The sequence below is a fragment of the Amblyomma americanum genome, chromosome 11 (genome assembly GCF_052857255.1).
Source record: "Amblyomma americanum isolate KBUSLIRL-KWMA chromosome 11, ASM5285725v1, whole genome shotgun sequence".
NCBI classification, from domain to species: domain Eukaryota; kingdom Metazoa; phylum Arthropoda; class Arachnida; order Ixodida; family Ixodidae; genus Amblyomma; species Amblyomma americanum.
Genome location: NC_135507.1, coordinates 117,648,513 through 117,792,691, shown reverse-complemented (window position 1 = coordinate 117,792,691; position 144,179 = coordinate 117,648,513). Strand labels below are relative to the sequence as shown.

General features: G+C 47.8%; 1 protein-coding gene across 1 annotated transcript; it reads right to left on the bottom strand.

Moving 5' to 3' along the window:
- Nucleotides 1-28,217: 28,217 nt before the first annotated feature.
- Nucleotides 28,218-103,761, bottom strand: Spt-I (serine palmitoyltransferase subunit I). Its single transcript, XM_077643577.1, has 12 exons — nucleotides 103,486-103,761; nucleotides 103,283-103,393; nucleotides 92,305-92,399; nucleotides 80,974-81,140; nucleotides 67,025-67,157; nucleotides 60,269-60,409; nucleotides 56,954-57,140; nucleotides 55,863-55,958; nucleotides 49,898-49,994; nucleotides 44,316-44,370; nucleotides 42,765-42,882; nucleotides 28,218-32,080 (listed from the first exon to the last, which is right to left on the bottom strand). Exons 1-12 carry the CDS (start codon nucleotides 103,540-103,542, stop codon nucleotides 31,913-31,915), a joined length of 1,425 nt encoding a protein of 474 aa, XP_077499703.1. The 5' UTR covers nucleotides 103,543-103,761; the 3' UTR covers nucleotides 28,218-31,912.
- Between the last annotated feature and the right edge of the window lie 40,418 nt (nucleotides 103,762-144,179).

Below are 144,179 nucleotides of genomic sequence, written 5' to 3'. Positions count from 1 at the left end.
ACCTCGGTCGTGGACAGAAAGGGTTCTTCGCGCGTTTCACGATGCGCCATGCGCCGGTCATTTTGGCGTAGCGAAGACACGCAGGCGTGTGGAGCGTTTTTACTTTTGGAGTGGCATGCGACAGGATGTTAGAGACTATTGTGCGAAGTGTCATTCCTGTCTCGAAAGAAAAACACCCAAGGGACGAAGACCAGCTCCAATTCAGCCGTTCCCGGAGGTTTCGGCTCCCTTCGAGCGGACAGGTATGGACATAATGGGCCCATTGCCCACGACCACTTCCGGAAACAAGTACATTTTAGTATTTGTCGACCACCTTTCAAAATACGCGGAAGCGGTAGCACTCCCAGATCAGAAGGCAGACACGGTTGCAAGAGCATTTGTCGAACAGATCGTGCTCCGACATGGACCCCCGAGGCAACTCTTGACAGATCGGGGAACGAACTTCGTGTCGCAGCTAATGAGGAGAGTTTGCGAGCTGCTTAAGATCGCTAAGAAGCAGACAACACCGTACCATCCGGCTTGCAACGGCGCGGTGGAGCGACTGAACCAAACCGTGGCCGGGTTCCTGTCGCATTTTGTTTCGCGCGACCAGCGGGACTGGGACTTGTGGCTCCCGTATGCAATGTTTGCCTACAATTCCGCAGCACACGAGAGCACGGGCGAATCGCCATTCTTTCTTCTCTACGGCCGAGACCCGGACCAGCCTAGTGAAGTGCCAGAGGGCCCCCGTCATGTCCCATACGCTTCACTGGACGACTATAAGGTGGAGCTAGAATCGCGCTTGCAAGTGGCGAGGGACATCGCAAAGGGGGCATTAAAGAAAGCGGCGAAGCGCAGGAAGGAGGTGCACGATCGCAGTGCTAGAGACGCGCCGTTTAATGTGGGGGACAGCGTGTACATTGAAAACTGCCAAAGGCAGATTGGGCTAGCTCGTAAGTTCCAGACGAAGTGGAGAGGACCGTGCGAGGTTGTCGAGAAGCTTTCTCCGGTAAACTTCAGAGTCCGAGACGTGAACCGGCGCTTGATAAGGATACACGCAAATCGCCTCAAGTCGGCACCGGTTCAGTATTCACGAAATGAGGAAAGGGAAAGCGCGGATTTTGATGGGGACAGAAGTGAAGCGGAGCGCGCAGATAGTTCGCAAGAAACGCCCTCTCCTGCATTTGTTCGGCAGGAGCCAGAGGTGACGGCCGGAATGCCACCGGATTTACTTCATGCATTGCTAGAAGAAGAAGCGCGCGAGGTTGCCGCGCAGATAACGCCAGGAGAGGCTCCTGCCACGAGCCCTCGCGAGTCCCAAAGCAGACAAAGGGTCACAGACTTACTTAGTATGACTCATGAAGGCCGATATCCGCTGCGAAATCGGAAAGCTAAGTCGGACTAATGGTGTAAACAGAGCGGAGTTTTGAACTGGTTAGAATTGTGTAATGCCACAGCTCATAACATTGCTATGTGCTTATGTGTTAAGTTATCGGAGTTGGTAAATAAACCTTTCTGTCATTAAGTAACACCTTCACAGGAGAGCATGCGGAGCGCATGCAGAACCTGCCCTACTTCCTTTCGTTATCTATATTTTTGTCTGTGCCGTGATCGTGCTAGAAGTGGGAGCTCCTTTGTAACTGTGGTAAATTTATTTCGTCCAGTTTGGACTAGAAAGGAGAGGCTTGGGTGCTGAGTTTCATGTTTATCTGTAAAAGAAGGTCAGTGCTGCCCCTGGAGACGCCAGTTATGACAGCGGAGGCATATGGTGTTGTGCAGTGGTGTTGAGTGCAGCGAAAAGTGTTTTGTCGGACGCACTGTGCGAGGCGATTCAGAAAGACAAGGGGAGCTGCAGGGACTCAAATGTTCGGAGAACATTCTTCTGGAGGGTGAGCGAGTGTGACATTCCTTGTGTGCTACGAGGTACATTCCTTGTGTGTGCATCGAGTTGGGGCTTAAGGCCGCCCCTCTTTTCCAGCTGCATACCTTTGCAGAAAGCAGGACGCCGGCACACGCGGAAACCGAGAGCCCCCGAGTACATACGGGGAACGAAAATTGTCGCTTGACGCACGGACCCCCTCCCCCCCCCCCCTTTCGACGTGGGCTATCGCCGGGAAGGCACCCACAGCTTCCCGCCGTGCCTCGTGAACAAAAGCGCATTCCCAGGAGGGCCGTGACGGACACCTGTCTTGGCGGACAGGCAAGACTCGCCAATAATGTGGGAAGACAGGGGCGACCCTTAATCTGGTTTCCCGGAGCGACAGACGAACCCCTTCATGCTTATTAGCTGTGTCCCGCCGTCGGTAGCCCGGCAGCATCGTGGGCCCTTTCGCCCCCTCCTCTGTTGCTGACGGGCGACGCGGACCGATGGTGGGTGGCGTTATGCATGCATGGGGCAAGGATTAGCTCCGAAGGGAGAGCCTGTGGATACTCTCACTTGAGAGAGAGTTGTGGCGTTTTTGTTTATTTAGTTTGTGTTGTTAACAAGACTCTGGGTTCGAGGCTAAGCCCAACCCAAGGGGTTGTCCCCATCTCGCATGTTATTTTTGATTGGAGAATTGATGCTTTGGGCGGGCCACTGAAAATGACCGCCCTTAGTCCTTTGTTAATCAAGTGCTTAAAAGCGCATGTAAACGGATGCAGTCCAGTCTGAGCTGGGGCTCCATGCTTAGCATGTAATGTGATGCTACTTAGGCACTAACCTGCCCGGTCGATGAGTAAAGTAGTGCAAAGTTTGTTCTTTTGTAAATTCAGTTCTGCTTTTTCCAGTTTAACTCTCTGTATATGTATGTTGTAAAATTATGCTCTGCTGTCATCATCTACAAGCTCGCCTCCTGTTCATCTTCCAAGCCGAACGACACTAGAGGAAGGGTTTGTGAACTATCCTCGAAGAAACGGACGACTATTGAAATTCTACTGCATACACGCTCAGGACGACATCGTTCGCCAAGAGGGCCTTCAGCGCCGAAGCCCGACGGCGTGCAGCTTCTGCCAGCAACCGCTCGAGCCCAACTCCGGAGCCACTCCATCGCCCCCATGAAGTCGTCGGCACGTAAGCTCGGACGCCCCAGCCTCTGATGTATAATCTTAATCATGTGTAATTATTGAATATACCTGTTTGTTTAAACTGAGCCATACGGTGTCTCTTTGCCTCTCCGTCCCGTGTGGACCTGCGCATTATGGGGGTCATCACACGACGGATAAGAAGGAACACGAGAAGTCTTTTGGAGGCACCTGCAAGAAAGTCAGCAAAGAAATGTATTCTAATTGGAAAAACAGCGCAATCAAAGACGAGACACAAGAGAAGCACGAAACACCAGCGCTGCTTCTCTTGTGTCTCGTCTTTGATTGCGCTGTTTTTCCAATTCGTAAAACATGTACCAACCGGCCCGTATTTGCCCTCTTCTGGAAATGTATTCTCTTTGGGCATTTGGAGCATCCATAAGCAGTATGCGAATGTCACATATATTAAGCAGCCTAAATTAAATTTTAGAGGAAAGGTAGGGAGGAGACGACGTGGATTAACCGAAAAATAAAGAAGATGAAGACGAAGCATTCGGTGAGGTGGAGAGAGATGATTGGTGGAGCGCGTCCCTGGGAGTCAACGGAGGACGCTACCACCTGCTATGGCCAGGGGTGTCTCCAGCGCTGTTGCCACCCATCCGGGTGCACGCTGCCCCCAACGCCAACAACACCGGCATCACTTCCACGGGCGCTTGGACCGGGAGCTTATACGACGCAGCCAGTGACGCCGCCAGCAACGCCAGCACAAGCGCGTCGAACGCCGCCTCGACATCGGCTACAGGATCCATACAACGCCGCAGCCGCACCGAACCAACCGTGAGCACGAACGCCGACCGCTAATAGTAGAACGCTAGTAGTAGACGCTGGTAGCAGTGTGCCCGGGTCGTGTGTATTTATAGCCTTGTGTTTTGTGTTAGTTTTGTGTTCTAGTGTGTGTGGTTTGTGGTTTATGGGAGTTTAACTTCCCAAAGCGACTCATGCTATGAGAGACGCCGTAGTGAAGGGCTCCGGAAATTTCGACCACCTGGGGTTCTTTAACGTGCACTGACATCGCACAGTACACGGGCCTCTACAATTTCGCCTCCATCGAAATTCAACCGCCACGGCCGGGATCGAGCCCGCGTCTTTCGGGCCAGCAGTGGAGCGCCGTAACCACTCAGCCACCGCGGCGGCTCCTTCTAGTGTGTGTGTCCCGTAAGGTGTATTAAATGTGCGTTTGTGTGGGTACACCGGTCGCCTAGTCCATTCTTTCGGTCCGTGTGTTCTTCGGGGAGATCCGTGACAAAGATAAGTGGCGATCCTGCGCCAGGATTCATTTCCTTTTTTCTTGTTGCTTTGTCTCGGATCTTTCCGATCTCTCGACGACAGAAAGTATGGATTTGGCAAAAAACCTTAGAACTGGCGCTCAAGCTAGGGTTAAGCAAGGAAGAGGCGATGCGTCTCTAATACGAGGAGGGAAAGAGGCAGAGAGAGGAGGCAGATAGGCAGACAGGAAGGGGCGCAAGCACGCGCAGACGCTCGTGAAGCAGAAGAGCGCGAGGCGTAAAGAGCTCGCGAGGCAGAAGGGCGAGAAGCGAAAAGAGCTCGCGAGGCGGAAGAGCGAGAAGAGAAAAGAGCTCGCGAGGCAGAAGAACAGGAGAAAAGAAGGATAGAACGGGAGAACGAGTTTATTTTGTGGAAACAGGCGCATGTCGCGGTAGGATATGAGGAGATTACGGACAATGATCAGCGTTCCTTAGCGGGTACAGAATCTCCTAGACCGGCCAGAGTTTGCCCAAGGAAGCTGATGGCTCCTTTTGATGACAAGAAAGATGATTTGGATGCATATCTGCAACGATTCGAACGGATAGCTTTGGGGTAAGGCTGGGAGCGCGGTGAATGGGTCACGGCATTAAGCATGTGTTTAGTCGGAGAGGCGCTGAATGTGTTTGGAAGGATGCCTGCTCCTGATTCCATGGACTACGAGAAAGTCAAAAAGGCGCCCCTCCAAAGATTCAGGCTTACGGCAGAGGGTTTTCGTGAGAGATTTCGCACTAGGAAACCTGAGGATTCGGAAACCGCTAAGCAGTTTTCCTGCAGGCTAACCAACTATTTTGATAGGTGGCTTGATTTGTCAAACACAGAAAAGAGTTTTGAAGGGGTGCGTGACAAGCTGGTCATAGAGCAATTTTTAGCGTGTTGCAGCTGAAAGCTAGCGCTATTCCTGAAAGAAAGTTGTGTTCACTGGAAGAGTTCGCCGACACTGCAGACCAATTCCTCGAGGCTCAAGGGCTAAGAAATTTGAGTAAGACAAAGGAGGAAACCCAAAAAATCCTAGAGAATGATGCGACAAAACCAAGAGCATGTGGCGGTGCATCTAAGGCGCCAGTAAGGTGTTTTCTCTGCGGCAAGGAGGGACACCGTGCAGCTGACTGTCGGACTAGTAGCGCTGCCCAGAAAACACATGTTGTGTGTCAAGGTTGCAAGAGGAGGGGTCATACTCTGGATGAGTACCGATACAGAACGCAGGACCGAGCTGCAAGCGTTGTCGACTCTAGGGTAGAACTTGTCACGCCATCCGAAGTTCCCCAGCTGAAAGGAGAGCAAACGCCGCTGGGAGATGAGGCGGTGAGGGGAACACCGAAGTCGAAAGCAGCAACGCCAGTGGTGGTTTGGCAAATAGGGGACCGTCCTATATTGGTGCTTAGAGACAGCGGAGCTAACACAGTCTTGGTTCGTAGAAGCCTGGTGAAGGACGAGGATCTTACAGGGGAAGCGTCGGCCGTCACTCTTGTAGATAGCACAGTAGGGTACCTTCCTGAAGCCAGGATTCTCGTGTACACGCCATATTATACGGGGGAGGTAGTGGCAAAATGCGTAGACCAACCCATCTACGATCTCATCCTGGGAAACATTACGGGTGCAAGAAGTGTCGAAGACGCCGATCCCGAGTGGAGGATGCTCGACGTCGAAGAACATCCGAAGGAGGAATGGCCCGCGACAGTTCAGACGAGTGCAGTCAGCTTCTCGTCGGCAGTGGAGACAAGAGCTCAAGCGACAGCCCCAGCAACGCAGCATCCGCTATCAACTCCTGTTACGATGTGCCTGAGCGTAACACCGGGCGAAATTGCAATTAGGCAAAAATAAGACTGGAGCCTGAAGATCTGCTTCGAAAGAGTCGGGGAAAAACTGAAAAGAAAGAAGGGTCGTACGTCATTCGAATATCAATTGGTAAATGGTCTGCTGCACAGGGAATGCATATTTAGCTCAGGAAAGCGGGTCCAACCGCTGGTGTTACCGAGAGATATGCGATAGACCGTGCTACGCTTGGGACATGACGCCATTGTGGCCGGACACCAGGCTGTTCAAGAAACGGTGTCTAGGATCACCGAGGAGTTCTTTTGGCCGGGTGTTCAGAGTTACGTTAAGCGCTTTGTTCGCTCATGTGACGTGTGCCAGCGCACAGTTCCAAAGGGAAGAGTTGGTCCCGTACCTCTGGGCAAGATGCCAGCCATCGACCTACCGTTTCAGCGAGTGGCTATTGACATTGTGGTGCGAATCTCTCCAGTATCCGCCAAAGGCAATAGATATGTGCTTACTCTGGTTGACGTGGACACTCGTTATCCTGACGCTATTCCACTGAGAACTGTTGACAGTATCCAAGTGGCGGAGGGTCTTGTGGAAATGTTTTCGCGTTATGGGTTCCCGAGAGAAGTTTTTAGTGATCGGGGCTCGAACTTCACATCCGAACTAATGAAGGAGGTTAACCGCCTTTTGTCAGTAAGGCAGTTACTGCAAGGCACACTGTCTACAAAAAAGACTTGGAAGCTGTTGCGGCACCTCATAGATCCGTTAAAAAGCAAGAGCGCATGCGCTCGAGACCTCACGAGAACGATCAACAGTTACGACGGGGACGGGGAGAAGCTCATTAATGAACTCACAAGTAAATACCTCAAGACCGAGAAGAGCGGTAACCCGACTCACCAGTATGAAGGGGAAAGCAACGTCGAGATGGACGAACCCTTCACCGAGCTGGAGCTGGTTGCGGCCATCGATGAAAGTAATCAAGGCAGCGCGCCGGGCATTGACGGCATTACATACAAGATGCTAAAAAATATGAGCGACAAAAGCCGAGCTGAACTGCTAAACCTCGCCAACGCGTCCTGGGAGAAGGCTTCGTTACCAAAAGAATGGAAAGAAGCGGAGGTGCGTTTCATTCCCAAGCCGGGGAAACCACCCCACGTCGACAACCTGCGCCCCATCTCCCTCACGTCGTGTGTGGGGAAGGTGGTCGAGCGTATGGTTTTCAAGAGACTACAGAGACATTTGGACGTCACTGATCAGCTACCACCGACTATGTACGGATTCCGGAGGCACCTGAGCACGCAAGACGTCTTGGTGCAACTACACGAGCTAGTTATCAAGCAAGCGAAGCCTCATACGCCAAGAGCTATCCTGGCGATCGATCTAAAGGGGGCCTTCGATAACGTCACACACGAAAGTATCCTCCGTAACCTGCGCCAAACGGGGTGCGGGAAGCGCACCTTCAAGTATGTGCAGGATTTCTTAACCAACAGAACGGCAACAATCAAAATTGGAGAGAAGTCGAAACCAATAGCCCTGGGAGATAGAGGCACCCCGCAAGGGTCGGTTCTTTAAGCACACTCTTTATGCCGACGACATCACACTGTGGACCACCCACGGCAGTGACGGCGACATAGAGAACACCTTACAGGAAGCAGCCACCCTCACCCAAAATTATGTACAGAACATCGGACTGTCTTGTTCCCCAGAGAAGTCCGAACTGCTCCTCATCCGGCCTAAGAACCACCGCTCCCCCCGCTCCCCCATTGCCATCGAACTGAATGGGGACCCTGTACCGGAGGTTGACACCCTCCGCGTATTGGGCCTGCATATCCAGAACGATGGCAAAAACACCACCACCCTCAAGAAACTCAAGCAGGTTGCAGGCGCGATATTGCATCTCATCCGCAGAGTTTCGGGCCATCATAGAGGCATGAAGGAGCGCGACCTTTGTCGCCTCATTCATGCCTTTGTCCTCAGCCGTGTGCTCTACACTACCCCATACCTAGAACTATCCAAACACGACATAAATGCTTTGGATGCCTTGATCCGCAAGGCATTCAAAGTCGCACTTCATCTTCCCCTCAACACCCCCACAGACAGATTACTAGGCCTGGGCCTCCACAACACGATCGGGGAACTCGTGGAGACCCATCGACAGGCCCAATACATAAGGCTTACACAAACCTCCACAGGCCGGTATATCCTGGACTCTCTCGGAATCAGAATACCGGCCAACGACCCAACCCTCCTCCCCATTCCTCGATCCCTTCACCGAGAGCTGGTCATCAAGCCACTGCCAAAAAATATGCACCCTTCCCACCAGGAGCAACGCCGCAGAGCCCGTGCGAAGGCACTCCACCGAGTATACGGCTCCGAGGCGGACGCCGTATGGGTGGACGCCGCCTGCACGGGTGACGAAGCAACCGCAGCCGTGGTGGACTCCTCTTCATCCGCCCTCCTCACACTACCTCTCCCCCGAGACACCGCCCCAGAGGCTGCAGAGGAAGCCGCCATTGCAATTGCCGTCACCCGCACGGAAGCCCGGTACATTTTAACAGACTCAAAAACTGCAATTCTAAATTTTGCGCGAGGCCGAGTCCACGTCCCTGCTTTTCGCATACTGGACTCGCCCGATTCACCCCCACCCCGCCATGTAGAGCTTATATGGGTGCCTGCGCACTCCGGGAATCCCGGAAACGAGGCCGCCAACCTTTTAGCCCGCGGTTCTTTAAACCGGGCTCAGGTGGCCTCGGATCGGGGATTCGCTAGGGAGCGAATGCACTCGTTCAGCGAGATGACGCAGGCCTACAGAGCCTCGCGCCAGCTCTACCCCCCGCCCCACCCCTCCCTAGATAACAAACACGCAACACTCTGGCGCAAACTACAGACACACACACTCTCCTCACCCCTGACCCTAGCCCACTATCATCCCTCCTTCCCCACTCCTGCCTGCACCTTGTGCCCAGAACCCTTCGCCTCCTCCCTCCACATCCTCTCCCTCTGCCCGGCGGACCCTCCCCCGCGCGGCCTAGAGGACCTCAAGACCTGGGAGACCCTGCTGCACTCAGAGGACCCGGCCGTGCAGACCATCGCCACAGGCCGGGCTGCCAGTGTTATGGACCTTAGGGACATAAACACTTGAGTGAAGTGGGGTCGTGCGGGGACCCAGGGGCATGCCCCGATTTCCTCTGGACAATAAAGTGTTTCTCTCTCTCTCGCCGCTTCTCTTCAACCTGGCACTCCTCCCTCTCCCGACTTTGCTTCAAGACATAGAGGGCACAGATCACGCTCTTTACGCAGACGATATCACCGTGTGGACGTCGAGGGCAGGGTCGGAGAGGTGGATGGAGGAGACCCTTCAGAGAGTGGCAAAGACCGTGCACGAGTTCGCTCAATCGTGCGGCCTCAGTTGCTCGCCCCAGAAGTCGGAGTTACTCGTCATCAAGCCCAGAAGAAAGCAAGGAGACCAAGAGAATATCCGCATCACCATCGATGGGGCGAACATAACGCCAACCACGCAAGCACGTATTCTGGGTGTCATCTTCCAGAACAACGGCAAGGCGGGGGCGTCGATAGACAAGATCAAGGTTTCAACGGAACAAATTTCGCACATGATCAGAAGAGTAACGAACAGAACAAGAGGATTCAAGGAGGACGATGCACTGACGCTCGTCCAGGCCTTCGTGACGTCGCGCATCGTTTACGCGGCGCCGTACCTGAAGTTACTCAAGAAAGACCAGGACCAGTTGAACGTTATTATACTGCCGCGAAGCTTGCTTTTTGTCTGATCTTCTTATCGCGGCAGGCACGCCGCATTATCAATTTTCTGGGACGCGAGACGCGACCAGAGTTATCTCGATTTTTCCTAGCCTCGCGCAAGTGTGCCTACTATGTTCTGGAACTTTCCTTGCCGCCTTTAAAATTGAGCACGGCTAAGAGCGGCGGGCATTCTGTTAGTCGACGACCGCCGAGCACGTTCGCTGCTATCGCCGCCGCTGAGTTTTCAGAGCTGTTCTTAGTGGGCGTAAGCCAGCCTATTAAAGTATTCTCTTACGAGCTGCTCTGTGCCTTCCTCAAGACCGGACCCCAGTCGGTGCTACGTGCCCCGGCGGAGTTCCCGTCACCACCTCATGACATCTGGTGAAGGTGCTGGGTACATGCACCCAACCCAACCTGGAAGATCCACCGCAGAGAACGAGAGCCAAGAAGATCCCGAGGTACGACACAGCCGCCGTCTTCAAGGCCTGCGAGCTCAGCACGGATTACTACCGGATCGTACTCGACAACGACAAGCTCCAGCGCCCACCATGACCGAGCCAGCGACGTCCACCCCTGTCATGCTCCACCAGCCACGGGTGCCTCCAACCTTCCACGGCTACCCTGGCGACGACCCGGAAGATTGGATAGACAACTTTGAGCGCGTGGCTACATATAACAGGTGGGAAGATGACATGAAGCTCCGCTATGTTTTCTTTTCCCTTGACGGTCCTGCAAGAACGTGGTACGAAAACCACGAGACTACCTTGAAGACCTGGAAATTATTCAAGTCTGAAGTCGTGAAGGCGTTTACCAACATTCTCCGGAAGGAAAAGGCGCAGATGCTGCTGGACTCACGGATGCAGCACCCAAACGAAACTGTCAGCATGTACGTCGAAGAAATGCAGCGTCTTTTCCGCCGAGCTGACCCGAATATGACGGAGGAGAAGAAAACCGGATATCTAATGCGGGGCGTAAAGGAGTCTCTTTTCGCTGGCCTCGAACGAAATCCGCCCTAGACTGTCGCCGAATTCGCCGAAGAAGCGTCAACGATTGAGAAGACCCTGGACGCCCGCACAAGGCAGTACAACCGACCACCGCAGGTCTGCTCCAGCTTTCCGGACACGACGACTACAACCAGCGACTTGCGGGAGATCATCCGTGAAATCGCCCGCGAAGAACTACGCCGGCTGCTACCATCATCTTCACAACCTCAAGTAGCGAGCCTGACGGAAGTCGTCCGTGAAGAAGTGCGGCATGCGCTTGGCTCCCCTTCTGCGACGACTGAACCTCAAGCTCCAGCCATGAGTTACGTCGCTGCAGTACGCAAGCCCGCGCCTCGACGTGCCACCCCAAGCCCTATTCGACGTGAGCCAGCAGTGCTGGACCGCCGCCCTCCGGGCCCCGCCCACCCGACCTACGAACAACGTTCGGGCCCAAGGAAATGCGACACCTGGAGAACCCGTGACAACCGTCCGCTGTGCTTCCACTGCGGTGAAGCCGGTCACGTCCTGCGTCACTGCCCGTTCCGACGCATCGGTCTTCGCGGATTCGCCGTTGACGCACCACGACCACGCTTCGGCCAACATCCACAAGAAATCGACGACTACCTGCGCCGCGACGAATACGTGTCGAGCCGATTTTCCCGCTCACCCTCACCGCGAGCCTCGCGCTTCACGTCGCCCTGCCACAGCTACGCAGCGGCTGTGCGAGGAAGGTCCCCCAGCCCCCGTAGGGGAAACTGAAAACAGCAACCTTAGGAGGTGAGGTTGCTTCCCGGCAAAAAAACGAAGACCCTCCAACGACGAGAACTCACGGCGACGCCGCACCGACGACGACACGACGCAACTTAGAGACCCCCAGGCCACCGACATCGACAAGCCCCTGCAGCCGCAGTCGCAATCACCGACCAAGCCGTGACCCGACGCCGAAAGTTACGTGCAACGCAAGAGCAAGGACTTCCGATCTAGAGGTGTCTGTCGACGGCCGAAACGTTACTGCTCTAATCGACACGGGAGCTGACTATTCCGTGCTGAGTGGTGCCTTCGCCGACCGGATCAAGAAAGTGACGACGACTTGGGATGGCCCGCAGATACGCACAGCAGGCGGACACCTCATCACGCCATCAGGAAGGTGCACTGCGAGACTGACTGTCAACGGACACACATATCCGACAGTATTCGTCGTACTTCAGAAATGTTCCCGTGACGTCATTATGGGGATGGACTTCTTGACACAGCACCGCGCAGTCATCGACCTCAAGTCCAAGTCCATCACGCTTTCGACGGACGAAGCTCTACCTCCGAAAACGACCCCAGAGCAGTCAAAGGCCCTCAGTGTTCTCGATGAAGAACTAACCATCCCACCCCGGTCCAGCGTCATCGTCCCCGTCTGTGCAAGAAATTTCGAAGACGCAGAAGGCATCATCGAGGGAAACACGCAGTTGCTCTTAGACAGACGACTTGGCGTCGCAAGAGGCATCGCTCATTTGCAGCATGGAAAAGCCGAAGTACTGGTCCCGAACTTCAGCGAAGAATACCGACACCTCAACAGAGGCACTACAATTGCGTTCTTGGACGAAGCAACTGATTTACTGGACGCCTTCATCATCTCCGACGAATCTGCAAATGACAGCCTAAAGCAAGACCATGCTCCCACGTTCGCCATCAACCCAGCATTACCCCGGGACCGACAAGAGAAAATCACCCTTCTTCAAAGTTACAGCGAATGTTTCGCCTCGTCATCAAAGGTGCGACAAACGACGATAGCCAAACATCGAATTATAACCGACGAACACACCAGACCTCTCCGCCAAAGCCCTTACCGTGTGTCGCCGCGAGAACGAGAGGCCATCCGGGACCAAGTAGACGAAATGCTTCGCGACGACGTCATCCAACCTTCGAAGAGCCCATGGGCGGCACCGGTCGTTCTAGTGAGAAAGAAAGACGGTGCTCTTCGATTCTGCGTCGATTATCGGCGACTAAACAAGATTACGAAAAAAGACGTCTACCCCCTCCCGAGGATCGACGACACTCTGGACAGGCTCTGCCACGCCAAGTATTTCTCGTCGATGGATCTGAAGAGTGGATATTGGCAGATTGAAGTCGACGAAAGAGACCGGGAAAAGACTGCCTTCATCACACCGGACGGACTGTACGAGTTCAAAGTCATGCCATTTGGGCTTTGCTCCGCACCCGCAACTTTCCAAAAGGTAATGGACACAGTGTTGGCAGGCCTCAAGTGGCAAACCTGTCTCGTCTATCTAGACGACGTTGTAGTCTTCGCAGCGAGCTTCGAGGAACACCTCCGGAGGCTGAAGGCAGTACTCGACGCAATCAAGTTATCCGGACTTACCCTGAAGCCTGAAAAGTGCCGGTTTGCCTACCACGAACTATTGTTTCTCGGCCACATCATCAGCAAGGACGGCGTGCGCCCCGACCCGCAGAAGACAGCCGCCATTGCCAATTTCCCGCAGCCTCATGACAAGAAGGCGGTCCGCAGATTTCTGGGATTGTGTGCTTATCACAGACGCTTTGTGAGGAATTTTTCGCGCGTCGCGGAACCTCTGACCAAGCTCTCCAAGGCAGACGTACCATTCACATGGAATTCGGCACAAGCGGAAGCCTTCAACGAACTTCAGCGTCTCCTGCAGTCTCCACCGGTGCTAGGGCACTTTGACGAAAACGCCGAGACAGAAATCCATACCGACGCAAGCAGCTTTGGTCTAGGCGCCGTGCTCGTCCAGAAAAACGAAGGAGTCGAAAAAGTAATAGCATATGCAAGTCGTTCATTGTCGAAAGCAGAAGCGAACTATTCGACCACTGAAAAGGAGTGCCTTGCGATCGTCTGGGCTACATCGAAGTTCCGTCCCTACTTGTATGGACGCCCGTTCAAGGTTGTGAGCGACCACCATGCATTGTGCTGGCTGGCTAACTTGAAGGACCCCTCTGGCCGTCTCGCTCGATGGAGCTTGCGCCTCCAAGAATTCGACGTCACGGTGGTCTACAAGTCTGGGCGAAAGCACTCTGACGCTGACTGCCTGTCACGAGCCCCTGTCGACACGTCGCCAAAAGACGATGACGACGACGCTTTCCTTGGACTGCTAAGTTCCAGCGACTTCGCACGACAGCAGCAATCTGATCCTGACCTACAGCGCCTGCACGAGTATCTTGAGGGGAAGTCTCCTTCACCTCCTGCCCTCTTCAGGCGTGGCCTATCGTCCTACTGTCTGCAACAGGGAATCGTCGTGAAGAAGAATTTCTCACCGAACAAGGCCGCCTACCTTCTCGTCGTCCCGAAGAGCCTTCGGGAGGAAATTCTGCAGGCTTCGCATTACGAACCAATGGCTGGCCACCTCGGGTTTACTCGCACCCTCCGCCGAATCCAAGAGAGATATTACTGGCCTCGTCTATCCTCCGACGTCGCGCACTACGTTAAGAGTTGTCGTGAATGCCAACGCCGGAAAACGCCACCGAAAAGACCAGCAGGGTTCCTGCAGCCGATTCGACCGCCATCAAGACCTTTCCAGGAGGTCGGTATGGACCTACTTGGCCCCTTCCAAACATCAACGACGGGCAACAAGTGGATTATTGTGGCGACCGATTATCTCACCAGGTACGCCGAAGCAAAGGCCCTCCCGAACGGCACAGCAGCAGAAGTCGCCAAATTCTTCGTCGAATCCATTCTTTTACGACACGGCGCCCCCGAAATACTGATAACAGACAGGGGGACAGCGTTCACGGCGGAGCTAACCCAGGCCATTCTGCAGCACAGCCATACAAGTCACCGGAGAACAACTGCGTACCATCCGCAGACAAACGGGCTTACAGAACGCCTCAACAAGACCATCGCCGATATGCTTTCTATGTACGTAGACGCAGAACACAAGACATGGGACGTCATTCTTCCCTATGTGGTGTTCGTCTACAACACCGCTGTGCAAGAGACCACCCAAATGACACCATTTAGTCTCGTCCACGGGAGGGAGGCCACGACCACACTCGACGCCATGCTGCCCGACGTTACCGACGAAAGTAACCTCGACGTCGCCGCCTACCTGCAGCGCGCAGAACAAGCTCGACGACTTGCCCGTGAGAGAATACAAGACCAGCAGCGCACCGACGCCCGACGCTACAATCTTCGAAGACGCGCAGTGCAATACAAGCCAGGCGATAGAGTTTGGGTTTGGACGCCGATTCGCCGCCGCGGACTGAGTGAAAAACTTCTGCGCCGCTATTTCGGCCCGTACAGGATTCTTCGCAGACTGGGTAATCTGGACTATGAAGTCGTCCCTGACGGAGTTACAGCATCCCAGAGACGCCGCACACGCTCAGAAGTTGTCCACGTCGCCCGTCTGAAGCCTTACTATTCGCGCTAATGACTCTTTGTGTTTACATTATGAGTATTTATTTTGTATGCTCTGTATCTTTATGTCCGTTATCCCTGTTTTTAAGCATCGGGTCGATGCTTCTTTAAGGGGGGAGTAATGCCGCGAAGCTTGCTTTTTGTCTGATCTTCTTATCGCGGCAGGCACGCCGCATTATCAATTTTCTGGGACGCGAGACGCGACCAGAATTATCTCGATTTTTCCTAGCCTCGCGCAAGTGTGCCTACTATGTTCTGGAACTTTCCTTGCCGCCTTTAAAATCGAGCACGGCTAAGAGCGGCGGGCATTCTGTTAGTCGACGACCGCCGAGCACGTTCGCTGCTATCGCCGCCGCTGAGTTTTCAGAGCTGTTCTTAGTGGGCGTAAGCCAGCCTATTAAAGTATTCTCTTACGAGCTGCTCTGTGCCTTCCTCAAGACCGGACCCCAGTCGGTGCTACGTGACCCCGGCGGAGTTCCCGTCACCACCTCGTGACAATACGCAAGGCAACCAAGATGGCGCTGGGCATACCGACGCATTCCTCGACCGACAAGCTTCTCGGCATGGCCAAGCACAGCAACGTTGAAGAGTTAATAGAAGCTCATCTGTCTAATCAAAGAGTCCGGCTCAGTCAAACTTCGGCAGGACGTCGCGTTCTTGCCAAGTTGGGCTGGCAAGAGGCAGACCGGAAGGAAACGGGACCGTTACCCAGGTTGTGGGCGCATAAAATCTACAGTAAACCGCTGCCTCGAAGCATGAGGCCGGGTCGTAACGACGGCCGCAGAGCGGCTCGTATAGCGGCTTTGACGGAGACATTAGATCAAATAGAAGGAGAAGAACAGGGCGTCACTCTCTTCACAGACGCTTCATTACCCAAGTTTTCATCGAAAGCCACGCTGGCAGTTACGACGCGGGATATGCTCGTAACCTGCGCCTCTATTGAGACGTCTTTTCCAGAGGTGGCAGAAGAGGCCGCGATAGCGCTAGCACTCGCGCAGCCCAAAGTGGGAAGAATTGTCACTGACTCGCAAAAGGCGCATAACAGTTACAGAAAGAGGTGGGTGTCCCTTGCAGCACTAGGAATTCTCAAAAGTAAACGCGACGTTCCTGAAAGGAAAGTTGTTGATATGGACACCGGCTCACTCTGGGCTGGAGGGCAACGAACTTGCCCACCAGTTCGCCCGAGAGATGGAATACCGGGCAGAGGAAGGTGAGCCACAGTCCATTATTAGTTATAAGGACATTACGAACTATTACAAGACGGAGAGGCGACGTTACCCCGATCCTCACAAATCGCTTACCAGAGAACAGCAAGCCATCTACAGGCAGATACAGGCAGGATCCTTCCCGCACCCTTCAAAACAAGATGTACACGGAAAGGTACGAGAAGGAATTTGATTTCTGCAAGGCGATGTTAGGCACGCTCCAACATGTCACTGGAGTAAGCAACTTCAACACGGAAATCCCCCCACCTCTTACCTGCCCCACTACCCCACCCCATCCCTCACCCTCCCTTACCGAGCGATGGGAGACGTTGCTAACCAGCCCCGCCGTGGAAGACCAGCTCGTCCTGATCTCCAGGGGCCAGGCGGCTAGGGAAGCATATGGGTCCCGTGAAGAGGGAACCACTCCCATCGACGGCGTCTAAGCAGACGTAGAGCTCGAATCAATAAAGTTGTTTCTCTCTCTCTCTCTGAGGCAGTTACTGACGACGCCTTACCATCCCATGTGTAATGGGCTTGTAGAGCGGTTCAACGGCACCCTCAAAAATATGATCAAGAAAATGTGCCAGGAGAGACATACTGATTGGGATAGATATCTCTCAGCTCTTTTGTTCGCTTACCGCGATGTACCGCAAACGAGTCTTGGTTTCTCGCCCTTCGAGATGTTGTATGGGAGAACCGCTAGAGGTCTTACTTATAATACTCAAGGAGCTGTGGGCTAATAAGGAGATTGCATCGGATCTCAAGACAAGATACACATAAGTTCTTGAGTTGCGGGACAAGTTGGAAGAAACATGCAGGCTTGCACATCAAGACCTGGAAAGGGCGCGCGAACGCTATAAGGGCTACTATGAAAACAAAGCCATTCACAGGAAGCTGTATCCGGGCGACAGGGTTCTCGTCCTGCTACCCACAGATGGTAATAAGTTACTGATCCAATGGAAGGGCCCTTACCTTGTGACGCAGAAGAAAAATGACATGGATTATGAGTTATTGATAAATAACACCAAGAAGGTTTTCCATGCAAACATGTTGAAAAAGTACGAAGAAAGAGTTCTCGTACGGTGCGCACCTAATGTAGCATGCTCGGTAGTAGCCGAGGAGATAGATGATATGGCCGAGGTGCCCACGTGCAGTGGGAAGAAATCTGTAGGATGGGATAAGGTGCTAATAAACAAAAATTTGAATCAAGACCGAAGATCACAAATAAAGGCCCTACTCCAAAGCCAAGGGGATGTGTTGTCGGATGTGCCGGGCAAAATGAATGTCATATGTTGCAAAGTAGACCTCTCTACAGATAGACCAATCTGCGTGAAGCAATACCCTCTACCTTTAGTAGTTCAAGAATCAATAGAAAATTAGGTGCGGGATATGTTGGAGCTTTGTGTGATTGAGAGGTCGTGGTCAGCATACAATGCGCCTCTCGTGGTTGTCAAAAAACCCGATGGTACTAACCGAGTGTGTGTAAATTTTCGGCGGCTAAATGACATCATAGTACCCGATGCAGAACCCACGCCAAAAGCGGACGTGGTGTTCGCTAAGGTGGCTCACAAAAGGTTTTTTTTTTCTAAATTTGACTTAGCTAAAGGGTATTGGCAAATACCAACGGAAGATTCTTCTAAAGAGAAGACTGCCTTTTCGTGCTCGGCGGGTTTATTCCAGTTTAAATTCACGCCTTTCGGTTTGAAGACAGCATCTGCAATATTCACGAAGCTCATGAGGAAGGTTTTGGATGGGCTCCAAAATGTAGAACACTATATTGATGACATCCTGGTGGCAACAAATACGTGGGAAGAGCATGTAATTACGCTGGAAAAACTATTTGATAGAATTCAGCAAGCCAGGTTGACCATAAAACTGGCGAAATGCGAGGTGGGCTTTGAAGCCATTTCTTTTCTCGGACACAAGCAGGGGATGGGCCGCATCGCGACGAAAGACGGCATCTTGGAATACAGCAGGCCCAGACACCGACAACCAAGAAGGAGGTACAGTCGTTCCTGGGGTTAACGGGATACTACAGGGACTTTATTCCCGATTATGCCCACATAGCCGACCCGCTTGTCGAACTCACTAAGAAGGGGGCAAGCAATAAGCCGAATTGGACTGCTGAACATGAAAATGCATTCGTGATGTTAAAAGAGCATACGGCAAAACCGCCCGTTCTGCTTGCTCCGAATCTGGATAAGGAGTTTGTGCTTCGCACTGATGCATCAGACCGAGCTTTAGGAGCCGTACTCTTGCAAGAAGAGAATCGTATGCTACATCCGGTATTTTTTGCAAGCAAGAGATTATCGGCTAGTGAACGCAACTACTTCACTGTTGAAAAGGAATGTTTGGCGGTGGTGTGGGCGGTAAAGAAATTTCACACTTATCTTTATGGGAGACATTTCAGGATTCAAACAGATCACCAGCCGCTTGAATACTTAACCAAGGCCAAAATGAACAATAGTAAAATTATGAGATGGAGTTTTGCCTTGCAAGAATACTCATTTCAGGTGGAATATATTAAAGGCAGAGATAACGTTGGAGCGGACTTCATGAGTAGAGCCAACTGAACAGCTCTAGGTATCTCTGGGATTTATCTTGTTGCTGTTGTTGGTGTTATGTGATCATACAAGGAAGTGTGTTGTGGACACGAACATGTTTATTAAGGACTCTGTGCGGACAGCGGTAGTGGTGTGCTAGTGTTCTGAAAACGCAATTTGGTGTGCTGTGTTAGTGGTGTGCGTTTGGTGTGTGCTGGACATCTGCGGTGTGGTGTGTGCTGGGTGCAGAATCGCCACAGAAGATAGTCGGTTGGCTGGATGGCTTGGAGATGAGGGTGACGTGAGCAGTTTTTCATGGAAAAACTCTTGTATTAAGGAGCCCAAATTAAATTTTTAAGGAAAGAGGTGTGAAGAAGACGACGTGGATTAACCGAAAAATAAAGAAGATGAAGAAGAGGCATTCGGTGAGGTGGAGAGAGAAGATTGGGGGAGAAGCATTCGGGGAGGTGGAGAGAGATGATTGGTGGAGAAGCATTCGGTGAGGTGGAGAGAGATGATTGGTGGAGAAAAGAAGAAGAAGACGACGACAAGGCTTACGTGTACTAAGACCAAGGCTATAAAAGGGCGAGGGAGAGCGAGGCACGGGGGGAACAGCAGAGAAGCGGAGGCTCCAGCGGGTCAGGGACACATCGGCTGGAAGAGAGCGACGCCGGCTACTGCTCCGGTGAGCTCGCGTTCTACGGCTTCGCATCGTGGACTTCATGCCGTGCCTGAGCGCGTCCCTGGGAGTCAACGGAGGACTCTACCATCTGCTATGGCCAGGGGTGTCTCCAGCGCTGTTGCCACCCATCCGGGTGGTGCCCCCAACGCCAACAACACCGGCATCACCTCCACGGGCGCTTGGACCGGGAGCTTATACGACGCAGCCAGCGACGCCGCCTGCAACGCCAGCCCAAGCACGTCGAACGCCGCCTCGACACCGGCTACTGGATCCATACAACGCCGCAGCCGCCCCGAACCAACCGTGAGCACGAACGCCGACCGCTAATAGTAGACGCTGGTAGCAGTGTGCCCGGGTCGTGTGTATTTATAGTGTGTGTGTTGTGTGTTAGTTTTGTTAGTTTTGTGTTCTAGTGTGGGTGTCCCGCAGGGTGTATTAAATGTGCGTTTGTGTGGGTACACCTGTCGCCTAGTCCATTGTTTCGGTCCGAGTGTTCTCCGGGGAGATCCGTGACAGCGAACATAAAACTTCATTTTTCTCAAATTGCGTTTTTTATGAGTTGCTCAAATTCAATGTACCTTTTCTCAGAAAGTATTCATCCGATTACAGTGAAACTTTGCACACATGTACTACAACCAGTCGCAAATATTCTGAACTAAAATAAATTACTGATTATTTGAATGATAACACTGGCAGAAAATTACAGTAAAAGATCCCCCCCCCCCCGCCCCCCGTGGCTCTGTGGATTAGGTGATATCATTTTTTTGGGCACAACATCCGAAGTTGATATGATATCTCTTTAGTTCAGATATAATCTAAGGGTATTAAAATAACACTGTCTAATGTCATCAGGTTCCTCTCAGTGGTTGCCGAGAAAAGGTACATTGAATAGAACAAAACTGAAATTTTGCAAGTGAGCCACGGGGAAGGTAAACCATCGAGACATAAATAAAGTGTCTCGTGTTATACCCACGGTCATCTTTTGTGAGCACGCGAAATGTGATGCGAATATCTGCACCGGTTTCTAAAATATTACGTTAAAAATAACATGTACCATTTGCCCTACCATACCTACTTAAATGACAGGTTAAAAACGCGGAAGGTAAAAATTGGATTAATTCAATGGAAAAGAAGCGTAGTGTAGAACTATATCGGTAATGGAAAAAGCAGATCAGGAAGGAAGCGATCTATGATAACAGAGGAGGCCGTGCCCTATAGTCTTTGAAGCTAGGTCAGAGTGTCTTAGAACGCGCAGCTACAAAAAAAATCAACTGAGATGACATGATTGAGGTGCTGTGTGTGGTAAATCTGTAGAAACAACAGGACACCTCATACTAAAATGTGATGGTATCCATCCCGATGTCGATGCAGGCACAGTCACTCTTCCTGAGGCCCTAGTGCTTAGAGATAACAATCATCATGTGAATAAATCTGCGGTGGAAATCAGCAAAAAGCGATTGGAAGGTTGGTGGCTCGAAAGCAGAAAGGTGACATAAGGTTAAAAGTGTAGGAAGGCGTATTTAACAGCGCTTGTCCTGTGTTTTCTACCCTTGAAGTCCCCGTTTCCGCGCTGTTATTTTTTAAATATGTATCACCAACTCGCCCGCCTTGCTATCGTGTTGTATTTAACACAGTTGAAAAAAATAAATAAATAAAAAGCTGAGCATGGTGGCAACTACCATCACCTCGTTTCAAAGGGGGCGCTCCTACCTTCCATCCATCCATCCATCCATCCATCCATCCATCCATCCATCCATCCATCCATCCATCCATCCATCCAGGATACCCGTCCGTCCGTCCATCCATGCGTCCGTCCGTCCGTCCGTCCGTCCATCCATCCATGCATACATCCGTCCGTCCGTCCGTCCGTCCGTCCGTCCATCCATCCATCCATCCATCCATCCATCCATCCATCCATCCATCCGTCCGTCCGTCCGTCCGTCCGTCCGTCCGTCCGTCCATCCATCCATCCATCCATCCATCCATCCATCCATCCATCCATCCATCCATCCATCTTTAAAAAGGTTCAGACGTCGTGCAGGTCTGGTTCAGGAAAGGGCCGCACCTCCTCAGTGGTCATTGCCGAAATCGTGTAGATGCAGCCCCCATATATGGGAGCAGGCGATGGCTTGTGACCTGCGATAAACGCAACGAAGGGAGTCAAGTTTATCCGTTCGTCGACGAGAAGGGTGCACGCCTAGGGCGCGACTAGTGCAGGGCGTCACTGGACCTGCTGACTAGGCCCGTATAACTACTAGTGGTAATTTGTTAGTGTGTGCGCCATGAGCGGCACGCGTCTAGCCATCTCACGCGCGCGGTGGCAAACGCTGTGTGTGTAAATACTTCTGTGCTGGTGTGTGCGCGCTGCGAACATTGCTCGTGGACAGACACGCGCGGGCCTGCAGGCCACCGCAATCGCAGCGGGTAGGTGGTGTGCACTGGCACACAGGTAAGCCGCGGCACAGCGGTGCGCCGCCGCCGGCCGCCATGTTTTCTTCGCATGTCGCATTCAGACTGCCGTTCGGAATCCGCGTGCTTTGGGGATTCGGCGGCAGTCGCTGGGCGCGATAGCCGCACGTAACTATGTCGTAAACGAACGCCACTTCGATTAGGCAGCTGCGCTTGTTAGCGCTGCTCGAGCCTGTCATGGAAACAGGCGCAGCGAAAAAAGGTGGTCGCGGGTTTTGAGAGCGTTAACTCTTACCGATCACGTTTGAAGATTTCGTCGAGTCTGCTATCACGCCGAGATCACAGCGCCATCTGTGGCAGCAACTACTCATCATGATTAGAGATTTCGTGTGGTCTGCTACTACCTTGAGATCACAGCGCGATCTGTGGCAGCAACTAGAAAAAAGGACATCTAGCATTGAGACTTGTAGCGCCATCTACAATAACATTGTAGAGACAACCACCTGCCAATAATGACGTCACGGTCCAATATGGTGGATAGAGGTGGAACTATGTGAGTATGACGTCAGGGGACGAAATGGCGGCATGGTTTCGGTTTCTCGAATCCAGGATGGTGGCCATTAAAATTGGTTGTACCTTCCCACCCTTACCCCCAAAAATATCCTATTACGGGTAGGAAAACTTTCCCGTTACGGGACCGCTATACAAGTATACATTCGTTCTGCTATGTACAGGGTACGTATACCAGCTAACTTTAACCAAGATATTAAAAAAAACCTAAGCGTTAACAATAATAATAATAATAATTGGTTTTTGGGGAAAGGAAATGGCACAGTATGTCTCATATATCGTTGGACACCTGAACCACGCCGTAAGGGAAGGGATAAGGGAGGGAGTGAAAGAAGAAAGGGGTGCCGTAGTGGAGGGCTCCGGAATAATTTCGACCACCTGGGGATCTTAAACGTGCACTGACATCGCACAGCACACGGGCGCCTTAGCGTTTTTCCTCCATAAAAACGCAGACCGCGGCGGCTGCGTTGCGTTATTCAGAACTGAAATCGCGTGGATGTTGTTAAGGCATATCCAATGTTTCAGTACAATTCCTTTGCTCGTCTTACCTGGATAATATCGATAAATTAACTTTTTAAATATAGTTTGAAACGTTCTGGCGTCAATAGGAAAGTTGTAAAGCGCCACAAATATTGCCAACCAAGGCATTCCAACGAGATAACCTTAGCGTGGCCGTCTTTATTCAGGAAAAACGAAATCCCGCGGACTTTAAAAAATACCACTTGACAGCGCACTCCGCACGCCCGAATGCGCTGCACTTTCTCATCGCTTGCGAGAAAGGGCTTCTGTCTTTGCTCGGCTCTGACGTTAGCGGCAGCGGCTGGCGACGCATTGTAGTACATTCTGCTAGCATGAGAGGCAATTGTCGCCGCAGAAACGGGAGCCGGCTTTCTTTCAACGGCCGCCCGAGCCCAGTGGCACTTATCTTGGAACCAAGCACAACGCGAAGCTCTGTCGTGCAGCACGAAAGGCGCGAACCGAGCGATGTTTTTTGCAAAGCACGGATGAGAGCGCTATGACTACGGCGCGTTCGGGCGCACTGTCACGTGGTATTTTTAAACTCGAATTAAAATCTGGGAACAGCATCAATAATGACCCTGGGAATATGGGAACAGCATCAATAACGACACGTCACCAGACCTTACTCTAGCGCATAGATGTGGCAATGTGGAATGGAGGAACACGAGAGAACTTCGGGAGTGATCATTATGTGCTGGAGATCACCATTGTCTTCAACCGAAGGGCTCCAAAAATCAGCATAAAAATCACTGACTGGGATAAATTCCGAGAAATTAGACAATCCCTGGAAGTTAAAGCTTTGCCTACTCTCAAGGCATGGCAGAGGGCACCTAATAATGACCTAAGGGAAGCAACAGATACTATTCAAGGCACCCTAGCGGTGCCCCGACTGGACAGTCCACTAGCCAATCTCCTGAGAAAGAAAGCGGATCTGGAAAGAGAGCTCAAAAGCCAACGATGGAAGCGCAATATTAGGAGAGAAATTGCGAGACTGAATAAAAGCATAGAAAAGCATGCCGCTGATCTGTGCAAAAGAAACTGAATGGTGATGTATGATGAACTTGGATCTATTATGAGTCTATCCAAAACCTGGGCCATTCTCAGGTATATCCAAATCCAAGAGGGAGACCAGGCTAAATAAAACCAAAAACAACCATAACTTTAAAGGGAGTAATAATGACCTCCTAGATAAGATTCGTAAAAATTATGTTTGTCAAGACCCAGGCTCTCCACAACCGGAATATGATGGCGGGGAAATAGAAGCATTGATTCTTCGTTCGAGGTTGCAGAGGTGTGGGCAGCATTACAGGACCTGAAAAAGAAATCGGCTCCAGGTCCTGACGGCGTCACCAACACCACTCTGAAGAACTTGGATGATAATTCTATCTCTTTTCTAACTGAGCTAATGAACAAGATTCAGGACGGGGATGACTTACCGGGGGAATGGAAAGTCTCTAAATTAGTACTTATCCCTAAGTCAGGCAAAAGTCTTGATCTAGGCAACATGCAACCCATCTCTCCGACGTCTTGCCTGGACAAGCTCATGGAAAAGGCAGCGTAGACAAAAGTCTCGCGCTACATAAAGAACGAGGGACTCTGGCCTGTTGAAATGGTCTGTTATAGACAGCGTCTTAGCGCACAGGACGTTATGGTTTATGGGGGTTTAACATCCCAAAGCGACTAAGGCTATGTTATGTTAAGGATTAAACATAAGATATACTTGATGATCCCGACGGAACTAAAGGGGGCAGGGCAATCTTGGGGATAGATATTACAAAAACCTTCGATAATGTGGAGCATAAAGCAGTCCTTGAAGGCCTCAGTGAGGACGTAGTAGGCATCAAATGCTTTAACTATGTCAAAAGATTTTTAAGCAATCGAAAGACCACTATAGGCTTTGTAGGGCTCTCCTCAAAGCAGATTGGGCTCGGCAATAAGGGGACCCCTCAAGGTTCAGTCCTCTCTCCAATGCTCTTCAATTTTTCATGAGAGGACTGTCCCACAGGCTAAATAAAATTGAGGGGCTAAAGCACAGCATTTATGCCGATGACATAACCATTTGGACAGCAGGGGGAACGAACGCTGACATCTCATACCGGCTGCAGGCAGCGGCAGAGGTAGTTGAAAACTATGCTATGGAGAGAGGGCTTTCTTGCTCCCCTCAAAAATCTGAGATCTTTGCTCGAGAATTATACATCCGAGCTGCTCTGGAAGTGCCCCTGAGTGCGAATAAAGACCTTCTCATAACCTATAAAAAAATAACCGAAACACCTAGATTGGATAGGAGAACACTCTCACTTCCGGATAGGTCACTTACTCCAAAGGAGTGCAGGGCCTGGAGGAGGCTTCAGGTCAACAGATTCTTTCCGTACTCTATACTACACGATGAAGACACTGGGCAGCCTAAGCTCTGCAGTAGCTGCCACAGAATGACTTTGCAAATTCACTTAATTTGGGAGTGTCAGGATTCTCCTGGGACTGAATCACAAAGCATCCCAGACCTTGCCACTTGGGAAGAGCTGATCCGGAGCCACGGCACGGATCAACAAAGACACTTCATCCGTCAGGAGGAGACAGCTTACTACAAGACTCTCCGCGGCCTCCGGTGCTGAGAGCCGGCCGTGAGGCACCCCATCCTAATTGCTGCGCCCCGACCGTGAGGCCCCCATGATGACGGGAATAAAGTTCATTCATTCATTCATTCCCGAATTAAAACGGCCACGCTAAGTCTATTTCGTTGGAAATGCTTGGGTTGGACATTTGTGAAGCTCTTAAATTTCTTATTGACTCCTGATCGTTTAAAGCAATTGTAAGATTGGACACGGTCTTTAGAATCTTCAGAGGCTGGCGCTCAACGAAGACGACGAGAAGCGCCGAACACTCCGAAGCTCGAGCGCCGAACGCTCGTGCGTGCCCCGATCTGTGCCTGGACGGTTCAGCTGGTTGTTCGTGACGCTGTGCTCTTATTACTGTGGTGTGCTGTTCTTATTACACTATATTTAAAAAGTTAATTTATCTCGGTTAATTATTCAAGTAGGACGAGCAAAAAAATGGTACTGTAACTTCAAATAAACCTTAAAAACATTCACGCGATTTCAGCTCTGAAGAACGCTTAGGTTTTTTCAAAATAGTGGTCCAAGTTAGCTGGGTTACCCGGTATACTAGCTCCGACAAGGGGCACCCGTCCGGGGTCAGTTGGGCACCGAATTTGGTAGGCAAATAAAAAACTATGGGTTGTGGTATAGAAATAAAACCACAAATTAATATTAGGTAAACATTGTACACATGCAATTATACTAATTGAAGCGCTACCATATCGCACTGCAAGCCGAATTCTAGGCCCACCTTGACCCCCCAAACGAAGCAAATTCCGTTTGCAGTGGTGGTTTAGCCATTTTAGGTCCTGGAGCAATTTTTGGGGCAGAAAAATTTATTTTGGAGCACCTTTGTATCAGAATGACAATTCTGGAGCAACCCGGGAGCAGCATGAAAGAAATAAAGGAGTCACCTAGAATAGTTTTTTACTAGCGCAATCAGGTTCAGCCACGTGTAGCTAAAAAAAAAATGTGCTCACAAAAAGCAGTGACATTTTATTAATGCTGGCACTGTCTTGCACGGAAGTTCAGCCAAGCATGCTTGACTGAAAGTCCAAAGGACACCTTGAACCATCCTTTTTTTAACGTTGGCACTATCTCAACGCTTCTTGAAATTTTTTACAAATTCATCAAGCTCGCAAAGTGAACCAGCAAGGCTGAAATTCCCTTGTTTCAACAAAGCTTTACCTCGTTGAACCTGCTCTAAGTTCTTGTTCTTCAACCCAAAAGATGTCACTTCTTCAGCCCCCTTCAGGGTTGACTTACACGATGCAACCAACACGATGCGCGAACATGAAGGAAAACTCTGGAGAGGTCCTCGCTATCCGAGCTGCACTCCAAAAAGTGCTGGAAGTCATGCGCTTTCGCAAGGACTCCTGGGAGTCTTTGGCCGAAGGCGTAGCCAGTGGTAACGCTGAGCGCAGCGGCATTGTCTGCTGCACAAGCGCGCTGAGACAGCGGCCAGTGGGGGAGGAGGGGGAGCCGGCTTCAAAAAATGAGACTTAACCGCCTCTCCTGAGTAATTTCCTTCCTTCACGTGCGCGAATGAACTGGCTGCTAAATTCTACCACAAACCAGCCCTACAAACACTAAGCCCCATAGATGTCTGCAGGACATCCTGAACGTCTGCAGGTCGTTCATGGGAGTTTTAATGCCCATTGGGAGCCCACCCTGGATTGCCAACTGCGGAAACATTTTAGTAGGATACTAACTAAAAGCCTGAATGGTTCCAAAATTAGTCGTTTTCCCATGACCGCGCCTACTTTTTGGTGCAGGTAAGCAGCTGAGGCGCAGTATTGATAAAATTGCAGCTTTTGGAGCATCAAAACGTAAATGTATCACAATGGTGCAAATGGAACAGCTGGGGCACCACTGCGTTTGGGAGGTATCATGAGGTGGTGTAACTCGACAACGGGTAGACGTGCATCGTAATTTCTCTTCCATGACTACAGCGCAACGAACGGGACGTAGTCATGTGCTGTAGTCATGGAATATTGAAACCAACTAGCCCAACAACTTACCTTGCCGTAATTTCTCTGATAGATGGCGCTAGGCGTAGATCGCTCAGCTAGATGGAAAAGTTAAGTTTTCCGAACAGCTTAGGGTTTTCTTCACTGGCCCCGCTGGCTGTTGACTCATTTTACGCGTGGCCAATAAAGCTAACGCTCGTTACTGGAACGTCTTCCAGATGGTGGTGGCCTTTTTGTTCCCCTCGATTCTGGGATAGAGGCTCGGATAGTGATAATTGACAGCAACGCTTCCGTGAAACCTTCCTCTGTATGGGCCCATTTACGATGTTATATTCCTTTTGCTATTATTTCGTGCCTTCTTTGCATTTCCTTTTCTCAGTGAGTGAATATTGTAATTCTTCCCTGAGGATATTGTAAACAAACATATGTGCCTCAGTGCCAATACAGGGTCAGCTGGAAGTGAGCACTTGTCTCTGTGTATCCTCATTAGTGAGAGATCATGCATGGCCTCAAGAAATTCAAATGAGAGACAGAAAAAAAGAAACAAAACAGGCCCTGTACTTTATTTCGTTACAGCTTGTGGAGAAAGATTCACATGACAGCTCCTATCCCTCATCAACAAGGCAACAGCACAAAAGCTGAAACTTGCAAGGTTCTGCCGTCGCAAAAATGGCACAAGGCTCGAGTATCGAATTAAGTAAAGATGACGGTGGACAAAACATGGCCCTGCTAGGATGCTGTACATTAAGAAAACAGAGTCTATTCTAAAAGAGCCCCAGACAAGGGACCAGCATCAGCAGATGGCACCAGCAGATCCACACTTCTGGCTACTGGGTGCCCAGAAACAGTGTAAAAGTGCAGTCAGAACAGTATCGAGCATGCTTCGATGTGAAAAATTTTCTCATATATGCCATAAAGATACAAACATTTCTGGCGGTGACATGCGAAGTTAAGCAGGAGCATTTTCTCGTGTACTTAATAGGTACCCTCTAATTTTTCCTCGGTAATGTGATATGAGTCTGGGCGCCAAATCCTGCTCCGTATCATACAGCCGTGAACAAGGGTGAACAAGAGTGAACAAGGCATGAACAGGTATAAAACCAGTGTTAAAGGGATTCAATTATTTCTATGGCTGCATCGTTGTTCTTCATAGCATGACTTGAGCTCGATGCTGGTATGAGCCAACCAGAACATTGACCGAACTAAGTAGGTGTGCAGCAAAATGTCATCAATTGAAACTCGCTTCATTCAAACCATTGGTTTATTTGAACATGGTGCTTCTGGTCCAGTCAACATCAGCTGCACTCAAAGAGGCTCTCACTAACTCAAGATCTGCATAAATAAAACAAAAATTCAGTCCCCTTGGGGGGGTTTTAATTATCCAGGGTTGACTGTGCCACCTTTTCAAGCATTGGCTGGGGCTGGTTTGGCCACTGCTTAGCAGAGAAACAGTGCAGCCAGCAAGTACTGAAGTACTTGTAAGAGGCCAGCACTAACTTCTCATTTCTGTTCATCAAAGTTGTTCATGGCCTTTTAGAAAAGAGGAACTGTACCTAACACATGCAGGGAAATAAGTGGCGACGCTGAATTTGAACACACCCACGTTTTGCACTAATCTACACTCATTTGAAAGCTGTACTGAGCCCAGCCTGTCCTGAGGCATGGCATTCTCATTACAGCTAAAGCAATACCAAACGCAGGCATAACAAATGCAGCTGGACGAAAGGTGCCAACACCGTGCAGACTGCAAGCTAAAAAACCCATACGAGAAACCACCACTGAGGCCATAAAAGAAAGCCCCCTACTGCTGTTAAAAGAATGTACACAATTCAACATCCAGCCCTTCAATTTGTTCAGATGATAATCACGGCCTGAAGACACCAAAATGAAACGCAAAAGTGTGGTCCCTTGAGGGAATGCAATTGACTCACAGTGGAGCCCATTCCAAAGCTTAACAAGAAACTCAAACCTGCGAGGACACTGCAAGTTCTCTGCTACTGTAACCACACACACAAAAAAAAGAGAAAGTCTGAGCAACAAAACAGAGGCAAGCACGTCTTAACAGAGATCGCTTACCACGAGCTGTCTGGGATATTAAAACTGCCTGCGGAAATGCAAGCTTCAGCAAATGCACCAGTTCAAAATGGCCAACAGCAGCCCATGGCCCACAGGATGTTGCATCTCTCCACCACCCAATTATTACCACAGCGAACAAAATCCGCATATAGAGGGAACACGGGTATTGAGAGGTGAAATGTTTTATTTTTTGGTACATATCAATGAAATATGGAGTGCTTATTGGGATGTGCACTGAATGCTTAAATACAAAATTTCACTGAGATATCTTAAGCAATTTTGATGTGAATATTTATGTACCTCACTGCTATACTAAACTTGCAGAAAGCCTGGTCTGGTATGACAACAAAACATGGTAGAAGCCTGCAGTCAGTTAACTTTTACCCAAAGTAATGGCTGATTCAGTGACATTTTCCAAATATTCTCAACAGCATGATTTTTTTCTACACAGAATGTTTACACACACTTGCATAATGCACTCATTATTGCCATGCAAAATTAGTGACGGTGCAAAAAAAAAGACGAAATAATTCAGAAATACAAGAACGTCACAGCATAAAGCATTTATCGCGGAACACAATGCAGCAACCCACATGAAAATCCGTGAAGCCATTGTCATGCTATGCTTTCTGCAAGCAAGGCAGTCCGGTGAAAAAGCATGAGAGAAATTGACATTTTCATGGGGATTTCAAACTTTTTTGCTACCTCAAGAACATTTTTTATAGTCATTTCGCGGTTGTTTTTGGGATGAGATTAAAAGGACTTTATAGATACTTTCTAAAACTTAGATTTTTTTAGTTTTTGGCAATCTGAATGTGAGCAGAGCTTGACGGCAGACTTTCCACTAGAAACAAGATCAGCCGCCCGAGGGGTTGCTGAAGCAGTGGAAGTGGGTGCAGCGCTCAGCCGTGACACAGGTGGCAGCCCGTTTTGGCAATGAAGAAAACACTACAGGCACCTGCTACTGTGCAACTCTGCCATCATTTCAGCTGCAGGACAGGAGTCTGGTGCATTGCCCACTTCTGTGGTTGCTTTGCTGAGTCGATGGTGTAGCCAGCATCATCTATGGGTAGCTTTTTAACTGGGCGTGCCTAAATGATTCATTCGAGCCAAACAAACTGCTTTTCAGCACGACTTTCCAATGTTGAAAATGTGCAGTTAAGTGAAAAAAATGCCTTAATTACCGATTACTACTACACCAATACACTCTCTTTTAAGAGGAAACTACTAGCTGCAACTGGGGACTATATTCCCCATTATAGAAAGAGAGGGCTTGGTATGCTTTACAGTTTTGGCAGCACTGCCAAGAAAAGTTGTCACGGAGTTTAGCCATGATAATGGCGAGGCATGCGTTGCTAGCAAAACATGCTCGTCTCACCAGCTCTGTTTCTTGCTGCACGGCCTCTGGCACCACACACGGGGCTACATCGCCAACAAGCTTGGGGCTATACCAGACCTAGAACAAGTGCTTCTCACAACAAAGAAACCTTGGTGTCGTAGCAAGTGCACTCTAAAGCAGTGACGCGTTATTCTCAAAACAATGACTTCATTAGAACATTTTATTTTGTTTTTAAGCTGCGCTGTGCTTACAGTGTGAAGAAGTGGTTCATGTAACTCCAGTAAGATTCAGGCTTGGAACACTCATGACTGCCAGTGCAGACGATGTGACTGCAACTGAGCTTCTTGACTACTTCCCCTCCTTCAGCCAGTCTGTAACCGTGGGATACAAGTTACAATATCAGCTTGCCTGTTGCATGTTTCCAGTGAGCACGCAGTCATGTGCTCAATGAAATGCAATGCTATGTGTACACCTGAGATGTTCAGGGGAATATGAATTCCTTCCCAGTGAAAAGGCAGGCAACAGCACTGAAAAAACAGAACAGAGGAGACGAGGCACTTGAACGCTCTGTCTTGTCTGCCACAGTCGTCTGTCTTTATATTTTTTCCATTTGCTCAGTGCCGTCTCCTGCCTTTTCATTGAAGACGAAACAAGCAGCCTGTGTGAGCAGCCTATCAATTTGTCTCCACCAGCTGAGTTGAAGGATCGAGAGCCAGCCACACTTGCTGCTACTGCTTTGGTACAAATGACCTGCCCCTTCTGCAGACAACACGGCGAAGGCTGCGGAAGAGGAGCACAGTCGTTGCTGCCAGCCCATCATGCCAGCACAGCCTGCACTGCTTGCTGAATCACGGTGCAGGCACGCTCAATGTCTTCATTGGTGAGACAGGCAGACACTGCGATACGGATGCTGGCCTCCTTGGGGCTGCGTTCACGGTCCTCAAGGTACCGAGCTCGGGTGAGCGCCACACCCGCTTCCCAGGTCTGCAAGGAGGGGGAGAACCACATCACTCGGTGAGATGCAGCACTCACTCGACGCCCAAGGTCATAGGCATGCATCTCCTGGTGTAACGTCCATCGTACGACTTGTGATAAAGGGTGTGAAAATGTGAATAGTTTTTATTTTTGCTCACAGAACCATGTGAATTGCTTATGCGCCAGCAGAAACAGCCTTTTCCAGCAAACTTATCAAAGCAATGTCAGCTGCTAGAGATGCAGCAGGCATGCAGCTGAAAGATTAATTCACGCAAAAGTTAGCCCTAACAGCAAAAGCAAAACGGCGGTACAGAGTTTTGAATTCAGTTCTTGGCTTACTCCATATGCCTGCACAGTTTTATCCTTCTTACAGACATTCAGAAATCATCGAAATTAGTTGAATTTAATTTTAATTACACTGCAACTATCTTGTTCTTGATAAATCTCCCAGCTCTTCCATTTCCGCTTTAAAGGGACTATTACTGGTCAAAGCCTGAAAGGTGATAATTCCGGTGCCTGGGCATAACAGGTTTCAAACACAGCTGACAGCTGGGCCAACTGTCACGACACTTTGGAAGCGTAAATGAGCTCCCATCCATTCCCACTGTCCCTTGTGATTGGCGGTGCGGGCTGGGCAACATTATTTTTCTTTCTTTTTCTCTGCCCACATTAATATATGTCCCTTGTGAGCTGTGGCGTTTCCAAAGTCATGAACTTCAGCAAGTGCCCTGTTTGCTCCTGGGAAAGCTATACTCTGCAGTGGATGGGATGCACCCATTCTTCACAGTTTTGGCATGAACAAGCTAAAGGTCATTAAATTCATTTCCAGGCTCAGTATTCCAGGTTCATTAATTTCATACTTAACATATGAAATCACTATTCACAACAGTGTAGGAAACACAGACAAGAGGAGAGAATAGACAGTGTTTCCTGCACTGTTGTAAATAATGAATACGTACCAAATCGCTCAACTTTTTTCACATATGAAATCGCACTCTAAATCGGACAATCTATTGTTATGGCCACTTGATTAAACAGCTACTGACACGTAAGACAAGAGCGTGAAGAGAGAAATTTTTTGCTTTTGTTCAACTGTTCTGTACCTTGCTGATATCACATGTATACTCCTGCCTCGCTTTTCTTGTTCATTTGAAATTGTTATTGTTGGCTCTTGGCACGAAAAAAAAAAATTGGAGGGGACACTTAGGCTCCGCCTTAAAGGTATGACCCGATAGCGCAATGGGTTGATTCCCATATAGACCTCCTTCACCCCGCGACATCATGAAGATGCGGTGGCACTGATGTCAGCAGCGACTTTCACATGGTAGGCAAAACAGGGTCTGCATGCTCATGCCTACCACAGCTGCCGCAGCTACCGGCGGCTGCATCATGCCTGCGCACTGCAGAAGCAGCATGTATTGACCAGCTGCGCCACTGTTGGATCCGCGTAGTAGCATAAAAGGAAATTTAAATTAGCCTTGATAGGTTTCTCGCAGATAAATACCGCATTAGGAAACTGGCTAACAGGGAATGGGCTGCGGTAGTAAAGCGCGAAATCTGGGAGTCGATCGGCACTGCCACTCAATGTACGTAATAGCATGCAAATTACTGCGTCCATCCACCTGGATATCTAACTGCGCAAGGAAAAAAGCACATATGTAGCTGCACACGTATTTATCATCTTGAGCCGGTGTGCATGGGGCGCTGGCAGGTTCACTCACCCCCAAGGAATCTGTTCTTTTGATAATAGCACAGCATGTTTTAATGGCACGTTTTATGGCATTTAATATTTACTTGAAAGTATTTTTTAATATGACTGACATAATTATTTGATTCGAGTAGAAAGAAGTCTGGTAAGTTCTTGCGCGGTGCCGTTGGCGTGCTTAGAATATCATACCTTAAGTATGCTAAAAGCCACATGCTTTTTCATTGCATCATGCATGTGTCATGTTTCATGATGTACTCCATGATCATGAAGCTTGTTTGGAAAGAAGCAGCCGCAGGCATGCTAACAGACATGTGGCGAGATTGAGAGGGGACGCAGCAATGAAAAGTGTTTTCGTTATTTAAGCATGCGATATGTAACTAAATTTAGTGCAAATATGAAATTGCTACGCTCGTTTCAGTAATGCAGTTTTATTTTTAGCTATACCTGGTGCAGTTCTCGGGTAATTGTAATTAACACCCTCGTCAACTCAACCCAAGGGCTTAAGTAATTGAGCAGAAAGTGCGCAATTTTTTTTACGCCAGCATGTTCACAAAACCCTGTTCTGTATGATGACGCTATTAGTTATTTCTTTAAATGATCATGTACTTATGCATGCATAGTTACATGAAAACGTTTCTTAAAAAATAACTAACATAGTACTGCACGTGTATGAAAAAAAAATCGAGACTTATTACACTCCTTAATGTCTCAGGAATCATTTGCAACAAATAGAGTCATCCTATTTTCATGAGTCATGAAATTGCAAAGGTGTGCGTGATGCCAATCGAACAGAAAACGAACCTTAACGTTTATTCCTTCGTTTTTGGAATCTTCGCTTACGCTTTGGTCAAAGAAATGCGGCACTGAACTCAAAAGAAAACCCCAAAGAAATCGAAGAAATTACCTCACAATTTTCGACGACCACACATCTAGAAAGCGTAATTTATAAATTTCTACTGAATATTTTGCTATAATTTTTCATCATGAAACCGAAGACCCCAGGACTAAGAAAGAATAATTCCAGACATCAATAATTTCCACCAAATCGACCAGTTTAACAAGGCGAGAGAGAAGTCGGCCAGACTGGTGCATGATCCTGTGGCTAAAAACAGTGCTTAAGCAAGACAGAGGAGAATGGGGACACTACACTGTCCCCACTTTTCGCACAGCGCGACCCGTACGTTATGTCAGCAGACGGGGCAGCGCATGTCTGCTCTGCAGAAACAACGCCAGCACTTCCTCTCACTACTGTCCGGAAGTAAAATCATTCTGGCTAGAGCAGGGTGTCAAAAACTTCCTATTTTATTCAATGCCTAGCGTAGAAATCACCGGCAGAAACTCTTTCTGTTTACTACTAACCATATATACAATACACAGTGGCGAACTATTTCTCTGAATACGCTGCAAGTGGCCAATGCGAGATCGTGTACGTCGAGAAATTACAAAGTTGAAAGCATCAACCATTGCAGTGATTCACAGAAACTGAAGATGCGCCTACAAGCCTTGAAAACCCGCGCTCAACACTTCTCTGCGGCGCCACTCCCTGGCCTTTTGCCTACCGCGAGCCCGCTGGCGACTGCAGCGCCACCTCGTTTGTTTGCAAACATGCAGGAGGTCAATATGCAGAAGGTCATGCTCAACTTTACATTCATAGATCCCTGCGAGTTCTCATACCCCTCCTGGCACAGCGCTGCAGCGGTTGGCTGCCCGGGCCAGCCTATGCCACCCTATTAATCACTCACAACGCTGCCAATGCCAGATTTTCTGGGTAACGGTGTCCTTAACAATAAAAAGGATGATTCTAAGTAGGAGTGAGCGAATACTGAAATTTTCGAATACGAATCGAATACGAATATGACGAAAAAATGGCTTCGAAAAAAAATTTCAGAAAATGATAAACAAGCAAATCTTGGTGCCCTTATATTTTCCTAAATAGTGTATGGTCTTTGCAACCAAAATAAACAAAGCTAGACTGCCTCGCACCATATAAAGAAACATGATGTGCACAAAAAATAACATGATGACTAGTAAAACCTCATTCATTCGGAGTTCAAGGGACCGGAAGAAATGCCCGGTTCGTCCGAAGGCTTCGATTATAAAATTCCCCCCCAAAAAACTTGCCGAAAATGTGAAGATGCAGTAAGGCGTTATGAGGTGGCTCCATCACACTAAAACCTGTAAGCCCGTGACAAGCCGCCCGTTTTGGAGTGCTGGAAGAACAACAGAAATGCAAGCAAGGGGACGGGAAGCACACACTGGCATTGTAACGACGAGACTGGTTCTAAGAAGGAAAAATGAATCACCTGCAATGGGCCAGTCGGCGTTCGAAAGCCGCGCGGAGGTGGGATTAGACTACCGGCGAATGTGCAGGCCGAGAGTTGCAGTTTCCTGTAGCAGCGGCGAAGCTCAGAAACCGGAACTACGCGGCCAGGCTATTTTTTGACCTAGCGACAGGGGCCTTCCGATCGTTGTCACGCCTGCCGTTATGCCCACTAAAGAGGTGCGCGGGTTACAATGCACCATGCAATAGGCAGGATTTTTACAGGATCGCTTGCCCTATTGTGAAAACACTACGTGCCCCTTCAGGAGGCTCCCGCGAAAGCCCGCAAGTAGGCTTTCCCGCACAGCTCAGGTTACAAAATGGAATGGCGGAGGTCATGCACTGAGAGTTATGAAGGCGACAGGATGCATTCTTCGGATGTGGGCAGTAAATATGTAACGTATTACGGAAGGATTAGCAAAAGCGCGATCGCACGTTGCGATTGTTCGAAGGGGGCCGTCGGCCATCTTGTTCGCAGCATGTGTGTTATGTGGGAAAGCCAACTTGCGGAATTTCGCACAAGGTCAAGCCTAGCAGCGTCGGAATGCGATCGGTCTGTGTGATAAACGACGGAGACGGAAGCACACAGAACCTCTGTATTTTTTTTCCTGAAATTTTTACCTATCATCGGCTAATTTGCCCAGATATTGTGGTTTTTGCCACGGTCAAATTTATGAAAGTCTGCGCACTATACGATCGCTGGTGAGTATTCGGGAATTTTTGAATATTCGCACACCCCTAGTTTTAAGGCGATATATAACAGCATGGTGACTGCTCGGTTGTGTATTAGGAATGCTTGCTCATACTGCATTCCAGTGTAATGTTATGCAGTTTGTTTTGTCTTCTCCCACTTGCTATTGCTGTTAGTGTTATTTTCTTTTGTATGTTCGTGGTAAAAATGCTTTCGCATATTCTGCGGTGTGATATTTCACATTCTGAACGCTGCCTGTTGGCTCTGCCCTTCACGACCAATGCATTAGTGATGATGAAATGCTCATTTTTGTTATTATTACATAAGGCGGCTATGACCAGTGCGAAGAAGGGAATGGGCCAGGGGCAGAACCAGGCAGTGTCACACATTGCTCGTGTCCTCTCCCCTTATGGCATCACCAGTGGCGAGCGCGGTGCAGCCAATCAGCATGGCATGCCACACCTATTCCCTCTCCTCCTCGCACTCCTACATGCAACATGGCCAGTGATGATACTGGTGAAGGGCAATTTGCAGCAATTTTTGCAGCAGAGAAACGCTCACTTAGGGGCAGTTTGGAGCACTAATATTTCAAACCAACAGCACTTAGGAGCAGCAAAACATGGCATTAGAATAATTCTGGAGCATATAGCTTTTAGGTTCAAAGTCTTTTATTTGGCAAAACAATGGTGGAAAAGTGACTGTGGCTTATAGGTGTGCTACATCATTAAGTTTTTCATTATTAGCATAGAGTCGTACCTGACAGGTCTTGAATTATAAGTTCTAAGCTGCATTACTGAAGAGCAGACACCTTTGCAAAATATGTCATGCAATGTTCAGTTGAAGAGCACATACTTTGCATATACTTGCGAGCACCAGTGGCTCAAATGTGTGGCTCTACATTTTTTTTACAAGGCTTAAAAAGGCTTTTTAAATCTCTGCCACATTAAAAACCTCCCCAAAATTTCATTTAAATGCCAGCCAATTCTGTCATGTTTTCTTGCACGCATGTGCTCGCCTCGCTCGGAAGCAATTGATCAGACTCAGTCGCCTTGAAATCACTGAGCCAGGACAGCCTTGCGTAGTCTCCATGCTGGCCGAAGCATCGACTTCAAAAATTCTGCCTGGAATTTGCACACTCAACTTACTGTACTTCATTTTTTAAATAAATGACGGACAACTGAAACGAATACAGTAAAATCTCGTTACTACGAACATCAGATTAACGAAATTTTCAGATTTACGAATTTTTTTTTAAATCCCCGCCAAAATGACTATATTTTCAATGTAAAAAACTTTCAGTACTACGAATTTCAGATTACCGAATATTTCAGAATAACGTATGCAAATTAATCTCGCAATTGTCGCAAGACGCTTCGTTATTACAAAGTTTCATCGAAGTTTCCTACCAAATCCCTGAAGATGACGCCTATCGTCATCATCCGAAGCAGCAGCTATGCGCTGGGGAACCCGTTGCAACGGATATAGCCCCAGCGGCATCGGCATCAACGCGAGTGTCGCGTTGAATGAATGTAGGCTAGGCGGCGCAAGCTGCCGCCCGATACAAAAGGTAAGGCCAATTATCATCCATCCATCATCCAGCGTGTGGTCGCATACTGCGCCGTAGTCGTAAGCCTATTGAATGCAGTGTCACCACATTGACAGCGAACGATAGGATCTGCAAAGTTATCGGCGCTGTGATTGTGTTGTGCTTTAGCTTTGCTGACAATGAGTTCTTCAGGCCCCCGCGTTAAAAAGAAGCGACGCCAGTTTTCGCTTAAAGAAAAAGTGGACATTCTGTCGCACCTGAATGCTGGAAAAAAGCAAGTGGACTTGTGCAGGGAGCTTGACATCACGCCGTCAACAATGACAACCATGCTCAAAGATCGGAACAAGATCATAAAACTACATCAAGAGTCGCAGCTGGCTCCCTCAAGAAAACGTCTGTGGCTGGGCAACTACCGTGGACAGCGACTTTCGAATTATGTGGCCAGCGACAGCGCGGCGGCTACATCCGCGGAGCTCACCACCGAAGACATCATGAATCAAGTGCGTGAGCAAGAAGAATGTAGTAGCGACGAAGACGATGCTGACACTGGATCAGCGCACGAAGAGGAAGAGATTGTTTCCAGCTCGGATGTCCTAGTCTTTCTAGAGAAGACCCGATCATTCCTCGGGAGCTGCAAAAATGTCCCCGATGACGTGCACAGGAAGGTCGAGGATGTGGAGGCGTTCGTCCTGCAGCGCTTGTCGTCTACTCGCCAGAAGATAACAGACTTCTTCAAGCAATAAATTGTAGTTTAACTGTGCCCAGCATTATCGTTTATTATTTACTTACTAACATGTAAATCTGCTGCAAAGGTACGTAATTTTAGTTCTTGTGATGTATTACTGACATGAAAATAATGGTTTTTCAGTACTACGATATTTCAAAATAACGAATTCAATTCGGCGGTGCCGTGAAGTTCGTTGTAATGAGATTCTACTGTAGAAGTGCAAACGCGGCAACTCCGTGCAGTTGTGCCTGTTTACACCAAATGATGGCCTAGTACAAATGATATCGATGTGGCAGTTTATATGCTCATTACGACTTAGTCTCAGATAGAACGAATGTCCCCAGACATGGCGCTCGGTTGCAGGCATCAGAAGCCTGTGCACAACAGCTATCTTTATTAAGAACATGCACAAGGATAAAAAATTTTCCACACACATGAAAATGATGGCTGTTCCGCACATGTAACCGAAAACAGAAAAAAATCCTCTACGCTACCCGATATTGGTGTGAATTTCGCAGGATGGATGCAGAGTGGAGCAACACTAATGCACTGTCAACACTTTATGTTCTTCCCTATCCTCTGCCCTTCACCTTAGAACAGAGAAATATGCATTCTGTCTCACAGCGGGTAATGAAAGATCTGACTACACCTCAACCGATGCTCAGGACGTGACGCAATAACATTCTGCGTTGGAGAGCACTAGATATCACCTGAGCTGCATGCATCAATCATGAACTCCTTTTAATTCAGCTGAAGTGTAACACAGCTGAAAAGGACTGCTGCCAAAACTGTACAAATGCATGCCTCTTAGCCTAAAATGGACGGGCGGAGTGAGGCTCACAGCCATTTTATAGCCTTAATCATGCTGCCTGCGACATTTTCACAAAGAAACTTCACAAGAGTAACTGTGATTTACTCAGCCAAAAAGCGACAGCATAATGTAGGACGCTGTCTATGCACTGCCATCATACCTGCGCATAACATTGGCACGCGCTCTTTCCACAAGCTGTTGCTTGTCAGTGCACAGCACAGATATTCTGGCAGATGCTATGTGCCGTACACACGGAAGCCACCATATCTGTGTGTGTGAATTTATCCCCAAGTTATATTTCCATTATAATAAAAAGCAACAATTGGTTGTTTGACTCACAGTAAGCCCAATCGGCCGGCCAGTTGGAATCGCAACGACACAAGGTCGATTCAAAGACATGCAAGCCTGAGGACATTGGTCGGCCTCCATCTCGATGCATGCGCTGCTCATGTTTTCTAAGCGAGACAGAAATGAGCAGTGGCTTGCAAATGCAGACCAAAGCCCTGCCACCCTGAGGATTGCTCCCGTACATACATGCAATAAAAGTGCACTGTGGAAGTTTGCATTGCAACATTTGTTTTAATGCTGCAAACTTTGGGACATAACAGTGAATGGTGCATGACAGTCCTGTTCGTTATAAGTGGGCTTCAATAGATCTGAACACATTAAAACAGCTGGCACACGGCACTGCTCAGTTCGAAAGCAGCGAGTTTGGAGCAGCTTGGCATAAGGGTGGCGTCACTGCATGACCTTAACAGCGGTCACTGTTCTGCTTTGCCAGGCAATCATGACCAGAAAGGCCCTCGTGACCACTGTTTGGAAGTGAGTGCCAATGTAGCCGGGCCTCGGGAATCCGTGCAAAAGAGAAGACTGTCTTGAGGCCACCTCAGTCTGCTTGCAAACATGGCCTGCGGTGGCAATACCTTACACAGCTTACAAAAGCTTAGTTTTCAATGCGGCTGGCCTCTTTGCTGTTACAATGCAGTAATCTTATCGATGCAGGCTGACTCCACTTAAGTCCCCAGCCTTCCTTCAAAGCAAATCAAGCTTTGAGCAAGAGATTTTTTAAATTTCTCAATTATATACACCAAATTTTTGGGCATATTAGAAATAATTTTAAGACTATTGTCGCTAAATTTCACTGATATACATCCTGAAAATTGTTTTCTAATATATGCTTTTCCTCTAAAGCTTGTGAAAAGGGTGCACAATTAAAAAAAATATGGAAGAAGCCTGGTTGAACATTCACTGCATTCCTACTGGCATGCAACAGGTCAAGATATACTTAAGTTTTTTTTTCTCCTCAAAGCATAAATTTTGCTTCAGAATTTTTGTGATGCAGTGCCCACTGACATATCTAGAACGAAAAGAGACCTTCATACCAGAAATATAGAATTCTGAAATTTGAAAAACGAAGAATGTCTTGACTTACACTAGGAGTGGAATGAAACAAACTGGGTCCACCTAAAAAACACAGTCTTGAAGAAATCTGCTGTGCATGAGAGTATCTAAACAATTAATCCATAACGGAGAAACATAACCATTGTTCAAGCGTTTCCCTGCAATACACAGCCGCCGCAGTGCAAGAAACGCTTCTTCTAGAGTACTTCCCGATCAATTTCAGCAATGAAATTTCGGGACAGCATAAAATATGAGGCATACAAGTGGATACAACAATTTTTTGGCAATTTTGTTCAGATTTCAAAGCCGTGGTCTCCTTAAAGTGAGTTTTATTTCACAACTGCTCATGCTCCAATGACACAAGGAAGAAGAATATGTAAATCTGGAAAATTAAATGAAGCGTACTCATGCGTGGCAGTGAGTTTTGCTTCAGTTCTGGCTTTTAAAAGCACCATGTGCTCCGCTAAGCTGTGGTGACCAAACTGCAGCCTGCAGCTCTTGGCAAAGACATTGTCAGGCTCACAAACAGGGTCCACCGCCAATGCTAGTATGGTACAGATGAAAAGCATGCCTGCAATTCCTGGCCACTAGTAACACCACAGCGCTTGCCACCTCCAAATGCACTGCAGCTTGCCCTTGAATTTGGATCAAAGAGACATTCAACCCTAAATTTCTTAGAAACAGAAGCATTTTCTCTGATACGTCAATGCAGCCTCCACGGGTGTAACTACCAGATTTCACAGAGCACAAAAACTCTGGGAGAAATTGTGCCCCTTTTAAAGGAGGCCACATTCACTCTGTTGGTGCATTTCAATAACCAATCAGTCTTGACTCGCCACCCTATGCTGGTATCTGTCATCACTTTGACCTTTTCCATAAAGAAAAAAATAAAAAACTTGGGGGCCATCTTAGCCGCATTCTTAAAGAAGAAAATGCGATAATCTTTCGGTTGCCTGCTATGGTGTCTACAGCGAGCGCCTAAAGTTCTTGCTGCTTTCCTGCCAAAACTCCAGTTGGAACTGGCTTTGTCGCAGATAGCATGTAAGGGCAATCATCACCTTCTAGAATGTTCCAGTAAGTTCCACTGGATTATTAATCCAATCCACCTTACACTACCCACTAATCCACCTTAATTCATTTTCTGGGGTGGGCCAGCTTCCAAATATTGGGGTCCTCAGATATTCCATCAGGTTGCCACCTTCCATGGTGGGCAGGTTGTGATGACGTTACAAGGTCATGTAACCTCTCTTGACCAATCAGGGAATTTCGTGACAGAGAAGCTGGAAATATTTTGTGAAATGACAAGATAAATGGCATTAAAGAAAGCTTCCAGACCCCATCATGGTGGCAAAGGAAGACTCTGCATGCTGGAACCAAGTCTATTTTACACATAGCTTCAACTTAGCTGACCATGCACATTCACGGAAGGACAAAACCGAGCGAATGACACAGTGAGGAGCAGATACCCTGCCTTGCACATGATGCGCACCTTCTGCACGACCTGGTCGAGGAGTCGCCCGCAGTCTTCTTCCTGGGGCTGCTCGCCAGCCAGGTAGAGGTGCTTGACCGGTGACATGGGGTCTCCGCCAATGCGCAGCTCGGGTATCCTGTGCCAACGAGCAAGAGCACACTACGGTTTTGAATTTGAGAACACCAGCCAGGGTGACCAGCATTTCCCAGAGAAAAAGAAACACACGCTGCAGAGAGGTGAGGCGCCAGGTTTGAAGATGAATAACAAAGCTTTCTGTTGAGGCCAAAGATAGCACTGCTCGGCCGTGGCGCCACAAAGATAACGGGGTTCGAAATATGCCATTTTTCACTGTGGTTGATAAAAATATTTCCTGGAGTACTCCTCAGTAGATTTCAGCAAGGAAACTTTGAGATAGCACAGTCATAGTATCAAGCCAATATTTGCCCGCACGAACTTCTATAAATATTCATTTTCGCCGAAAGCAATATCTGACTGGAATTCCCTGCCTCATGATTCACCTCTCCTTTCTTCAACCTTTTGAGAGCCTATACATCTGACTGTACAGTTAGAAATTATGATTATTTATTAACAGTGCATAGTGTGCTTCTTTGTCTATGTGCCTGTGTTTGGGGCATGTACTTTCACAAAGTGTATTTGCTTTATAACCTTGTTTATGTATGTTAATATTTTTCTTGTTGCAAATTGTAACTTCATCATTGTTGCTGATTCCAAGGCATAGTGCTTACTAAGAAATGTATGTATTCTCTCCTGCTTGGACCGATTCGGTCTGCAGTATTCTGTAAATAAATAAATATATAAATAAATAAATAAAGAAGTCACACACAGGCATATGTTCACTTTTGGAAAAGCGAATTTTTGGCCATTTTTTGCAATCAGAAGTTTGCATCCTCCTTCAATGGGCACAGTAAGGAGAGTTGACAGGAAAGACAAATCAACCGGAGATTTCTGTCCTCACAAGCAAAGCACAATCTACAGACACTGTAAGGCTGGATGTCAGTTTCGACTTGGGCCCAATGCTGCGAGTGGTCCCGCTCAGAATGCAGTGCAGGGACAGGATGGTTAAAAAACTAAGACGTCACGAGTGCCATATTGTGCCAAATTCTTCTTCTGTCCTGCCTCCGTGCTGTTTTCCAAAAGCGGCATCAGGAGAGTGCACAAACACACTTAACAATCGGCCACCAAAGCAAATAATCAAATTAAAATAATACAATGTGGCTATACACAGGCATCTGTGTGCAGAGCAATGCCAGTGACAGACAACTAAACAACATGCACGATGACTTGAGCGTTGCTCAATATTTGCCCCTCAACGGTTAGCAAAATGAGCGAACACGTGAGCGAACACGTCTTGTCAGAACTGAAAACATGGGGTATTTGTTCTTCCAACCTCGCTGGGCATCTGTCATGCCACTGCACGTGTTACTAATCAGTGCCAGTGTCATCAGCCAGAGTGAGGATGCCTTCTTGGATACGCAACAAATTGCAAGGCGGAGACCAAGACTGCATTTAGTACACATCAGAAAGTGGCAACTGTGACAGACTGCTCACCTGTGCAGCTTCTCATGAATCTGGAGGCAGTTTTCCCTCAGGCGGGTCAGCAACTCTGCAGAGGTGGAAGTGAAAAGAAAACGCATACAAAATGCAATCGCCCGAAACAGCAGTGCAAATAGATCGATAACTTGCCGAAAACATGAAAAATTCAAGCGTCGCCAGCGGCGAGTCATGCTGTCAACATGGCGGGCCAACGCAACCACGGTGTTTCCCCAGCGATTTTCTCGAGCCGGTCGTGCCTGATTCGCGCTATCCGACTAGACAAACGGTCTAAATGCGTGGTAGTGTCATTGAATTTTGTTCCTAGACATCTGTCAATGGCGCAGACGCGATGCTGCGCGAACACTGACACTCGAACAGTAGAATTAGCACAGTGTCGTCGACAACGGTGCACCGAAAAACTCAATTGCAAACTTCACAGCTGGATAACTTGACATCGGGAAAAAAAACTGCCCAGTAATCATGCGAAGCCCTTATTGCAAAATGTTCAGTTTTCACGATCGCGCTGCGTACCTACAAAGAGCGGCTAATTGTTTTTTGAGCACAACAAACACAACCTCAGACTCGAGCCAAGGCATTTCTGTGACCCACCCCCCGCATGAAAGCAGCCACTGCCTTCGAAATACCCCCATAAAAGCGGCCACTGCCTTCACAATTCGAAATACCCCGAAGGTTGAACGCATGGGTGCGGCGACCGTGGCCTCGTGCAATGCTTGGTCAGATTAGAGCAGCTGTTGCACGCACCCGGTAAGAACTTGAAACAGCCAAAGCTCACTGGCTTCCTTGCACCTGAATAAAGTTTTGCTTCACTGAATACATTGTATTTTTTACTTCCTCACCGTGGCGGTGCAATTAAACCTCGACTGCTTTAGATTTTCTCGGGTGGTTGGGGAAAGCAATGAATGTCCTGACCACTCCTAAGAGTGGAACAAAACAAACAAGGTCAGAACAGATAGAACAGTCGTGAAGAAATCTGCGCTGCAAGTGAGTATCTAAGCAATTAATCCATAACGGAGAAAAACATCAATGTTCAAGCATCTCCCTACAATGCACAGCCGGCACGATTCAGGAAACAATTTTTATAGAGCACTTCCTGGTCAGTTTCAGCACTGAAACTTTGGGACAGCATAAAAAACGAGGCACACAAGCGGACGTCCCAACTTTAAGGAAATGCAATTTTTTGACATTTTTTGGAATTTCAAAGCCCCGCTGAAGCTGCGGCTGAGTGTCCGCTTTCCGTGTAGTTGGGTACACGTGAACACTTCAAGCTTGAAATCTGCACATCGTATGCAGTGAAGCGACTATCTGTCAACTGTCACCTGGGGCAGACTGACAGAACGTGTGGCTCAAAATGCAGCACAAATAAAAATGATACCGAACTGCGCAGACGAAACTTTAAAGGGACACTGGGCAGAAATTGAAGTTGGCTTGTATCGATAGAATACCAGCTCTTGATCACGAAAACGCCACTCTTACTGAAAACAAAGCTCTTGTAAGGTAGAAAATAGCAAGAAACAAAATACAGGTATCGCTGCCACAGGCCAATCTCGCAAGTACAAGCGTGGTGACGCCATAGGACAACGGACGCCACCTTGGAGGAATTTTCCTTCCTACATCTAGTGCGAATCTCTGAGGCTGACAAAGGTAGGTTGCGCGGTTCAATATTGAAGCAAGTTTTGTTTTATAACCAATAGTGCACTTTTATCACACAAGGAAGGCAGACAAAAGACAACCTGAATGTTGGAAGCAAAGAAAACCGATGCTTGGCGGCGCCACAGGCGGCCAGGAGAGTTTCGGTTTGTTATGTATGGCTCTTCGCGTCTATGAGCTTTGCGTGCCCCGTGGTTATGTTTCTGACGCGCCTCGATTTACAAGCGCCGAACACCAGAGGAACTCCAAGTGCCGCTTCATGTCCTAGTTAACCTTTGAAGGAGCCTGTCAAGGCTGGTCAGATGATCGCCACGGTCGATCATCGCCACGACCAGATGATCGCCACAGCACGAAAGTCAGTGATCGTACAAGGCAGTTAGCAGTATATACTTAACGGAAATTGTTTATTAGGGAAGAGAGACAAGATACAAGGCAGTTAAGAAAAAAAAATTGCTGATCGCCTACCTTTGTTAGGCCAGGATATGCGAAAGCGCGGAGACTTCTTCATCGGAAGAGTGCATTCTCTAGATGCGCCTTTATTCACGGTCAATGCTTGAGCCGTCGTGGCGGAGTGGTAGCGTCTCCGCCTCAAACGTCGAAGGCCCTGGTTCAATTCCAAGCCTCGGTGCAGGTTTTTTTTTTACGTATTCAGTGAGTGTGCGGGGGGTTTTGGTGGCTCCCATAAATGCCGCCACCGACTACGTTAGTTAGCAGTTTAGTGGATATAGTCAAGGGTTCGACGAAAGCTCGTCTGGTCAGGCATTAGTAGAAGCAAAAGATTACAGTCACTGACCAAGTCAAAGTAGTGCAAGTCAAGTCAAGTTTAGTGCAAGCTCTGTTAAGGCTTTATACTCCGGCGTAAAGCGTGTGCTGCACGGCAACGTCACATCGGCCAAAGCGAGACCCTCTATAGTCCAACTGCGCTTGGCCGCCGACGCGTTTGGCGGCTTCGGCGCACTCTGACCGCACTGGCGGAGACTTGGACCACATCTCTATTTCGCGCCCAGTCCGCCAGCCGCCGCCGGCCCGGCCAGACCGGTTCGGCTCCACGTCGTGACCTCATGTGCCTACTCGGAGCACCGCCATGACGAATTCGAAGGTTCGCGGTCAGTAAAGCTGTCGCTTTAAAGGAGATTTGGAACCTGCCGAAACCATGACTCCGCTCTCCTCCAACTGGTCTGTTTGTAGCTCCGTTCAATAGCTTCTGCAGTTGGGCGGAGCTGTTCTCTTCGAGCTCTCGGCTAATTTAATCCATTCAGAGTACACATCTGAAGGTATAGATGCAAGTGGGCGACAGAACCCGATCCAATAGACCCCATACCTCCGGAAATGCGCAGAACCCGTTGAAGCGTCCTGCGTCAGTTTTACTTTCAAGCCGCCAACTTTTAACGCGAGCGCCCTTGAGCATCCATCCGTTTTTTGTGGAAAAAAAATTGATAAATAAATAAACAACCTGGCCTTACATCACGCTAATCCGCCCGAAAGTTGAGTATGCGTCTGCCATATGGGACCCTCATCAAGCTTACATCATAAACAACCTTGAATCCCTGCAAAACCGTGCTGTTCGCTTCATCTTTTCAGATTATTCACGCTTCACCAGTGTCACAGCATTAAAACAACGTGCCGAGTTGGAACCGCTATCATGTCGACGCCATTTCGCTCGCCTAACCTTGCTTCACAAACTGTATCACCATCCCACCCTCCACGACGACTTCTTTTTGCCACACCCTGCAGTCTTTCCTCGCCGCGACCACGTTAACAAAATAAAACGCGTCACATGCCGTTCTTTGCTCTACTCGAAATCATTCATTCCTCGCACTATAATAGATTGGAATAACTTGCCATCACACATAGCTACTGAGGTTAACCCACAATCGTTTCAGCATTCGTTAAAACAAACCATGGACTAACAGATTTGGTATTTTTGTTGTATTATGTGCATTTACTGAGTATTTTCTTCTGCGTTGTTTGTTGTTGTTATTTGTGTACATTACTAGTTTTAATTAATTATTACGTGTATTTTGTTTCTAATGCCTGTGCCATATTTTTATGCTTGTATTGCCCCCCCCTATGTAATACCCTCGCACGAGGGCCCTTAGGGGTATTGTAAATAAAAAAATAAAAATAAATGAGAAACCTCCTCGACGCCGCCTGCTGCACCGTGTAACAGCGCTTTCAAGGAATCACAATCCATTGGCCCCAAAGCCTCGGCCAGCCTCTGATGGGTGCGACCTGCCGACCATGTCCTTGCCCCTCGCGACTCCCCGGACTGGGGTTAAGATATTTAATTAGCAACGGCTGCTCACTGGGGAAGGAAGAAACGACCCGCCAGCGCCTAACCTAACTGTGCTCCCTCAAAGGCATCGCACGCACTGTGGGGCTGAAGTCACTGAAATGCAGACCAGAGTTTTTGCGAGAACTTCGTTGGCGGGTTCGGGAACGGGATCCATCTTAATACGCGGTGCAGACAAAAACGAAGCGACGGTAGCGATCCCCGATAGATGCCTTCAATGTGCGGCGGCGGTAGCTTTCGCTTCGGCTGCTGCTATACTGCACTGCTAGCCGCCAGAAATCACGGAGTCTGCGTTTACGTCACGTTTCACGTCACTCCGTCCTGTGACGTCATAAGAGTCGCCGTGATGTCATAAGAGTGCGCCGAATTTGAATGCGAGGGCGGGAAAAACTTTTTCCACTTCGAATCCAAATTTCTTTGAAATAAATGCATCTTTCGCTCCCGGACAAGCAGCAACAAAGCCATGAAATGCCGAACTATCAGATTTTGCTAACAACAAAAAAAAAATGATAGAGTTCTCCTCATTGTCCCCTTAAGTACCTCACAGACAGCGCTCAGCGCTGCATGTCAGAAAATGATAATAATGACAGAAGCAAGCAGCTGTCGTCATCTGGCAGCTCCTAGGGGAACATGTGGACATGCGTAGAGCAGCTGATTTCAGCCAATATTTTTTTTTTTTTCCCAGGTTATCGACTCCCAAGCTGGGGGGGAGTGGCCCACACACGAGTGTGGCCGCATATAGATGCTACTGCTCTCTACAAAGCAGTGAAGATGAAGAAAGTGAAGAAGAAAGGAAAAGGCCCGTGAATATTTCACACAGTAACACGTGTGTCCCAAATAAGCAGCTTTTCCATCTCAATGCAGTTGCAGGCTGTTAAACTGGCTTTTCCACTGACCTACACATTATACTGAACTTGTCGACACCCTTTTTGACAGTCTGACACAGAGTATACAAGAGACCACTGAGGCGGGCGGCATGGCCCATTCAAATATGACCATAGCCACATCAATCTGAATTCACTTTAGTTGGAATCTGTGAACAACAGTGATGTCTGCTGTGAGCGAGCAGTTTTGATCACCTTCTTTTGGGTCTCTTGAAGTTCTTCCTCTGCATCGTTTTGTATCAAGGTATGCTGCTGGACGAGTTGGTTGGCATTCGTCATTTTCAGAAAGGAAGCGCTGGTGGACAAGGTGAAGAAGACTGTCGTTGCGCACTCCCACCAGAGTGTTGAGAATTGCTCTGCGTCATTTTGTTGCCTGCCTTCTACATGCAAGTGTTTGTGTGCTTAGCAAAGGATGTCCTTTTTGTGCCCCCTCTGAGGTGGAGTTCTTGTGCTATCAGTTACAAGTTGTCAAGCTTCAGTGGTAACACAGTACACAACTTCAACATGCATGGCTTGCATGCCAAAAGCGTTCATTCCATGACCCTTCCACCCCATTGGCCCTTGCCCCCATCCTGGCTATTCTCAAAGCCAGCAACCACATTAGCACCCTCCCGTGGCACTGCCTGCAACTAGGCCTGCTGTAGCAGCAGACTTTGCCGTCACGAGTGCCGAGCTGAAACAACCAAGCGGACAAAGCAAGACAGACACGCAACTTGTGGGCAAACATCCATGGAGCAAAGAAAAGGGCTCACCAGGGTGAGCAGCCAGGTGGTTCACAGCCTGTAGGGAAACCGAGGCCTGTAGGGGAGGCAGGGACGCTGAGAAGCAATAGCCTAGACCCGACAGCCGCTGGAAGAGCAGACAGGGCCCACACTGAATCTCAGCTGTCTCCTTTTTGTGCCAGGTTTTTCAGGAAAGCACACTATTAATTTTAAAAAACAGGCTTTTTGAGGTAACAGTATGCCTTTTGCAGCATAGTAATACCAGTGGTGGCTGAAAACCAGTGAACTGCTTTTAACTATCTTGGGATGGCGTTGCGCACACGACAGGATGTACCATCCCAAGAAAGCTATGCACCAACTCGCCCAGCAAGAAGTTCTTCTACATCGCTTTTAACTAGCAAGCTGCTTAACTAAATTAAAATTAACTTTTTAACTATTAGAGCACGATGCCTATTTTCCATCAGAGATCTGTAGCTGGCTATTAGTAATAGCCATATCAGTTTTTACAATTACAAAAATGTGATTTTCGACAGCGCTGTGGTTCAACAAACTTTGGCCATTTCTCGTACAATTCGAAAGCCCCGTGCCTACGGAGAGCACTCAGCGACATCCAACAAACCATATTATTTCTGTGCCTCGCCAGCGCTGAGGCACTCACTGCAGCGACAGGACTGCCATATTTAAATATCCACAGTGGAACCTCATTTATCCGGACCTCGATAACTCAGAAATTTGGTTAACTCAGACTACCTGCACAGTCCCAGCAAAAATGTGAGCAGCTCAGAGGTGTTAAAGGATTGTGAACTCAGAAACATTTGCCGCATATCGGATAACTCAGACAAACTCGGAGCGAGCTATCGCAACATCCCACTTTAGGCCGTGCAGTACACAGCAGCCTGGAGACTCGTCTGCCCTTGTCATAACCGATGATGAGGCCGAGGCAGCCGGGAAGAGCTAGCTGGAAAAGCTGAAACACGGCAAGAAGCTGGGCTGCTGGGCGATGATAGTGAAAAAGCAATCAGTGGCCAGGTGACGCTATCCACCATCTGATGCGCTTGTTGAGCCGCCGGAGCATCCAGTACGCATTGAAAGTGGCAAAGCACAATGTGACAGCTTGCACTGCCACCAGTCATTGCCCCATGCCACCGGCTGACTGCTATGCCTTCATTGCAGCTCCTTTCTTAGTGTTGTGACAGCCCACGCTGCGCACGAGCAGGTGCCCATAGTGTTCACTGGCTGTGCTGGGGCATGCTGTCAGTGTCATCATGCCCCGCACCTGCCACTGCAGCGCGGAGGCACATCGCCTAGCCACTGCGCCACAGCGCAGGATTGTCATGAGGATCCTCCTTTAGACACAGCGGGCTTGTCTGCCCTGATGGCTGTGATGGACCAACCCTGATGGGGTTGAAGAAAATCATTCTCGAGCAGATTCCGGTGACAAGGCAAACAGAGAACAGTTTTTCATGAAATAAAGGGATAGTCATGCCACATACATTTTTTCTTCTTGTTTTCATGGCCCATTCGATAGTCTGGAATTTGGTTAGGGCGAACATTTTTTCCAGTCCCTTGTGATTCAGGTTAACGAGGTTTTACTGCACACGCGCAGCATGTATACACCCTCAGTGTTCCTTTGCATTTAATGAAATCAATATGATGTCAGGCTACCAGCCAGCCCAACAGTCCACTCTTTAATAGAAGGACTGCTTAACAGGCAGAAGAGTCTTTCTGGCTCATCTAAACAAGTAAATACAGTAGAATCTCGATGATACGAACGTCATGGGGTTGCAAAAAATATTCGTATCATCTGAAATTCATATTATCCAAAGTAAACAAAATCTATATGCAGAAGCACAGAAAATGCATTCATGCAGATTTGCTTGCAGCTGACAGGATTTATTTATGACTGCATGCCCCGCTCATTTGAAATGTTAGAAATATACGGGCAGTGTTTAGTGCTCAAAGATGCAGTCATTGCTCACACATCCGTATCATCTGTAGGGGTGCAGAGAGTGTTCGGAACACCCAAAGTTCTGCCCACTGTACGCATACACAATGCACTCTGCCCAGAAAATCTTACCAATTGGTATCATCCCAAAATTTGTATCAACCGTGACCCTGTCAGTCATCAACATTCTACTGTAACCCAGACTGTGAAGTCGTGAACAAATCACGCACTATATCAATGAAGCCAAGCCCCTTTATCTTCAACCTAACACTTCACCTCTTCTTTCAAACGCCTACCCAATACTACTATATTGAAACCTGTCACGCTGACAAATTCACCTTATATCTCTCGTGGATTAAAATGGTCACATTCAGAGTAAGGCTTCAGCCCTAGCTAGTGCATTCTCCAGTTCTTCAGCAGCTACTCCATGGTTGTGTATCCGTGAACTTGTGCCAAACAGCCATTGGTTGTTTCAGAATGAGAAGTCTACTATAGTCCCCTTATTAAACATTGACTATGCTGAGGCTGCACTGCATGAGCTGCAAACAACTCAGCAAGAAGCAAACACAAACTTCCCCTTTTTTCACCTTTCCCCCCCTCTCCCTTCACGTTCTAAGCGTCTACCCAATATAAAACACAGTGCTAGCGCATCTTCCCTTACCAACCTTGCATAGATGCCCACAGAGTGTCCAAAACATGCTGCAAAGTGTTTGGCGGCATCTCATGACGACGAGTGCACGTTGCAAGGCATATTTCGAGTTTTCAAGAAATGCAGACATTTACCCATCTCTTCATTTATTACATATTCTTAAATGAAATTCAACATTCCACTCGGCTGCCTGACTTTAAGGGGGGATGCAGGGTTCAAATCGAGTAAACACTCTTGACTTTAATTTTTAAAAACAGTAGGTTCGGAATTTAACAGGCCTTCTAAATCACATCTAAAAAAATTTATACCAGAAGCAGCCCCAAAGTAACTGTAAAAAAAGTTATTGTCACCATCGGTAGCAGGAAAATTGGCTAAAATCTCTGCTGGCAGATTTCCGAGCACGATACTTCAGCTTCTGCACTGCCACTTTGACAAGTTCGGTATCATTGGAAAGCTTGTTCCATCAGAGCTCTCCGCCCATTAGGACTACGTGTCTAAAATCAGAAACACTGGCACAAACATCAAAAATGTGGCAGCCTCTACAAAGCCATTGCCATGAACGGCCATGACCTGCTCGTGCAACTTCAGTGCCAGTTTTCTCAAAGGTGTTTTGACCCGACTTCCGTGCTTGCAGAAAGCGTAGCATAACAATGGCTTGTTTGATTTTCACAAGGTTTGTTGCGTTATATTTCTTGATAAATTCTTTATGCAGAGACGTTCCTGCATTTTTGAATTAATTTCTCTTGCTCTGCAACCACTGAATAGCCAGTGCATTATGCAAGCATGGATTTAACATTCTCTGTAGGAAAAAATCAGGCTGCTAAAAATATTTCGAGAATGTCACTGCATGCACCGTTCCTTAAGGTAAGTGCAACTCCAGGCTCCTGTCATGTTTTGTTGCGGTGCCAGACTTTGTGCAAGTTTGGTGTAAGAATGAAGCACATAAAAATTGTGGGGCCCCCATGGCTCGACACAACAGGTTGTGTGCACCAAGCCCGTGTCATTCTAAGCGGATGCGAGTGGGTGCATTCAAGTGCAGCACCACAGCGTATGTGCGGCAAGTTCTTCGCCGCAGTGAGCACGCGTGCTATCTGTATCTGGCCAGTGGCTAGATGAAGGCCAAGTGAGTAGCACACAGGAAATTTCAGTGCGGAAGCACTGCCTGTGCACTTCGTGGTTCCAGCTGCCGATGAGACATTTACAATTCGCTTTCGGTGGGCGCAGAAGCCTTCCTGGCTCCTTCAATGTGGACCACTGGCAGCGAGACAGTGGTACCTGGTGTGAGTGGCGGTAATGCCAGCAAGCGTGCGATTTGTGTAGCCCTGAGGTGCACGTGTCGTCGTGCAGTTTACTGGAGCAGACATCATGTTGTTTTATCATAGCGTGGTGTCGAGGCACTAGGTCACTACACTGTTGTTACGCTAGTACGAGTGCTCCTCTTCGCATGGACCTCGCTGCGAGTGCACTTGTTTCCTTCTGCATTCTTGTGTTGTTCCGTTAGCCCGCAATAAACGGGGTTGTCTGTTCGTGTGGTGTGTGACTCATCAGGCGATAGATACCTTGGCTCGCAAACTGCCCAGAAAGGGGAGGTTCCCTCACTCTATAACTTCAAAACTATTGAAGGTACACGGTGAAAATTTGTATTTAATCTTTTAGTGCACTTCCCAATAAGCATGCCAGATTTAATCGCTGTAAGCCAAAAATACAAATTTCACATCTGAAACCCCCTGTTAAGGTAGGGAAGGTGGCTGCTCTGTACAGATCACACCATGCATAAGCCCCGTTGGTGGCATAGCTCACTTCCCACCGTCCGCTGCAAACATCTGCTTGAAACTTGCCTACATTCCCAAAACTCAGCCCACTAAATATCACCACAGCAGTTTATTTATGGTCTTGTGACAGCTAGGCAGCACAAGCTGCCAGTGCTCAATGATGCAAACCTAAATCGGCGAAAACAGTGGAAAAATTGTAAATGCAAACCAAAGTTTGCCAACACAATGATTACAGGCAGAAGTTGCGACAATGTGACACACGAACTGCTGGAAGCGTTTTTTATCAGAAAAAATGCTGATATGCTGATATGTGTATAAGCCACACTTCAGTCTGCTTGAAATGAAAAGAGTGTTTCTTGGCGACATGTGTGCAAGATTCTGAAAAATTTGGTATGAAGACTGGCTTTAAGAGTGTATATATGTGTGCGCGTTCTTTCTGAATAAACAGTTTTGAGTTAGCGCCTGTCTTGCCCCCTTTATGTGTTGTGCTAAAAAGAATTGCACCCTGAAAATGGTTTATGATTTATGGAGTTTAACGTCCCAAAGAGACTCAGTCTATGAGGGGCATTGTGGTGGAGGGTTCTGGTAATTTTGATCACGTGGGATTCTTTGCGCACTGACATCGCACAGCAAATTCTGCTTTGAAAACATGAACCAACTAGCCCCCAAGCAAATGCTGCTGAAATATTTATGGACTGAACACATTCTGGCACACCATGCTCAATATGTAATAGGTAACGATTTTGTGTGGAGGGGAAGGGCAGAGGGGGGAAGAAATCCAACACAACTCAGGTAGAATTGAAAAAAAAAAAAGAAAGCAGTGAACAATTCAACACAATTCAAATTCAGTGGGTTATACTGTCTTGCAATAATATAAACAAACAAAACATGAATACGACAAAGATGAGGTCAAGTATTTTTTTTTTAGACAGTGACACTACCTCCTAGGCAAACCTTTTCATTCATTTTTGGTTTTTGGGAAGAATGACATTTGTAGTACATCTGCTCAGCATTTGATTTCTTTCCCTTTCAATGTGTGATCCCTTCTTGCTGACATGAGCTGGAACACATATTGGTTACAACCAATACCGGTTTTGCAATGAAACATATTATGGATACATGTCAACCTGAGGGTGTGCCCACGTCTCTGAAATGAGTCCCATCCTAAAAACCTTTTCACTGGTGACACACTGCATTTCCCATGGTAATTATCCAAAACAAATCGGACAGCTAACTTGGGTGTTTTCTAATTTGTCAATATATTTGTTTTATACTTAGAGCCCTGTAGTGATATCCTGTGCCCCTCAAAGTTCCCTGTCGGGTGTCTTACTATTCCCAATGGTGGCAAATGACACAAAAGCATTTAACTCTTGTTGAACAGTGTCAAAATATGCACTTACATACCTTTTCGGTGCTAAATGCTTGTGGCAACGCAACTGCTCGCTATTCGGTAACCCGTTTTGAAAGCTGCCCACTTGCTCATCCTTACCCCAAGAATAGAAGTCGTCAATGCAGTCCCAATACATAAACGTGGTCCAGAGAACGTTACTCTGAATTACAGACCAATTTCAGTTACAAGTCCGCATTGCAAAAGCCCGGAATGCACAGTGTACAGAGCAGTGGTCCCACCTGATGGTCGACGACGAAGCTGGTGCCGCAGCAGAAGCCACCGTAGGAGCCCACCGCATGCTCCAGTGTGGCGCACATCAGGTCAATCTCACTGCTCTGCGGACAGACAGGGAAAAAGTCGGGTCAGGCACTGCGCACAACACAGTGGAAAGTTGCACACACTTGGAGCCCCTCTTAGCCACATTCTAAAACAAGAAAATGTGATAGCACTTTTGATGTCTGCTATGGCATTGAGTGCCTAATGTTGTTCTTGAGATTTTCTATCTAACACTCTGGATGGAACCGTTCCATATATGGTATGTATGAATCATCACCTACAAGGTTCCAGTACTTTCCTATGGATTATCATACAGGATTCTGACCACACCCACTAATCTACCTTAATCTGCCCACTAATCCAAACTAATCCACCTTAATCCATTTTTAGGGCGGGCCAACTTCCAAATTTTGGGCGCCTTCAGATTTTCAAATTTCACGGCGCCCTGTGATTGGCCCACTAGTGGTCATGTGGTATTGATGACGTCATGACCCTCTCAACCAATTTGAGATATAAAATAAAAATGTTTCTGCATGTACCGTACACCTATGCAGAGAAGGTGAGCAGTGAAATCAGAGGCTTTTTAAAAAGCGAAGCAGCTTTCCTCCTCTGTGACGTGCAGAGGAAGAGAAAATGCCCCAGCATTCTTCTCTACACTGGCCACACTGCCAAACCAGGCAGCGTATTCATAGCACAGGTTGTCAGGACTACCACAGACACAGCACAACAGAGCAGTGCTGCGCCTTCTTTCTTTCATCTACGCCCACTGAGCTATAGCCATGGTAAACGAGCTCTCTCTCGCTCATGGCTCTCATAAATTATGACTCACAATTAGCAAAGGTGAACCACCATTCCGCTGTTTAAATGAGTTCACCTGAACGTGCAGTTTTTGTGCAACCAAAACTAAACTGCATAAATTCCAATGAGCTTTACTATCTGCGTACTGTTCACATGAATTCTTTTCTTTTTCACCAACTCTCCCCTGCAATGCATCCACAACCCTGAGGGGAAAATACACATATTGCGACCAATGCTCAGCCCTCCAACCACTCACAGGTACGTCGAAGTGCTCACGCACGCCGCGCCCTGTGCGGCCCAGCACACCGAACGAGCAGGTCTCGTCAAGGAACAGGCGAAGCTGGAAGCGCCGCCGTAGCCGCACCAGGTCGGGCAGTGGGCAGATGTCTCCCACACTGGCGTAGATGCCCTCAGCCACCAGGAAGCGGCGGGTCACCCGCGCCCTGCACACGATGCAACATTTCGTTGGGTCATGACAAATAATGCAGTCAAGATGGAATCAGTGTTTGGGTGCTCATTTTGGGTTCTTTGTTCACAAGAAACCCACAAAGGGAGGCCATATGAGCTATACGGGCTTCCATACAATTCAAATGGGATCCCACATGGACTTTTGTTGTGAACAAGGAACCTGATATGAGCACCAAAACACTCGATTCTTTTTTACTTGTTCAGTGACTGCAGCTCATCCTTTGCAAGACAGGTCACTAGCAAAGCCTTTTGTACAGAAGAGGGTTTAACCAACCTAACGATTAGATGACGATAAAAAGGAGTCTTGAATGGCAAGCTTTATTTGCTGGTACCCATAACAGCAGCAATGTATGTAGAAAAGTCGTTATCAAGGCTGACAGTGACGGATAGTAACCCCATGATCGTACCATATTCATCTGCAGCTGCCTTTGAAGCATTACTTTCTACAGGCATTTTACCACACGAATAGAAATTTCTAAAACAAGATCAGTGTTGAAGCAAGAAAATGCACAGCCATTCTTTTAAGAGTTGCCAGGCATACTAAGCTGCACACGTAATCAGAAAAACTAAACCCTATTATAAATTCAAAACTCGCATAGCTTATATTTCTTCAAAGTGCGCGGATTTTTCGGACTGATTATTCAGACCACTTTTCGGATACCAATGAATGAAAAATCTGTAGCAGACAGTATTGCATGAAGTCCACATTTTGGAAAAACCAGAAAAAATAATGCAACAACAGAAAGCTTTTCACAAAAACAAGAGTTAATCACTAATCGCCAGTTTGACATCAGAAAAACATTGTTCAACTGAAATTGCTCTATACAAAAATAAGTGATCTTTAGACAGTTTTAAAAAAAGGCACATGGCACTAGATACTATAGATACTAGATAATCTTATAGCTATTATTACGGAGTGTGCAGTAGAAGTAGGTGGTAACTGCAGCGGTGGCCTAGTGATCCAAGCATGCGCCTTGCATGTGGGAGGTGCAGGGTTCGATCCTCAGTGCTGCCGGCTACCCACCAATGATACAATGGGTACAAGCTTTGCCCTGGTCTGGTGCTCGGCTTATTTAGGGTGAAATGCTTGGGAAATGGGTCTTTGACCCCACCTCTAGTAGAAGAAAATACCTTGTGCTATGGTGCTCTTTGGCCACAGATGCCCTTGCGCCACAAAAATCCATAATCATCATCAGAAGTAGGTGGTACGATGGTTCAACAGGATACTGGCAAGATTTCTCAGCAAACGAAAGATAAACGCCAAAGCATGAAAATGTATAACCCTACAGACAGAATAGAATTGGCAGAGCTACCAACCTTAATAAATAAGTGCAAGGTAGCCGACATAAGGAAGCTTTATACAGCCAAACCCCGCTACAATGAACGGTTCGACAGCGAAATTTCCGCCACAATGAAGTATTTCCTATTTCCCATCAGCATACCATACTAGGCAATGCAGTTATTTTCCCCCACAGCTAACAATTTTCGCAGCAAGGTTCCACTTCAACGAAATTTTTCCGAATAAGTGGCCAATTTTTTTTTTGTGTGTCCACGTATGTGCCCGTATCTCGTTAGGTTTCACCAAAAGTGGCTGCCGAAAACAGTTTGCACTTTCAATAGCGCGGCTGACATTCCCGGGAGAATCGGAATTAATGTGCAGTCGTGCGCATAAAGATGCGATGCAGCGCATGACTGCCGACGATGGATTTGTATGTTCTTGCCGACAGCCTGGACTTTGCACTTGCAAACCACAGTCGTTGGTGAATGGTGGCTTTCGACCTTTCGACTTTTTCGCTTGCTTCACTGATGAAGGCGTAACGCGAACGAGTTCTACAGCGTTCATTTCAGTGTGAAGCAATCATGTCAATGGAAATCAGCGAAAATGTTAAGCGTTATATGATAACCGCTGGCTAGTTACAGAGCACTTTTTCCGAGGCTTCTTTGGGGAGCAAAGGCCTAGCGACATCGAGCAAGTGGCACGCAACGATCTGCTGTCACCCGGCGCGCCGATGGGCGGCATGTCATTGCAAGAAGCCTGATGCCAGTAGAGTGCACTCTAGTCTTGCTTTTGCGCTGCAGGCAAGCATCGTGATAATGTTTCGCCCACCCCGTCTGGTGCCCTCCTCCACTGACTGAATACAGCCACTGCGAGTGCCAGTGGTTCTTGGCTGATGTCTCAACAGAACGACACACCGCTGGTAAGTTCGCACCACGCGTCGCAAAACGTAAAACGTCTTCGAACAATTGGAGCAACTACACATCTGGTACGTCGTCTAAAGAATTAATTTCGAGGTGCATGTGACTGCTGCTCAACGCCTCCAGGCAGCACGAGCTAAGTACAGGTTCTTGCACGACGAAAGGAAGGGCACTTTCAAAATGCGTGCGTAAAACTCAGCTTTGGTAGCAAATGTACCGGGTGCGTTTATTACGCGATTCCGAGATTTTCGGAGTACCAAGGAACTTGCCATGACGCCCATTTCGAAACAGTGAAAAACCAAAACTGACAAATGTTTGTAAAATGAACGTTCTTCAGGAACTATACGGTCTAAACTGTCACTGTTTTGTCCCGATTTCACGACAACAAAGCTTCCGCTTCAAAGAAATTTTTCGAGGGTTCGGTGAATTTCGTTGCAGTGGGATTCGGCTATATTGAGAGAATCGAGCATGCTATAAACAAGGGAGGTGGCCTAAAAGAGTTAAGCGGAAACTTTTGTTTTTCTGCATGTTAATTGTTAGACCCACCGTTCTGCTCTGCCTGTCCAACTCACTGATCACGCTTTGCAGTTCATGTCCTGAGGAACTTAGCAAGGCATGTCATCAGCAAATTGCAGATTACTAACATAGTCTCCATTAACTTTCATCCCCAACTGTTCCCAATCCGGGCCTCTGAATTACTATAATGTTTATCCTGGCTTGCGAATCATGCAGTTCTTGTCATTGTACTAACGCCACTGGTTCCTACCTTTTGCAATTTCACTTCACTTGTGCCGTTCTGGGAGGTCTCCCAGGCAGCCAGCCCTGTACTTTGGGACCTGCCCTCATGCAACATTTCTGTCGCATTCCCTTGGACCACATGCTCCAACAAATAGACACACGAACTCACTTGCGGGGGTCGACAGTGTCACGCTCCTGCTGCTCCAGGAGCAGCCGCTCCAAGTCGCCAATGTCGTTGTGACGGAAGTAGTACACCTGGCTCCGTGAGGCCAGCAGCCCCATCTGGATGGCATAGTTGACTTCTGCATCCCTGCAGCCACAGTCACCCACAGATATGCATGCATCAGCGATAGACTGTCAAACCTCTGTGAACAGGGCAATCCGCTTATAACAATATTGAGAAATATTGACAAAACTGGAAAATCCAATTGTTATAACCGATTATCGTTATATTTGGACCAGCAAAAAAGAAAAGATGGCAGTGGTTTAGCTCTGGTTAAACCTGGAGTGATGCGATAGCTACAGCTGGCCAAGTGGAACTCGGCCAGTTGAATTGCAAAGTCAGTCTTTCGACCCTCCGTTTCGCTGGGCGTTCCTTCTTCATCTCCGTCCCTGGACGTGATTCTGTCTCTCTCTCCCCTCTCCATTGCCTCCCCCACTTGGTTTCAGCGGCGCGCCGGCCACTGCTGCGCACCACGTGGCGGCGCCTCCACACTGAAGGCTTGAAATGTTAGCGTAATGCAGCTATCGCTACAGAAGCAAAAAACAACACACCTACAACAAGGCCATACAGGGTCTTGGCACTCTCCCAAGTTCGGGCGAGCCACCGAAACACCCTCTGGAGCTCCCATCAAATGATAACCACGCCACAATGTTATTGGGGCACAGCATCTTGGCGCACTGCCAAGGTCTGTGCTGGGGACAGCGCAAAACGGGGGAACCTGGCAAGAAAAGCTGACGCTTATCTCAACGACAAAAGTGGGGGGGGGGGGGGGGGGGTGAGGTTAAGAGATATCACCTTGCGCTATCACCCAGTTCACGAATGCACAAACTGGCCGAAAATACATTTGTACGAGACAGCGTTGTGCAGTGGCGGCCAAGTAAGCTCCTCCCTCCAGCAATTGCCACAACGATAGCGCTTGGTTCCTGATGCCGTAGGCAACACTCCCTCACCGAATTAGCCACCACTCCTTGCGCAGTGCTGCAAAGATCAAGCAATGCGTCGCTGCCCTTCTCTGGCAGGTGCTGCCATCGGGAGCACTTGGGTTGCTTGGGTTGGGTTGCGACCCAGGTTGCTCTTCCCAAGAAGCCTCTCACAATTACATGAGCTGCCGCCTGACAGGGCTGTAGGCTGCTAGGTATATATATATATATACTGTACATACACCTGTGCAGGTGAGCATCCTGCCACAAAATTGACTTCAAACAAACACACACACAACACCCAAATGCGGGGAATGGCTACTATAAGTGCTAGCAAAATATAAAGCTAAACAAAACAGATAAATAAAGTTAAACAAGGGCAAGCATGCTAGTGCACCTAAGTCACATTTAGCTTACCACACATTGCTAATTATAAGCAGGCGTTTCTAAGAAAATGACCTTCCAAAGGAGGGGGGTCGACTTATAATTGGTGTCGACCTATATGCGGCAAAGGCGGCCTGTGTGCAGGGTCAAAAGTAGTTTCGACCAAGCTGTGGATAATATCACGCCCCGTACATGATAGGATGCACGCGCCTGACAATTGGCGTGAATTAAGTGTAAAAAGTGAAGCAGGTTGCTAGATCAGTTTACTGGCAAACATCACGTGATTGTAAGTTGACATCAAGATCCTCCGAAGCTCTGGCGCACGACTGACGCCGACGGCTCGCCATGCTTGTGGTCTGCGACTGTCGATGTGAAGTGGCATTCGCCTCGCCTGCTTTTCCGCATGCTTCACTGTCGAAGGGCTTGCAGCAATCAAATATACATTCACTTTAATTATTGTGTGACAGTGAACTGGCAAGATGATTATACTTTTTAGAGCAAACCATGACTAGATTAAAAAACTTTGCTATGGCTTTGATGCGCAGCACGCTAGGCCTAACAACTCCATACAAACAGTGCCTGGCGAGCTGCGAAGAAACGCGCCGCTAGCATGGGTGCACCCCATTCTAGTTTTTTTGTGCAGCATAATGTTTTGTCCTTTCTGATGCGAACGCCAAGTGCAGAAGATGACTTAGCAGTGCTGTGGCACTGCATGTTCGCAGTTCCAGCCAAAGTCTGATGCGCGGGACAACTCTGCATGTGTGTGGTCAGCAGTCATGAGCTGGCAGTTTTAAGCTCCCTGCGTAGTGTAGCACATGGGCAAACTGATGCACATATGTAGCAATCGTTTTGCCTGAATTTTCTTTTTCTTTTTTAAGAATTACCGGCTGCCAAGCTGGGCCAGCAGCCCTTACACGAGTATTACACGGTCTTGTCGTTTACAAACACGGGTGATGATGGCGATACTAGCCCCGAAGCATTTCTGGTAGCGGTATTTGAAAACGTCTGCGCCAGTGTAGACGACACTTGTTGCACTGGTTTTGGTAAGGCAGCGCAATATGCGAACCATTCCAAGCAGTGTTTGATAAGGCACCGGTGCAGGTGATGCCCCAGCTTTCGATGCATCTTTTTTCCCACGGGTAATTGCTTGCTCGAAAAACGCACTCTTCAGACAGGAAGTGTTGTGGGGCTACATTGCAGTGTTGCCAGAACAAAGAACGTTCGACTAAACAGTGTATAATGTAGTTGTCAAATACGGTGTGAAAGCAAGTCTTGAACAGGAACACACAGCTCGAAGTAATAATAGTGCAAAGCCAGCAGTCAGAGACCAACAGAGATAACAGGCGATAAAGCAGCACAGTCATGTGTGGGCCCCCTGACTAGCGGCAAACAGAACCGCCAATGGTTAGGCAGTTTCGGATGCTGGCGTCGGAGGTTACCGGATGTACACGGCGATGCCGCTCAGCCATTATTCCAAATCCTGCATTGCGCGCACCTGCGAGCATGCTGGTGGTCTGACACAGCAGGAAGCGGAAAATATGGGACTAAAAGTTTCTTTTTCTATATAAACACGGGCAATAAATTAGGGGTGTGTAAATCACACGAGTAAATACAATAAACCACGTGACCAGTCACTGCACGCAAAAGTGTCTGTGCGCTTTTGCATGCCTTTTTGCTATTTCTGCATTTCACTTCACCGAGGTGACAGTCACTAGCAGTGGTGTGTGTGGTGTATGTCTCTGCCTGATGGACACCAAGGTGCCACCACAACCTTGGCAACAATACAGCGTGGCTTTCAAGCGAGAAGCAATCCTCCACGCCGTGTCAGAAAAGAACGTTGCCGCAGGGCGGAAATTTGATGTGTCAGAAAAAGGTGTGGGGGAATGGAGAGAACAAAGACGCAAGATATTTGCGTGTGCTGCTACACGCCGTTCCTTTCACGAACTGAAGTCCAGATGATACCCCACTGTTGAGGAGGCAGCTTGAAATTGGATTCGCGACCAAAGAAGTAAGAGCCTTGGAGTTTGCTGCGACAACACTGAAGCAAAGGCATGCACTACTGTGGAGGACATGTGCACTCTGTGCACTGACTTCAAAGTGTCAAAGAAATGGGTGACAAATTTCATGAAATGGAACGGCCTGAGCCTAAGGCAACAGACAACTGTATGCCAAAGGTTGCCCGAAGCATACGAAGAGAAACAGCATGCATTCTGCGCTACGCAAGTGACCTGAGGGTAAAACATATGTTCCTGCTTGGTCAGGTCGCCAATGCTGACCAGACTCCGGCCTGGTTTGACAAGCCCAGTAAGAGGAGCGTGTCCGGGAAGGGTGAGCACCAGGTTCGCCTGCTGACCACGGGCAACACGCACAACCGTTTCATGGTTGAAACGTCCCTCCTTCGCCCCTGTTGCTTACCGTTCTCTGCATTCCTCTCCGCGGCCACTTCCTTTGTCCACCCCTACTCTTCCTGATGGAGTCAACGGTGGCTACCAAATATGGCAACGTGGGTTGTTGCCTGTCCAAATAGGGGAAACATTCCGCGGAAACACAATGCTAGGAGGGTGCGGTCAGCAGCTTCCAGGAAACATCACTGAATCGTCACACCTTTTCATCAGTGGCGACGAGTCGTAAGAAATGTCTCGCAGACAAATAAATGTTCCTTTGCATGACTCGGTCTTTTGAAAAACTTATTCGTGAGCTAGGGCCACGGGGTGAGGCAGTGTCGACCTATATTTGGAGTCAAAACTTTTTTTTGCCCAGGGGTGGTCGCAAGTTGGGGGGTTGACTTATAATCGGAGTCAACTTATAATCGGCAATTTGCAGTAACCAAGGGGAGAGTCATAGATGTGAATAAAACACATCATCATTTGGACAGTACTTTTGCACACACGAAACCAGGTTCCATCCACTGTGGCAAATGTAGCAACAGTGTCTTCGCAGAACCAATTCCTGCCCGAGAAGACTGTTTATGGGGCTCGGTGCCAATGGCTAGCCCCTAGGCCAGGTCAAAGAGCAGCAACAACTGATTGGTTCTTACAAGACTGCAAACCTCAGCCTGTGCTATCAAGGAGCACCGTACTTGAGCTGTGAGTGCGGGCCTCTCACACTGAGAAGCACATATGGGAACACAACTGCTTTGAAATACACTGCTGGAGCACATGTGGAAAGGCTCCACAATGTGCAATTGTCTGCTAGGTTCATGAGCACTTTTTGATACGTTTTCAACACAGCACCTTGCAAAACTCAATCTTACGCATCACTGTGGGTGAGTTGTGCAAATCTGTGATGGAGTTATGAGCCCTTTTCAGATATTAGAACAGCAGCAGCCAAGGGTGCGTGGGCAACCTGCACACATGTTGCGATGGCTTTCTGGGGCACGCTTCATTGGAAAGCACAGATAAAGGGTCTTTGGTAATATAAACAGATACAGTGGACTCCCATTAAGATGAATTCAGTTAAGACAAATTCTTGGATAAGATGAACAATGCCAGACCATGTGGTTGGGTTCCCATTTGATTCAATGTAAAAAAATTAGCTTAACCCTGCAACACTTAGCATATAAAATGTGAATAATATTAATTTCTGCTTGGATTAGTACATAAACTGCTGGGATATTTAATTAATGGTCATCTCCACATATTTATCAATGCAAGGACCATGTGTAAACTCCCAGAGATACAGAAGGCCTACTGAAAGATAAATGTGTGCAGAGGCTAACCTTAACGGCAGAATTTGTAGTCGTAACGCTATATTTGCAGTTTTGAATTTTGTACCCGATTTACTGTATGCACCTAGGTTTTACTGCAGTTGCACGCAGTTTCATCGACCTTCGGCATTTAGAAATAAGAATTACCTAAAATTAATTATGCTGTAATTGCCTTTCGCTTGAAAAATCTCCCAGTTTTTTGCACTTGTACAATGAAGGGACCATGCAGTGATAAAATCCTGAAAATTCATGTTGTATCTGACATTTTCAATCCTGGGCATTACAGGGAGAACATGAACTGTTTGTCATGAGCTTTGGTTAAGATGAACTTTTGCGGCGACCTTGCCACATAGTGACTCCGGGCCATGGTACTCGCAGAGCATCCGTGCAGCACTCTCGAGGCAAGCATGAGAAAAACAAATTGAAAGAATGCTTCCCTGCCAGTAGCCATACCAGCCCTCACGAGAGCTCCCACCCTGCTAGTTGACTTGGTGCTGACACAATTCAATTAAATCAAAGTCAAATTTTAAACTGAAGCGGCGTTGCAACATACATTTTCAGGGCACACAGATTTGACATGACCCTACGGTATCAGTGCCATGGCTGCATCGCCTGCACTGGATTGAGAGATGTGAGGTGCACAGCCCCACAGCAGGAGTGGGACCTATGAGAAAGATGGTTGTATGCTTTTAGAGCCTGTACCGCTTGGCTAGCCAGCTCAGCACCTTGGTGCACTTGGAAGAGAACAACACTAGTGGTCACTGCAGAAGGGACAAGAAAAGAGACTGAAAGAAAGAAAAAAAAGATTGGTTGGAGCATGTGTTTACTCTTTGCCTTTTCTTTCTGGCATCTGCATGAGCACACAACCACGTTCCTCGCTCTTCACCTTCACGCCCTCTCTCCACTCAGTGGCAGCTGGCTCCTCCGAACTTACCCGAGTAACAACGAGCTTCATGGAAGATTCTTGGTTGAGACTGCATTAAATAGTGCTTTTGCATTAAAGCTAGACCAATGCTGTTTTCAAGTGGGGTGGCATGAGCTTCTTCCGTACCCTCTCTTTTTCAGCTCATCGTATGCATTCTTCTGCGGTTATCTCCTCATGGCAAGGTAATTTTATTCATTGCTGTCTTGTGACATATAGTCACATCTGCTGCACTCATATATCCTTTTGGAGGGCACTTCTGATCAGATGAACTTTTGATAAGATGAAACTTTCATGGCCCCTTCAACTTTGTCTCAAAGGGAGTCGATAATCTCGCACAGTAGATAGCGATATAAGACAGCAACCACAGCTCAATCCACTTCCAGCCTGCTGCCCCTGACCACTGCCAGCAGGGAGAGAGAGGGCCATGCCTGTTCTGGTACTGGCACATCGGAGCATCTAGATGCTACTTGAAGAACCACCTCACCACCTGCGATGTCAAGCTGTGGTCCTCTTCTGCGTGGTGGAAAAGACTCGGAGATGCACAAACGTCAAGCACTGTGTGCAGCCCACGGAAGCCCCAGCATTTTCCCACCTATTCCAAGCTCACTTGGACAGACAAGGCATCCACCAAAGTACGAGAGTTTACAGACATAGCTGGCCTTCTTTACCCTCGTCCAGGTCAGCTTGGTGGACCCGGACTGTTACCGACATGAGCCCTGTGACCTGCTATGACAAGAAAGACACCGCGAGAGTGGATGCACACTCACGCAAAGATGACGTCGCCCTGCTTGGCGTAGGACGGGATGGCACTCGAGACGGTCGAGAAGCCGTACGAGTAGAGGCACGCCTCCTCCACGCCCATGAACTCGGCCAGGCGGCTCTCCAGCTCCAGGTGGATGTCTGCACAGTGCAGCCAACATCATAACCCTCCCTGTGCTGCTGGAACTGGCTGCTCACTTGGCAGCCTAAAACATGGCATGGCCCGACAGTAGGGCAGAAAATCTGACATCAAGGTATTGACAGCCTCGAAAAAGGTGCTGCACATGGCAAGGCAGCTAGTGCATCCAGCTACGGCAGGTAATGACCACAGACTGTTAGAGCAAAACAGCCAGCAGAATAAGAATAGGCTGGATTTGACAGGCACTCTCACGTCTTGTCAGCTTGCCAGTATCCCTCAAGGAGAAAGTTTATAACAGTTCTATCTTGCCCGGCCAACAAGAATGCTTGAAATTGAACTGAGGATCAGGGTAACGTTCAGAGACACTAAGAGCAGCGGGGAGCGCATAACGAATTCTAGTTAACTCTTTCCTCACCACGAGGAAAACAGGCAATTTTAGGGTGGGGAACGCAAACAATTATTCCCCCAATTAATTTAAAGGGACACTGAGAAGAAATTCAAGTTAGCTTGTATCGTTAGAATACCAGCTCCTGATCACAAAAACACCACTCTTACTGAAAACAAAGCTCTTGTAAGGTAGAAAATAGCAAGAACCAAAATACAGGCATCGCCGCCACAGGCCGATCTCGCAAGTACAAGCGTGATGACGTCATAGGACAAGAGACGCCACCTTCGAGGAATCCTCCTTACTTCAAGGACACCACGAATCTCTGAGGCTGACAAGGGAAGGTTGCACGGTTCAATATTCAAGTAAGTTTTGTATTGAAACCAATAGTGCACTTTTATCACACAAGAAAGAGAGACAAAAGACAACCTGAATGTTGGAAGCAAAGAAAACCGATGCTTGGTGGCGCCACAGGCGGCCAGGAGAGTTTCGGTTTGTTATGGCGCTTCGTGTCTATGAGCTTTGAGTGCCCCGTGGTTTTGCTTTTGACACGTCTAGATTTACAAGCGCCGAACAGCAGAGGAACTGTACGTGCCACTTCAAATGCTAAACTAGTTAACCTTTGAAGAAGCCTATTAAGGCTAGTCAGATGATCGCCACGGTCGATGAAAAACTATGATGGCACGACGGTCGGTGATCGTACAAGGCAGTTAGCAGTATAAAGAGCACTTCGTACGCTTGCCCGGCGAAACATTCCCGGCTGTGCCAGTGAACTTCGAACTACGTAACGGAAATCGTTTATTAGGGAAGGGAGACAATATACAAGGCAGTTAAGAAAAAAATTGGAGGACGCCTAAGCTTCGCCTTAAAGAGTGGAACGTGACAGCGCATTGCAGCACTGCCAGGGAGTCCACGGAACACCATCGCTCGTTCGGCATGACGCCTTGCCCGTTAGACAAATCGCTCTGCTACGTATGGTCAAACGGACGCGTGGAGCGGCAAACCACATAGAAGTGCTGCCAGGCGCCTTGTCGAAATGCGCGGGACTCAAGTTGCAGTCGTAGTTCGTCGGCACATCGTTCTCGACAAACCCCATGCCACGAACGGCAGCATAGCTTCCGTGCCGAATGAACGGGCAGCAAGCCGCAAGCTTCGTGGTGAACGTGCTTTGGATGTGCGCTGTGTTGTTCGCCGCTCACCGCGTGATTCTTGCGTGCCCGCACGGCCCCACTGCACCCGAACGAGACGAGCGGGAGGCGCTGCCGTCACGCGCTATCTGTTGGGGCAGTGGGGTATTTGCGAGAAGGAGGACGAGGAATTTTTCGCTCCTCCTTGCGCCCAAACGAGACGAGCGGTAGGCGCTGCCATCGCGCGCTATCTGTTGGGGCAGTGGGGTACATTGCAAGGAGGAGGATTTCTCGCTCACAGCCAATGCTGCTGCCGCCGGCACTAGCTTTTCTGCGACACGAGCTCCTTAACGCTGTCGTATTAAAATTGCTGATGGCCTAGCTCTGCTAGGCCAGGATATGCATAGCAAAAGCGCGGAGACTTCTGCATTGGAAGAGTGCATTCACCAGATGCGTTTTTCCCATGGTCAAAGCTTGAGCCGTCGTGGCGGAGTGGTGGCATCTCCGCCTCAAACGCCAAAGGCCCTGGTTCGATTCCAAGCCTCGGCACAGGCTTTTTTTTTTATTCAGTGAGTGTGCAGGGGGGGGTTTCAACGGCTCCCATAGATGCCACCACCAAATATGTTGGTTAGCGGTTAAGCGCAGGCTCTGTTAAGGCGCGTTTATACTCCGGTGTAACGCGCGCGCGCTGCACGGTGATGTCACGTCGGCCAAAGAGAGACCCTCTATACTCTAACTGCGCTTGACCACCGACGCGTTCGGTGACTTCGGCACACTCTGACCGCACTGGCGGAGACTTGGAGAATGCCTCTATTTCACGCCGAGTGCGTCAGCCGCCGCCGGCCCAGCCAGACTGGTTCGGCTCCACGGCGAGGCACGCGTTGTGACGTCATGTCCTTCCTCGGAGCACCGCTACGGCGAAATCGCAAGTTCGCGGCCAGTAAAGCTTTCGTTTTACAAGAAATTTGGAACCTGCAGAGACCGTGACTCCGCTCTCCTCCGATTAGTTTGTTTGTGGCTCCATTCAATAGCTTCGGCAGTTGGGCGGAGCTGTTCTATTCTAGCTCTCGGCTAATTTAATCCATTCACAGTACACATCTGAAGGTACATGCAAGTGGGCGAGAGAACCCGATCCAGTGGACCCCGTACCGCCGGAAAAGCGTGGAACCCGTTGAAGCATCGTCCGTAGGTTTTACTCTCAAGCCGCCAACTTTAAACGCGGGTGCCCTTGAGCACCCATCAGTTTTTTGTGGAAAAAAATAAAAATAAATAAACAACGTGGCCCTTGCAACCGTGAAAAACCTCCTCAACGCCGCCTACTGCACCGTGCAACAGCGCTTTTCAAGGAATCCCAATCCGTTGGCCCCAAAGCCTCGGCCAGTCTCCGATGGGTGCGACATGCCGACCTTGTCCTCGCCCCTCACGACTTCCTGCACTGGGGTTAAGATATTTAATTAGCAACGGCTGCTCACTGGGGAAGGAAGAAACAGCCCGCCTGCGCCTAACCTAACCGTGCTCCCTCAAAAGCATCGCACGCTCCGTGGGGCTGAGGTCGCTGAAATGCAGGCCGGAGTTTTTGCGAGAACTTCGTTGACGGGTTCGGGATCGGGATCCATCGTAACGCTGGCAAGGCACCGGTGCAAATGTAAACGAAGTGACGGTAGCGACCCCCAATAGATGCCTTCAAAGAGTGGCAGCGGTAGCTTTCATTTCGGCTGCTGCTAGACCACATCGCTAGCCACCAGATATCACGGAGTCTGCGTTTACGTCCCATTTCAAGTCACTCCGTCCTGTTACATCATAAGAGGATGCCGTGACGTCATAAGAGTGCGCCGCATTTGAATCATAGGGCGGGAAAAACTTTTTCAACTTTGAATCCAAATTTCTTTGAAATAAATGCATCTTTCGCTCCCGGACAAGCAGCAACAAAGCCATGAAATGCCGAACAATCAGATCTTGCTAACAAAAAAAATTGATAGAGTTCTCCTCACTGTCCCTTTAAAAACTGCTCTACAGCACAGTGTAGGTAGTCCCAGGAAGTCCCAGTACAGTCACTGACTTCAGGATCTCCTTCTGTATTAATTTGTCCATCCTATATATTCTTTTTTATTCCAATAAACTGATTCTGATTCTGAGCAGAGTTCTCTTTTTAATGTCATAAGGAAAAAAAAAGATACGCATTGTTTATGAGGAAAAGATCTGGCAAAATTTGAGAGACTCGCATAAAAATTCACAAATATATTAAGTGCATTCAGTGAGAAAATAGGAGAATAAAAAATCTAAGGTATTTTCGTCAGAGCCGAGCAAAAGTACACCCTGTCAATATTAATTTGACTAAATACATATCTCAAGCCTCTGTGGTTCCGTGACTATATACACACAAAATCTGACAGCCGTAGGTCCAACAGTTTTTCCCTTACGAGTTTTCTCCATGGTCGCTGCCTACATGGGCCTGCTCTGGGCCTACATGGAGTACATTTCTGGCGTATGCACGAGAGAATGCATATTTAAATCAAAGCTGCAAGAAACCCCATGGAAAGGCATGAGCGACTTGGGAACTGTTTGGCCACTGGGGGCAGAAATCTGGTTTACTCGAATCCACAAACTAGGGAGGCTGCTCAGAGCGCCCCTGTTGTTTCACACCTTTTGAAAAGCTAACTACATGGGAGCACAGTGAGTGTTCTCTAACTTTCAATGGCACTCAGGCTGCAGGCATTTTTTAAGAAACCCTTAAACGACAAATGTGCATTATAATGTATGCAGGGTGTGACGAAAAACAATTAAGCCTCGATATAACAAAATTCAATAACTCAATCCTCGATATAACGAAGTATTCCAGTTTTCATAACTTCGCGTCCAAGAACACCATGCATTTTTAGCCTTACAATAACGAAGTAGATTTTGCCGCACTTTCAACCCAACGAAATTTCATTGCTGGCTGGAAACGAACCTGTGGAAAACGTGTATTGCGGGCGCGAATGAAGCGCGTGCCGAAACACGCATCAGAGTGAGTCATATGGGCGCTGCACTGCTCTCACATACTGAGCACATTTTTATTTATTTATTTATTTATTCATTATGGGATTGTTGATGACACACTGCAATTTTTCACCAGTTACTTATCAGGTCGACAACAGAAAGTGGTAATTAACAACCTTGAATCAACATATAGCTATATAAAATGCGGAGTACCCCAAGGATCTGTCCTGGGGCCTCTACTGTTTTCCATTTATATAAATGAACTTCCAGGTTCAGTCTCGCTTTCGCAGGTTCTCATGTATGCAGACGACACGGCCCTCATATTCACAGGTAAATCGGTTTCTGCGATGCAAGACGACATGAAGCAGGATTTAATGACTGTTTCCAACTGGTTCAGTAACAATAGATTAACATTGAACGTTGCAAAAACTAAATATGTCGTCTTCCATACAAGAAGAAAAAACGTTGATTTTAACCATATTAGGATTTCCTTAAACAATTGTATAATCGAGTCAGTTCCTTCATTTAAATATCTTGGTGTTATCTTTGACAATAACCTTAACTGGAAGAATCAAGTGAACAGCGTTTGTAATAGAGCTGCGTTTGGTTGCTACGTCCTTATTAAGGCTAGACAATACTTTCCTCGCAACATATTACGAAGCTTGTACTTCTCATTCGTTCATTGTCATATGAGTTATTGCTGCGAATCATGGGGCCACACATACTCAACTTATCTCACACCTCTGCAACGGTTACAGAAGCGAGCACTAAGGATTATAACATATTCTCCATTGCATCATCCAAGTAACAACCTGTTTGAAGAAGTTCGAGTACTAAAATTTTCCGCCCTACGTGACTACAAAATCTCCCTTCTAGTAAACTGCATGTTAACAACTAACTCTCCACTCCCGATGAGCTTATTCACTTTGCCTGTTCGCAACACAAGACATGCTGCCAATGGTAATTTTAATCTTCCGATCCATCACAACACATACGGTGAGAGATTAATTGAGTTCATTGGGACGAAAGTCTGGAATACATTGCCATTGGAAATAAAGCTTGCCAGAAATTTTAAACTATCCTCTAAATTATATTTCTTGCATAATCAAGTAATCATGTGATTTCCTTTTTGTGTTTCTGTGTTTCTTAAAATGCCGGTGTATACCTTCCTTGTACGTTTGCCAAAATGCCTTGTTTTTGCATGCGATCGGACACTGGATGCTTTTGCTGTGTTAATTCGCTGTTTTCATTTTTTTCTCACTTTACATATTTATGTGGTTGCCTAAATGCCTAAATGACTTGATTTGTATTGGACCGGACACTAGCCATGTAGGCTATCGGTCCAAATATTTTGTACAATTTTTTTTTTTGAATTATGAAATAAAGGTTCCTTTGATTGATTGATTGATACTGCCGGCACAGGCCAAAGCAGGAGTTGCAGTTTTACAAAGTACACATCTTGTTAGAACTTTTGCATGTAAAATACAATAAAAAACAGAAAAAGAAACTCTTTGAACGTTAGGAATTTTTGCACGTCACTGACGGCAGGAAAAAAAAAGAAAATATTTTAATAGCACACAAAAATGTCAGCCACTGTGGTGCAATGTGAAGGAGAAAAGCGCGTGGCCGTAATAGCAAAGTACAACACTTGTAATTAAGAGTAGGTCCGATTGGCAGAAGGCAGAATAAAAGAAAACAGAGAGCAATGTACATAAATCACTTAGAGGGTGACAGGTAACAAGGCTAGTATACAAAACATTTTTTTTTTTATGCACTCATAGAATATTCCCGTAGTGCAGCTTCAAAGCCTTAGTCTCAGAATTTATAACTTCATTGGGTAGTTTGTTCCAGTCATCTATTGTCCTCACGAGAAAAGAATAATGAAAAGAGTCTGTCCTGTAAGTCAATGGTTTGATATGTTTACCGTGTTTTGTCCTTGACTGGATGGAACTGTCTGCTACAATGTACCTTTCGAGGTTTACTTTGTAATAGCCGCGTAAAATATGATAAAAGAAAACAATCCTATTGTGTTCCATTTTCTTCTTAACCAGCTTTTATTCTTAGTTCTGAAACGACTGCATTCTAGAATAAGCATTATAAATGAACCTAAGAGCTTTGTTCTGCACACGTTCACATTTCAAAATATTCTGCTCAGTGATGGCTCCCAAATGGGGCTTGCGTGAGTAAATAGTGGCAGGACTGTCACTTTATATGCTAACAACTTCACATCTGGCATGGCATCAGTTAGCTATTCCGTAGTGTCCAAAGCTTTCTGATCGCCTTATCACAAACTTGACCTACATGCGATGACCAATTTAGATCATATCTGAGACACAAGCCCAAGTACCTGAACTCAGCAACACCTTTTAGAATGACATCATGAATTTCATAAGAAAATACAAGGGGTTGTTTTTTACGCGTCATATGCATACAAACGGTCTTTTCTGTGTTCATGTCCATTTGCCACCGTTTGCACCAGGTACTGCTAATGTCCAGATGGTCATTCAGTCTCTTCTGATCATCACAAGATTTTACATTACAATAAATAATAGTACCATCTGCGTAACGTTTAATCTTTATCTCTGGTGAAAAGCCCATGCTCATATCGCTAACATACAAAGAGAAAAGCAAAGGACCTATCGCAGAGCCCTGTAGAACACCTGATCGTACATTTTTATTTGAGCTGGCAACGTTATTAAGAAAAACAAACTGCTGTCTATGCGTTAGGTACGCCTCAATCCATTTTATTACAATATTATTTTTCAGTAAGTTGTGAAGTTTCAGTAGTAGTTTTTGGTGGGATATTCTATCAAACGCTCTCCTAAAATCGATAAAGATGATATCTATTTGCCCTCTTTTGTCGATACATTTGGCAATGTCATGTACAACTTCACCTAATATGGTAATAGTGGAATATCTGCGCCGGAAACCATGCTGGTAGCTTCCCAGCACCCCATTTGCTTCAGCAAATTCCATTACGTGTTTAGTTAAAATGTGTTCAAATGTTTTGCAACACGTACTCGTCAAAGATATTGGTCGGTAGTTTGTTACATCATGTTTTTCTCCTTGCTTATGCATTGGTATTACTTTGGCATACTTCCAGTCGCCAGGGACGTCACCAGATAGAAGAGACTTATTAAATATTTCTACAAGATAGTAGGAACACCATTCTGCGTACCTTTTTAGGAAGGTATTAGGAATTTCGTCCAGTCCTACAAATTTTTTTGTGTCCAGATTAAGAAGAAGGTTAAGAACTCCGTCGTGACTAATTTTTATATCCGGTAAAGACTGTATGTTTGGTGAGTCTTCTAGATGCCGTGTTGTACCATCATCCCAGGTAAATACGGCCTCAAAATATTCGTTAAAAAGGCATGCCATTTCACTACTATCACTAACTGTGCAAGTAGCATTTTTTAAGAACGGAATGGGGGATTTCTGTTTTGACAGGTACTGCCAGAATTTTCCCGGAGATGTTTTAATGAACGTAGTTAATGATTCATTCATAAACCGCTGCTTTGCTCCCGCAATCTCTGCTTTAAATACCTGGGAAAGGTTTTTAACCCTTTCGTCTGTTGCATTTGAGGTTGTATTTGTGCATTTTGTTCTCATAAATTTCAACTGGCGCTTCATGTGAATAATATTCCGCGATATCCACGGATTTCTCTTGCAAACTTTCTTGATGCGCATAGGAATGAAGGATTTTACGCATTTGTGAATTACTTTTTTAAACCGTTCCCAAGCCTGATTTACAGATGTTGACTCAAGAGTTACAAAATTACTGAAACCGTCGATGCCTTGTTCTAGACAATCCAGTACTCCTACATCGTCTGCTCTAGAAAAATCAGGGACTAGCGCAGTTTTTGCGTGGTGGGGTGTTTGGCTCTTGACGGCCAGCCGGACGATTACCATCATATGGTCGGAAAGACCACTCATGACGTCACAGCGTGAATGATATTGTGTTGCTGACTGACTCAGAAAGACTAAATAAAGTAGGGATTTTCCGGATTCATGCATTCCTCCATTGAAACGCAGCTGCCACGGTCGGGTTTGAACCACGGAACTCCGGATCAGTAGCCGAGCGCCCTAACCACTGAGCCACCGCGGAGGGATTAGACAGAAAAACCAAAACTCGAGACGAGTGCGTCGTTCCCGTCACCCACGAGGTGACCGGCGTGATGGACGTGCTGAGGTGGCTTGCGACATTAAAGGGACACTGAGGAGAAATTGAAGTTGGCTTGTATCGATAGAATACCAGTTCCTGATCACAAAAACACCGCTCTTACTGAAAACAAAGCTCTTGTAAGGTAGAAAATAGCAAGAACCAAAATACAGGTATCGCCACCACAGGCCAATCTCGCAAGTACAAGCGTAGTGACGCCATAGGACAAGAGACGCCACCTTGGAGGAATCTTCCATCCTACTTAGTGTCGCGAATCTCTGAGGCTGACAAAGGTAGGTTGCGCAGATCAATATTGAAGTAAGTTTTGTTTTAAAACCAATAGTGCACTTTTATCACACAAGGAAGGCAGGCAAAAGACAACCTGAATGTTGGAAGCAAAGAAAACGGATGCTTGACGGCGCCACAGGCGGCCAGGAGAGTTTCGATTTGTTATGGCGCTTCGCGTCCATGAGGTTTGCGTGCCCCGTGGTTTTGGTTTTGACGCGCTTCGATTTACAAGCGCCGAACAGCAGAGGAACTCCAAGTACCGCTTCAAGTGCGAGTTAAACTGTGAAGGAGCCTGTTAAGGCTTGTCAGACGATCGCCACGGTCGATGAAAAGCTATGATGGCACGATGGTCGGTGATCGTACAAGGCAGCACTTGTGTATTCGCACGCTTGCCCGGCGAAACATTCCCGTCTGTGCCAGTCAACTTCAAACTACTTAATGGAAATCGTTTATCAGGGACGGGAGACAAGGTACAAGGCAGTTCAGAAAAATTTCTGATGGCCTAGCTCTGTTAGGCCAGGATATACCTAGCGAAAGCGCGGAGATTTCTGCATCAGAAGAGTGCATTCACTAGATGCGCCTTTATTGACGGCTTTAACTTGAGCCGTCGTGGCGGAGCGGTAGCGTTTCCGCCTGAAACGCCGAAGGCCCTGGTTCGATTCCGAACCTCGGCACCGGACTTCTTTTCTTTTATTTAGTGAGTGGGCAAGGTGTTTCAGTGGCTCCCATGGATGCCGCAGCTGAATACGTTGGTTAGCGGTTAAGCGCAGGCTCTGTTAAGGCGCGTTTATGCTGCGGCGAGGCGCGCGCGCCCTGCACGGCGAAGTCAAGTCGATCAAAGCGAGACCCTCTATACTCCAACTGCGCTTGACCGCCGACGCGTTTGTTTTTTGTGGCAAAAAATAAATAACTTGGCGCTTGCAACCGTGGGAGACCTCGACGCTGCTTGCTGCGCCGTGCAACCGCTCCGTTCAAGGAATCACAATCCGTTGGCCCCAAAGCCCCGGCCAGCCTCCGATGGGCGCAACGCACCCCTCGCGACTCCCCGCACTAGGGTTATGATATTTAATTTGCAACGGCTGCTCTCTGAGGAAGGGGGAAACCACCCGCCGGCGCCTAACCTAACCGTGCTCCCTCAAAAGCATCGCACGCTCTGTGGGGCTGAGGTCGCTGAAATGCAGGCCAGAGTTTTTGCGAGAACTACGTCGTCGGGTTCGGGAATGGGATCCACCGTAACGTTGGCAAGACGCCGGTGCAAACGTAAACGAAGCGACGGTGGTGACCCCCGATAGATGCCTTCAACGTGCGGCGGCGGTAGCTTTCATTTCGGCAGCTGCTAGACCGCACCGCTAGCCGCCAGAAATCATGGAGTCTCCGTTTACGTCACGTTTCACGTCACTCCGCTCTGTGTCGTCATAAGAGTTCTCCGTGTCATCATAAGAGTTCTCGAGTTTGAATCTGAGCGGCGGGCAAAAATTTTTCAACTTCTAATCCAAATTTCTTTGAAATAAATGCATCTTTCGCTCCCGGACAAGCGTCAACAAAGCCATGAAATGCCGAACTATCAGATATTGCTAACAAAAAAAAAATGATAGGGTTCTCCTCAGTGTCCCTTTAAGGTGCGCATAACGCCGTTGCTGCTGGCGAAGAAAGGGCAGAAGAAGCCTTTTTATCACAAATAAAGGCTTTTCCTGTGAGGTATCCGTAGCCCGTTTTTGGCCGATTCTTAGCATGCTAGGCAGCGAATTTCGATGTTGCGAAATTTAAATATTACGAAGTAAGCTGCCGATTTTACCGACTTCGTTATATTGAGGTTTAACCGTACCATGCTTTATGTGTTGCTATGCAAGAAACAAGTGTTCGAACTTACCAAGCTCTTGACGGTAAACTTTCCGATCAGTAAAAAGAAAATCAATTGTCTCAATCGACCTTCACATAATCCACGCATTTCTTCCGGCCCCTTTAGCTCTGAATTAATGAGGTTTTACTAGCCATCATGTTATTTTTAGTTGCCAGTCAGGAGTCATTTTATGAATTTCATTTTGTATGACCACATACAAGCTGGATACTTTCATGCTATCTAATCAAATAGTACACATGTCTGTGCACATCCAGTTTTTTTTTTTATATGGTGCTGAGTCAGTCTATGTTTATATGACTTCAGTGGTGGTCCAGCAATTTCATGTTCTGGAGCAATTTTTGGTGCAGAAAAATATTCATTTTGGTGCACTTTTGTATCAAAACAATAATTGCATAGCAACATAATAAAGGGGTCACCCCGAAGAGTGTGTTCCTGACGAGATCAGGTTCAGCCATGTGTAGCTAGTGTGTTGTTTTGTGTTGTGCTGGGTTTTATGGTACATAAGCAATTAAGGCCATCATGCGCCAAGCTCAAAGTATAAGAAAAGTTTCCTGCAGAATTCTATAGAAAATCCTTCCATGTGTAATTAGGAAAAGAAAAAAACAGAAGAAAGGTGTTCACAATAAAACAGTGACAAAACATTTTATCAATGCTGACACTGTCTTGAATGCAACTTCAGCCAAGCGTGCTTGACTAAGTCCAAAGGACACTTTCACTGGAACCATTCTTTTCTTCATGTTGGCATTATCTCAACGCTTCTTGGAATTTTTTACAAATTCATCAAGCTCGCGAAGTGAATCAGCAAGCACGAAATTTCTTCATTCCAATAAGGCTTGAACTCGCTGAACCTGCTCCAAGCTTTTGTTGTTCAACCCAGAAGATATTTCTTCAGCCCTCTTCAGGGTAGACCAACATAATGCAACATTTAGACACAGCCGACATGATGTGCGAACATGGAAGAAGGAAAACTCGGGAGAGGCCCTCTCTCTCTGAGCTGCACGCAATAAAGTGTGCCAGAAGTCACGCACTTTCGCAAGGATTACTGAGAGTATTTGGCCAGCGGCACAGCCAATGGTGGTGCAGCAGAGTCAACTGCTGCAATGCCTGCTGCGCATGCGCAAGTGCGCTTTGACACCTGCCATGTAGGGGGAGCTGGCTCAAAAAAAATGCGACTTAACTGCCTCTCCCGAGTTCTTTCCTGCTTCCATGTGCACGAATGAATTGGCTGCTAAATTTTACCACACGCTAGCCCACCAGCGTCCTGGGTTGCCAACTGTGGAAACGTTTTAGTAGGTTCCCAACTCAAAGCCTGAATGGTTCCAAAAATATTTTTCCCATGACTGTCTGTTCTTTCTGGAGCAGCTAAGGTGCAATATTGATAAATTTGCTGCTTTTGGAGCAGACTGGCGCAGCAAAATGCAAATTTATCAGAATGGCACAAATGGCACAGCTGTAGCACCACTGTCAGTTGCAAAGCCCATGCACTTGTTTCAAAAAAGTAAGTTTGAAAGCATTTGCCTGTTTATCATTTTCTGAAATATTTTTCCACCAGATTTCACCAGAAATATTTTTTAAACAGATATACGACATTCGATTTGACACTTGAAGTACTTTTATCTTCAGATTCATATTCGATTTGTACCTGAAAATTTAGACATTCACACACCCCAAAAAACATTACTTTCGTTCCACTTGCCTACTTGCTTTAGGTTTTTTAAACACCGGGTTTTAAAAACCGGGTTGCTTCTTCACTATTTAAATGAATGTTAATTAGAGAAAATGCAGAGCGGCTTTAGCTTCCAGTGGATAGTTACTTATAACCAGCGCTCTGCAATAACTTCCCGTCTAATTGACAAAAGACATGCATATTTCGTTAAGAGCAGCACTTAGTAGTTCTTCAGTTTTCACTGCTGAAAGTTGACTGCAGTCGCCGAGACACCACCCACGGAGGTCTGGCTGCACAGCACCAGGCTGTGAGAAAGGGCCTCATGGTTGCAGCCTTCTTCCTGCAGGTGGGTGCACATGTGTTGTTGCTGCCACAGCTGCCCTGCTTCATGCACTCAAGTGGTGGAGGGAAGGAGCAAGCATGCCCTGCAGCCAGAAGCCCTCAGCAGCAGAGCAGGACGTGGGATGAAGGCCCCCCCCCCCGCCATGTTTTACTGCCTCCTTCTCTCACAGCCCAATCATGAGGTGTCCCAACAGGACTTGTTGGGCTAGTTGGTTGATCATAATGCAAAAAAGACGAACTGCGCAACAAGAACACGGACGAAAGGGAGGCAGACACACACTAATGCAAGTAAAGTTGTAAGTCTGCGTTAGTGTGTGTCTGCCTCCCTTTCGTCCCTGTTCTTGTTGCGCAGTTCGTCTTTTTTGCATGAGGTGTCCACTGAGAGCGAGACAGAGACAGTCATTGCACCTTTCCTTTCCTCATAAACTATTTCCATTTCAGATCTTAAACATACTCCACTATGCACGAGAATTTAGACAAATAAACTGACCCCATTCTTGTGATTCACCCACTGCTACTTATGTCCACAACAGGAACAAAAAAATAAAACTGGTGGTGGTTTAGCTCTGGTTAAACCTGGAGTGACGTGATAGCTACATCTGGCCAAATGGAACTTGTTCAGTTGAATTGCAAAGTCAGTCTTTTGCCACTCCGTTTCACTGGGCGTTCCTTCTTCATCTTCGTCCCAGTTGACACGAAGCATGCGCACGGCTGTGGCAGCTCGGTTTCGCCGGCGCGCCGCGCCGCAGGCAGCAGCAGCTGCTCTGCACTACAAGACTGGTCACGTAACCAACCAGGTTACGAACCACGTGACCAGCCATAGCGCCGGCAGCTGCTCCGCACCACGTGACAGCATGGCGGCGCCACAACGCTGAAGGCTTGAAATGCTACCGTAATGTAGCTATCGCTACAAAACTAATCTAGGCGGCTAACACACAAATCTGCAAAACACTGCAGAACCGTGCCAAGATAAGGGGCCCTAATGACTGTACCCCTGTGGAGCACACTCACCGACGGTGCCAAAGAACCCCCGTGGTCCGCAGGAGCCCACGCCGTAACGGCGCAGCCCCTCAATGGCGGCTTGCCGGGCACCCTCCAGATCAGTGAGGCCCAGGTAGTTGTGGCTGGCCAGGTTCAGGCACTGGCGGCCGTCCACCACAACCGTGCGCCCCACCTGGCTGCACCAACAACAAATGTGAGGCCTCACTCAACCACCCCTCGTAAAACGTACGAGGACACCTTACTTGTACTGGTACTTGTAGAACCTAAGATCAGAATTTTAATGTCACAGCATTTAGGTTGTCATCTCACAAAAAATTTCCAGCTTCTCTGTCAAGAAATTCCCTCGTTGGTCAAGAGAGGTCGTGTGACCTTGTGATGTTGTCGCAATCTGCTCTAATGGCCCAACCTGATAGGTCAAGGAGATCATGTGACCTTGTGACATCACAATCTCCCACCGTAGCAGGTGTCCACTGCTAAAACATCAAAATTTCTAAAAAATGCCTAAAATTTTGGAAGTAGGCCCACCCTGAAAATGAATTAAGGCATTAGTCGGTCAAATTAGTATAATGACAATCCAATACTCAAACATTCCAGAAGGTGATGACTCATGTATACCATATATGGGGGCAGTGGAACCGGCTCCAAAATGGAATTTTGGTGGGAAAAAGAACATTAGACACTCACTGCAGACACCATAGCAGGCAGCCTAAATGCTATCACATTGTCTTCTTTAGGAATGTGGTCAAGAAGACCACCAAGTTTTACTCCCATGTCTTCAGCCCAGATGCAGCAGTACTGTAGCAGCATATGCTGGTCAAAGCAGAAGTGAAACTAGGGAAGATCACAAGTGTGGCCTCACTCAAGCCTTGTGAAATGTATGAGGATATATCAGCGTTTACGAGAACTTGTAATCATAGCACTCGAAGGACCTCAAAAAACAATTTATTGTACACCATTTTTTTTGTCTCCATCAAAATGAAATACTTTCTCTCCTAAAAATAGTATATTCCAGCCTTAAAAAAGAGAATTTGTTAGCTGTCCAGCGCAAAATCCTCGCAGTTGATTTTTTTTTGCAGCGGTGCGGAAAATTTCGTACAAAGTGTTATAACTGATGAAAGTAGCAACATCAAATTGCTGCTACTTATCAAGTAAACACCCGAAGGATCATGGAATTAATTCTTATTTGGAAGGTGCACATTACCCGGAAACTGCAAGAAAAAAAATTATGTTACTACTGGTGGCAAAATATGTTGCACAAAAGTGACGGATGAAGTGCTACGCAGCTTGCTGTTTCACAAAATATAATTTGATGTGTTCTCTATATGGTTTTTTATTTGCATGAAGGATGCAAAATTCACCTGAAAAAAAGAAATCACTGCTAGGTGCAGCCCATTTTCAGAAAAGCTGAGAGTTCACTTTGTACACATTTGTTTGCATAGCGTGTCAAAAGGGCAAATTGCGTAAGAGAACTTCTTGGTGGGATAGTTGGTAATTGATCATTGTAGTTTAAAGGTGCAAAAACCACACACACGCGCACGCACGAGAGTGTGAATGGAAAGCAAGGCTTCCCATACAGAACGATAGTTACGGAAAAGGGTTCGTGGCAGAAGCACATTAGTCCTTTCTTGTTGAAGCATTTGAGCAAAATAGATGTAGGAGGTCTGTTTCTCATGAAAACATCCGAAGAAGTTTGTGAATTCCACAAATCTGAAGTGGAGGTTGGGTGTGTCATTTCTGTGGGTGTTGTCGATTTATTTTATTCTGTACCCCACGCTGCCCTATTTTCTGCAGTCAGGAAATGTATTGAAAGAAATGATCATGTTTCCTTCTAGAACTCTGCCGGTATTTCTATTGATGACTTTTTAACTGCTTTAAAGTTTTTCCTGGAGTCCACTTTTATAACATCTGACCAGCGGTTTTTTCTGCAGAATGCGGGCATTTGTACTGGATGATGCGTCGCGCCGGTATTATGTAACATCGTTCTTTCACAAATGGACCAAGCCCTTCATCAGGTTTTACCAGCTAACAAAGTTTTTAAAGTTTTTAGATATGTGGACGATTTTTTTATTATTTTAACCAAGTACACAAGCTTGAACTTTGCTGAAGCTGCACACGATGTTTTATCTCTATTTAGACAACATGAAAAAGGCTTAGATTTTACATGTGAACTGCCTGTGGACAATTTTTTAGTCTTTAGATCTTAAGATTGAGTTCTGTGCGGATCATGTGTGTTGGGCTTACGCTCCGCGAGCAAAAAAAGGGCTTCTGCCATTCGACTCCTCGCATTCCAAGTTAGTGAAAAGAAGCATTGCTTCACTGTCTCTTGAGTCTGTGCTAAGGAAGTCATGTGTTTTGACAACCAATTGGCCAGGCTGGCTTCAGCCGGATTCCCTGGTTCGCTCGTGACAGGGGTCGCCAAAAGCCTGTTGCAGAAGATGAAGTCGAAGGCAGTGGGAGCTGGGACAGAGGTCCCTCGGGAAGAGGCGAGACCTGTGGCGGTGCCATATGTGCACAAGTTGGCCCACAACCTGAAAGAGGTTGCGAGCAGGCATGGTGCCCCGCTCGTCTTCTCAGCCCTTCAGCGTTTGCCCTCGAGTAGAAAAAAGGAAGCAAAAAAAAAAAAGATGCTGCGGAACCAAGCATAGGCAACCATTCAAGAGATGTACTACCTCGATGGAAAGAAACACGAACAACCCAGCGACAACACGCTCCACTGTTTCAATTTTTTTTCACCACACTTTTATTTTACTTCAGTGATAGCAAAAGACCCTAAACTCATCCATGATACATTCTAGGACGACTCTAATGTCTTTTTCGTACCACCCAGGTAAAAGCGCGATGAAAATAAATTCCAACAGTGGGGCATGTTGGCGCTGGGTTGTTTGCGTTTCTTTCCATCGAGGTAGTACCAAAGGGGTAGTTTATGCAGTTCCCCTTTCGTGCGGTCGTTCCTATATAGGACAAACTGGATGCTGTGTCAATGAGCGAATCAGGGAACATGAAAGAAACGTGGAACAAAATAAAGAGGGCCCAAATTTACCTAAGCATATTAGATCCTGCCCTTCACGCTCTGGTGAGCCATGTTTTTCAATGGTGCAGATTCTTGCCAGGAGGAGCAATGTAAAAGCAAAAGAACTGATTGAAGAGTTCTATATCAGCAAGAAAGGCAGTCTGTGCTTCAGCGAAACATCAATATCTTTGTACAAGGCAGAAAAACAGTTTTTTGAGCGATGCTTATCGTGTATGACTTGATGTGTGAATATGCTCCTTGCGCAGGCGCTGGCTAACTGTATATATATGCATGTATGTGGATCCTGCAAATTAGACCAGCTGTGAGTGGCGCTCTGTCCCGTTCTCTTCTCTCGTGCGCACGTGTGTGTGGTTTTGGCAACTTTAAAGTACAATGGGAAAATTTCAGTCTCTGACATTGATCTCAAAGTCACTTCTTGGTTTGCCAGCTATGTTTTACTGTGAGTTGTGGTGAAAAGGCCTGCATAGCACTGCTCCAATGTGTGCTCCATACAGCCATTTCCACTGCAGGCCAGTAAGTTGTAGTCTTGCTTACAGTATCGGTAATTGTTCTCCTCAGTGATGCCATTCAAAACAGGGAATCAACAACCAAGTCAGTGAACAGCACTACTAACTGGTGTGACAATTAAGCCACGCAGATTGACAGCAGCAAGAGAATGTGAGACCCTGTGCCCCAACAGGCCACTTCTTAGCTTTGCATGCAGTCCATTCCCAACTCCAAGGAAACCGCGGATGAGTTCCATATAAAAAACATGCCAATGCATAAGCTTATCTGTGAACTAGATGCAAAAGTACATTGCATCCATGCCAGCGAGACCGCAGGTGTACAGTAGTGTCCCATTAATATGGATGGCTCAAATTATGAACAATTCTTCCGGTTACCGAAATTTTTCAACGCACTGATGCCTTGTTAATACGAAAACTTCCTGTCCGGACAATGCACAGGATGAAAATGCTCAGAGCCCATTGCAGCCCATGTATTTATGTCATGTTAATACGGCAACGAGAACCAAATCTCGACTGCTGCAACCAGATGATTTCTTTCGTGTGTTTTAAAAGGACACCAGCAATAACCCACCCCGGTGGCTCAGTGGTTGGGGCGCTCGGCTACTGATCCCGAGTACCCGTGTTCGAACCCAACTACGGCGGCTGCATTTCTATGGAGGCAAAATGCAAAGACGCCCGCCCGTGTGATGTGGGATGTCAGTGCAAATTAAAGATCCCCAGGTGGTCGAAAATTATTCTGGAGCCCTCCACTACAGCATCTTTTTCTTTCTTTCTTCTCTCTGTCCCTCCTTTATCCCTTCCCTTATGGCACAGTTCAGGTCTCTGCTGATATGTGAGGCTTGGGTTGTGTTGGGTTGTGTTGGGTTTAATGGCGCATAAGCAGCTAAGGCTATCATGCGCCAAGCTTAAGGTATAGGAAATGTTTTCGCCAGAATTTACAGATAAGAAAAAAAAAAACGGCGTAGAAAGTTTCAAAAGTTATTTCCTTGTACCTAGTATAGAGAGCGAAGACAAGATTGATAAATGGCTAGTATTAAAAGCTTCAAAGGAGGTCGGGTAACCTCAGCAGCCGTCCTTAAGGGGCCAAGGATCTGGAGTCTACCAACCAATAAAATAGACACCTCGGCCTCCTTCTCAGGAGAGAGAAAGTGGCCAAGGTGTGTCAACGACAAGTGGGAGATTCACAGTTTATCAAGGAAACCCGGTTCTCTTAAAAAGTTAAAAACAGAAGACATATCAACAATTGCATAAACACTTTAAAGCAGCGCAGGGTGAAATGGGATGCACTGGTTGTAAAACTGAGTAAAATACTTCTTTCTTAGTTTTTCTAATTTTGGGCATGATAATAAAATATGGTATATTGTGAGCTCGTCTCCACATCTTTCACAAAGAGGCTTGTCCTGATTGGTTAGTAAGAAATTATGCGTCAGGTGTGTGTGTCCGATGCGGAGACGACATAAAATTACTTCTGTAAAACGTTCCTGGTGTGTACATGTCTTCCATTCGCCGAGGACAGGCTTTACGAAATGCAGCTTGTTGGTTATTTCATTATTCCAAGCTGTCTGCCATTTAGCCTTCAGATTTCTGTGTATTAATTTCATGCAGTCTTTGTGGGGCACGCTGACTTTTCCAATTTCACGCCCGCGAGCTTGTGCAGCACTTTTGTCTGCTCGTTCATTGCCGTCTATTCCAACATGGCTCGGCACCAAGCAGAATTTTATGATACGTCCCTGTGTTGTAACTTTTTGTATGTTATGTACCATGTTTCCTACTAAGGGTTCGACTGCATTTCTGGAATGTAATGCTGTTAGCAGACTAAGCGAATCTGTGTAGATTATGCTCTTTTCCAAACTGTTATTTATTATTCTCCTTACAGCTACAGAGACAGCATAACACTCCGCAGTAAAAATGGATGCACATTGGTAGCCTTACTATCTTTTGCCAGTTTCCTTTGTGGGATACACTGGTATCCCCTCCTCGTCCCCCGCGCCAGCGGCGACCGTGACTTACACGGGCGCGCTGGCCGCCAGGAATGTGGAGAGAAGGCACCCCCGCGACTCTGCTCATTTCCGCCCCAGCACTGACGTGACGTCACGGCAGCGCGCTGCCTTCTGCGGAGAGGGTAGCACGCCTAAGCTTGACGGTAACGATTTGCTGCCAGGGAGGCAATGACCGAGGGGATAAAAGGGGTGATCGCGCGGCGGGAAGGCACTCTCGCCGCCGGACCTTACCTAAGTGCCCCACGGACCCCTTTCGCTGCCCGCCGGCCCCCGAACACCAACGCCGGTCGACGTCAACGACTTAGTGAGCTACTGAACATCTATTTTACGGATAGAACATTCTTCCGCAGTGTGCTTTACCTCGTTTAGGATAATAAACTATTTCCTAGCGTGCCCTGCCGTTGCCTATTTCGTCCGGACCTGCCGTGGCTGCGACTCTGCGCCACGGGTTGGGGAAACGTGTTGCGTACTTGAATAACGCCTGCGTGTAGCTTGCACGGAAGCTCGCCTTCCCGGCCGGCTGGACGCAGAGGGACCCCATATCTTGTCGCCCGAACGTGGGGCGAACTAGGCAATCGAGCAGTGACCTTTGTTGGAGCGAACGACTACCGTCGCCCTAACAAAGGATGGCAGCCAACAGGAGTGACTTGCAGTCTTTGTTTATGCTGTCAGAGCCAGCGGCACATAACCAGGGCTCCCTACTTGACGCGCCGTTGAAAGGGTTTGAATTTGTGAATCTTGGGCGTTCCACGCGGAATAGCCGAGTAACATCCCCTGACGCGTTGGTAGGACTTAGGCCTGGCACGGGGGGCTCCACATCGGGCGCCTCGCCGCTCCGCGGCATGAACAATGAGGCACCTAGGCCTCATCATTCGACGCCATCATCGGCTGCGCCCAACTCCGGGGGCGTTAGTCCGCAATCATCCGAGGTGCTCTTGCAGAACGCAATGCAGGTTATGCAGAGTCTAGCGGGTATTTTGCAAAACAATTTGCAAGCCCCGGCCCAGTCACCACGTGTTAGGGTAGACTTGCCTACCTACACGGGGTACCACGACATTACGGGAGCAAATGAGTACCTCGACCGTCTGCTGCATTATCAGCAAGTGACAGGATTCGCAGACGCCGAAATGCTCGCGCGTGTTGTGCCTGTTTCTTTGACGGAGCAAGCGGCCCGCTGGTACCGACTAGCCGGCAACCGAGCGAGGACAATGGAGGAGTTTTGCGCAAGCTTCCGCGACGAATTCCTTCCCGCAAACTATGAGTGGCGTTTGAGGAGAGAGCTGGAGCTCCGAACCCAGCACCCCGACGAGTCTCTGTTAGAGTACGTCCGAGCGATGGACGAACTTTATCGCCTCGCTGACCTCGTTGAGCGTGTCACGAGACAAGCGCACCCGACTTTCACGGCTTACCTGAGAGGAGTCAGGTTCAGAGATTTGGATGAGCTGGCAGCTGAGGCGAAGCGCATTCAGGGAGACATCCTCTCTGCGCGAGCGTATCGGCCGCCCCCACCCGCATCGCTGTCACTTGAGCCGCGCTGCGCGTGGAATGGCAGCTTAGCGCGCAGTCCATCTAGAACTGAAGAGTCGGCACAGTTTGCTGACGAGCGTGTCCCAAGGGGTTGGGAGTTGTCCGACCGCGCTTTGGACCCATTCAGCTACGCGTTGCGAACAGCACACGCTGCCGCAGAGCGGAACGAACCGAGGCGAGATCGCGAGGCCGACACGCGGCCCCCACCATCCGCGCCGTGAGTTCGAGATGACCAACCGGAACGGGGCGACCAGCACCTAGCCCGTCGGGGCCCGGGCAACCGTTGCTACCGGTGCGACCAGCCGGGACACTTCGCCCGCGAGTGTGGCCGCCCTCCCGCCCGTGACCAAACACGGTCGGGAAACGGCCAAAGCCGCCGGTGATCGACCTTCGATTCCGCGCGGCGTACACAGAAAACCCCGGTTTGCTAGCGCCTTTGGCATGTCGCGTAGGAAATTCTGTTGACCTGTCAGCGCCGTTCATTGAGCTAACAATAGCTCGAAAGAAATTCACCGCGTTACTAGATACAAGAGCAAGCGCTTCTTTGTTCGGTGACGAGGTGTTAAACCATCTCCGCGAGAACAAAATCCGGCTGAGAGAGTGTGATACCACTTTTCGCCTCGCGAGCGGCACAGCGCAATCAAGCGGTGCAGCTAGGATAGTGGTTCGCCGGGAAAGACGCGTGCGGCGACAACGCCTCGTTCATCTTCCCTGTTTATCCGTTCTTGTAATTCTTGGACGAGACTTCCTAGCCAAGACAGGTATTGTGATAGACATCAGCAGCGGAGGCTACAGGGAGCGCACGTCAGGCGCCTTGAAGCCTTTCGCGAAAGCGCCCGCGGCGTCGCAGACTATTCAGACTCCGAACGCGGCGCGAGCGGGGGGAGACCGTGACAAATCCACCCCGCCAGCCCAGATCCAGGAGGCGAGCGGACCGTCGCCGTTGAGAGAGAGGGCAGAGAGAAGGTTGCAGCGGTAGAAAGCTGCTCTGCCGCGCAGGGAAGGTCAGCGCACCCCTTGTTGTCGGAAGTGAACAGCGTGACGGAGAGGGAGAAGGCACGTTTGTCATCGCTCCTCTACGAGTACAACGCGACATTCACTGACCGCCCGGGCCTCACTACCCTAGTCAGGCACCGAATAGACACGGGTGACGCACTGCCTTGGAAGTGCAATCCTAGACCAATTAGCTTGGCCAAGAGAAAAGCACTGAACAGCGCCTTAGACGAACTTATCGACACTGGCGTTGTTGAAAGGTCTAACAGCCCTTGGGGCTTCCCGGTAGTCTTGGTTCCAAAGAAAGGCGATACATATAGACTTTGCGTGGACTACCGCAAGCTGAATGAGGTTACGAGGAAAGACGCCTACCCTCTACCCACCATTTCTTCCCTAGTGTCCAACCTAGGTGGGGCGAAGTACTTCACAATGCTCGATGCTAGCCGCGGATACTTTCAGGTTGAAATGAATGAGCGGGACAAGGAGAAAACTGCTTTCACTTGTCACAGAGGCCTTTTCCAGTTCAAGAGAATGTCTTTTGGTTTGGTAGGAGCACCCACTACTTATCAGCGCCTAATGGACCGTGTTCTGGGAGATGCGAAGTGGCAACATGCGCTCGCGTACCTAGACGACATCGTGGTGTACTCGAAAACGTTCGAGGAACACCTGCGCCACTTGAGGGACGTCCTAGAGAGGCTGAGGTCCGCGGGAATCACTTTGAACCCGAAGAAGGCACAGATCGCCGCGACCCGAATAACACTGTTGGGGTTCACGATCGACAGAGGCCGCATTCTGCCGTGCGACGATAAGCTTGAGGCTTTGCTTAAGTTTCCGTCGCCCACAGATATAGCCGGACTCAGGCGCTTCCTGGGAATGGCGAACTTTTATCGCCAGTTCATCCCAGATTGCGCAGCGCTGCAGGCGCCTTTGACAAAGCTTATGAAGAAAGGCGAGCGCTGGAGTTGGGGTCACGAGCAAGAGGATGCACTGCGCAACCTCACCAAAGTGCTCGCTGACACGGCTGAGTTGCAGCTACCCGACCTAAACAGGGAGTTTGTGATTCAAACCGACGCAAGCGACCTGGGCTTAGGAGCAGTGTTGCTTCAGGAGCATGAAGGCATTCTCCGTCCGGTAGCTTTCGCGAGCCGTTCGTTGACGCCGGCAGAGAGAAACTACTCGGTGGTTGTTTATGGAAGCATAGAAGCAAAAAAAAAAAAAAAAAAAAATTATATGGCCACCAACAGCTTCAACGAACAAATTAAAAGGTTGAAGGAAGCTGGATACCCGGATGGTGTTATGTTATTGGGCTGTAACAAGGTAGCCAAAAAGCTTAGGAATCCATCTTTGGTCCCTAGTCCGAGAAAAGAGAAGGAAAGGAAAAAGTTTGCCATTCTCCCATACGTACACCGTATGTCACATAATCTTAAAAATGTGGCAAAAAGGTATGGCGTAGGGGTGGTTTTTTCAGCACCCAAGAAACTTAAAAGGGTTTGTGCTGGTTTGGAAAGAAAGGCTGAACAACGAAAAGAATCTGAAACAACTTGTGGGGTTAAGCACGAAACAATGTATGTGCCATGCGCAGAAGAGGTTGTGTACAAAATCCCTATGTCATGCGGACAAATATATATCGGGCAGACGGGGCGTTGCATCAATACACGTTTGAAAGAGCATGCAAATAATCTGGAAGCTAACAAATCTAATCATCTAGTTGACCATGTTCGAGACTGCCAATTTTGTTTTCCTTCATTGCCTTACTGTGATATCCTCTACAAACACCCGTCCCGATTAACACGCGAGATTATGGAAGCATATCACATGAAGAAAAAAACAAGGTTATGTGTCAGTAAGCCATCTATTTCATTATATGACAGTGAGGTTGCATACCTCGATGCCACGTAGAAATTTGGGTTTTGTCTAGGTACTAGCTGATAAGTTGGCCACTTTTTCTATAAAATGTACTGCTTTCCTTAAATAAATTTTAGTTGTGAGTCAGCGCTTGTCCTGTATTTTCTTCCACTCTGTCCGCGTCGTTGCGCTGTTTTCCACCAATTTCTCTGCTAATTTAACCAGTAAATGAACTATACTTTCAAAACACCATCCTGAATACCTTTTCAATTGCTGCGACAATTATTTGAAAGATAGGTGCAACACTGCTTAAATTTGAGGGACTATTGTCTTCCTTTGGCCTGAGCGGACAAGAGAGCTCTCCCTTTCACAGTGCTGCAAACAACTTGAAAGATGAAGTATAGCAAGGTAGTGCAGAAATATTTTTTTTTCATTTGTCCATGACTGTAAACGTGTTGTTCCACACCTCTCCGTTTACGTGCACTTGCCATGTTTGTCCTGTACAATGATGGCAGCATCACTAAAAGAAACATGTGAAATGCATGCACACCGTGTATGAACACTGGGCGGAAAGGATGTGAAACCGAAAGGTGGGAGGGTTCTGTCCGTCGGGCTTTTTTTCATCACATGTCGATTGCAAAAACTCGTGAGGCATGCTCATGCATAAACCGGCAGCCCCCTCCGTCTGGCTGTGGTTAATGCAAATGTGTTTTGGCATGGCAGGGGTATGATTTCGTGAATGCTACTACGTGCCACACTCGCCAGCAGACAGGTGGCCTCACTACACTGGGTGAGACGCTAGGGTGTAGTTGCGTACACCATATGCCCACACTGAGATGCACCATTAAGTGCATTATATGAATTAAACATTGCTCAGATTATTCACCGAATTATGGTGACGAATGATCCACTTCCTATTACTTTGTTTAAACTTCAAGCACGAGGTGCGAGTGCTGCAACTGACCAAAATTCTAAACTATCTCCATCTCATAACTGCACGCAAAAAGGCCCTTGAACTCTTGCTTGGAATTCTCTTCCAGCTCATATAAAGCAAGCACCTAACTTAAGATCAGCTCCAAAGAAGTACCTTTTTTAAACTATTGTGTCATGTATAACAGAAAACTGTAACTCTATACTCCCTGTGCTGCTTAAGATATGTGTGTCACGAATTACTTCTGAATTGTATTGCTGCATTTGTGTTTAAATCCTATGTTAACCATGAACATGAAACTAGCCAATGGCTATCAGGTCCAGCAATTCTTTTTTATTTTGCATGATATGATAAAAATAAATAAATGAATGAATGAATGAATGAATGAATGAATGAATGAATCGATCAATCAATCGCCTTTCTCAATCCAGGGCCCAGTTCTGGGTGGCACCTTGGCCAGCAGAGTGAGGAATGCCCAGGCCTCAGCTGACAGTAGCAGGCACTCACCTGCTCACTACCCTTGGCTTGAGCACATATTCGGCAGGTGGCGCACTTGACACCAGGGGCTCCGGCTGCCACTCAGCAATCAGCTCCTCTTTCTCCTGCCAATGGCACAAACAGCCACAGTCATCCCAAGACTCTCTTTGGGCTTTGGCCAACAAACAGACTGCGTCCTGTGCATTATTATAAGCCCGACAATGGTGCATTCCCCAAACGCAACGGGGAATGCACCATTGCACCATTGTCAACCCTTTGCCTTCTCTGTTCTGGCACTCGGCCCAGAAACGGCTGCATTTTCGTTCAATGTACTGCCATAACTAAATCTGGCATGCCAGACCAAGCCACCGGGCTGAACATGAATTGACATTCTTGAGAACAGAAAACTGGGCGAGTTGGTCAACATGCCCAAATGTCCTGGGACCAACTGGAAGACGACACAAGCAGCGCTCATGTCGTCTCTCGTCTCCTTTTTGTCATGTTTTCTGCGCTGCTTAAGCACCAACGTTCTTAGATAGTTTCAGCTTCACAGCTTCCTATACCCGCTGCTTGCTGGCATGCCTACCGTGGACGTCGCTGGAACTAATGGCGCTGCAGTCGCACTTTTCAGCATGTCACTCACGTCATCTGCAACGGCTCCGTGAAGACAGGAAGCGCCATAGCCATACCTGTAGGTAAGTTCATTTTTTGCGGCGTGGCCAAATAAGAATGTGGTCTAAGTGGTGAATGGTGAAAATACATACGCTGTTTGGAGTGCACAAGGGTTGCAACACTGAACAAGGAGTGCAACACTGAAGTTGGTACGAACGACATGATGCTAGAAGAGGTGCACCTCTCCTTTTTAAGTTGTGCGTCTCATGACATCCAAGCAGCTTAGTTTTTTACCGTGTTCTTTTCGTAGGCTACACCACTTGAAACCAATCGGACGTAATGACAAATATTTAAGTGTACAAGCATTGAGCTGTGCACTATATCATGCCACATGCTGATGACATGAACGCCAGGAACTGCAAACTGAATAAGAGATGAAGTACTTCATCTCGTATCCTCCTTCGTAGTGCTCTGAGTTCCATGTTCTAACTTCTGGGACTGCTGCGTTCAGTGCCAGGACCTTGCTATTTTTTCTATCGCGCAGCAGTTGTGATGAGCAGTTTCTGACTTCGCCATAAGATTGTCAAGATATATCGAACACCTGCATGGATATTCAAGCCACCTGTGCACTTCTTTCAGGATTCTCTCAAGGTCGGCGACACAGGCTGTAGCTTTCAACAGTTCTAGTGCAGCTTGTAGCCATTCACAACGTAGCTACCACCTTGTTGTCAACAGCCGTCGGAATTATTAGACTACCTTCACATACCTCTCTTAAGTAACAGACTCCACACACTTTCCATGTTTATCGTGTAGAGCTTCATGTCACCAGTCCATAAAGGGCATTGTCACGCTCTCCAGGTCACCAGGCGTCAGGGCAGACCTAATACTGGTCTTGGCAGAGCAAGAAAGCGGCGCCATCTCATTTGAATCAATGCATACGAACGGCTCGTTTGAATACGACGTAGTATATATACTCTCAATACTAGGATGCATGAAAGCACACTAGCACTTACAGTGGCATTTTCCCACATTTGGGCATTATGTGTTTGTCTGTAGCCAGTTTTGTGGCAAGTTGCTCACCTGACAACCGTGTCAGGCAAGCTCATTTAATATTGACAGGCCGCGCGGGAACAGAAACCTGAGTCGCAACCCAAGTCCCACCAATGGCAAAACCTGCCATGCCACCTGCCTTGTGCCACTGCGCTACTGCTCAGCTGACCGCTGGGTGGCTTACCGCCCGGTGGCTTACCGCCCAGTGGCTTACTACCTTTACCTAGCAGAGCAGCACAGCACTGAAACATATCATGGTAGTGCACATATCCACATTTGGCCTAATTATCCAAGTCGACTGACATTTTTTTGGGGCTACTTTTGGTTGCATTGCATGTTGATTGGTTTTGAGATTTGCTTCGAAAGACAGGAAAAGAGTCTAGATGGCATCTTGCAGCGCGGAGTTCCCACGAGGAATTTGCACCTACTGCCCGTTTACAACGTGCTTGTAGTCCTTGATAACATCCTAAAAATGACACTCACAGATGTTAGACATGCCAGACAACTGTTCTTGCGACGCAGTATCTGCTCCCACCTATTAAAGTTGCTGTCATCGTGAGGCGGTGTGAAAAAATGCTGATCGGCAGCGTCGTTTCTGTTGCCACTTGTGCAGTCGGGCGCAAAGCAGGATGGCATGTGTAACACTCGCTCGAAGTCACCAAGTACACAGATTTCACCACAAAGAGGTTTTTCACAATCACCACGAGCACCTTTCACGCAAAAACCAGCTTGAAAATCTAACTAGCCGGTCATAACTACAGCGAGCGAAACTCCCACGACAGCAGACAATGTAGAAAAGCTCGACTGCAGCGTCGCTAGTTCCTGTGACCGCCACTTTAGCCCCCACCTGAGCAAAGCTCCAAAACTGAAACTGTCTGTCTAAGAACGTTGGTTGACATGACCAAGAGCTCTGGACAAGCTTGAATCCCTTGGCAAGTGCAGACCCATTTGCCACCCTGAGCTCAAGAGACCTGGTATTGCACGTGTTAAAAAAAAAAAACGGCTTGTTTGGAGCCAGCACTGCCTTTCTCCGGATAACCTTACACCCCTGTCACACAGTCATCCTGAAGGCCTTGAATCAATAGTCTCTCGACTCAAAGGTGAATTGAGCACCGCCACACGGGCTGCTTCAATGGCCATTGAGTCAATGGAGCAGCGCAAAACTCTGTCGAGATTTCCAGGACCATCAAGCAGCGGCTGCGTGCATTCTCGGACAAGGAGCACTCGCAGCAATGTGCTGGCGAATCAAATCAGAGCAGTATCATCTGTGAAAAATATGGGACTTACAAATACACAACTTATTTTCCAGAAAAATAGACAGCCCGTATAACACACTGCAGCAAGAGTAATTCCATTTTTGCCAGTGATACAAAAACAACCAACATCAACTTCTTCAAAACTGCATGAATGCTGCTGCACTTTGTCCAACGTGACAGCAAAGTTTATTTCAATCATGATTAATAGTACTATAAGGTAAAAAACTGTTTTCCACTGTTTCTGGTTAAACTTGTTCATTGATTGCTAGCATGCCTGCAAAACTATTGGCACTGACAGTGGCGCCACACCACCTTGGTGCAAGAAGATGGAACATCTCAACAGAAATAGAGTTTGCCATGTAGCAGCGGCACAACTCGTTCAACCATGATAGCGACAGACAATCTCGAAGCCTCTTGAATCAATAGCCCTTGAAAGTGGCTGTATGACAGGGGTATTAATTACACAATTCCCCACAATGAAATGCTGCTTGCGGTGCATGAGGCGGTCGAAGTGAGCAGTGAAGTTTGTTTTCAAAACCAGGCAGGCATGACCATTCATGCATTTTTAAAAATATTCTTGTTTACTTCTTTATTTATTGAAAGCATCTGCAGCATAATAATTACAAAAAGGGTATTACTGTAGGGGGTTAATTACACAAACAAAAAACAAAGAATTCATCTATGTAACAAGGCAAAAAATGCAGTACTGACAACACTGGTGTCATATATAAATAAAATGCAACCAACTTTGAGAACTTCAAACATTATCAGCCAAGGAGAAAATTAATAGGTATTTAGCACTGTTTGGTTTATGGGATTTAACATCTCAAAGTGATTCAAACTATTAACGGATGCTGTAGTGGAGGGCTCTAGCAATTTCAACCACCTAGGGTTCTTTAACGCGTGAACATCACACAGTACACAGCCCTCTAACATTTCGCCTCCATCAAAATGCGACCAACGTGGCCGGGGTTGAACCAGCATCTTTCGGGTCAGCAGCCGCGCACCATAAGCACTGAGCCACCATGGTTGCTAGGCGTTCAGTACCGACTATAACATAGTTTCCATACAGAGCTGGAAGACTGCAACCAACCCTTGTTGTACTGTATGATGTAAACAACACCTGGGTTCTAAACTCACCAGCCCGGGCTCGTTTGTGTCAGCCATCTCTCTTGTGTCTGTATGCATCCTGGTACCTTCTATAGGATCCGAGTGTGCCTCAACTGGTCAAACAGTTGGTGTTACTACAATGCAGTTCAAAAGATGAGACAACAGCCTCGTGCTTTCTTTGTGTAGTCGTGCCCTTCCGGCTGTGACAAAAACCATGATTCAGAGCCAACTAGCCCAGCTGTAGCCCCTTACTAACTTCCCCCTTGTTTCAATCACCACCATTAAGGAAATCATGCCTAATGCAGTGATAGCTTATTTCATGCATTCATTCCACAGATCTCAAGCAAATGGAGCCACCAGTCTTCCAACACTGTGGTGATGACTGTGGGCTGTTCTGAACAACAACCACATTAGCTTCATTTTAACTCATAACCTGCTTGGTTTCTCAAGTAGGCTCTGATGACAAATGGAAGTTGGCCTGCAATAATAGATTACCACATTTTAATGACACACTACTTTAACTAAAACTGAAGCTTTAAAAGGGGCCCTGCAACACTACCCAATTAAGTTATGGCATGCCCGATATTTTAAACGGTTTCACTTTATGAACAACCTCCAGCAAGAGATTTTCAAATGCGACTGGCAGAAGCGAAGTCACCTGCAGTCAAAATATCGAATTTCAGCATATTTGCACTTTACTCTCTGCTATTTTTTTTTGGCGTGCTTAACGGTTGGTGCTCCTCCGTTGGCTCCACCCACCCTGCCCCACCGCCAGGCTGCCGAGACACGTGGGGGAATTCCCCAAGCAACCCCCTGTGAGACATGTAGACAATGTGGCAAACGGGCCACAGCCATGACAGCTAAGCAATATCTGAAAGAATCCGACCAATAGCCATTTCTAAACCTAGATACATATACATGTGACATGGAGGAGGGCACAAGTTTGAACGAGACTGTGGGTTCTCTGCTCCACATAGTAGCGTATTATTTGGCTCATATGTTACAGCACAATCTTGCGATTGACCAAGTTTATATACTATGGTCAACAGGTATTACAGGGCCGCTGTAAAAGCTAGAAAAGGCCAAAAAAGTATAATACAGGTGTCATCATCAGTGGCTAATTTCACAAGTAAACTCCGGTGCACCAGCACAACTTTTTGGCATGAATCCCAGAGGCCAGCCTACACTGCCATCCACTTCCAAACAGTGATCATGGAGTCCTTTTCAACGTAAACATCACAAGCTTGAATCAAGGGGCGGCAAAATTTTTAAATTTTTATTCGTCAGCAATTAATGAGCCTTTTGCTGCTGGACAAGCAGGAACATACCGAGAAGGAACCACAGGATTGATTTTTATAATGAGAACAAATAATGGAAGGAGGTGTCCTCTTTTCCTTTTAATATTTGCCACACCACTACATGTATGCATATTTTGATTCACTTTGCACACTCCACGTCAGTTCCCAAAGGCAAAGAAATCAATACATTCAAATAGCCGGTGAGAGCAGTGACGAAACTCTGGAGATGCAACCTGGAACATTCATGCCCGAGAGACCTCATCCCATACCACATCACAAGCAGTGGACCTCTCACTCACCCTCACAGCTGTCATAATTCTGAGCACATGACCCTTGCACCACTATGATTCACATGGGCATATGCAAATACTGCCATTTTGTGCCCCCAGAGTTCTACACCTGTGAGCAATGTGGGTGAATTCACAGGACATGATGTACAGCTGTGGTCTGCAGCACCTAACTGAGACAAGTTTTGTAAGTGGCTAGCAGCTAACACAGCAGCAGGGCACGGCATCTGGCCTGCGGACAGCATGGCTCAACCGCTGCTGCTGTTTGTGCAGGTTCTGCCGTGGATTTTGCATGCGACGCCCACCCCGGTATCAACGACCAACATCACCGTGATACAACCCCTGATGCTTTGCGCGGGCCACATCACAAGCAACAACACAATCAAGGGATATCGACCACGAGATGTGACGTCACCAGCAGCCGATCTACTTAAGGAACGACGCGACACCGACCAGATCAGAGGGCACGGCATCTGGCCTGCGGACAGCATGGCTCACACGCTGCTGCTGTTTGTGCAGGTTGGTTCCCCATCCACAGACTGCTGTTACCGCAGTGACAATAGATTTTTAGTCGTCCTGCCGTGCCCTGGTAGGCTTCATTGCATTGTTATTGACTGTTGGTCCGTGCTGATGCTGCTGATGTCGGGAGACATAGAAGAAAACCCCGGACCTAAGGCAGCTGAGCTGTTACAGACGATTATAGATAATCAAGCCGCGTCTGACTGCCGGTTGACTAATATCAGCAAGGATATTGGTCAGCTGAATGAAAAGACTGATAGACTGACTGATTCTCTGGCAGTGATACAAGAATTGAACAAAAGAATTGAATATCTTGAGGTAACAGTTCAGCAACAGGCCAGAAAACTGATTGAGTATGAAAACTATAGTCGTCGTAACAATCTGCTGGTTTTTGGTGTTTCTGAAAAAATCGGCGATTCAGAGACGGAGTTAAAGGCAGCTGTCATAGATAAAATTTTTTATGATACGCTGGGAGTTGAAGTAAAAACCGTCGAAAAAATCCATCGCATAGGGAAAAAGAACAAAGAACGGCCTAGGCCAATTATTATGCAATTTTATGACAGCAGAGAAAAACAACAAGTGCTGAAGAACTGCAGCAAACTGAAAGGACAATCGGTTAGTGTGAGCAATGACTATGCAAAGGAAACGGTAGCGGTGCGAAGGAAGTTGTGGGAAAGTGCCTCTGCTGAAAGGGCGCAGGGCGAGGTCTTTTTGATCGACGACAAGCTCAAAATAAATGACAAGTTATACACATGGGACAACGAGAAGAACGCACGCTCGCTCCTGAACTCCCGAGATAAGTTCAAGCACCGCACTCGAAAAGCAGGCAACTCGCATGATGGCTCTGACACCTCGGATAATTCCGGCGAATCAACACGTAAACTCACCCAGTCATAGCTACGAATCTTATCATTGAATGCTCGTAGCCTTTTTAACAAAGTAACCGAGTTAGAATATGTATTACTGACAGAAAGTCCACACGTGCTCCTCGTAACCGAAACATGGCTAAACAACGGTGTGCCTAGTCACTGTATAGTGCCCCCGAACTACCAGATGTTCAGATGGGACAGGGATACTCGTGGTGGGGATGTTGCAATCATTGTCAAAAGATCTATAGATGCAGTAATGGTCGAGTGCACTTTGCCTGAAACAGTTTGGTGCAAAATTACCTATGCGAGTGTTGCTTACCTTGTTGGCGCAGTGTATAGGCCGCCTGCCACTTCACCAGAGTTTTTGGATGACCTTAATATGTTCTTATGCACTCACTTGAACCGTACCACCAGACTAATAATGACCGGAGATTTTAATTTGCCTAGCATTATCCATTCAAGATTTTTTAGAAATGTCATATAATGAATTCGAACTTGCCTGCGATTGTGAACCAGTTGAAAACCTATGGCTACGTTTCAAGAATATCATAAAACATTGCGTTGACAGATTCATTCCAACTCGAGAAAAGAAAATAAAACCCCGTAACCCTTGGATTAATCGACCTATTATACACATCAAGCGCAAGATAAAGAGGCTGCGCAGGAGAAAAGTGAGCTCAGCTGAGGTATCGAAATTGCGAAGGAGTTTAAAACGGCTCTGATGGAATCAAAAGAGCAATTTTTTAATAAAAAATTAAGTAGCTTCGTTAAAACGGCACCTCGGAAGTTTTGGCTTTACCTTAGTGGCAATAATGAGGAAATCAATAGAATTCAAATTAGTGAGAACATAGTAACAGAAAAAACAAAAATAGCAGATCATTTCAATAACTTTTTCCAGTCTGTTTTTTCTAAACCAAGCAATGATGACTGTGACGCGTACCCGCCTTCCTCCCTTTCATGTTCGATGGAAGACCTGGTCGTGACTCAGGCCGGCGTGTTTAATCAATTGTTACTTTTGGATTCTAAAAAGGCTAGCGGGCCGGATGGGATTCCAACCCAGTTTTTAAAGCGATACACTGAGTGGATATCATTTTTCTTGACGATAATCTTTACAAAGTCCCTACACACTAACTCGTTGCCACAAGATTGGCGGTGCGCAGTCGTAACACCTGTTTTTAAAAACGGCGACCGACTACTCGCAAATAATTATCGCCCAATTTCCCTGACAAGTATCAGCTGTAAACTATTGGAACATATCATAAGTAAACATATACTAACTTTCCTCGAGGATAACGCGTTCTTTTATCAGCATCAGCACGGGTTCCGAAGAGGGCTATCTACCATAACACAGCTCATAGAAACGATACATGATTTTAGTTCAGCCATAGATGCCCAAGAACAAATAGATGTCATTTGCGTAGATTTTGCAAAAGCATTTGACAAGGTTCCACACAGTAAATTACTTTTCAAGTTACACAAAGCAGGAATTAGCGAAACCATTCTTAAGTGGATTAAAGCCTATTTGAATAATCGCAGGCAGGTTGTGCATGTGGATGATTGTTTTTCTTCTACATTAGAAGTATTTTCTGGCATTCCTCAAGGGTCGGTTTTAGCTCCATTACTGTTCCCAATTTATATTAATGATATTAACGAGGTTACCGAGTCTCCCGTAGAATTGAAGCTTTTTGCAGACGACTGTTTAATTTATTCTCGAATAACACAAGCTGCCGACCAAATTAGAATAAACCGTGTCCTTAATTCCTTGCATCATTGGTGCGAAAAATGGGGCATGGAAATTAATTACACAAAATCAACTTTTACGCATATAACTAATAAGAAGACTTTGCAGTTATTTTCTTATAATGTTGGAAAAAATAATCTAAAAAATGTTGATACCTTCAAGTATTTAGGCGTCACAATTGCACATAATCTGCAGTGGCATAAACATATTAATAATGTGTGCTCGACAGCTTCCCAAAAACTTTACTTCCTGAGGAAGAAATTGGAACATGCAACAAAAGATGTCAAACTGATAGCTTACAAAACATTCATCCGCCCATCCTTGGAGTACGCTTGTGTCGTCTGGAGCCCGCACCAAAAAGTTCTAAAAGATAAACTGGAACGAATCCAAAGAATGGCTGCTCGGTTTATATCGTCAAGATACAGAAGAAGGGACTCAGTGACGGAAATGCTGAACTCATGTGGGCTCAAGTCACTGGAAAATCGAAGGAAAAAATCAAGACTAAAACTTTTCTTTCAAATAATTCAAGGGCACTTCAAGATAAAATCAGATAGATATGTTCAGCCTCCGGGAAGACGGAGCGTGAGAACAAGCCACACTCGATCGATCAAGCCTTACGACTCACGTATTGATGTTTTTCGTTACTCTTTTTTTCCTGATGTCATCGAAATTTGGAATGCTTTGCCTGTTGAAGTTGTCGAACAATCGGAAGTGCACAAGTTCGAACGTTCTATCGATATTTTGTGTCGGGGGCACCCAACTTGATGTTATGAGACATGAATTTTTTCTGTTGTACATTGCATTGTATTCCCTCCCTGTAACGACCCTCAAGCGAGGGTCAACAGTATCAATAAAAAAAAAAAAGTACGAGCTTGCTGAACATTCATTGTAGATGCAACAGCGCAGGATACACATGAACAAAGGCAGAACCAGACAACACAAGTGGCAACTTTCAGCAAGGTTTACTGGAAAGCATGTCGGGTATATATCAGATAGGCAGCCCAAAAAGAAAAACAAACAAAAGGTGCCTAGTCATAGCCAGGACAAAGATATGAGGAAAAAAACGATTAAAAAGCAAGACCGTGAACCATTAAAAATCACAAGCTCTTCGTTTGCAAGTGTCATAGGAGTGCTCATGCAATAATTATAGTCCTTTGAAATTTCAGCTACTTCAATTATGCCATGCACCAATCTCTGTCTGTGTCTGTTAAGAATTGTTTGTTTATGGGGGCTTAACGTCCCACAGTGACTCAGGCTATGGGGGACGCTGCACTGAAGGGCTCTGAAAATTTTGACCACCTGGGGTTCTTTAACATGCACTGACATCGCACAGTACACAGGCCTCTAGGATTTCCTCTCCATCGAAATTTGACCGCCACAGCCGGGATTGAATGCGCACCTTTGAGGTCAGCAGCCGAGCGCCATAACCACTCGGCCACCGTGGCGGCTGCTAAGAACTGTACAGTGTGATTTCTTGCACACATATAGATTACGGCAGCAGTAGCATTCTCAAAAATCAGGCTGCCCGTGACAGCTTTGCACGCATCAAAATGGTGTTGCTTTAGACTCTTACTGGACTAACATACACATTGGTATATATGAAGAGGAATGAATATACAATGATTTCCATACACTCCACAATGCAATTTATGGGGCTTAACGTCCCAAAGCGGCTCGGGCTATGAGCGATGCTGTACAATCCATGCTTTCTTCATGGTCTCAGCTGACAAAAATTCTGAAGCTTCTCAGGTGCAGAGAAAACATCAATGCCAGCATGACTGCCAATTTTTTCAACTGACAGGATTAACTGTGCATTTATGGAACAACCTTTGTCGCAGCTTTGACAAAGCACTTTTTGGGTGGGCCGCCCATACTGCTTTACAACAAACCTTGTTGAACTGCTGTGTTGTTTTCTGCGTTGCTTCATCGACCATGGCTAGAGTATAATTTCTGTTTGCATTTCTTCCCTTTCGGCGCTTCAGTACTCCAGTGAAACGTTGCACCTGTGCAGTGCGAGCTTCTCTTCAGTCTAGTGTCGCTTCTGCGCCGCGCCCACTAGGATGTTGAGTAAGCGCAGACTTGCGGCTAGCTTGCCAGCCCATCTGAAACCTCGACAGCGCTTGGCCGCCTTCGGGAGCAACGCGCTGTACGGGATGCGATTGGCAGATCCAGGCCGCCGGCCTTCACAATCTGGCGCAGCGCGGTCGCAGTCATCGACGGCAGTGACCTTTCGGGGCGGACCAAAGCAGTCAGAAACTGGGCGTACCTTCTCGGTGAGCTTGGACTTTCCCCCGTCGACGGGCGTACTCTTGCGCAGCAGCAACCAGAGGACCCAGACGAAAAGCAGCGCCTCCAGGGCCAGGTGATAGGCGGGGGCCTGCGAGAAAGTTTCGCTTGCAGAAGGGGGCCGACAACGACGGACGTGGCGTTTTCTCCTCGGACACGAGCTTCAAAAGTACTACTACTCACGCGCAGGAAAGCTTCGAACATTTCGTACAGCTCCCACGACACCGCTGCCACGGCCATGTTTCTCCCCGTCCCTTGACGTTGACGAGAGGAGCAGAGCTCGGCCTCCGAATCAAACGCCGCTCTTATTACTACACCCTACACCGAGTGCACAGACCCTGACGAGTGTCCCCGCTGTTTTCGGCCGCGCGTAGAGCACGCGGCGCCACCCTACCCTACGTCCGTCACTCCGGACGGCTGCTGAGAGGACGATACCACGCTACGGATGCAGCCAAAGCCGGGAAGCTCCGCCAGGCACCGCTTCTAAACACGACCACACAAGACCACACAACACAAGCGATTGAGAAGCGTTTGCGGGTCGGTGGGCTGGAAACGCCGATTGGTCGGTGGGATGCGTGTCTGCGTGACGTTTTTTCGCTTCGCCCTCGTTCTCAACCGGATGTGGGGTCGCCGCGCCTCTCTCGGCCTGTCCCTAGAGTGCCTAGGGAATCGCTAGAGCCGGCCGGCCGGCCGCCGGGCGTGCGTGGTCTGCGGGCATTCTCTTCGTGAGCGTAGGCGGCGGCGCGCGCGTTTCGGAAGCTGTCCAGGTATGGCTTTTTTTTTTTTTTGCGTGGTGCGCTCGTCGGCGCAGCCAGCTGAAATTTCTGTACAGTTCTTGCTTCCACGACATTGCGACGACCCCCAAAAGGCGCTGACCCGCGAGAAATCGCCAGCGACATAAAGGTACGCATTTTATCTCAAATTTCGCTTCATGAAGTGCTGTACCGCTTACCTACATGCCTTGCGCATTCCAGGACCTCGTTTTCCTGCTGCAGGAGCACGTCGTGCTGGTGTTCAAAATTTTGCAACTCCATTACGACGACCCACATAAGGTGCGGTTTGAGGACCGCCGGCGTCGCCATCTGAACCGCCTTCTGACAGCCACGATGAAGCGCTTGTCGGGCGTGCACGTTCTCAATCACGAGGTAAGGGTTGAACAACGTTTTCGCAAGTTTTCTCGTGCAGAACTCGCCAAATTGCGGCGCTTGTAACGTAACTTTTTTTGCAGCATCGTTTCCTGGATGCTTCTGGCGAGCCGATGCTGTCCTTATTTGCCGCGGACCGATACCACATGGCGAGACGCCAGGGCATCGACCCCAGTGCGCCTTTGTTCCTTTGCAGTGGCAAGTCCAGGGTAAAAGTGGCCACGATAATTCTGCCACTACAATCTGCCCTTTAGGATCGCTATCAGCTGTAACGGTAAGTCCAGAAGTTCCGACTCGCACATTGTGGAAATCGCGCCTGGCCTAAGTGCCCAGCATTCACCCAGTGCAGTGCAGCTTTGTTTAATTCCTTAGAGACTTCTCGCGCTTTGTCGAAATCGACGGCAGCCGTGAAAATTTACATATTAGACCTCGCTACAGCATTATCCCAGCGCAGCGCGCCTTTGTTTCTTTGCGTCGGCAAGCGTTAGAAGCGCGCGCCGTCTCGCGCTTTGTCCAAGTCGGCTCTAAAACTCGCGCTAGGCCTCGTTGCCTGGTTGACAAAGTGCACGGCTTTGTTCCTTTCAATGGCAAGCCTCTGTCACTACAGTCGGCGGCCTTAATTTTTATGATCGCTGTCAGCTTCAACAGCAAGTCCAAGAAAAGTTATGACGATCGCGCGGTGTGGAAATCGGTGGTTGAGACAAAAAACTCGTGCTTGTAGCTGCATACTTACCCAGCTCCAGTGCGCCTTTGTTTATTTCCGTAGCGACTACCCGCGCTTTGTAGAAATCGACGCCAGCCGTGAAATTTTACATATTAGACCTCGCTACAGCATTAGCGCAGAGCGCCTTCGTTTCTTTGCGTTCTAACTTGTTTGCTCGTTACTTTTGTTCTTTTCAGTCGTTTCCTGAATCTGTCCAAAGAGCCGTGCTAGGTGGATGATTGTTCGCCGTCACTGGAACCACATGGCGATCGCACTGCATACAGCACGACTTTGGTCCATGTGTTTTTTAAATAAAAACATCAGATGTCGAAGGTCGTGCCCGAGGATTGCTTCGACAGCTGGGGCAAAACCATGGGGACCGCACACGGTGTGTCGTCGCTGCCAAGTGAAGAGGCACAAAACGGCTGTCAACCTTAATAAAGGCCCTTCTCGGGGCCGCCTCAGTGTTTCCTGGCAGACCACACGCTTTCCACCCTGTGCACGTGTTCTCCTCATTTCCAATTAAATAGGTCCTTCAAACCCTGCAGAATGCTTGAATTAGGAACTGCTAATATCAAGATGGTACTTGAGAAACAATAGCGGCTACAATAACAAAGATGAAGAGGGGCTGGAGTTACACGCAAATAAAAAAGGTTGGAGGTACCCAGATAAGCTGAAATGGTTTTGGGCGGGAGTCCTAGTTATTCTATATAGGACTCAAATAATGCATATTCAGCGTTTATCAAGGTTTTTGTAGAAATATATAAAGAACATTAAGCAGTCTAAACGAATAAGAAAACCATGGATCACGCCAGAGCTCAGAAGAATGATAAAGAGCAAAAACAAGTGTCATGCCTTTTTAAATAATCGCTCTCTTGAATCTCTTATTAAAAAAAACAAGAAATAATCTAAATGCTGAGCTTAAGCGTGCTAAGACTGTGTATCATCAAAAACTGTTCTCTGATGTTAGAATGAAAAATTCAGACACTATGTGGAAAGTTGTAGATAACTTGTTACGTCGCAATACGCAAAATGCGCCAGCTCAACGAATAATCTATAAGGGCTCTGAATTATCCGGTCAGGCTCTTGCTGGCCATTTAAACAGCAATTTTTTAACCACCCATTTACCTATGATGCATCTACCTGAAGTTGCTTCATCTTGTAGCCCTTTCGAAAGCTTTTTCCTTGAGCCCACCAATGAGACCTTTATGAATCTGAATAATAGCAAAGCCTTAGATGTTGACAATATTCAGATAAAACCAGTCAAATATGTACTATCATATATTGCACCTGTGCTTGCATACATCTTCAATTTGTTAATTGAAACGGGAGTTTACCCAGAACAAATGAAGAAAGCAAGAGTTACAGTTGTGTTTAAAGGGGGATTAAAAGATGTAGTGTCCAATTATAGACCAATATCTGTGATTCCAGTCTTTTCAAAGGGCTTGGAAAAAGTAATCTTTTCCCGTGTAGGGAACTTTTTTAATGCAAAACAAATCCTGTCTGATGCTCAATTTGGCTTCCGAAGGGGAAAGTCGACGGAAACGGCTTTGTTATCACTTAAGGAATGTATCCTGCAAAACACTGAAGCAGGTATTCTCACTGTCGGACTCTTCATTGATTTTAGTAAGGCTTTCCATTCCCTAAACCATCAAATTTTAACTAATAAACTTTCTCAAAACGGAGTTCATGGAACACCTTTAGACCTCATGAAATCATACCTGCAAAATCGAAAACAATCTGTCTATATCCACAACCATCAGTCTTTTTTTCTGGCGGTACGAAATGGTGTGCCTCAAGGCAGCATTCAGGGCCCGATGCTTTTTAACATCTATATAAATGACATTGTGCATATTTATGACAAAGCGAAATTTATTATATACGCCGATGATAGCAGTTTACTAATCCCTGGTCACGACATAAACAAGTTAATTGAAGAGTGCAACGTAATCCTTACGAAACTAGAGAACTGGTCCTCTTCGAATTGCCTACAAATAAACCCTGCAAAGACTAAGGTAATGATTTTCCGTGCAAGGAACAAGCCAGTCGAACTACAACGCGCTCCTAAATACGCAGGTCAAGAAATTCAAATTGTAGACAGCCACAAAATCCTTGAAGTTACTTTCTCGTCGCATCTCAGGCGGGATCGACATGTGGAAAATATTTGCAAAAAGCTCTCTTCAGTAGCAGGTGTTCTAACACGATGTCGATGGCTCCTTCCCACTCACGTGAAAATTCAAATTTATCATGCTCTTTTCGGTTCCGTAACTCTGTTTGGGCAACACCACAAAAACAAATGTGATAAAAATACAGGTTCTGCAGAAGAAAATGATCCGCTACATTGCAAACCTTCCTTATCTGTCTCTCCAACGCAAACTGCTTTTAGAAATTATAACATCATTCGTTTTGAACATATATGTTTTTCGCATTTTGAGGTTCTTTTACCATTCTTCTCCTGCTTGTAGAGATTTCTTAATACGTACTACACATTTAAGGACCGCTTCGAATCGACTCTACACCTGAAATACCGATCTCTGGTATATTCCATATTTTCGAATTAATTATAAACTACAAACGCTTGAACACAATTTACCGACCACTCTTAATAAGCACAAAGTTTTGGATAGTGTTAAACCAAGAGAGTTAAAAATGTATTTTGTTAATATATAGCCAGGTTGCATTTAAAGTTCCTTTGTTGTCTGCCGGTGCCATGTATGCCTATTGAGTGTTTCTTATCTCTTTATTTTTCTCGGGTCTTCTCTTTGTTTTCATGCGTCTGTAAACTATTGTTAGTGAACATACATGCTCATTGTTTTCACTGCAGTTCAAAAAATTGAACAAAAAAGTAAAAAAATAAAGATAGGGGTGTGGGGAGCAGATTGGGGGAGGAAGCACAAAATAGAAAGAAAAGAAAAAAAAGGGGGGGAACTATTCTAGTAAGGAAGGACGGGGTAAAAAAAGGAGATGGCGAAACGAGAGAAAGGGAGAGGAAGACGGTGCCCGCGATATGGGCAGCGCGGCAACCACAGGCGTACGAAAGCAAAACGTGCAAACAAGACACAAACAAAATGCACTAACACAAAAATGGGCGCCGCTGCAGATGCGTGGCCAAAGAGGCGCCGCTGCGCAAATGACACTGGCAGCGACGAACAGGCCAAACCAGGCGCCTTTTGGGGGGTCTCGCTAATTTCCGGTGAGCCGAGGGCTAGAACGTTAAGCTACTCGCATACAAATCACTAGTTCGATCAAAATTAGAATACGCATCGCCCATCTGGTCTCCGAAACAAGTATACCTTACTAACTCACTTGAATCAGTTCAAAATAGGGCAACTAGATTCATTCATTCCTCATACTCTTTTGATATCAGCATATCAGCTCTGAAATCGCAGTCCAATCTACCTACTCTTGCACTTCGTCGCAACATTGCTAGTTTATCCCTATTTCATAAATTCTTTTATTCCGAGCTATCACAGGAACCCTATATCTGCCCTCCCCCACCGCGCTTTTCTCTTCGCACCGGACATCAGCAGCAGGTATCTCGGCCATGAGCACGCACAACAACTTTTTCTTCATCATTCTTTCCCCGGACTGCTAGCGACTGGAACGGCCTTCCCCATGAACTTGCTGCCATCACATGCCAAAACCAAATTACGCGTTTGCTTGCATCACGCTAATCATTTTTCTTTGTATAACTCGTTCAAGATTTGTGTACTTTTTCTGTTGTTAATCTATATGTGTCCCACCCCTTATGTAATACCCTCACACGAGGGTCTTTAAGGAAATAAAGTGAAGTGAAGAATGCCGCATCGGGCGCCCGAAAGTCATAGAGTTTCTTACTATTATCTAGAGGGAAAGCTGGCGGCACTGCACCTGTACCTCCATGGGCGCGCAAAGCATCATGGGGCGATGAGCTACTTGGTGCAGGACAGTAGGTTTTTTTTTTTTCAGGAACGCAGAGTGGCTTTACAGATATGTCTATTTCCGTATCCACGGCGCGCTCCGCGCGCAGACGACTTCGCCGTAAAAGTAGTGTGCAAAGGCTATAGTAGCGAAAACGCAACAGCACACGACGCCAATAAAAGGTTTTTGTTTTCCGAAATGCTGTGGAAAAACCTTTTAAGATGTTGAAGGGACATTTTTTTCAAAAACATATTTCTTTTTAAAAGTGCGCCCATGAAGCACGAATATTGGCTTTTGTAGTCTGCAATGCTTGGCCAATAGGAGAGCAAGCCATCGCTGATTTATAATAATAATAATTGGTTTTTTTGGGGAAAGGAAATGGCGCAGTATCTGTCTCATATATCGTTGGACACCTGAACCGCGCCGTATGGGAAGGGATAAGGGAGGGAGTGAAAGAAGAAAGGAAGAAATAGGTGCCGTAGTGGAGGGCTCCGGATTAGTTTCGACCACCTGGGGATCTTTAACGTGCACTGACATCGCACAGCACACGGGCGCCTTAGCGTTTTCCCTCCATAAAAACACAGCCGCCGCGGTCGTGTTCCAACCCGGGAACTCCGGATCAGTAGCCGAGCGCCCTAACCACTGAGCCACCGCGGCGGGGAAAACAATTTGAAACACGCGACGAGGTAGAGACGAGGGAGAGATGGGCAAATTTTGCATTTACTTACTTTTCTGCTCGTTTGTTGCAATTTATAGACAAGATATTGAACGTTAGGACATTCTTGATTATCGAACAACGTTTGTTTTTGCATTATTTTTTGGCCAAAAGTTGTAGTTCTGCAGTCGGTAGCTCTCCGCCCCATGATGCTTAGAGCGCCCATGGTGGTACATGTGGCCTCGAGGAAGCTCCATGCAAACTCCCATAGGCGGGGCGCCAGCTTTTCCTCTATAGTTAATAGTAAGAAAGTCTAGTAGCTCTATGAAGAAAGTGAAGCCACCGGAAGTTGGGCAGCATGTCCCAGAAGTCAACCTTTGGCAGTACACGAAGTCCTACCTCAGCGTGGTTTTTCTGTATTAGTTTTCGTTTTACACTTAGCACCTTGTCTTTTCGACGTTCTCGTCTTTTTTCATGACAATGCCCACCTGTTGCGCCGTCAACTGCATGAGGAGAGCAGCAAAGTCCTCGGGAAAGACGTTTCAAAAATAAGTGTCCATTGCATCGCTATGGGACGACACTAGCAGACGACAGAGCGTCGCTACACACAGTACGTACGGAGCCTCGTGTGCTTAGCTCTGTGTCGTCCCGTTGCGCTTGCGTCGCCAACTCTGCTCTTTGTTGTGATGCACGTTGTCGCGCTCTAAGCCTAAGTTAAACCATCAATGGGGTATAAATTTAAGAAAGAGTAGGTGGAAACCTTCATTAGGCAGCCGACTTCGCAGTGACCATTTTACCGAAATATGTTTAGACCGAACCGGAGTGGGGGCGAGGCCACACTCCGGCGGGGTGCCATCGGCGTTCTGCTGGTACACTTTTGCGCGTCCAAAAGGTATATGGTGCTACTTTTTCGACGGAGCTAGTTTATCAAGTACTGTTTCGTACTGTAGCAAATTATGCCTGAATGGGCTGTTATTCGTGATGCTTGGTGCAGTTCACTTCTAACAGCGCTTAATTTTTTTGTCACATGCACTGCTGCCATTCGTCTTTCTCGTCAGTCGATTGTTTCTCTCGTGCTGTGTAGATGAAACGTGGCTGTGCTATAGAGTTAGATTAAAAGCACGAGTGGAAGGTAAATGACACACTAAAGCGATAAGCATCATCTTCCATCGATAAGAAGATACATCGTCCGCCACCAACTCGAAACCGAAACAACGGCAGCTGTTATAACGAGTGGCTAGCTCTTCGAGTGTCAGGATTTCCGCGCCATTGCCTTTTCTTTGCTACACGAAAATTTGTTTTTAAGATGACCTAGACTCATCGGCATTCCCCTACTTCTCCTAATTACCCTCGGACGACAAGAACCAGATCAGAAAATAGTGTTTAATGCACGTACCCTTTTGCTGCGGCAAGGTGAGACCTGCATGTCTCTTTTCTTCGGTTCCTCTGAAATTACAGGGTTCCCCAAGCAATGCACACATTTATCGCGTTGAGCTTGCTTATTCCTTTGATATTACAGTAGACGTTACACGAAAACAACGCGAAAAACTCAGAACGGAACGACGAAAGACGAGACTTTTTGCATTGAAATAAACAGAAGACACCTAACTTCCGGGACATGCCACCGAACTTCCTGTGTCTTCAATAATAATAATAATTAGGGGTGTGCGAATATTGAAATTTTCGAGTACGAATCGAATACGAATATGAAGAAAAAATGGCTTCGAATATCGAATCGAATATCGAATATCTGTTCAGTACAAAAAATTTCAGAAAATGATGAGCAAGCAAACATAGTTGCCATTATCTTTTTTGAAAATAGTGTACGGTCTTTGCAACTAAAATAAACAAATCTAGACTGTCTCAGTACCATTAAAAAAACATGTGCACAGAACTGTACACTACTTGATTATACAGCATAACACTATATCCAAACTATAATGAGGTCATGCAATACAAAATCCATAAAATGACAAGACTGGCAACAAAAAAATAACATGATGGCTATTAAACCTCATTCATTCGGAGTTCAAGGGACCGGAAGAAATGCCCGGTTCATCCGAAGGCCTCTGTTATTAAAATTGCCCGCGGCCCCCCGAAATAAAATCCTGCCGAAAATGCTGAAGATGCAGTGAGGCCTTATGAGGCGGCTCCATCGTGCTAACACCTGTAAGCCCGTGACGAGTCACCCGTTTTAAAGTGCTGGAAGAACAACACAAATGCAAGCAAGGGGCCGGGGAACACACACTAGTGTCGGAGCGGCGAGGCGGTTTCTAAAAAGGAAAAAGAAATAACCCGCGTGGAGCTGGGATTGGACTATCGGCGAATGCGCGGGCCGACATTTGAAGCTGCAGCGGGGCAGTGGTGAAGCTGAGAAACCGAAACTATGCAGCCAGACTATTTTTTTTTGCCCTAGCGACAGAGGCCTTCCGATTGTTGCCACGCCTACCGTTACGCCCGCTAAAGAGGTGTGCAGGTTACAATGCACCATGCAATAGGCGAAATTTTAAAGGGACACTGAGGAGAACCCTATCAATTTTTTTTGTTTAGCAAAATCTGATAGTTCGGCATTTCATGGCTTTGTTGCCGCTTGTCCGGGAGCGAAAAATGCATTTATTTCAAAGAAATTTGGATTCGAAGTTGAAAAAGTTTTTCCCGTTGCTCGAGAACTCGAGAACTCTTATGACGACACAGGACGGAGTGACGTGAAACGTGACGTAAACGGAGACTCCCTGATTTCTGGCGGCTAGCGGTTCGGTCTAGCAGCTGCCGAAATGAAAGCTACCGCCGCCGCACGTTGAAGGCATCTATCGGGGCTCGCTACCGTCGCTTCGTATACGTTTGCACCGGCGTCTTGCCAGCGTTACGATGGATCCAGTTCCCGAACCAGACGACGTAGTCCTCGCAAAAACTCCAACCTGCATTTCAGCGACCTCAGCCACAAAGAGCGTGCGATGCTTTTGAGGGAGCACGGGTAGGTTAGGCGCCGGCGGGTCGTTTCCCCCTAGCTCAGTGCGCAGCCGTTGCAAACTAAATAGCATAACCCCAGTGCGGGGAGTCGCGAGGGGCCAGGACAAGGTCGGCGCCTTGCGCCCATCGGAGGCTGGCATGGGCTTTGGGGCCAACGGATTGTGATTCCTTGAATGGCGTGGTTGCACGGCGCAGCAGGCGGCGTCGAGGTTTCCCACGGTTGCAAGGGCCAAGTTGTTTACTTATTTTTTTGCCACAAAAAACGGATGGGTGCTCAAGGGCGATCGTGATTAAAGTCGGCGGCTTGAAACTAAAGCCGGCGCACGGCGCTTCAACGGCTTCCGCTAGATCCAACAGGTCCACTGGATCGGGCTCTCTCGCCCACTTGCATGTACCTTCAGATATGTACTGTGAATGAATTAAATTAGCCGAGCTCGAAAAGAACAGCTCCGCCGAACTGCCGAAGCGATTGAATTGCGTCACAACGCGCACCTCGCCGCGGAGTCGAATCAGTCTGGCCGGGCCGGCGGCGGCTGGCGCACTCGGCGCGAAATAGAGACATGCTCCAAGTCTCCCCGCCAGTGCGGTCAAAGTGCGCCGAAGCCGCCGAACGCGTTACGCCGCAGCATAAACGCGCCTTAACAGAGCCTGCGCTTAACCGCAAACAAATGTATTCGGTGGCGGCATCTATGGGATCCACTGAAGCCCCCCGCCCACTCACTGAATAAAAGAGAAGAAATCCTGTGCCGAGGTTCGGAATCGAGCCAGGGCCTTTGGCGTTTGAGGCGGAGACGCTACCACTCCGCCACGACGGCTCAAGTTACAACCAGCAATAAAGGCGCATCTAGTGAATGCACTCTTCTGATGCAGAAATCTCCGCGCTTTCGAAGGTATATCCTGGCCTAGCAGAGCCAGGCCATCAGCAATTTTTCTGAACTGCCTTGTACCATGTCTCCCGTCCCTAACAAACGATTTCCGTTATGTAGTCGGATGTTGACCGGCACAGCCAGGAATGTTTCGCCGGGCGAGCGTGCGAATACACAAGGGCTGCCTTGTACGATCACCGACCATCGTACCATCATAGTTTTTCATCGACCGTGGCGATCATCTGACAAGCCTGAACAGGCTCTTACAAAGGTTAACTAGCACATGAAGCGGCACTTGGAGTTCCTCTGCTGTTCGGCGCTTGTAAATCGAGGCGTGTCAAAAACAAAACCACGGGCACGCAAACCCATTCGAAACTCTCCTGGCCGCCTAAGGCGCCGCCAAGCATCGGTTTTCTTTGCTTCCAACATTCAAGTTGTCTTTTGTCTGCCTTCCTTGTGTGATAAAAGTGCACTATTGGTTATAAAACAAAACTAACTTCAATATTGAGCCGACAACCTACCTTTGTCAGCCTCAGAGATTCGCACTAGATGTACGAAGGAAAATTCCTCCAAGGTGGCGTCTCTTGTCCTATGGCGTCACCACGCTTGTACTTGCGAGATTGGCCTGTGGCGGCGATACCTGTATTTTGGTTCTTGCTATTTTCTACCTTACAAGAGCTTTGATTTTAGTAAGAGCGGCGTTTTTGTGATCAGGAGCTGGTATTCTATCGATACAAGCCAACTTCAATTTGTCCTCAGTGTCCCTTTAACAGGATCGCTTGCCCTTATTAGACAGTTTTAGCTGTGCGTACGCAACGGCTTTGCGTACGCAAGGAGATTGCGGGGACGGTAGTGCGCATGCGCAGAACGCAAGCGCAAGCCCTGCGTCTTGCGTGCGTACGAGTTTGCGTTGCGGCGCCTGCGTGGCTTGCGTACGCTAACTTTGACAAGATGGCGGCGCCCTGCTCGCCCGCTTCGGAATAAATACATGTCGCCGCTGGATTTTCCGACGCAATAGCTTGCTCAAATGGTAGCGGTTCGCTTTTATTTCGCCTACTCTTGCCCACACGCAGCGGTATAAGCGATAACTAACCCCTGTTTTTTAGATAACTTGGTGATTTTCAAGCTCCTAGGCCTAACTATGCAGTGTTTTCACACAAGCGATTGCGGGTCGGTAGACTGGAAACGCTGATTGGCCCAAAAAAAGTGACGTCACGTCTCTAACGTCATGGTCACGTAATTTTTAATGACGTCATGTCCGGTTGGGGACAGACACATTTTCCCTAGAGTTTTCTCAGAATTCCCCACGTTTGTGACAGCGTGCGCGGGATAAAGAAGCGCATCTTTACCTCCACCCCACTCAGTTCGACCACTTTGCCGAGCGGGGTGCAGTTGAAGAACCCTTGCCTAAATGCTCCCGCCATTCACGTTTACCCCCCGCCTCCCCCCCCCCCCAGGACACTTTCCCGAAACGGATGTTTTGTCGCCTTTTTTATTTTTATTTTTTGTGTTTGCATGCACAGTGCACATGTCTCTACTTAGGCAAACTGCGCCGCTGATTCCACATTGACTATTCCTGCCGAAGAGGCTCCAGGGAAGTGTCCTGCCATGTCTGCGCTTTATTCTGTTTTTTTTTTACTCGTTTTGGCCAGGGGCACGCGAGTACACGCATCTCCGCGAATCCGCCACCGTCTGCTTCTGTACTCGCCGCCGCTCTGCCTTGAGGGGGCGACCATTCTCTCCTCCCGCTCCTCGTTTTCCTTTTCTTCTTTCTCTTTTTTTTCTGCACGCTCCCAGCGGCTTTTCAATGGACAGGGTGCGACAGCGCGTATTCTTTTTCTATTTATTACTCTTTCTCCCTTTTCTAGTATTTTTCTTTTCTGTCCATCTTCTTTCCAGCACCCGATTGCTTGTTGCTATTTTCATGTGGCGGACATGTGTGCCAATTACAACTCCTCAAGAACGGGAGGAAGATCGCTGTAACTTCAGTCTTGAGAAAGGACAGGCTCTGTCCGAAATGTCGACTCCAAATAAATCTGTCTAAATGAAGCGTCTCTCAACTTTGCATATATATATATATATATTTAGTTACCCTTGATGTAGTGTCTCTGTACACAAACATACCGCATGATGATGGCATCCGATTCTGGTCGCATCCTATGGAAAACACAAAAACGATGATGCTCCTAGCCAAATTAAGTACCATCGCTGCACTTACTGATCTGGTCCTCAAGCTCCACTGTTTTGAATTCAACAACTCCTTTTACCTACAAACGAGTGGTACCGCTATGGGAACGAAAATGGCCCCAAACTATGCCAACATATATATGCATAGCATTGAATCGGAGTTTATCCGCTCATACCCAACAAAAACGGCTTTTTACAAACGCTTCCTAGACAACATATTCATGGTAAAACAGAGGACCAATTCATCCAGTTTATTTCAGCATTTAACAATGTACATCCAAACATCTGTTTCACACACCCTTACTCCACCAGTCAAATTAATTTCTTGGACGTCTCAATTCGAATGGAGAAGGGTACCTTAATCACCAGTGTCTATAGAAAGCCCACGGATAGGCAACAGTACCTTCATTAGAAGAGCTGCCACCCACGCCACTGCAAAACTTCAATTCCATATTCCCAAGCCATCAGATTCAAACGGATCTGCTCACGACCAGAAGACTTCGAAAAAAATTCTAGCCGTATGCGGGAGGTTCTCAGGGACCAATGCTATCCGGCCTCCATTATTGATGATGCCGTTACGAAAGCGGAAGCAACAGATCGTAATGAAATGTTTGGGGATCCCCCATTAGCAACCGCAAAGGAACACCGCTCTAATCTCGTCTTAACCTTCGCAAACAACCTTCCTACTGTCAACAAAACTCTAAAAAAAACATTTCAACATAATCGAACAACACGATCGACTGTCAAAAATTTTTCCAACAGTTCTACACGTTACCTACAGACTACCAAAAAACATGCAGAATTATGTAGTTCACTCTACTGTCAATAAGTAAAACCCTGTGGTTTGTCTACCTTGCAGGAAGAATCGCTGTCAAGTTTGCCAGCACATGCGGACAACAACACTAGCTAAAAGCACACACTCTAACTTCAAACACTCCATCCGTTAAAACTTGAACTGTGACAGTAGTAACGTAGTATGCATGCTCGAGTGTGGCGATTGTCAGATGCAATACATTGGCCAAACAGAGAATTCCTTCCGAATTAGATTCAACAACCACCGCGCGCACAGTAGATCTCTTTCTCTCCTCCCCCTGTCGAAACATCTTTCCCAGGAAGGTCACGAGTTTCACAAACTAAAAGTTACGCTGCTACAGAGCGGCTTCCAAAATGCCCGTGAGCGTGAGCAACGAGAGTCATACTTTATATATCAGTTTAATACTGTGCAGGCCGGTATAAATGAAAACCCTGGTATTCTCTCCACACTTCAGAGATCATAGTCCTAGCCCTACTGAAATTCAGAGCACCCGGACTGCATCGCCTGAGGTCATGCCAATTTGCGTGCTTGCTTCCACATGCCGCCCTTCTCCTCCCCCTGCCAGTCTTTCTTGCTCATGACCAGAGAAAACAGTTATGAGAGCAAAGCATATTGCCTATTCCCCCCTCAACTTTTTTATATTTTTTATATATTTTATTTATTTCTTTTTTTTCTGCTTTGCAGATAATAGAGCGTGATGCTCCATATAGGGCAGTAACCCATTGCAATAACGCACACTTGGGCGATTTCGCGCCTTCGTTTCCCATTTTCTTCCTGTTACTCTCCCCTCTCTCTCAGTTTTTAGGAAGGAGCCCTCTTTTTGTCTCCGCGACGGAAGGCGGGCGGAGGCACCTTCGACGCATCTTCGCGTTTCGTAACTTCACTTCATTGAGGTCTCCTTCGTTTTAAAATTGCGCTCGTGGCGGGAGGCGTTCCGGAACGACGCTGACCTCCGACGCCGAGCGATTGCAGAAGCATCTATAGCTTTGCGCCGGGATGCAGGAATCTCAGGCGCCAGACGCCTCTAAGTAGGTAGAAAACAGTGCCTTCCACTGGTTCCATCTCTCCCCCTGTCAATGCCCCCTCCTCTCATCTATTTCTTTAATCCCTCTCCCTGGCTCAGCCCCGTTGCGGTGGTCCCTTCCCAAAGGAGACAGTTATAGGGCTGAGCACTCCCCTTATTTTCACCCCCCCCCCCCCTCCCTGACCCCACCGACCATTCAAAGAATCTCAGTCTCCACTGGTTCCATGGTATTGGTGGCTGATCCGGGGTTTTCAGGAATGTACGAGGGGGCGTAAGATCCCGTGAAACTCATAGTAAACATTTACCTCGTCGGCACGTTGTTGTATTGTAGATGCAAGATCGAACGACACACCGGAGCGAGCGATGTCATGCTGACGCCAAGTTTCCTCCGACCCCCCCCCCCCCTCCCCCCCCCCCCTCTACTTTTATTGCGTCACGTATACGCGGTGTCAAGCAACATGCATGTGACTGAAACTGAAACTCTGAAGAAGAGAAACTGAAAGTAAGAGAACTGAATTTGAAAATAAGAGAAGAGAAACTGAAACTGCCGCACAGTTAATTACCTGATGGACACAACAGTGTCACGTATTGCTTAACGTCTTCATAAAACCACTGTTTGTTCGTCTATAACATTAGCAGCATTAGCATATGTTTGCTATTAATGACACCCAGGTAATGAACATGACTTACCAACTTAAGTACTGTTGGTTCTGGTGTAACGCACGAATAATTTATAGACATGCCATTGTGTATACGCCAGAAATTAAATTGTGAAGCAAGCCTTGAAACTGCCTACCTGATGGACACAACAGTATCACGTATTACTTAACGTCTTCATAAAACCGCTGTTTGTTCGTCTATAACATTAGCAGCATTATCATATGTTTGCTATTAATGACACCCAGGTAATGAACATGATTTACCAACTTAAGTAGTGTTGGTTCTGGTGTAACGCACGAATAATTTATAGACATGCCTTTGTGTATACGCCAGAAATTAAATTGTGAAGCAAGCCTTGAAACTGCCTGTGCATTTCTCATAAAAAAAGGAAAAAAAATTATCTTGCTTTCATAGCATGCGTGTCATCTATATCAGATGTGATTGTAATCTTGAGCTATAACTTGAAATGACTCATGCTGGCTGCCATGAAAAATCACTTTTTTAATTGTTCAACAAACCTCATAACTCATTTATGTCACGAAAGGAATGAAATGCTTCACTTATGTCTCATTGCTTTGGTACAGTCATGGCTCATTATGCAATGTAAAATCTGATTTAGGAATATTTTGTTACTTTGTTGCATGGTTTGTTCCTGAAATTCAGCACATCCGCCAGTGTTGCGTTCCCGCGTGGTTTTCTTTTTTGTTAATTGAGTACAGATGAATAGCCACCGGATTCTTCGCCGATCGCCCAGTGTGGGTATGTGCGATCTTTTGATAGGCTAACAACAACAGCAACATTGGCCAGGCTATCAGCTTCCGCAAGTTAGGTTCACGCAAGCTCCGCTTCAGGTTGATCTGATCTCCTTGCAACGAGTTGCTGATACGCAGGCTGACCCCGTCTTCTATTACGACCATATTTACCCGTTCCATGCGAAACATATGCCCGCAAATATCCTAAATGGTCTTCTTTCTGAACACCTACACAATTTTCCTCATCATACTGTTCTCTCCACTGATGCCTCCGGCAGCTGTCAGAAGGCGGCGATTGGGATATATTCGCAGGATCTGGCTTGGAGCTATTCCGTTCGTATCCCTGATTATACTTCTAAATTCTTCGTAGAGTTTTTGGCTATTGGTTTGGTTCTTCTCAAAATTCCCAGACATGTAGCACGGGTTCTTATTCTTGCAGACTGCCTTTCAGTTTTAGGCTCTCTCCAAAACTCCGGAAAATCTTTATTGAATCGGCCGCTTAGGTTTTTTGTTCCGTGCACAGTGCGTGAGATCCGCTTTGTCCGGGTACCTGCAGGCATTCGGGTGTCTATTTTAACGAGGTGGCTGATTTATTGGCAAGGTCAGCTCTCAGCGCTCGTGTAATCTTAATCTATCCCGTCCCTCACCTCATTCTGTTGGAAACTTCACGTTTCCAGTGGTTATTTCAGCCAGCTTGAGTGATCCGTTGCTCAATACCGTGGACTTTCACTACTTAAAGTACCCATGGGATGTCCGGTGGTGTAAATCAAGGCGTTTTGAGGTGTCAATGACGCTTCTGCGATGCAGAATCCCTAACTTAAATTTGTACTTACGCAGATACGGGTTCCCTGCGACAAACCTTTGTGTCTCATGTGGGCAAGTTGAAACATTAGACCATTTTCTCCTCTCTTGCCGGCGGTTGTTCAAGGAAATCAGTATTTGGAGGTCCCTCTTCCAGTCTCTTCCAGTTCTTCTCTCGTTCGGTGCGAGCGCCAAGGAATTCCCGTTAAGCAGTGTTTGTGGCTACCTTCATGATTACATAAGTGCAACTGATCGGTTACCTTGTTAGCTGTATACAAAATTCTGTCTCATGTCCGAAATGCTTGGTTCTATTCCTGGTAATTCATATTTCTTAAATTTAATTGGATTTTCCTATCTTTATCTTGATTCAGTCTTCTACGCCGCCGCCTCACGTCTTTTTTCCCGTGCAAATACTTGATTGGCAAATCTCCACTGTACCTTGGCCAATCCCCCCGCCTGGGTATGTGCCATATTTACTGAGGTGAAGAAGAAGAGTGTGGACTACAAATACTATCTGTACTTGTGCTCTATGTGTTTTTTTTTGTCTGTTTGCAATGTAAGCCATTACTAGGTGGAAAGGCATGCACGTAATGGACATACCCTGTGCACATGAATGCGGAAAGCTGGCCATGGTTGTCCAAGCACTGCCAACAAAGCAACGGGACCTTCAAGAAACAGGATAGGGTTGTGACCCCTCACATGCAATGATTTTCATACAATTTGAAAATGTGGCAATTTACAGCAGTCCCGTGGTTATATTGTTGCAAAACAAGCCAGCTCATTTAGGCGGAAACATTTTTAGAGGCTGCCAAAAAGGAACATGTCAAAAAGTTACACATAGCATCCTGTTTCATTGATGTTGTTTATATGTGTGGTAAACGATATGAACAAGCATCTCTTTGTTGGTTAACTGCTTTGCTATCCACGCACTGTCATGCAGTACATACACAATCACAGTTCAGTGACTGCAGAGCGGTCTGCAACCAGTAACTTGCAACTATACTATGCAGCAAGCTTCTTTGCACGGTATTTGTTATATTTATCGAACGATGAGATAGAATTGGTATGGCTATTTCTACACAGTGCATTTCCTAAAGACTCCTTTCTGCCATACTGTACTTTTTACCCAAAAAGCTTCCTACAGAGTCATTTAAATTGCTACGTATAAAGATGTTTGTAGCAGGTGTGTGAGCCCGAACAAAAAAAATGTTTTAATTTTCCTTAATTCTTCAGTATTCCTGATTATCACGACATGGGCATTTATATGTTGGTACAACTTTTTTCAGGCATTACAACTGATGTACCGATGTGTTTGGTACTAATTCATCTTCAGACCTTTCATGTCTGTTGGGTAAAAAAAAATACTAAATAATAGTTGGCTGCATTAGTTTTCACTGAGATAACTAGCATTACACAGCATGCTCTTGAAATTCCTCTAGCTGTCTGTAATTGGCTTCGTTGTATAGCTTCATACTTGTTTAATTTAAACTCTGCACACTGCTCTTTTCACCGCACATGGCGACATGGCACGCGGAGCCCCGTGGGAATGGGCGAGGAGGATTCAGAGGTCGGCTGCTACTTCCCTGGAATCCAAACACAGCTATAGGCACGGATTCTTCGGTGGGCGTTCGAAGCGAGCGGACGTGTTTTTTAGCTCTCTGCTCCTTCGGACGCTGGGCCTAAGGCTTCGCGGCGTTGCGGGGTCTCCCCATGGAGGCCACAGACACCGTGAATGAGCGAAGGCCTGTGTTTGGCGGTGACAATCAGCAACGCAGGGCAGGCCGCTCTCGCTCACGATCACGGAGACGAACGCCGTCCAGAGGAAGGTCGTCCAGCACCATTCGGCGAATGCAGGCCGAGATCGCTGATCTGCGGGACACGGTGAGGTGCCTGACGGCGGCGCTCATCACCACCTCGGAGAACCTTGAGTTCGTCATCGGGACCTTGGACGTGTCGCCGGCGGACCCACGCTTTCTAGCCTTGCGGGACGCCATGGCGCTCGCTCACCAGACGCAGAACTCCATGGCGGCTACCTCCCCGCCATTTCTGGCCACCCCTGCGCTTCCTGCCGCCATTGCTGCTCCTGGGGAACCGGCTGTCATGCCCTCTCCCCCTGATCCTGCTGCTGCGGGCTCACCGCGGACACCTGCAGCCGAGGAGAGCATGTGCACCCCAACGGACGAGTCTGCTCTCCGGAAACGGCGACGCTCAACGGGGTCCGAGGAGGAGAGGGACTCGGAAACCAAAAGGGACATCGCGGTGGCCAAGCGGGAAGCTCGAAGGCCCCCCACCGTCACTGCTCCCTCTCCCTCCACACTCGAAGGAGCAGGGCCTTCCCAGCAGGAGCCCCATGGAGCACACCTCCAGCCTGCTGTTGATGCTGCTGCTGTTGCTGGTGGGGCGACGGCGTCCGGAAGAAAAACGGGTGCGACCTCACCAAATCCCGCCGCACGAGACCAGGCTGCGGCAGGGGCTTCGTGTGCTGGCACCGAGCGCGCCCAACTCCGCGGCGCGCCGCAGCAATGCCCCGCAGGCAGCGGCGACGCTGATGCTGGGGCCAGCCTGGTCCCGTGGCGCATTATCACTACCAAGGCGCAGCGGCGTCGGAGAGCTGCCCTGGAGCGAGCCGCGGCTGCCGTGGAGGTCCCGTCCAGCCTGGTGGGGACGGTGCTGTTTCGGCCGGCGAACCGGGGCACCGCCTTCACCAGGGAACAGGGCTGGGAGTTGGCCGAGGAGATCGGATCCCGCCCGGGCGTCCTCGCCGTCCGGGTAAACATGCGGCGGAATGTGGTGGCAGTGGACGCGGGGAGCAGCGATGCTCTCCAGGCCCTGCTAGCCACGGCCGTCATCCGCGGCGTGCCGGTCTGCGCCAAGGAGCCTCCTCCTCGGAATCAAAGCTCCGGCCTGGTCTTCGGTGTGGACGGGCGCAGGACGGCGGAGGAGCTGCTAGCGGCGGCGGAGTCAACGGTACCGATGGTGTCGGCGTCTCTGTCGGGCAGCACACTCGCTCTCCGTTTTGCGGCGCCGACACCCCCGGCGTTCATCACCATATTCAAGCACAGGCTCGCGGTCCGCCCCTGCCGTCCCCGGCCGCTCCAGTGTGCCAAGTGCGCCAGCCTGGGGCATGCCACTGAGGTGTGTCGTGCTCCTGCCCGATGCACGCGCTGCGGCGGGCCACACGAGCCTGGTACCTGCGCGAGCAAGCCCCGCTGCATTAACTGCGGGGGGCGGCACGCAGCCATTGACCCAGCGTGCCCGCACTGGCAGCGAGAGCGTCACGTGGCCACTTTAATGGCCACATCCATGGCCCCGATGTCCAGGCGGGTTGTCCGAGCCGTCGTCCAGGCTGAGACAGCGGCCCCAGCCCAGCAACATCAGCAGACGCCGCGCGCTCTTTCTTATGCGCAGGTCGTCAGGGGAACACCCCAGCAGCAGCAGCAGCAGCAGCAGCAGCAGCAGCAGCAGACACAGAAGCAACGGCAGTGCCGGCAGAGGCAGCGGCGATCCGGTTGCCCGGCGTCCCGTACAGCGCGGCCCGAGCCTGCGGCCGCTTCTCACGGCCAGCCCCCTGACGCACGGGACGCGGAGATCGCGCGCCTAAAGCTGGCGTTACGCGCCCTCAGCGCACTTTTCCCGGAGGGCACCGATGGACACCGGGCTTGCTTAGAAGCAGCGGGTGCTCCCGCACAGATAAGCCAGCATGATGGCTAGCCGCCGGACTCCCTCTCGCATACCATCCATCCTGCAGTGGAACGTGCGCTCACTTGCGGCGCGGTACGCCGAAATGCGAGTTCGCATCGCACAGGATTCGCCGGAAGTTATCGCGCTGCAGGAGACGTACGTACGTTCACATGACGGGGAGCCCCAGATGCGGCTACCTGGCTACATTGGCTACCACTCAGCCACCACGTGCGAGGAACCCACCTGTGCTGCAGTGCCCTGTTGTGTCACATCTCATCGCCCCGGGAAATCAAGGTGCGCGATATACGTGCGGCAGGACGTCCAGCACACCCTCGTCGGCTCGGCGGCGGCGACATCTGATGCCCAGGAGTGCGTGGTGGTGACAGTGCGCGTCGGTGGTGTTGACACGTCGGTGGCCAGTGTTTATGTGCGTCCAGCTGTCGCGTGGAACGCGCTGTGTTTTCGTGCTGTGTCTTCGTGCTGTGCCCCGCGCCAAATCATCTGTGGTGATTTTAACGCCCACCATAGTGCGTGGGGCAGTGCACGCCACTCCGCGCGGGGAGACGACCTGCACGACGCAGCAACGCAGCTGGGACTCACCCCCTTGAACACCGGCGAGCCCACCTTTCGACGACGCGGAACAACCGGCTCCTGCATCGACGTTGCCTTCGCATCCAGAGGCATCGAGGCGACATGGCGCCGATCACCATCTCTCTGGGGCTCGGATCATTACTCCATCCTAATTGAACCCACTGCGATGGAGGCGCGCCCCAAACGTGCCTACTCCATTACCAACTGGAGTGCGTTCAGGCGGGCGGTCGACGAGGCGGCGGCCACTGGCGCAGATTTCTTTTCAAGTCTAGTCCGAAGCGCTCTCGCAGCCACCCAACGAGCAGAGGTAAGGGCAGGGCAGCCCACACCTGATATGAAGCTGCTCAATCTGCGCGAGAAGAGAGATCGCGCAGAGCGACGGGCGCGACGGACTGACAGAGCCGCCGACTGGACTGTCTACAACCGCTTGGACGCAGCAGCGCGCCGCCAGCCAACAAGCTATACCGCCGGCAGTGGGCTTCACTATGCCAAAGGATGGAGGAAGATGTCAGCTCGCGGAGGCTGTTTGACACCCTGCGGCGCATCACCGAACCACAGGCAAACCGTCAACCGCTGGCCGCCCTCGCAATCTCCAGCGGCCTCAGCTTTGTAGAATTGGCAGAGCGGTTTGCCGATCGGTTCGCGCCGTCCAGCCCCGCAAACGCCGCTAACATAGCTGCTCCTGAGAGCCCCAGAAGCGACGCCAGTCCCTCGCCCGTCGCCTCGGAAGGTCCATGTGATGCGCCGTTCACCGCGGCGGAATTGAACAATGCGCTGCAGCGCTGCCGCCGCCGCTCGGCGCCCGGACCGGACGGGGTGACATACCAAATGCTGCGAAACCTGGATGCGCAGCAACGACAGATCCTCCTGCAGCAGATCAACCTGGTGTGGGAAGGCAGGGCGCCCACCTACGGAGCTGAGCGGATACCGGCCAGTGGCATTAACATCGGTGGCAGGTAAGCTCATGGAGCATGTGGCGTTGCAGCGTCTGAACGAGCGGGCTGCGGAGGCTGATTTGTTTGACGAGCGGCAGACGGGTTTCCGTGGGATGCGGTGCACGGCTGATTCTATATCGGACGTTGTTACAACGCTGGAGCATGCCAGGGCAGCAGGCCAGGTTGCGCTGCTGCTGCTGCTGGACGTCTCGGGCGCTTTTGACAACGTTCACCGCGCACCAATTCTCGCGATGCTTGAGGGGGCCGGTGTGAGCGGGCGCCTTTTGCGATACGTTCATGGCTTCCTGAGCGGGCGCACCATGCGCGTACGAGTAGGGGGTAAGCTCTCCAAGCCTCGCCCGGTCGACATGGGCGTGCCGCAGGGCTCTGTCCTATCACCATTTCTGTTTAATGTGGCCATGTCGGTGGTGCCGGCCTCCCTCCCCACGAGCGGGCGACACCATGTGTACATGTCCATATATGCAGACGACATAGCTCTGTGGTGCCGGGGACCACCGGGCGAGGTGTTCCGCGTGCGGGGGTGCCTTCAGGGAGCCCTGACCGCAATCGATGCCAGATTGCGCGGCCTTGGTCTGTCACTGAGCGCGGACAAATCGGTGGCCATGGCCTGCGTTTCGCGCTCGCGCGCGCACCTTGCGCCACTGTCACTGGACGGGACTCCGATTCCTTGGCGTAAATCGGTGCGGTACCTTGGCCTGGACATCGACTGGCGCCTTTCCTTCCGCCCCGCGGCGACCAAGGCCTGTCTGCAGATGAAGAGGATCACCGCCGCCGTGCACAAGCTCACCGCTCGAGGCCAGGGCATCTCCCAGCAAGCCGCGCTGCGTCTATACAATGCCGCAGCTTTGGGGGCGGTGCTCTATGCGCTGCCGCTCGTCATGGTGCGCAAGCCGTGCTGGAAGAAGCTCGAGCTTCAGCACCGCAAGTCCCTGCGCGTGTGCCTAGGCCTGCCCAAAAACTCGCAGTGCGCCGCAACGTTGGCCGAGGCAGGAGCGTGGCCCCTTGAGCTCCAAGCAGCGCGCAGGGCACTGAATCACATCGACCGGCTTCACCGCGCACCGGACGGCGGCTCGCTGCTGCAGCGTATGCGCTCGCACCCGCGCTCACGAATGGGCGCGGCGCTGCTCGAGTATGAGCAATTGACCCAAGGCCCACCCCCCTACGGCTCCTGCGCGCCCTGGCCTGCTGCCTCGGAGGTACAGCGAGAGATCGTCGGCATCGCGGGAAAGCGGAGCACACCGCTCTGCGCTGTGCAGCAGCTGGCCAGAGCCGTCATACACGAGGAGCTCCAGGACCATCTCCTCGTGTACACCGACGGCTCAGTGGCCCGCGACAGCTGCTCCCTTGCTGCAGCGGCCACCATCCCCGCCCTGCGACTGCACAGCCAGCAACACGCAACCTTCCTGGGCTCCTCCACCACGGCGGAGTTGATGGGGATCCGGCTCGGGCTGGACCTGCTGCTCACCCTCGGCCCTCCGCCGCCCAGGAGTGCTCTGCTGTGCGACTCCCGCGCCGCCCTCAGCCGCCTGCAATCTAACGGCCGCGGTACCCCACTAGTGCGGGAAATTCGCTCGCGCATCGAGCGCCTCGCGCAGAGAGGTTGTGCCGTGCGTGCACAGTGGGTGCCCGGTCACTGCGGCATCGCCGGCAACGAAGAAGCTGACGACCTCGCGACCGCTGCACACCAACTACCTGCCAGCGATCTGCCCCTTGCGCTGGAGGACGTGCGTGCGGCCATTCACGACCATCTCCGAAAGCAGCACCCCGACCCACGCATCGCGGGAGGTGAGCGCATCGACAGTGTCACCGGCTGTCGCGCACTTACACGGTCGCAACGTGCAATGATCCTCCGCGCGCGCATTGGCTGCGTGTGGCCCGGGGAACGACGGGTGCGGCACGGAATCGCGATGAGTGATGTGTGTGACGGATGCGGTGCAGTGGAAACACTAGAACATCTGCTCCTTCGCTGCTCCGCGTTCGCCGATGCTCGTCGCGATATGCTCGCGGCCTATAGGGCGCAGGGCATACTACCAGACTCCATCAAGACGCTATTGTGGCCGCAGGGCAGTGCGCGCACTCGTGAGCGAACTTTGGTGAGCCTCTGTGCATTCCTCGAACACACGGGCTTGACGTCCCGTCTGTTCTCCGTCAGGTAGTTACACGCAGTGACCGAACGCTCCGCGAGTTCTACCTTGAACGATCAATAACTGGACGCCCCACTCCAGTTGTAACCTACACAGTGCTGTGCGCGTGTGTGATTTAATTCCTCTAAACTGAACTAATCACGCGCACAACCTGGACACATTACTTATTGTGTAAATAGTTTGTACATATTACTTCTCCCCCTGTCCTCTATTCCTGTCCCCTCACCTCTTTCATTTCATTTCTCCATTCTGCCTGCTGTCCTTTATTTCCGCTGCCCCAGCTCAGGTGCTTCAGTATCGATGGCAGATGCCGGGGCTAGCAAAAATCTTTTCCTTCCTTTTTACTATTATTTTTAATAAAACCACTACCACCACCAGCTATAGGCACCTGCAAGTCACGGTTAATTTCGGAAAGGCAGCTTTCCCCGCTTCCTTTCGTCGTCTTGTCCGTCGTGCGTCGCGTGTCGCGGCGAACCCGACAAAGGGGAGGCCATCAGCCCCCTTCCCCTCCCCTCCTGAGGCAGAGGAAAGATCCCACAAATAGTTTCCTAGAGAGGTCCTTTTTTTCCGTGCGGTGAACGAGGGGTCAAACGACAGGCCCAAGCAGTGTGAGGCAACGTTCTCTGTTCATTCTAGAGACGCAAGCTTACACTGCAAAATGAAACCTTGTCTTTCTCTTCCAAATGCAATTTCATTTCATTTTTACAAAATGCAAGTTACATACTACAGAGATGCAAGGGCTAAAAGCTGCTAAAAAGCAGCTTGACTGGGCCCAAGCGCCTCTGAAATGGCAGTACACGGCAAACGCACTTCAAGCAAGAAAAATTTTTACATATACGTATAAAAATCACTAAAAAATGTTTACGTGCTCTTAACGCAGCGCTATCCACGTTCTTTTATTGATGACGCCATAAGCAGAGCTTCAAATCTGAACCGTTGTCTAATACTCCAGGGGCACCGAAGAGATAACCGAAATGATTACACTACAAACCTTATTCTCACATTTAACAGTAACGCACCGAACATAAACAGAATTCTTAATAAGCACTTTAATATTCTCCAGCAAAGTCAACGACTATCGAAAATATTTACATGCGCACCCCGCGTGATTTACAGGCGTGCCAAAAACATTCAGAACCATTTAGTCCACTCCAAGGAACACAAAACCCCAAAATATGGATGCCAGCCCTGTAGTAAAGATCGCTGCAAAGTTTGCAAGCACATGAAGACTACGTGTTCCGCAACTAGTACGAGGTCAGTTTTCCAGCATTCAATCAACGGCAAGTTTGACTGCGACTCATCAAACATTATTTACCTTCTTGAATGCACTGTATGTAACCAGCAATACATAGGAGAACAAACACTGCATTCCGCATTCGATTTAACAACCACCGAGCACACACCAAGTCTCTCCCCAATCTTCCCCTATCCAAGCATGTAAACTCAGAAGGACACCCATTTGACCAACTAAAAGTAACAATTATTCAAGGGGGCTTCAAAAACAGGCGAGAACGTGAACAACGTGAATTCTATTGTATCCACAAGTTTAATACTATTCAAGAATGTCTTAACGAAAAACCTGGTATCCTTTCTTTTATTCACGACCTCCAAACAAAATAATACTGCACCTCTTGTTAATTGGCTAACTCAGATATACCCTTTATAACTCCTAGTGCATATCCCAGGCAATCATACCCCTCCTTACTTACACTATCCTGCCTCGTGCAGTATTAATAAGCTTTGACGTTCTTTCCTTACTTTTTTCCGACTACAACCAAGTATTCCCGACGAAGTCGGTTCAACGACCCGCCCAGGGAGAGGGGTGCACCGTTCAGTGAAACCCAGACCCCGTGAGTAAGTTCTTACACATGTGCTCGTTAACGTAGCCCACTCCTTCCTTAACATGCTGGGGGGCAGAGTGGAGATGACGCTTTAAGAAGCCAAGCGTTTTGTTAGCAGATGAAATAATGTTCGCGATATGGCTATTCCACGTGAGGTCATGACTAAGATGAGCACCGAGATATTTATATGATTGGACAGGGTCGATAGGAACGTTAGAGATAGAGTAGGGGAACAGGAGAGGGTTACTGCGACGGTTGAAAGATATATACTTGCATTTGTTTATATTAAGTGTCATTAGCCAGTCGTTGCACCAGATTTGTACCAGATTTAGGTTATCTTGTAGGGATTGCTGGTTAACGGAGTCAGTAACTGTTTTGTAAATAACGCAATCGTCGGCAAACATCCGAATATGGCAATCTAATTTCTGAGGTAGGTCGTTAATATAAATTAGAAACAAAAGAGGCCCTAGGACGGATCCTTGGGGCACCCCTGAGGAAATTGGTAATAAGTTAGACATTTGATTATTAATGACGACTGATTGGGAACGGTGAGTCAAAAATTCTTTTATCCATGCTAGTATGTCAGGATGCAAGCTTAGGCAGGAAAGTTTCAGAAATAGGCGGTTGTGGGGTACCTTGTCAAAAGCCTTAGCAAAGTCGAGGAAGATTGCGTCGGTTTGGAGGTTAGCGTCAAGGTTGGCATGCAGGTCATGAACGAAGATAGCTAATTGCGTTTCACAGGAGTAACCTTTACGAAATCCGTGTTGTGATGAATGGAAGAAATTATTTGAGTCCAGAAACTGCATTGTTAAAGAGTAAATGACGTGTTCCATGAGCTTGCAGGGTATGCTGGTTAGTGATATGGGGCGGTAGTTAAGTGGCGAATCTTTTTTACCCGACTTGTGGATTGGAACGACCTTCCCCACTTTCCAGTCGTGGGGTATGATACCCGTTGAAATGGACTGCGCGAACAGTAAGCATAAGAACTTGGCAGATGCATGGCGAGTGTTCTTTAGGACTTTTGTGTTAATTCCATCAATGCCGGTGGATGAAGAAAATTTTAATTTATCTATTAGAAGGGATGTGCCGGTTTCTGCGAACGTAACGGTTCGCATTGCAGTTGTGGGGTCATTGGTTGTCATGAGGGGTGGTGGTTCTTGTTCTTTAGTGAATACAGATGCGAAGGCAGAATTAAATATGTTAGCGCACTCAAAGTCCGAAATAACACGTCCAGAATTGTCAGTCAGGGTAACAACGCGCGAAGATTGGGGATTTAGAAGCTGCCAGAATTTAGTCGGGTTATTTGTAAGTATATTTGGCAAGTCGATATGATAAAAGGAACGTTTAGCGTTTTTTAGTGCGACCAAATACGCCTTTTCAGCACCGTAATATTTTTCCCATGCGCAGTCTGCTCTGCTCAGTTTGGCACTTCTGAAGAGGCGTTTCTTTTTATTTTCTAATCTTCCAAGAGTCTTGGTGAACCATGGTTTGTGGTGGTTAGCGCGGAAGCTGCATTTGGGGATATATTTGTTAGTCAATTCATTCATTTTGTGCTTAAACATTGACCAGTTTGTGTGGATGCCTTGTTCGTCAAATGATTCCTGATAAGATGGAAAAAAGGCCTCCAATTCCGCGTTGAAGGCCGCATAGTTTCCTGTGTTGTAAAGAGAGATTGTTTTTTGGGAAGTTTCTTTTGTCATTGGAGAGAAGTTAAAGCATGCATGAATAACTTTATGATCGCTGATTTCACGGAGGTAAGTGATAGCGTTGAGGCTGTCGGGGTAGCTAGTTAGTATGAGGTCAAGAATGTTAGCAGTATCTCCGGCGATGCGTGTAGGCTGTTTTACTAGTTGCGCTAGGTTAAAGTTTAGGCAGACAGCCATAAATTCACGGGATTCATCCTGTCTAAAAACAGGTTGATGAGGAGTAGACCAATTTATGCCAGGATAGTTGAAATCTCAAAAAAGGAGGATGTGTGCCTTAGGGTGTCTAGTTTTAAGTTCGTTTAAAATGTTCTGCAGCTTACGGGGGAATTCGGGACTATTATGAGGGGGTCTGTAACAAACTCCAATTAATATAGATACTGGTGTGGCTCGGCAAAGGAGCCATAGTATTTCGAGGTCTGATGTGATGTTGATGTGGGAACACTGTAACTGATTGCTTGTAGCAATAAGGACGCCACCCCCCCGAGAGCTAGTGCGATCAGCACGAAAAAGATTAAAGTTTGGTAAGTTGCAAAGAACTTCAGCGTCGCTTATACTATCAGTCAGCCATGTCTCTGTCAAAACGAGCAGATTGCTGCCCGTTGAAGACACGAGACTGGACAGAAGATCGGTCTTTGAAAGCAGGCTGCGTATATTGGTATAGATAACCGACAGACAAATATTCTCTCGAGGGGTGGTATAGCAAATATTAGATTTGTGACGGTGGCGAGATAAGCGCTATGCTATTTCTGTAACCGTTTCTGTGGCAGCATCAAAGGTGTAGCGTTTTTTTCCGAGAAAAAGAACGGTCCGGTTTCTGCTTTTGCAAACGCGACAAGAGTGGTTTTGCGTGCTTTTCGAACAGGAAGGGAAAAGTCTTCTCCGATGCTAAAATCGGTGCCCTTCAACTTGGGTCTCTCTGAGAGGATAGTTTCTTTTGTTTTAGAGGACAAAAATTTTACTATAATCGGCCGTCCGACGGCCTTCCTCATAGCGGCCCAAACGATGTGCACGCCTCAATTTAACTTGTGTCCAAGGTTATCTGTAATTTCTCCTGACAATGGTGCATTATTAATTCTTCCGATTCAACGAGCGTTTCGCGCGAATTAGAATCTGAAAGCCATAGAATATCAAATTGTTACGGCGTGACCTATTTTCGGTGTCATCTAACCGAGCTTCAAGGTTAGTAACAAGAGCAGCAGTCTTAGCGGAGACAGATTGGGCAGATTGTAGATCGGTTTTGAGAGTAGAGAAACCCTGGGAAACACTTTTTAGGTCAGCTACGCGCTTACTCAAATCAGAAATTGTTATGTCAATAGAACGCATCTGACGCTTAAGGTCCTGTACATCGGTTATTATTTGGTCTTGACCAGTTGACAATGTCTCCAGCTTAGCAAGAATACGGTCCAATTTATCAGGACCAGGATTCGTCTCAATATCGCCCGACAAGAGCAGGAGGGATTTTATGACACCAAAACATTCATCAGCGACAAAAATGCAACACTGCAGGCTCGGCAGCTGTAGCAGACAGTAGTTACTAGTTTTTTTTTTTTTGCAAAAAGGCAATATGGTTTACTGACCTGCATAGCGAAAATCAGTGGATGAGGAGGCTGTGTCATGGCTAATCTACCGAGCCCACAAAGCGCGGGCGGGAAGCGGTCCTTCTTATGCGCTGGCAGGAACGATGTTGTCGCTGCCGCTTGTGCTTTCCATCCGGTGTCGAGGATCCAGTGAGGGGGCGCGGCTTTTATCGACGCTTCCGAGGCGCCCAAAGCAAAGGTTCGGTAGTTCCCATTGTAGAATGGCATTTCCAGCTCTGGTAGGACGACCCACGAAAAGTTGAAGAGTGCTGGCAAGACGTATGCGAAGGTAGGCACGAGCACCTGCATAGCGAAAATCAGTGGATGAGGAGGCTGTGTCATGGCACAGCTACCGAGCCCCCTAGTGGAGATCAGTGCAAAACACAGAGGGGTTGAAGGTTGAGAGAAATGCAAAATGTTCTGTTAATCTTTTGTTTTGTTTTTTTACGCGCCATATTTTAAAAAAAAACATAGGCACATATCACAAGCGCGTATGTTGGTTGTGTTTAGATATTTCTTGATCACGAGCGTGCACAACCTTTCTAGTTTTCTGCGTCGTAGTCGCAATTGTTTTCTTTTTTTCTATCCTTTGGTTATACAGGTATTTTTCCATTGCACAGAGTCAGTGATGAATTCGTCTAGAATTGTAAAGCCGGCACCGACGCACGTGACACTCGATATGTTAACCGTATTTCCACTTGTTCTAAATGAGATTGTGGTTATACAATATTATTTAGGTAAAAATAAACAAACCTCTTCTATGACCAACTTTTGCTTGAGGAGGAGGAGGAAAGATCAAAGTCAATTAACTTTATTTTCAGCATCCAACGTCCACTGGACAGAAGTGATGGGGGGGGGGGGGGGGGGGGTGGGGGCAAGCAAAAATACTTAAAAAAGGCTTGACAATAAGGCCCGCACCCCGTGCAGATGACAGCGACGCAGTGCTGACATAAAACGTTGTATGCGAATTAAAAGAGAGAGAAAAAAAGAAAATTATGAAACAAAAATACACGTGTTAGCAAAAATTAAACTCACGGTGAGTACATTTTCACTTCATGAACGAAAAAGAAAGGATATATGGGTACAAGGATTTACACTATATATACAAAACTTTACGACAAATTCGGGCTCGTTTTTTGCACACTGTAATAGCAAACAAATAAGAATGTGAAGGCATAACAGCGCAAGGAGCAAAAAACAAAAAAGCAAAAATTACCAGGTGCGGAAAGATGTAGCTAACAAGTAGTTTACTTATGTAAACTAGGAGGCTATAGGCTGTAGAAAAAGGAATAATATGCATGAAAAAGACACAACATTGCACAAGACACGTTAGGAATGTGCAAGGAAATCAGAATTTAACACTGTAGGCAAGGTGTACCGTAGCATCTGGCGACCGTAATTTGTTCGCGTGTACGGTAGCTGCCACTGTTCCGAGGTCCTTGTGTCATAGACAGTGTGACGTAAATTGAGAGCAGCTACTTCCTTGAGATAAGGGTCATTTTTCTTCATCGAGGTTTGATAGCATGAGGCAAGCAGTGAATTTTAAGTGGGACTTGACCTAGTTTCACTAAAATTGCCCCCGGTGTGTGCGTCCTAAGCAGCGTTAGAAATGATACGCACAACTTTCTTTTGAAACTTATGTATTTTTGTGATGTTCGTAGCAGTGGTAGTACCCCACACTGAGTAGAAATGTTTGTTTATGACAATTTAACGTCCCAAAGCGGCTCAGGCTAGGAGGGACGCCGTAGTAAAGGGCTCCGAAAATTTCGACCACCTGGGGTTATTTAACGTGCATTCACATCGCACAGTACACGGGCCTCTAGAATTTCGCCTGCATCGAAATTCGACCGCCGCGGCCGGGATCGAACCCTCGTCTTTCGGGCCAGCAGCCGAGCGCCATAACCACTCAGCCACCGCGGCGGCTACTAAGTAGAAATAGATTAGTGTTGAGAAAAACAGGCAATGATAAAGCAATAATTTTATGGGTTGCGGCAAAAGAAAACGCAAGCGCGATATGTTTCCGACGCTACGAGATATTTTGGAGCAAATCATTTGAACGTGAGCGTTCCACGACATGTTTTCCTGAAAAAAAAAAACAAACTCCAAGACTTTTGACAACGAACGCCATTTCAACGTTGGATCCGGTAAGGGCAATATTGAAGGCTACGCTCGCCGGTTTGTTTTCCGGGCGGAATAAAACTGCTTTTGTTTTCGAAACATTTATAAGTAGAGCGTTTACCACGCTCCAGTTTGTTAAAAGCGCAAGTACATTGCTTGCTCTATATTTCAGTTCGGTCAAGCGAGGTCCAGGAAAGAAAAGACTCGTGTCATCGGCATATAGGATAAATCTAGTACGTATGATCACTAATGCTTACTAGGTCATTTACGTAAATGTTAAATAATAATGGGCCGAGAATGCTGCCTTGAGGAACACAGCTCCGGAGACGTAAAATTTGATGTGTGACCATTTACTTGTACTTGCTGCTGCCGATTTCTTAAATAACTTTGCAAAAACATCAGAAATATGCTTCGAAAACCGTAGTGTTCTAGTTTAGCTAAAAGAGTGGTATGGTTAATTCGATCGAAATCCACGAAAATACCCAGCACATAGTGTTCTCTCTCAAAAGAGCCTAAATTAATTTCCTTTTGTGTTAGTAACGCGGTCTCAGTTGAACGTGCTTTGTAAACCCAAATTACACAGGCGTTAATATCTTAATAATAATAATAATTGGTTTTTTGGGGGAAAGGAAATGGCGCAGTATCTGTCTCATATATCGTTGGACACCTGAACCGCGCCGTAAGGGAAGGGATAAAGGAGGGAGTGAAAGGTGAAAGGAAGATGGGGTGCCGTAGTGGAGGGCTCCGGAATAATTTCGACCACCTGGGGATCTTTAACGTGCACTGACATCACACAGCACACGGGCGCCTTAGCGTTTTTCCTCCATAAAAACGCAGCCGTCGCGGTCTCAGCGAGAAAACTGTTTATTCTTTTGTGCATCAATTTTTCAATGCCCTTTGAGAAGACTGGTAGGATCGATATCGGTCTGTAATTGGACATGTTTTTGTCTCCTCCTTTAAAAATGACAGACACTTTTGCCATTTGTAAGCAACATGAAAATTGCACTGTCGAAAAGGAAACGTTGATAACATGTTCCAACAGGGGCATCAATGGCATGCTTAATCGGTTGAATCTGCAAGTCATCAACATCGACACACCAACTTGTTTTCAGGGACAAGAACACTTTGATTTCAGGCACAGACAATGGGAGGTTAACTGGAAGATAACCGGTTTGCTACCTGCACAAGGGGAACGTTTGCTTGGTTCAGCCCTTTACCTGTCATCCAATCAGTACATGTTATAACACAAACATTTCCGTGTGCACTGTTTGTGAAATCACTTGTTCTAAATATTAATCATCATTTGTTTAAAGTAACTGTTCTCATGGGGCCTTTTCACGGAAAAAAAGAAATAAAATGCTTTTCTTTTTTGCAGCAGGTGAACATTTTTCTATCTGAGATATTGTTACGTAGCGGCCAGCCGAAGAAAGAGACGCGATGGTCGATGGCAATGAGGTGATTTAATGGCCGCTGGCACATCGCGAGCGCTCCTGCCCGCGCCACTGCACAGTTCGTCGTCTTCGTCACACTACCCGGGGCCACCGAGAGATCGTCCCGATCGATGACAGAGACGCGCGAAGTGGTTACGGGCTTAAGAGGATGGTTGGACAGGAACGAGAAAGGGGTGCGGGGCTGGCCGCCACGATGAATGAAGTGGCTGAATGATGCCTGGTCTACGAAGCTTCCGGGCCGCAGGTCACCAGTAGCTGACGATCGAGGCCCCAGGACGCGCCGAACGGCCTGGGCAGGGGAACGGTGTCTTCAGATGTAAGCGGCGTCTCGGGTCGGTGGGGTCGATAGGTCAGGTCCCTGTGTCGGGTTCAGTTCGTCGTGTTGAGTGGTCTGGGCGGGGGACGGGGCGGGGGGAACAACGGCGAGGTCGGTTCTGTTCTGAAAGGCTGGGGCACGGCCGAGCGACACAGGCCAAGAACTCACGGCCGACGACCACAGCAGACGCAGGACGCTGAAACTCCCCGTACCAGGATGTCAATGATACCCCGCAGCTCCACCAAATGTTACGAGGTTAGTTAAGCAGCAGGAACGGTACGCCATACACGGAAGACACACCACGAAACAGGTCACACAAGCACTACTTCTTCTTCTCCTTAGTAAGCATGGCACAAGCACTAGCGGCCATAGAGTTTCTTACTATTAACCGTAAGAAAATCGTGTGGTTGTTGTTCTCCCCCCCCCCCCCCCCCCCCCGCACAAAATGGCACATACCCACAAGGGGGATTGGCCATAACCAGGTGGTGATTATTTAAATTGCAGATTGCATATGGCAAGCGTGGGATGGCCTAACAAAAATTGTGTAACTCTGTCTCCGTAGCAGCTGCATAAGGTTAGGCCGACCTAACAAACTGAAAATTAGGTAAGGAAATCAGTAAAAAAAAGAGATTGAGAGAGAGAGAGAGTAGGAATTGCAAAAAGTAGTTACCCAAATACGAAAGCTTATGATGGTAGACGTTTTGATTCTAGGAGATAACTTTGAACGGCAGAGCAAACATTCCCATTGGTATGACCAAGCATAGAAGCGCCAAGGGACAGAACAACCGCAGAAGACAGACGCAAATTGAGATTCTGCATTGGTACCTGTAATAGTTGCCTCCGGATCGATGAGTAGCGACGACAAAAGAGAAGAAAGTGCTCTATTGTTTCCGGCTCAGCCCAATACGGACACAATGGGGAGATCGCCAGACCGGGCCTGTAGAGGTAAAAATTTAGTTGCGGCAACCGGCAACGAAGACGCGTGAAGGAAACTTCAAGTTTGCGCGATCGCCATGCTGTGCTTCTCCAAGGGAACAGGAGGTGTTGGAAGTCGTCCAATGAAGTAAGCGCTGATGCGCCAAATTCTTTCATTACCGTGTACATTCGAAACCGTGCCGCCATGATGTAAGCAATTGTTGGAAGGGGGTCAACAATCGGTTCACTCAGGGCTGCCTTCGCTAGAGCATCAGCTGGTTCATTTAATAGAAGACCCCTGTGCCCCGGAACCCAAATAAATCGAATTGATTTGATATGTTGAGGGATCAGGAATTTTAGTATCCGAAAGAGCTGCGATTCAGTGCACGCAGACACGGAAGTGCATAAGGATAACGAGTCCGTAAATATTATTACCGCTGATAAAGAGATGGGTACCTTGCGCAGAGCCAGAACCACTGCTAGAAACTCAGCCAGATAGATAGGTGTGAAATCTTGAAGACGGATAGAAAAATACCAGTCAAGGGACTGGGAGTAAATTCCTACACCTGCCCTTTCGTCACACACCGAGCCATCAGTCGCAATAGCAACATGTGTGCAGAAGGTCGACAAGTAATCCTGCAACGTACCATTTAACAAAGAGAAAGGCAGTAATTTGGCATTACGTGGGTAAATATCGTCGAAGATGATGGTCACAGTTGAGGGGATAGAGGGCACGGGAACAATTTCAGGTATTCGCACATTTAGTGGGCCCAGCAAGGATTCAACGAAACAGATCTGGGGAGTTTGAAGCCGCGACCAACCGACACCCAAGAACTCCACTCGCTGCCCTGGGAAGATCAAATGCGATGCATGCTGCTCCGAGTAGCAAAATTTTAAAAGCGTCTGTACCGTCAACAGGCGAAACCTTGCCGTAAGAGGCGGCACCCGCGCTTCCAGATACAAAACATTGTTTGCCACGTATTTAGGGAGACCCAAACAGAGGCGCAAAGCTTCACGCTCTAAGAGCAGAAGTGAGCGCAGTTTATATGCAGCCGCTCCAGAAAACAGAACGCAGCCAAATTCCAAGATAGGCTTGATATACATTTTGTAAATCATCAGAAGAGCATGTCGGCGCATACCACAGCGTGGGCTACTCAGCCTTCGCAGAAGACCGACTGCCCGAACCCCTTTCGCAGCAACCTGATCTATATGTGACCGCCAAGAGAGAGAGAGGTGTCATAAGTTACCCCGAGATACTTTAGAGAACATACCTGAGGAATCACGTGATGACGATAAACCAGTGAAATGTTTACCTGTTGTGAAATCGGAAAAGGTAACAAAGCGCACTTCTTTACATTAAGACTTAAGTGGATTTCAGATAACCATCGGTCATGTGAATTTAAATACGTCTGTAAAACCATATAAACAGAATGTAAATCACTCGCAGCAGCAAAGAAAGCTATATCGTCTGCATACACGTATGTAGTCATGTCAGGAGAGGTCGGAATCGAACTGAGTAAGAGATTGAAAAGAATAGAAGAGAGAACTGCACCTTGAGGCACTGCTCTAGATTGTCGAAATTTCCTTGTAGAAATCCCGCGTTGACAACAATAAAATTCCCTGTCAGCCCAGAAAGCTGACACCCATGCCACAAAATAACTTGGCAAGCCCAGAGCCTGCAGTCTATGCATCAGAGACCCGTGCTCTATACTGTCATATGCTTTCGAGATGCCAAGAGTTACAAGAGCAGCATATTGGCAACGCCGGCGAGCTAGTCTGACACGGCTTTCGAGGTCAGTATGCGCACACCATATGGAGCATCCAGGCTTGAAACCAATCTGACAGGGGTTAAGCAGACCCTTTTCAGTAATGATGGGCATGATTCGTCCATACAGCACGCGTTCAACCAGATTCACCAGATTCGATGTCAAAGAAATTGGCCGAATGTTGTCTAAGACCAACCCTTCGCCTTGCTTTTTAAGCACCGGGATAACTTTTGAAACACGCCATACATCCGGGATCCATGGGGTTCTAAGAGAGTAATTCACCAGCTCCAATAGATCATTGGGGGATTCGTCAAACAGAATTTCAATCATCGCCGAGGTGACGCTGCCAGGACCAGGAGCTGCAGGAGGTAACCGATTTATAACTTGGTAGAGCTCATAAACAGAGACATTAACAAAATCATCATAGTGATTCCCGAGCTTATGTGGGCGGGAGAACACAGCCGAAAAACGGTGTTCCAGGCCTCTGCCAATTCTAATGTCCTGGCCAGCTCTACAGGGGTCAGCACATTAGAGGGAATGTTGTGAGCCTGTGGCAGCCTGTTCCTTGACCTCAGGAAGCGAAGCAAGGCGTGTCTGTTATTCAGTTTTGATAGATGTTCATAATTCTCCTCATCATATTTTTCATTTGCCCGAGCGACTGTGCGCTTAAAAGTAGCTGCGAGAAATTTATAATCGATCCAATTCCGGGGGAATTATGACTTAGTTTCTTCCAGACTGCCTTGCGCCACCTATAATCCTTTGAACATTCTGCGTTCCACCAAGGGCTCGGCGTACTCCCCATACTATCGCGCACTATAAATTATGATTGCCTCCGTACTTGATCTAATGCAGAGCATAATCCTAACACCCTGCTCTCCTGAGACAAATTCAGCAAAGATTGTAGTTTTGAACTTAGGGAACTTTTGAACTTGTTATAATCGACTAAGGTGAAACTGAATCCGCCGATAGAAGTCATCGGACACACAATTTCAAAAGTTATTGAAAAATGGTCACTGTTTGTTGCAGAGTCAACAGGAGTCCAGGAGGAAACTGTGGCCCCTGGGGTTGAAAACGTTAAATCTAATGCTGATCTTGATTGCCCACGGAGAAAGGTCGGAAAGCCCGAGTTCTTACAGTGTAGGTTATTCACACAGGCCCAATCCCATAAACGCAAACCGCAGTGGTCTGTTCGAACCCCAAGTCAAGTGATGCGAATTGAAATCCCTGACCAGCAACACATGCGATCTTTTGACAGAGAGTAAGGAATCCAATGGGCGTGTGTCATGAACCCCAGATGGAAAATATGCATTTGCGACTGTAATAGGATGAAAACCAGGAATTGAAAGATCCACTGCCTGAACTTCGCAATGAGCGTCCACACGCTGAAACACCAGTCCTGCCCTGTGACAAAATCTGGATGAAACCAACAGAAGCAAACCCCCCCTTGACGGGCGATCAATTCTAAAAGCTCGATAATTCTCCATATGAAATGAAAACTCTTTAGACAACCAGGTTTCTTGAAGTGCAATTACGTGTGGTGAAAATCGATTTGAAAGACTTACTAAATCAGTGTAGACTGACTGAATTGAACGACAGATCCAATGCAGCACTCTCAGAGACCCTATTCTGCAGAGAGACCTGCAGCAGAAACTGCCTTTTCCAAAATGCTGTGGTATGGATTGAGGGGGCTTGACGGTCCAGCAACGGCCAAAGGAGACCAGCTACGTTTCTGAGCTCGAGCATCGAGCTCCATCAACTCAACACAGCCATCAATTGCTCCGGTCGAGACTTCAGGTAAATGAGTTGGAGACGTGCGCACTTTTTGCGGCTTCTTTGAAACAAGAGAAGGCTTCTCCGCACTCTGTGCAGGATCTACAGAAGGATTCACTGATGACATCGTCGCAGCATTGGAGTTAAGAATTAAAGAGGACATTTGCAACACCATGACTTGCGAGATGCACTCTGTTACTGAAACCACTAAACGATCCATGACCTTTGCCATAGCCTTTTCAACCGCAGTAGCAATTGCATGTGACAGGCTTGAATCCACCACCGCAGTCATCTACTGTGCTGCCATACTTGAGTAACCGTACGTCCTCTCCTTAACAATAGCCACGGCCTTGCGCCTTGAGCACCGGCGCTTTTCCAGCACCTCCAACACCTTAACCTCCTCAGCCCTCGCAGGACAATTAGAATATGTTGCAGAGTGGCTACCGCTGCACAAGCAACACATCTCATCTTTTGAGCAACTTCCTTCGCGATCATGATTTCCTCCGCACACACAGCACCGTGAACTGGATTTATAGGCGTTCGGGCTGTGGCCAAACCTCCAGCAGTGGCGGCATTGAAGTGGCCTTGGAGGTACCAGTAAAAGTGGCAATTACCGTTTCCGTTGGAATCTTCGTTCCCTCAACTACCCGGGTGCAACGATGTACTGAAATCACCCCTGTGGGGGAGAGTTTCTCCAGCGTCTCCATAGGACTAAGTCGCGAGTCAACACCTCGCACCAGACCTTTAGAGCACGCCAAGTGCGGCGGGATAAATGCGCTTACCGACTGACTTCCAAAAGAGGTGCACTTTAGCAAATCCATGATGCAGGCCTGGTCTGGCGACCTGCACAACACGCCTCCTCTGCCGTACTGCCGGACGTCACAGAATTTTAAAAATAGAGGCGAAATCGCCTGTAGCGTAGACTGGACCGCATCCGGGTTGTTGAGCCTAATGGCGTCTCCATCCAAGGTACCAGAGCCAAGGGAATAGTGCTGACGCCACTCCGAAAGAAGGCGTCCAGGGGGAGTTGGTGAGGGGAGAGGCTGGCCGACCTGGGGTAGTGTTACTAGTGAAAATGGTTACTAGTTACCCCTGGGACTGAAAAAGTATTTCCGCGACCAGATGATTATTCAAGGTGGCATAAAGCAAAACAAAAACATAGGCATAAGGGTATTTTGCCCCTTACAACACATCGGCGCGCCACCACAACACCTACCTAGTTGACCCACCAAAACATTTGCCTTCAGATAATTTATTTCTTTATTCCGGAGCGCAACAGAGGGGCTGCTGACGCAGTTCTCTTTTTCGGCAGATATACAGAATGCTTCAAAATTTTCCCGGCTCTTTTGAGTGCTAAACTCCCGCAGCACACGGGTTTATTTCAAAAACGCCTTGCATGCTGGCTTGTGCGAGCAACGGCGAATGTGGTCAGCTAAATGACCTCCGCCACTTAACGAATGAGCTGTCCTTCCATTCATAATTAAACTGCGCAAAAGAAATAGGGACAAAGACAAGAAACACGTACACACACAGAGCGCAGACTTCCAACCTTTATTCGAAAAACGCTTCGAGCATTCCTTTTATATGCACCAAACCACCACATGACACAGGCAGGATCCAACACAGAAGATAAGTTTAGCATTTGAGTAGAGCCAATCTGAAGAACCAATCTAAAAAACCCCAAGTGTGTGCAAAAACCGGACGGTGAAACTAAAAATTCAGGGAGAACAAAATATGGAAACGGCCGAACCATGTATTACGAGCGAAAACTTACGAAGCTGTCCTGCTATGCTCAAGCAAACGTTCATTGATGCAGCGTCCCGTCTGTCCGATGTAATGTTCGCACAGGTAAGGGCGATGCTATACACCACGCCAACCTCACGTTTAACGAGGGGTTTGGTGTGCTTAATTTTGCAGTCGGGCCTCTTGTTGACGTAATTTACCAGGCGGGCCTCTTCTTGGCGTCATTTACAGGGCGGCACATGCGTCCCAGCTCTTCCGGGGCCGAATATACAACACGTATGCACACCGCACTTGTCGCCGACCTTTTTGAGGCGGTGTGACACCTGATGCCAGTAGGGCACAACAGCAGGCCGCTTTTGCGAACGTGCGTTGTCTTCTGGCTTGCGCCGCCCACCAGACTTCACTTCTCGAATCCGGCTTTCCACCACTGAGGTCACAATTTCTCCTGGAAACCCTGCCTGCTATAGTCGCCTTAGTCGGGCATTGACGCTGTCATGGATTTGATGTTCACACGACTTGCAAGAGCAGAGCAGACGCAATTTTTTGTTATAGCTCTTTTAACGAGCTTGGAATGGACCGACTGGTAATTTAGAACATGTTTTTTTTTACTGTGGCTTGTACTGCCAGCCTACGCGCGTTTCTTCAAATATAAAGCACACACCAAGGAACTGGATGCAACCTTCCTGTGGTAGTTCGTGGGTGAACTTATGCCAAATGCGCTACAGGCAAAAGCTTCTAGAATGTTATTCATAGCATACCTGGGTTTCGATGGAGGCGAAACGCAAACGCGCCCGTGTGCTATGCGATGTCAGTGCACGTTAAAGATCCCCAGGTGGTCGAAATTATTCCGGAGCCTTCCACTACGGCACCTCTATCTTCCTTTCTTCTTTTATTCCCTCCTTCTGCTTCAGGTGTCCGCCGAGATTTGACACAAATACTGCGCCATTTTCTTTAATAATAATAATAATAATAATAATAATAATAATAATAATAATAATAATAATAATAATTGGTTTTTGGGGAAAGGAAATGGTGCAATATCTGTCTCATATATCGTTGGACACCTGAACCGCGCCGTAAGGGAAGGGATAAAGGAGAGAGTTAAAGAAGAGTGGAAGAAAGAGGTGCCGTAGTGGAGGGCTCCGGAGTAATTTCGACCACCTGGGGATCTCTAACGTGCACTGACATCGCATAGCACATGGGCGCCTTAGCGTTTTACCTCCCTTGGGAGACCCTACTGCGCTCCGAGAACCCGGCCAAGCAAGCCATCGCCAGAGGCCGGGCTGCCAGCGTCATGAGCCTCCGGGACATGAACGTTTGAGTGCAGTGGGACCGTGCGGGGGCCCAAGGACCTGCGCATCCTAAACTCCCCTGTGTGTAATAAAGTTTCCACCACCACCACCTGCCTCCATAAAAACGCAGCCGCCGCGGTCGGGTTCGAACCCGGGAACACCGGATCAGTAGCCGAGCACGCCCTAACCACTAAGCCACCGTGGCGGATATTTCCTTTCTCCAAAAACCAATTTGAATTTGACTCCTTCTTGGTGATGCGATCAGCCTTACCTCGCGTCTACTGCTCTGTTGCTGTCTTTTTGATATGTGTTTCGTGGCGTATTTTAACAGCTTTCTAAATAATTTAGTTAATGAGAATATAATATAGTTTCGATGTAATAAATATCAAGCTATAAAAAAGCTGTGGCGACGGCGTAGTGGTCTGAAGCAGCGGCTAGTGGAACTGATTTTTAAGTGAGGCTGCGGGTTCAGATCCCGTTCCCCCAGCTTTAATTTTTTTTATTTGTTTAGTGTCATCCCCGGTGCGGTGTCG

What these genes read in the sequence shown, in the direction of transcription:
- Spt-I (XM_077643577.1), bottom strand. Translation starts at nt 103,542, where the DNA reads ATGGCCGTGGCAGCGGTGTCGTGGGAGCTGTACGAAATGTTCGAAGCT. An exon ending in TGTTCGAAGCTTTCCTGCGC is followed by an intron (nt 103,394 to 103,485) that starts GTGAGTAGTAGT and finishes ACTTTCTCGCAG; the next exon opens with GCCCCCGCCTATCACCTGGC. An exon ending in AGTCCAAGCTCACCGAGAAG is followed by an intron (nt 92,400 to 103,282) that starts GTACGCCCAGTT and finishes TGCCATTGGCAG; the next exon opens with GAGAAAGAGGAGCTGATTGC.